At 56.2% G+C, this 115,880-nt stretch overlaps 2 protein-coding genes and 1 long non-coding RNA gene across 4 annotated transcripts; 1 reads left to right on the top strand and 2 right to left on the bottom strand.

Annotated features, from left to right (window-relative positions):
• Positions 1-1,463: 1,463 nt before the first annotated feature.
• On the bottom strand, positions 1,464-55,569 carry CACNG4 (calcium voltage-gated channel auxiliary subunit gamma 4; the record flags this gene model as incomplete). Its single annotated transcript, XM_082680022.1, has 4 exons — positions 1,464-2,002; positions 6,030-6,170; positions 10,861-10,944; positions 55,350-55,569. 4 exons carry the CDS (start codon positions 55,567-55,569, stop codon positions 1,464-1,466), a joined length of 984 nt encoding a protein of 327 aa, XP_082536148.1.
• On the top strand, positions 5,179-13,444 carry LOC309838760. 2 transcript variants are annotated; one of them, XR_014298386.1, is made up of 7 exons: positions 5,179-5,307; positions 5,847-6,302; positions 6,420-7,515; positions 7,880-9,434; positions 10,129-10,867; positions 11,008-11,248; positions 11,509-13,444. It is a non-coding gene; the product is annotated as an uncharacterized lncRNA (long non-coding RNA). The 2 variants fall into 2 exon arrangements; XR_014298385.1 differs by having other exon boundaries at positions 6,420-9,434.
• A 54,427-nt stretch (positions 55,570-109,996) lies between the features above and the next one.
• On the bottom strand, positions 109,997-115,786 carry CACNG5 (calcium voltage-gated channel auxiliary subunit gamma 5; the record flags this gene model as incomplete). Its single annotated transcript, XM_082679259.1, has 5 exons — positions 109,997-110,254; positions 110,457-110,602; positions 112,971-113,111; positions 114,022-114,108; positions 115,591-115,786. 5 exons carry the CDS (start codon positions 115,784-115,786, stop codon positions 109,997-109,999), a joined length of 828 nt encoding a protein of 275 aa, XP_082535385.1.
• Positions 115,787-115,880: the final 94 nt, after the last annotated feature.

The raw sequence follows: 115,880 nt of genomic DNA on the forward strand, positions 1-115,880 counted from the left end.
AGTCCGCCCAGGGGGTCCACGAGCAGGTGGCTGAGGTAAGAATTTTCTTGTCACTTCTAAGTACGACAGCTACCGGGATCGCAGACAACTGCTTCAGAGGGATTACCAGGTCTCAAAAAGTAAGAAAGGATCTGTCTTCAGAAAGCACGTGTTTATATAAAAGAGGCTCAGCTCCGTGTTCCAGAAAGCTGTCCCCCTGAGCCCGGACACGCTTCCACATTCTCTGCTTGCCTCCGGAGGCGAGAAACGGTTGGAAAAACGTCAAGCTTGGAACCTGCCGCCTCCCTTCCCGGGTGCTCGGCCCTTTCATCCAAACTTCCTCGCTGAGTGCTTTCGGGGGCAGGGCGAGAGCAGAAGAAGTGACAGTAACGGGGCTTGGGGCAGGGGCTGCTGCCACTTTTTAAGAGAGAATGAATGTAACTGCTCTCCTGGCGTTTCTGCAAGAAATCAGGATGAGTGACCACCCCGGAAGCGGGAGTTTGTTCTGATCTTTTGGTCTCTGCTCACCCTCGGGTCTCCCTTTCTTGCACAAGGTTCGGGCTCTTGTTGCCAAACACCTGGGGGGAAGGTCTGTCCCTATGACCCCCGAGGAGGGGCAGAGCTGCTCCTCAGACCAGTGGGCAGAGGTGGGGGGACAAAGTAAGAGGCCACCCTTCCTCTGACCCGTGGGATCTTCCTGACTCTCAAGTACAGTCAGTGAGTTCTGCCCTTTCCATGTGAGGCAGAACATTCCAGAAGCAGAGAGGAGGAGCCTTTACCTCACGCCCAGGCCAGCAAAGACGCCCCCAAACCCCACGAATTCCTCCGCAGGCCTCGATGTCCCCAGGCTGAGGGAAGCGGCCCCGGACAGCACAAAGGCCAGAGCACCAGGTGGTCACAGGCTCTCTCCTCAGCATTGGTGTTACCTCAACAAGCAGCCGCTGCCGGAGCCAGACAGACAGAGGGAAAGGGGGCAAACTTCGGCTTCCTCGCCTGCGGCTCACAGACCAGAACCTTGGGTTCAAAGCAGCTACCCAGCATCCGAAGGCCCCTGCGGGCCCGGTGAGCCGGGCGGGGATGGGAGGCCCCGGAGGCCCCTGCGGCCCGGTGGACCGGGCGGGGGTGGGAGGCCCCGAAAGCCTGTTCTTCCGGCGGAAGATGTGTTTCCAAGAGGAGATAATGGCTCGATTTTGTTTTCCCGGGTGGGGCAAGGCTGTGCAGCCTCAGGAGAGCTCTGGGGCCTCCTGGGAGACTTCGGAACCCCGGGGCATCAAAACACCCTCCTGGGGGATAAAATCAGCCTTCTTGCTTCTGATTCCCGTCTCCGGGGCTTCGCTCCAAGCCAGCCCGCGACCCATTCTGGAGACCCGGGAGGGTGGGGGTTGGCCTCAGTCTGTTGTTGGTCTGTCTTAAGGGTCAGATGCCCCCTGTGGGGTCCAAGCCGCCCATCTGGGGAGAGGCCGGTGCCGAGAGAACGGGGCAGCTCACACAGGGGTGGTCCGCCGGTTGAGCACGCTGATGTGCACGCCTCCCTTCAGGTCCTGCTGGAAGAAGTCGTGCACCTGCAGGAAGCCGGCCTCCTGGTCGGGGCTGTAGCTGGCAGCCGTGGTCACCTTGAGGGGCTCCCTGGACAGCGTGTACATGGACAGCTCGCCCATGGGAATGGCCCCGGCGATCTTCAGCCCCACTGGAGATGTGTCCCTGGACGGAGAGGCCTCGGTGGACCTCGAGCTGGACCGCGAGCGCCGCCGCCGGTACCGGTAGCTCGGCATCCTGGCGTAGGGTGATGAGGAGGGAGCCTTAAGGAACTCCCGTTTGGTCTTAAATCTCAACTCTTTGTTTTTCTCAATGTAAATGTTTACGGCCAGGACGCCCACGGTCTCAGCCACAATGAAAGACAGGGCTCCGAAGTAAAAAGACCAGCCGTAGTTGTAATGGTTTTTTTTGTCTTCGTCACGCTTGTCGCTGGGGTCTCCCGTGTTGCTGGAAATGTAGACGATGATGCCGATGATGTTACTGAGGCCTGAAAGGGAAGCGGGGGTGGGGGGGGTGGGGGGGCGGGGCGAACAAAGGCAGAGAGAGGTTAGACCCTCAGCTGGGCAAGGGCAGGTGGGCGGGGCAGGGGCAGGTGGGCGGGGCAGGAGCTGGTGGGCGGAGCAGGGGCTGGTGGGCGGAGCAGAGGACACGTGGGTGGATCAGGGGCAGGTGGGCGGGGCAGGGGCTGCTGGGTCGGGCAGAGGACACGTGGGTGGAGCAGGGGCTGCTGGGCGGGGGGTGGGCAGATGGGTGGAGTAGAAGGCAGTTGGTGGAGCAGGGGGCAGATGGGTGGGGCAGGGGATGGTGGCCACTCCCCTTTTTGGTGGGTATGTCTTTGTTCTGGTTGCTAATTTTAAGTAAAAGTAGTTGATTTTGAATGGGTAATGAAGTACAGAGTTTGGGTGAGTATATAATAAAACACAGGCTCTTACTACCCAGTTCCCCTCCTCAGGCAGCTACTGTTATCTTCTCTCGTATATCCTTCTCATATCCATATCCAGTCTCTCTCCCTCCCTCCATCTCTCTCTCTCTCTCTCTTCCATTTTTTTCTTTGCACAATACTCTTTGGCCCCTTGCCTTTTCACTCAGCTGTCTCCACCCGAGAGACAGTTCCCTATCAGGACAGGAGGAGCTGTCTCTGTCTCTCTAACTGCTCATGGGACCAACACCGCCGCAGGGGCATCTACCCAGGCCTCTGCTCTGGACACGCAGGTGGCTTCCAGCCCTCGGCTATGAGACAGCCTTATGTCTACATCATTCCACACACACGTGAGTAAAAATGTGATGAATTCCTTGAAGTGAAACTTCTGCCTCACTGGGTGTGTGCATTTAAAAACAAACTTTTATTTGGGGGTAATTTTAGATTTATTGAAAAGGTGTGAAGTCAGTACAGAGAGAGAGCCCCTTTCCAACTCCCCGTTCCGTTTTCCCCCATTAACGTCCTATGTCACCATGTACATGTGTTACAACCAGGAAGCCCACCTGGTGTGCTACTATCCATTTACCTTCCAGACTTTCCTCGGATCTCACTGGGGTCTCCACTAATGTCCTTTTTCTGTCCCACGATCTTGAGTTGTGCGTAGCTGTGTTTGAATTCGGAGTCCCAGCTCAAGCACCCTCCATGGCGGCACAAAATGCCTCATCAGCCTATAATGCATTTGCCAGTCTGGGAGGTGAAACCCACTCGTGTGTTTATGTGATTTTCTCTCGTTATAAGTGAGGCTGAGCAGAGCCGAGCTGCCTGGGTTTGAATCCTGGTTCTACCAACTCTCATCTCTGGAACTTTATGCAAATTACTTACCTCTCAGGGTCCTCACGTGCAAAGTGGGAATGCCAGTGGCACGCACTACACTGGGTGGGTGTGTGGATTCAACGAGCTAATGCATAGAAAGCACTGCGCCCAGCACACCGAGAGCATGCTTTGAGTTCTAGTACAGTCTATTGTGTTTTATCGTAATGTGTTGTATCATCTATGCCCCGCCCGGGGCCTCTGTCCATCTTCCTACTGCACCAATCCCAGCGTGGATGGGTTAGAGTATTTCCTCCTAAGGGCTCAGCGATCCAGCTGTAGGTCTGGACTCCTCACCCCTTCCACTGTGCTCCAGAAGAGCCCCCACTGACACGGGTTTTCACAATCACGGTTTGCTTCCTTCCGCCCCTCCTCCCCTGCCTGCTGGCTCTGTCTCTCCTTCCCCTATTCTGCACAAGCCATAAGAATGTAAATCACATCCCAGCTGATTCCACGTTCCCAAAGAAGTTACCGGCGTCCTCTTCTGACTCTCCCAGCTTTTAGACCGTACTTCTCCTGAGGCTCCAATCATTTTCCACCTAGAATCATTCACGGCCTGTCTCACCTCACTGCTGGGCCCTGCGCGTGACTCTGGGTCTGTGCTGCCTTGGCCCACGATCAGGGCTCCTTGATCCAGGGAATAAACGGGGACCAGCCAACAGCCCCTTGCTTGCCTGCATGGCCATTGTGTTTCCTCGCTGCCACGTCCTCTCCTCTGTGGCTAGACCTGTGCTTTCAGCTGAGTGTCTCTGCGCCCCGGGCTCCACAGCCCCTCTGGAGACCCAGGGCATCTGGAGATGCCTTTGAGAAGGTTCCTCCGGGGGGAGCAGGCAGTGCAGGGGGCAGCGCGCTTTAGAGGCTGACAGCCCTGGGCTCAGCCTGTCGTTGCCGCTGGGTGACTTCAGGGAAACCGCCTGGGCCACGTGACCACCTCCTCAGGAGCTGGGGTGATGGGGGTGCACTCGTGCAGCATTGGCACTGGTATTAGTGGAAGTCTTCTTTCCTTCCTCGGGAAAGGAAAGGGGACAGGATTCAAACGCCACAGCAGGATTCAAGTCCACACCCTGAGCAATCTGCCTGCTTGGAGGAGGAGAGAGAATGGCGTGTGTCCCTGTCTTCCTGCCTTGCCCCCGTTCTGGGCTAAGGTGAGGAGAAGGGACAGGACAGGGACCTGGCCAGGAAGGAGCGTCCTGCTTCTTCCTAAGGAGATCCTCCTTTCCAGCACACGCTCACACGCTCACACACACACGCTCACACACACACACACACTCACACTCGCACGCACACACACTCACACGCTCACACTCACACACACACTCCTCACTCACATACATCCCCCGCAGATGCACACACACATATATTTACTGCACTGGAAGGAGACAAAGACTGAAGTGGGGCGGGAGAACAGGCGCAAGAATGGCGGCCAGGAGCCCTGAGATTCTGAGCCCGTCCCTGGGTAGCTGTGGCCCGCAGTTCCGCGATGCAAACGGCAGTCACCTTCCTTCACCAAGAGGAGCCGTGAGAAGAGATGGGATGAGATGGCCTCTGGGGACTTACGTGGGCCGCGCACCTCGCAGGCCCCTTCCTGGGCCAGTGAAGGAAGCCCGGCCCGGTGACTGGGAGCCTCACTGTCACCCTCACGGTGCCACTGGGCTGATTCAGGGTTCAGAGCCCAGGCACAGGGACCCTCGCTCCGCTCAGCCTCACAGGTCCGGTGTGAGAAAAGGGCTCTTTGAAAGCGAGAATGCCGTTAGGACGGTGCAAGGAGCTCTGATGACAATTCAGGAAAGGGCTGCGGGCGGAGCTCTGTGACATTTCTTACGCGGATCTACTGGAACGAGGCCTGGGAAGTCAGCTGCTCCGGCCCTGCTGCACCGTCATCTCCATCCCGCCGGGCTGCCCGGAGTCTTGAGGACGCCACTGGCCGAGCTTTGCCCCTCAGACGCCCCGCCAAGCCCCCAGCCCCAGCGACTCAGGCCACTGGATTCTCCCCTGGACCAGGCGTGAGCACTGACCCCCCCCTCCGGCCTGCAGCGCGCCGTCTGCGGCTAGGCTCAGAGGAGCGACCGTGTTAGGCCATTTCGGACCCACTGGGCAGGGAGTGGGTTGCTCTCAGCCACAGCTCTGAGGGGCGCAGAGGTGCTGTTGCCCGTCTCGGAGCCGGGAGACTCGGACAGTCAGGGTGGGCGGGTGGGGCTCCGCCCCGCGCCCTCCTCCTCGCTCACACCGCCCCCGGCACGCTGGGCTCCTGCCCCCTTGCCGGCCTGTGTGCCTCCCCTTGTCTTCCCGGCTCAACCCCTTCAGGCCTTGGCTTCTGAGCGATCCCCTGAGGCCCGCCCCGACCCTCAACTCCGCCAGGCTCCCAGGAGGGGCTTGTAGGGCACCAGCGCTGCCCCTGTGGCCTTCTGCACACCTGGACTAGTTATTTTTATTTTTAATTGAGGTGAAATTCCCGTAACGTAAAATTAACCCTTTAAAGTGCACAATTTAGTGGCATTCAGTTCATTCAGTGTTGTGCAACCACCCCCTCTGCTCGTTCCAGAACATTCTCATCGCCCAGAAGGAGACCCCATGCCTGTTAAGCAGCTGCTCCCCACTCCCTGCCGGGCGCCCCACACTTTGGACCTGCGTCACCCACGGCGATGTTATGACCTGCCCCCCGTCCTCCCCACCGCACGCCGCAGACGAGCGCTCTGTGCAGCGGGGACCAGAGCGGACGGCTCACCTGCAGCCACAAAGAGGATGCCGGCGCTGAGGACGATGTTGTTCTTGCGGCTGTGGAGTCTCCCGGCGCCAAGGCAGAGCCCGCCGAGCAGCAGGAGGGCGGCGCTGAGGATGGGGAAGGCGCTGGAGGCGCGCACGAGGCCTGGCCGGCGGGAGACACAGAGAGGGCCGTGGGGCTGGCCGTCCTCCCGGCCCGGCCACGGGCGTCGGCCCCAAGGCTCTCAAGGCCCTTCCGCTGACTTTGAAGATTCCCATCCCACCCTGGAGACCCCAGGTGGGTAGGGAGCTGGGGGGGGGGGGCGGGGTGGAGGCCACCAAGTGATGGCGCCGGCCTGCTGGTCACTCCCCCTGGACGCCACGTGGCCTGGAATCACATCTGCCCCTGTCTCAGGCTCTCCCTGGATGTGGGCCCCACTTCTGCCAGCGGGGATCCCCTCAGCGCCACCAGGGAGGCCACAGCAACAGGCACGAGAACACTGTCAGACGGCCCGTCACAGCTCGTGGACATCGTCTCCGTGAAGCCTCCGGGATGCTGGAGACTGGATCCGGATGGGCGGCCGAGGGCACGGCTTTGCCTTCGGCGGGCCCGGGTACCCCGCTTTGTGGCACGCTGGCTGTGTGGCCTTGGCCAAGGTGGGGCCTCCCTGACACTGGGTTTCCCTAGTACTGGGATGCAGTTCGTAACAGGCTACATCCAGGTGGGTTCTGCACATCTAATAGGCTTATTTAGCAAAGGCCCTGCCCATAGCACACACTCCTCAAGTGACAGCCTTGATCTCCCACCTCCGTCAACGCCAGCGCCATCACCCCGGGACGCTCCGGACCTCGTGAGGTCACCGAGGAGGGGGTGGCTGGACAGGGGAGCATGTCCATGGCCTGCGGGGTCCCACGGAGCTAGATCTGCAGCTGTGCACTGCCCAGCGGGGCGACCAGGGCAGCTAGCTTCAGACCACTTCACTCCCCTCTTTTACAACCTGGGGAGAGTAGTAATACCTACCTGTAGGGGTTGAATTGTGGCCTCCCAAAATCTATGTCCACATTCTAACTGCTGGTACCTATGAGTGTGACCAGGTTTGGAGAAAAGTCTTTGCAGCTGTGAGTAAGTTAAGGCTCTTGAGATGACACCGTCCTAGATCACGCTGGGCCCCAAGTCTAGTGACAGGCGCCCTAACATGAACAGGAAGCGACACAGCAGAAGAGCCCATGGGGAGAAGCCATGTGAGGACGGAGGCGGAGGAAAGGATGACACAGCTCAAGACAAGGATGCCGGGGCTGCCAGAGCTGGAAAAGGCGGGAAGGATTCTCTGCTAGAGGCTTTGGAGGAGCACAGCCCTGGCAACGCCTGAGTGAAGACGTCTGGCCTCCACTCCGTGTGAGGGTGCCTTTCTGCTGTTCTAAGCCCCCCAGTTTGTGGTAATTTATTACAGTGGCCTTAGGAAAGGGACACACTACCTGCAAGTGCTGTGATGAGACTCTGACGGAATAAGGTACATCGGGCGCGTAGTAGGGCCCTGGGGGATGCGGGTCCCCCTCCCTGAGCATCTGGCTGGGAGAGGAGGCGGGAGGAAGGGAAGGGGGACGTGAGCAGAACCCCGAGCTCGGCCTCCCAGCCCAGGAGAAATCCCGGCTCCGTGGACCTGGGGGCCGCCAGGGGACAGTGAGCTGGGGGCACCGGCAGGCCCCCCTCCTGAGCCAGCTGAGCTCGTTTGCGGCCTTTCAGCCTCTGAAGGCAGCGTTTGTCTCCCTGCTTGTAAGCCCGCCAGTGTGTGCCCTGCACAGAGAGCGGCTTGTCTGGGGCAGTAAATGAAGCTCTTCTCTCCGCCTCCCCCTCCTTCCTCTGCCTTCTCACAGCCGCAGGTTTCCTGTGGGCCTTTGAAATGCGCCTCTGATCCGTGCGGGCCGGCAAAGGGGGACCGGGTCCCCCTCGATACCCTCGTTCTGCAGGTGGGTCAGAGGGGTTGCAGCGAGGGAAGCCTGGAGCCTCTAACGTCTCCGAGTTCGGGCCTGGCCCAGAGCCGTCCATCCCGCCCGCGTAAGTCACGTGAGCACCGTCCTTTGCCACGTGGGCTCACCCGGAGCTCTAGACGTGCGGGCACCAACCGCGGTGCAGGCTGGGTCTTGCACAGAGCGGGGTCGATGTCCAGCCCACGGCCCTGTGGCTACCTCGAGCCCTGGCAAGGATCTGTGTTTTTGCCCAGAGGGCGGGCATCTCCTCCTCACTCGCCCTCAGTCTTGCCATGGGCTCTCAGCAGCCCTGACACCAGCACTCTGGGGTTAGCACAGAAACCACGCGCCCAACCCGAAATGCGGAGCCTGGAGAAGGGGCACCAGGCCCAGGGCAAGAGGGACGGGAAGCCCTGAGGCCAGCGGGCTCAACAGAGAGAAACAGCAGGGAATCAGGGAAACTCAGGCCGGATGGCCGTGGCGACCGCGGCCTTGTTCTGTCCTGGAATGTTGCCCACTCCCTCTGGCTCCCAGCTCACAGGCACCTGCACTCTGGGGCTCGAGTTCAGGGCCAATTCTCGCTGTTTCTGCAGCCCCTGAGTGGAAAACCACTTCCCTGATGGGGAGTCAGCTCTGCCCTCCCCCTCAGCAGCCGAGATCACAGGCCCCAAAGCCATCACCCCTTCTCTTCCTTGGGCTCCTGAATGAACCCCCTGGCTCCCCACGGTGCACCAATAAGGAAACGTTTCCTTCCCAAATGAGCTTTGATGGCTGATGTACAGTTGCCATCATGTTATTTGGGAAAATCGCTGCTGGGTCTCCCAGCCCTCACGCCCTGCCCCGGGGCACCGCTGGTGGGGTTTGAGGACAGCAGGAGCCTGAAGCTGGATTGGTGAGTGTGCCCCTCCCGGCCCTCGGACCACCTCTCTCGGTCCTGCTCTGGGCCCTGGGAGGCTGACGCCAGGGACCGGGTCATCGGGGTCCCTCGACTCCGGCTTTGGGAGGAGAGTGCAGGGGAGACGGTTATTCCCCTGGCTTCCTTCCTGCAAATGAGGACGAGGATAAGGTGGCTGCGCTCTGTCATAAAGGCCACAGCCCCTGCCAGGAGGCCTGTCCTTGCAGCTCCCCTGGTGCAAGCGTCCATACCTGCCTCTCACACCTGTTCAGGCTGAGGGCTGTAAGGGGTCCTTCTGTTGCTAGCCGCGGTGTGTTCACTGCCCGTTGTAAGCTTCCCTTAGCCCCGCCCACAGCTCTGTAATTAGTCCTTCACTAAATGCCCTTCCTTCATCCCATCGGAGCGAGCGTCCCCTCTGCTTCCTGCTGGGACCCCAGGAAGCCGCATCGTCTGACCTCTTGGCTGATGTGCCACGAGGCCCATCCAGAAGGAGATCCCAGCACCCTGGGGACCATGAGGGGAAGGGCAGGGGAGTAAAGAGGCAGAGCCCGCACCGATTAACCTCAGGCAAGTTCATGTGGGAAGTGGGGAGGGAATGGCGTGTTTCTCCAGGAGCTGCTTCCGCACAGTCCCGAGGTGGCCAGGTTAGCAAATCTGCCCTCAGAGCCTCAGGGACCATCTGACTGCCCCGGGCCGGCAAACAAGGGGAGGTCCTGTTCAGGGCTGGCTTTCACCAGCAGCCGCCCCAGATGGCTGTGCAGGCCACGCACCATGCAACTCACAGAGTGTAATGTATACGCTAGTCTATGCAAATGATATCCCTTGAGTTGTGCAGTGTGCAACCTGCACAACCATCTGTGGCGGCCCTATGGACTATCATTTGCTGGGTTCAGTGGTGGCCCGCAGAAAGCAGAGAGTACAGGCGTGAGGAAGGGGAGAAGGTGAGGGAGGAGGGATGGGAGGCAGATCTGGCTACATTATTCCAGGTTCTGGGCCTGAGGCTGCCCCAGGCTGCAGGGGAACCGCACGCTGGTCTATTTCACTAGATGACTCAGAACCAAAATCCTTTCCCTTAGAAAAGAACGGTCCATAAGCAGGTGCAGAGTGAAGAGTGCTCCCTCTGAGCACACTCGTATCGATTCTCCATAAATGAAGCTGGCCTGAGCCCCTAGGGGAGCCGCTGGGAGCAGCTCTGCCTGCGTCTTGGCTAATGCAAAAGGGGAAAATGACTTCAAAACGGTGCTGTTTTTTCCATTTCCAGGTTCCTCCCCAGGCTGAGGCTCCATCCTTTCTCCCAGGGAGGTGCCCACGGACGAGATCTGGATTTAGGGTGTGGGACGGGGTTTGTCCTTTGAGTTCCGCGTTCCAGTCCGGGGGCCAGCCCCACTGCAGGACCCGGGCAGGGGCAGCTCATGGGCTCTACCAGTCTGTGCCAGAGACACTCAGGGCCACATACCCGAGGCTGGTCCCACCACCGTCCTCACGTTCTCCCACAGGCTGCCTGGCACCCAATGGCTGTTTCAGCGCGTGACTTAATCTGATTTTTCAAGACTAGAATGCTGGGTGGGGGAGGGGAGGGGTGGGCAGGTCCAGGGCTGGCCGGGCCGTGTGCTTGGGGTGGCACAGCCCCCAGGATGCCGGGCCCGGGCAAGCCTACGTCCTGACCTCTGGACCGGACACAGCAATCAGTTCCTCTGAAGACAGCGGCCCTGGGGAGCAGGGATTCCCCCACCCTGCTCCATCTTCCCGGGCCGCACCCGGGCATGGTCCTATCAGCCAGGCAACTCCGCCGGGACACCCAGCACGTCACAGCAACCTTGAACGACACTCCATCCTCCGAACTAACGATTCGGAATCAGAAAGGGAGTGAAGGCAGCACCCAGGGACCAGCCCCCTCCGCCCCCACGGGGCCCACCTTCCTCCCCCGCAGCCGGCTGCCCACCACCGGCCCCCGCTCCACCCACAGAGGAAGCGAAGGACCCTCGGCACTCACGCAGGAGGTACTCGGAGCTGTCGTGGTCGTAACCGTTGTCCTCTGGGAAGTGGTTGATGCGGAAGCAGTGCCCTTTATAGACCCCTGCAGGGAGCGAGGGGAAGAGCGGTGTAAATGTTCCGTGGGCTCCACGTCCTTTCTCCCCAGACTCGCTGGCCGGGTGTGCCTGGCTCTGGGCGTGGAGGGCGCAGAAGGGCCGCTCCGATGGGCGTGGGGCACAGAGAAGGACCGCCCAGCGGGGGACGCGCCCCAGGCTGGCCGCGTCATTACGGTCCACGTCTGGACACCCGCGAGAGGGAGGGGCACCAGGACACAGGGACAAGAGGCCTCAAGCAGAGCATCCTGGGCCAGCAGGGCCCAAGGGGACTGCGGAGCCAAGGCTTGAAAGGTGACAAAGACCTTCCCAGTGGGATGGGGGAGGGGCCAGCCAGGCAGAGGCGGGGCTGTGAAGAGGCAGGGCTGGGGCCTGTGTCTGGGGAGGGTGGGAAGTCCAGTGCGGCCAGAGGTGAGAAGGACCCGTGCAGGGAGAGGGGCTGTGGGCCGGGATGAGATCTGCCGCCCACCTCCCTGCGGCAGTGTCTGTCTGTCTGTCTGTCTTCCCCTCTCCCCTCGAGCACACAGTTACGGTGAATCCCTCCTACGTCACAGGCCGAATCTGCGCACGGTCGGCAACGTGACTGTAATCCCCTCACTCGGTGTGATAGAAGGAAGAGAGACTCCCGGAAAGGCCCAGACCCTCTCCTGCCTGGTCTCCCTCCCCACCCGGAGAAGTAGCCTTCGCAGGACACCCTGAGTAGTTTAGTGACGGCAGGAGGACCGCCCAGCCCTCCCTTCTGGAATCTTCCGCCAGCTCTCCCAGCGCCTGCTTCCCTGCAGTGTGGGCGTGCACAGTGCAGAAACGGACGCAGGTCGGGGGACACAGGGTGCCGGGCTCTGTCCTGCCAGCCCCCCGCACGCCCAGGCCGGGCCCCTGGCCCTACAAGGAGCTCGTCCTGGCCCCCACACGGGCCCGCCTGCTTTCAGCTGGAACGTTCTCGTTTTGCAGCTGCTGCTGAGCGGCTCGCTGACCCTCCCACGTCCCGGCCAGACCTCCTGGTCGGGCGCACGGTGCAGGCAGCAGGGCCCGTGCCAGGCTGGCCTCCGTCCCCGTCCTTTCCATGGAGAAGGGCCTCGACGAGCTTGGGGGCACCTTCAGCGCCTCCCATTTACCAGTCAGCTGCCCCCCAGCCTCCCCTCAGCTGGGCCCATGAGCTGCTGCCTTCAGAGAGCTCAGGGGCTGGTGTCCAGGCCACTGCTGGGCAGGCTGGGTTTGGTCAGGGACAGTGGGGGACAGTCTGAGGGTGTCAGAGGCGGCGCCTTGAGTGGGGTACGCTTCCACAGTGTCGTCTGAGCCGGGTCAAGCGTGAGCGTTTTAGCTACCTGCCTCAGTCTCCTGCTCTGGAGAATGGGGACAGCCACAGGCCTCGTCTAGGGACCTCAGGAGCGTCACGGGAGGCGACCCTGAAAGGCACTTCAACGATTCTCGGCCTGCGCTGACGGCTCAGGGGACATTTGCTGCTTTGGGACCCAGATGTCACCCACCCTTTGCTCCGTGGCTCTTACTCTGTGGTGGAGCGAGAGGAAGGAGCCCCAGGGCAGGCTGGTGTCAGGACGGCCAGCGCGGGCCGCACCCCAGCTTCAGGAGGTGCGTGGGAGGCCGAGCAAGCGCCTCCCGGGCGTGGGTGGGCGAGGTGGAGCCCTCCGCCCTCCTCCCCCCCCCCGCACACTTCGGGGGCTACTTCACGGGCCTAAACAAAGTCCCCAAGTCCCCCAGGCTTGTGGGAACAGTCAGACATCAAGAGGCTGAACAAGAAGTAAATAATCTCTCTGCAGAGTTGGTCTCCAGGGGTCAACGGTCGGCTGTGCGTCTTCCCACGTGCTCACGTGTTTTTTAAAAATTAATCTTTTTACTTGGAGGTAACTGTAGACTCACACGCAGTTGTGAGAAGCACTGCAGGGAGACCCCAGGTACCTTTCACCCGGTTTCCCCAGTGAGAACATCCCAACCAGGATCCTGACATTGCTACAGTCAGGAACATTCTGCCACCTGGAGGACCCCTCGTGTTGCCCTTTTATAGCCACACCCACCTCGTCCCGGTCCCCAGGCTCTGACCCCGACGCAGGGCAACCACTAAGATGATCTCCTTTTGCACAGTTTTGTCATTTCCAGAAGGTTCTATAAATGGAATCTTACGGCGTGTGACCTGTCGGGCCTGGCTCTCTCACTCAGCGTAATTCTCTCGAGATTCACCGAGTTGTGGTATCGATAGTTTGCTCCTTTTGGCTGCTGAGTGATGTTCCACGGCACGGATGTACTACAGCTCATGACAGCTGGATTTGCGCCCAGCGATTGCACCTGTGGTTTCCAGCTATTTCCAATAACGCTGCTATGAACAGGTTTGGGGATGAACCTAACTCTTCATTTCCCTGGGCCAAATGCCCAGGAGAGTAATTGCTGGGTGACGTGACAGCTGCGTGTTTGTTATAAGGGACAGCCAAGCTGGTTTCCAGGATGGTTATATCCCTTATTTTGCAAAAGGAATAATACAATACACTTTACTCTGCAAACTGCTTTTTTCATGTAATAATGTATACACACTTCTCTAGGCCAATACCTATAGATTTTAAAAACTTGTTTGTTTTTAATAACAAAAATAATAAGTTGATACTACTCCAAAAGTTGCTGACAGTCTTCGAAGGCAATAGCACAGGGACTAGGGCAGTAAAGCTTTTGCTGCACCACTGATGATGCTAAAACTATGCTTCGCCAGGAAACCACATATTTACATATTCGATTGGAAAAGAAAGCAGGTTTTGAAACTAGCTTGCATGTAGACACGTTAGTTCCAAATGCCCTTCCAATGTATTTTGCGAACCTCCACTCTGCATTTAGGGTGATAGTTTCTATTTGATAGAAACTGTAAATAGGGATCACACTGCCCAACATATTAACAGATTTTCTGACACATTCTTTTCAGTGGCTGCGTGACGATGCGCAGTTATGGTTCATCAGTCCAACTATACGATAGGAAGAGACATTTCCCTTTCTTGGGGCCGTGTGTACACACGACGGATCCCACCGCAGGGCGTTCTGCTCCGAGCGTGCTGACAGCGCGCTCTCCTGCGTCCCCCCCGCCCCTCCTCTCCTCTCCTAACTTCTCTCCACCCTTCTCCACACCAAGCTCCTGTGCACAGACTGAAGGAACAAGCATTGCCTTGGGTTAAACTGTGTCCCCCCTGCACACACCCCCTGCAACCCCCCGCCCCCAGAAAGCTCATGTTGGAGTCCTGACCCCTGGTCCCTGTGAACGGGACCTCATTTGGAGACAGGATCTTGAAGATGGACTCCAGTTAAGATGAGGCCACACTAACTTAGGGTGGCCCTAAATCCAACGACTGGTGTCCCTATAGGAAGAAGGAAACCTGGACCCAAGGGAAAAGGCGTGGGAAGACAGAGGCAGAGGTTGGAGTGTTGCGTCTACACGCCGGGGGGTGGCAGGGATCGCGGGCAACCAGCCAGAGCTAGGAAGAGGCAAGGAAGGAACAACGTACCCAGAGTCTCAGAGAGGGCAGGGCCCTGCCGACACCCTGATTTCGGACTTCGGGCCTCCAGAACTGTGCAACAACTGTGTTCCAAACCTCCTGGTTCGTGATGGTCTGTTCCAGCAGCCCCAGGACGCTGACACAGGAGCGCTGCTGTGTGAGAGGAAATGCAACATGCTCGTTCGCTCACTGGGCGCCAGCCTTGCAGGAAGGCAGACGTGTTGGCCCTTCCTGCTCCTCTGTCAGTGGCAGGGGCCCACACGCAATGTGTGGGAAGCTGCGTGCACTGCATCCGCAGAAGCATCCTCCTGTTGCAACGAGACTCGTGCAGTCGCTCAGGCTCACGCTTCCAAAGCCCCTGGAGCAGGTTCCCCACCAGGGACTCGCATCCTCTCCCTGTACCCTCCAGCTAGCGACAGGGACCTCGCCACCTCCCGAGGCATATTCTGTTTCCAAACAGCTTTAACTTCAAGTTCCTGAGAGGTTGTCCGCCTCCACAAAACCCTATCCACGGGTATTACTTATAATCCCTGGGAATAAAAGAACCCATCCTCTGTCGTGCGTCAAGGCACTGAAGAGAGGAACTGTATCCAACAGGATGAAGGACAAGCTAGTTTTCCAGCCATCCAGGGTTTGCACAAAAAGGGAGGCCCAAGGTCGAGGACGAGAGGAGGCTGGCAAGCTGCCAACGGTCGGGACCAGACGCGTCCCCCGGCCCCAGTCTGAACAAGTGGGGTCTGCGGAGGAGTGGGGCACCTCGAGTAGAGAACGTGGGTATGTCCCCTAAACGAGCATCCTCTCTAGGTCAACTATCCCCATTTACTTTATTTATTTATTTAGTTATTGCAGTACGCGGGCCTCTCACTGTTGTGGCCTCTCCCGTTGCGGAGCACAGGCTCCGGACGCGCAGGCTCAGCGGCCACGGCTCACGGGCCCAGCGGCACGTGGGATCTTCCCGGACCGGGGCACGAACCCGTGTCCCCTGCATCGGCAGGCGGACTCCCAACCACTGCACCACCAGGCAAGGCCTCCCCATTTACTTCAGCCGTTTCTTTATTGATGCTTCCAAGACCCTTGTCCAGCCCCGCCCCCTGCCCTGGGTCCGCCTAGGAGCACAGCCCTGCCTCTCCTCTTCTCGGGATCCTGTGCTTCTGTTCTCGGGACCTGCTCTTGCTGGACTCAGCCGCCCAGGATTTTTTCACGAGAGCGGCCTCACCTCCCCCAACCTGTTTTTGTCGAGTGGAGTGTTTAGTCCGAAGGACTTCACATCTATCCCTGTCAAATTTAATTTTGTGAGTGTTGGCCTCAAGGCATTTAATAGGGGAGAAAATTAATGGCTGATGTGAGCAGTGAGAGAGCGCCATTTCCAATCCATTGCACACGTGCGCTCTCGGTAATTGGGCCACTTGCTGCGTTATCTGCTAAGTGATGAGCTTCGCTGGCTAATTGCGAGATCCCAGATGGACCACACCGCGGGAATGCCGCAGCGCTCCCGGGGTCGTGGCCTGCGCTCCCGGGGACACGGCGGTCCTCTCCCTTTGCGGGTCAGGGAACCACCGTGTGAAGAGACTTCTCGAGACACATGGCCCCCGACGCGTTACTTCTTCATCTGTTAAAGCTCGGGAACTGGGTCCAAAGGAGCCCCTCCTGCTCGAAGATTCTAGGACCAATTTGTGCGCAGATGTTAACATATCCATTCATCGACGTACATCATACTAGAGGTATTTCTCTAAGCCTAGGAAACATCTGGAAAGAAACATCCTAAAAGGTGTCCACTGTTTCATTTCTCGGTGAATTCAGATTTTCCTCTTTACATTTTCTCTGTAATTTCTAAATTTTCTACAGTGTCTGAAAATGAACCCATGAGGTTTATCGAAAGAAAGAAAAGAAACCGGATCTTTGACTCCAGGGAAAACGTGGCGCTGTGTCTGAAGTGACCGCAGGGCCGCCCAGATGTGGAGGCTGGTGAGTGGCGGGTGACCCGTCGGGGGGACATGTGTGTGGGTGACCTTTGGCCCCCGTGGGTGAATCACCCCCCCGCGAGGGTGACCGACCCCCAGGACTCAGGCAGGGACGGGCATGTAGGACTTTCAGTGCTGAACCCAGGAGAGTCGCAGGCAAACCGGGACGAGTTGGTTACCCTGCGAGTCATGTCAGGGTGTGACATAAGCCTCCCTAACAGGCCATCTCAGAGGTCGGTCGCCACTAGGGGAGCGCTGGAGCAAAGGATGTTAGACGGTGACTTGCTAATAATGGTGTCTCTGTGTAATCCCTTACGGCGGCTGGCAGAGCGCTTCCACAGGCACGACCTCACCTGTTCCTCACAGACGCTGAAGCAGCGCTGGCACCGGCTGAGCGTGCACGGGCCCCCTGGGGCCCACCCCTCACGTCTCTGCCCGCCTTTACTCCAGCCCCTCAGAGCAGCAACCAGCTCCCTGGGGTGTCGCCTGCCGGAACCTCGATTCAGCCGCTCCAGTTGCTTCTTCCTTTTTGGCCCGCGGCACTGGGTAGGTCGCCCGGGGGCAACTGCACACACACTCACTCGCTCGTGGAGCTGGGGGTTTGGGGGGCGAGGGCCCCCCGGCCCCGGGGTGACCTTGGCGCAGGAGTATGGCGGCCGGTGGATAGGTGTTCCCGTTCTACCTGCTTCTGGGGGTGGGTCCCAGCAGGACCAAACCAGTGATGGTCAGCTCAGGGCTGCCCCTTGCACTGCCTTTCCCTCTACCTGGGTTCCCTCTCCCACCCTCCCACAGGCCCGCTCCCCAGGATGGCCACCCGGGACACCCTGCCTGCACACCGGCCCTGGCTTGGGCTTCGATGAAAGCTGGCCCATCGGCCCATCTCATCTTTGTAAAAACACAGCTTTGACGATGCAAGAAAGAGGTGTAGAGACGTCACAAGCCCTGCTTTCCCAAGCCCCGGGGCAGAGGCCCAGCTCTGAGCACTAGGCCCTACCTTAGGCCGTAAAGGAGACGTCTCTGCCTCGTCTTAGAGAAGAGGAGGCTCGGGGCGCCCACGGCAGAGCAGCCGCTGGAATCCGGCTCCTGACGTCTCACCACGTGTTCTTCCCAAGCGCCCGATGCCCACGCCCTTCCGGGAATCCTTGCGAGTGCCGGAAGGGGCTCTGATGCAGCGTGGGTCCTCCCCAGACACATCAGGGAGTGAAGCCAGGTAACAACCGCGAGTGCTGGGTTAGCTTTAAGGCAACCGCTTCCCCGACGGTGAAGCAGGAGGCAACTGGCGTTCCCAGACTTTGGAAGAGGCAGCTCTGGGCGGCAGGGCGGCAGAGGCCTGGTCTGCAAGGCCCCTTTGGGCTCCAGGACGGGTGAACGTGAGTCGAGTTGGCCCCCTGTGTGGGTTTCCAGCTGTGCCGTTTCAGGGGGAGATACGGTCGGACAGCAGGGGAGGGATGTGAGGCATTTTCCATCCTGGGCTCTTGTCCCGGAGTTGAGGCCGAGCTCAAAGCCGAGGTCGGGGCTCCGGTGTGAGGCCCGAGTCCGGGAACAGATGCTTCTGCAGCATGGGGTGTGGGGAGTGCTCAACTCGTGACCTCAGAACATCCCTGTCATCCCCGGTCAACAGAGCAATGGGAAAGCCCAGACGAGGCCCGGCTGCTGGTGAAGGCCACCCAGACCGGAGAAGGAGGTGAGGGTGAGAACCCCGTGTGGACCAAGCATTCCAGCAGCCTTGTTCGAATCATCTTATGTGTGGGAAAATAATCAAACTACATTGTGTTCTAAATAGCTATCAATTGGACTTTATAATAATTCGAGGTGGCCGTGCCCTAACTGGTCCAGATCAGGGAGGTCTCACTGGACCCGAGTCAGACTGTTCGTACCAGCCGCAGCCCTGGTCCAAGGCCAGACGGACCAAGTCCGTGTCTCAGGTGGGCCGTGGGAGGAGCTCAGAGCCCGCCTGGGCCTGCACTCCTCCCATGTTTCCCCAAAGCTGCCCGGCCCCTGACCCTAAGCCCCCACGGGGACAGCCCGGCAGGCCTGGAGGCCTGTGTGTCTCCAGGAGGGCACAGGCCTTCCAGGAAGGACCCAGGGCTCTGTGGAGGAGGTGAGGGGCTGAGGGGTACAGGGCTGGGCTGACGGGAGAGGAGGGGAAGGGACAGTGTTATCCTCAGGGTAAGAATAACATCAAGAGTTCACTTAGCACCTGTATGGCCAGGCACTGTTTAAGCACCTGACATCTGTTAACTCACTTCGTCTTCATACTAACCCTGCGACGCAGAGACGATTACTGACACCATTTGCTACCAAGTGCCCGAGCCAGGATTTGAACCGGGGCCACCCGCCCAGCTCCAGAGTCCGGGCCCTGACCCTCCCACACTCGGGAGGCAGAAGGGCATGGCGTGGCCTCAGGGCTACGGGTAGTTCTGATTGGCTGCAGCGTGACTGGGAAACATGGGTCCTCGACACTCTTCATTGGTGGGAAACCTGTTCTTCCAGAGTCTTGGCCTAAGCGCACTGGCTCAGGTTCGAGGCTGGGCTACCCTGCACTGGAAGTGGCGGTTCTCCAGAGCGGGCCCCCTCCGGTCGGGGCAGAGGTCAGGGAGAGGCGGAGGAGGGTGCGAGGGCTCAGCGTGGCTATGGTGGCAGCTCAGGGCTTTCCAGAGGAGCTGATGTGTACAGAGGGGCGCTACTGGGCTCCGTATATGCAAAAGGGCAGAAGTGGGCAGGCAGGCCGGCCTCGTGTTCTGGAACCCTGGGTGGCCTGGCCTGGGGGGACAGCGGCCAAGGGGATGCAGCAGCAGAAGAGGCCGGGGTGAGGTGGAGGTCCCGCAGGGAGGCCGTGGAGATGGGACCTAACTGCACAGCCGCCACGAGGGCGACGGGGTGGGAAGGCTTGAGGGGCAGCCTTGAAGGGAGCTGCCTGGGTGAGGGCGGCAGGCAGGCGCGAGAGGAAAGGGCAGCCCGGGACACCGGCGAGCCGTGCGCTGTCTGGGGGAGACCCTGGCTCCTGGTCTTAGATGTGTCCGCAGACGAGGGACCGGAGCCCGGGATGGAAGTGACCTCGACCGTTCCAGCACAGACAGGCAGGGTGCCTCGCGGTTCTGGAGGCCAGAAGTCCTAGGAGGAGGCGCAGGCAGAGGCGGTGCCTTCCCAGGGCTCTCTGGGGCCTCCTCTGCACCCCTCCCCGTCCTGAGCTCCTAGGGGCTCGCTGTCTACCGCTGGCACCCCTGGGCTTGTAGAAGCGTCACCTCGGTCTCTGCCTTCACCTGCACACAGTGTTCTCCCTGCACGCCTGTCTGTCTCCACATTCCCCCTTTTCACAAGGACACCACTCATATATGACCAGGACCCATGCTCATGACCTCATTTTAACTTGATTAGCCTCTGTAAAGACCCTACTTCCCAACACAGTCACACCCCGAGGTACTGGGGTTAGGACTGCCACATACGAATTTGGAGGGGTGCAACTCGGCCCGTGACACCGGCTCCGAGCAGACGCGACTGGCCAGGCGTCCGTGCCCCCGGCTGCCACCACAAAGCCAGGCCCCGTGCCTCCCCGGCCCCGCCCCACCTCCAGCTCCCTGTAATTCCCCCTCTGAACACCCCCTCATCATCTCTCCACTTCCATGCTTATCTCCAAAGAACCTCCTAATAACTGTGATTTCCCGGCTGGCACACGCTGGTGTTCTCCGGAGGGCTGGCCTCTCTCCAGCTGTAAGGTGGCAGGCTGTGGGAAGCCTCTCCCCCGGGCTCCTGCAGAGAACTGCCAGGCTTGGAGTGGCAGCCAGGGCTGGGCTGGACTTTCCTGGGGGAGCCTTAGCTCCCTGGCTTGCAAGTGACCCTGTGAGACCCTGTTAAGCATTATGACCTTGTGCATTTTGAAGTTCCTCCGTCCAGCTTACATTCCTCCGTCCAGCACCTCCTGCGCTAGATGCTGGGGACCCAGATGTGGCAGAGGACCTGCTCACCCCTCTTCTTCCTGGACTCAGGGCTACACTGGATCTCTCAGCCTCCTTTGCAGGTAGATGGGCCATGGGACCCAGCTGGCCAATGGGAAGTGGGCGGAAGTGATAGGCGTCCTTCCTGGACAGGTGGGTGCACCTCTCCCTCTCCACGGCCTCCCCCGCCAGCTCAGGGGGTGGTGGAGCCACAAGACGGGCACAGCCTGGGTCCCTGAATCCTTTGTGGAGGAGAGCCATCCCCAAAGCATGACCCACCTTGCATCAAGGGCAGTAATCCACTTCGATTTCGTCTCAGACATTCTGCATTTTGGCGTGTTTCTGTTTCATCGATAATCAAGGAGAAGAGACAAGACAGGCGTGGTCTCTGCCGTCCTGGAGCTTTCCAGGTACACAGTCATCCAGTGACGCCTGAGGACGGGGTCTGAAGGAGGAGGCCAGAGTTTCAGAGAGCACGCCATCCGAGGCCGCAGAGGAGAGGTCAGGAGAGCTTCTCCTCGTCGGGAGGATGGGAAATGTCTTTCCCACCTTTGAGAGCGGAGGCGGGGCCTAACCCTAACCCTAGCCCATGCTGGTCAGAGCACTTTGAGAAGATCAATTGTGGTGATGCGAAGGGTAAGTCTATACTTTTAAACTTCTCATTTCTCGGAGCTGCCTTCGGACCAGACTGTGGAGTTTGGGGAGGAGGCCCCGTGTCCCCTACACGGCCAAGGGCTTGGGGTTCACAGCCTGCGCAGCTGCTTTGAGCCCCAGTGCCTGGGACAGGTTTCCCTCGTGCTCTTTTCTCCTTTCTAAAGTGAGCTCATAGGTCACTGAAGGGCCTCGCTGCCCCTCTAGCATCTGTTTGGGGTCTTTGTTTGGCCATAGACCTCGTTTTTTTTTCAATAAATTTATTTATTTTTGGCTGCGTTGGGTCTTCATTGCTGCACAGGGACTTTCTCTAGTTGCGGTGAGCAGGGGCTATTCGTCGTTGCGGTGCGCAGGCTTCTCACTGCAGTGGCTTCTCTTGCTGTGGAGCACGAGCTCTAGGTGCGCAGGCTTCAGTAGTTGTGGCACGTGGGCTCAGTAGTTGTGGCTCGTGGGCTCTAGAGCGCAGGCTCAGTAGTTGTGACGCATGGGCTTAGTTGCTCCGCAGCATGTGGGATCTTCCTGGACCAGGGCTAGAACCCGGGTCCCCTGCATCGGCAGGCGGATTCTTAACCACTGCGCCACCAGGGAAGCCCCTGTAGACCTCGTTTATCCGTTCAACCCTTTGCCCACTCTTTCATTTAATTCAGTATCCATCTACTGATGCCAGGCCCTGTGGGGGCCCAGAGGCACGGGTCCGGCCAGCAAGAACGCATCGCCTGGTTGGGGAGGTGAAGTGTCCACATCACCTCAGAACAGGGAGCTAGTGACACATGCTACAGGGGAAGCCGCAGGCTCAGGGGCCTTCAGGAACGAGGGTTGGTGCTGGACGGGTGTCTGGGGCAGCTCGGGGGACAGAGCTGAGGACGGAACGTGGCAGCTGGGGATGGCAGAGAGGGGGGGCCCAGAGGCATGTTTGGGGAGTGAGCTTCCGGAAGAGAGCGTAGGCGCAGGGTGGGTGGGCTGAGGCTGCCGGAGCAGGCGGGCAGCCATCACGGCGTGGCCTGGATCACCCTGCGAGGGTCCTGGATTCAACGCCGTAGGCTCCGAGGTGCCGCCGTGCCTTTCCCGAAGCTGGAAAAGTGTCCCCATGACTAACGCAGGGACCCCTTGGCCCTCACAGCCTGGCATGTCTCTAATTCTATTCCCAGCCCGACTTGGTGGAAATGCGACCTGTTACATCGGAGGGCCCCAGCCTGGGGCCTCTTGGGTGTCTTATTTTAGTCCCAGAGGAGCCAGGCTGCCTGGGAGACGCAGGCTCAGCTCCCCCCGGGATTAACAAGCGCTCCCTTCATCGCCCCCCTCGCGTTGCCGTGCCTGGGAGGAGGGACACATGTAGACTTTGGCTCAGAGCCGGCAGCTTCCTGCAGCTGCCAGACCGACCGTGGCAGCCTCAGGACCCGCGCAGGCAGGAGCGTGGGCCGGGGAACCTCGGGTCAGCCCGCCTCACCCCTCACTCACCGTCAGTCACGAGGAGAGAACGTCTCAACTTGCACTGTGTCAGCCCCAGCAGGGGAGAACGGATTCCGCAGATGCCCGGGCCCACCCTCAGCTCCCGTCTGTAAGCAGGTGGCACACAGGGGCTCCCTCTCCAAGATCCTTCCTAGCTTCCCCAACAGTCTAGGAGAGCCACTAGGTCCAAAGGGCGTTTCCCCCAACGGGACAGTCGGAGTGGGGCTGGCGGAGGGTTTGGGAGAGACGCCAGCCTTGTCATCGGCAACACGACCGACATGGCGCCCGTTTCAGCGGGGCTGGACCCCGGCTTAGTGTCCACCAGGGGACTGGGCTCTGTGGTGCAAGCTCGCGCCCTCAGGCGGTGGGGTTCACACAGAGACGATTTCCGCCCCCAAATTCCGCCTCTTTAAACCTGGAACCTAGAGATCACAGTCTGGTAAACAGAGGCATCTCCCGAGGTCCTAGGCTCTACGGATCTTGTGCTGAGACAGGTGGGCTGGGGCAGGAGATGGGGAGAGAAGGGCGGGCCATGGCCTGGCGCTCAGCCCATCCTGGGGTATGCCCGTGGAGCCCCTTGCTCTGGGAATGGGTCTCTCACAGAGTGCCCCCCGCACCTACCAGAGGCTGCATCGCATGGCCCTGCCCCAGGGATCCTGGGCACACACCCAGCCCGAGCTGGACCAGTCAGATGTACTCTCGGGGGTTTGGATTTTGGGTCAGAAGCAGAGAGACCCAAGGGCAAAGAGACTTTGGGGTGCTCACGAATGGGGAGTTCTTGGTGGTGCACGAGGCCAGCTACGGAAGATTCTCCCCTTTTCAGTCTGGCTGTTAATCTCGTTTAATCCCTTGGGACCCTCCACACACTCCCAGTAAAGTCTTCCTTTGGGATTAAGTCAGAAGAAGTTGGTTTTTTGCCGGAAGGAGAGCTTGACCCACAACAAGCCACACCGTCATCAGAGATTCCAGCCCAGTGCTCGCGGGCCCAGGTCATACTTCATCCCTCAGGGCAGGTCTGTGATGTTTTTACGAGACGTGAAAATGACTGCAGGTCTCTGGGCGACCACGCAACCCCGGGGAGGGAGGGTAGAGGATGCCGGGGGACAGCAATGCCGCGTCAGCCTTCAGGTTCCCACGTGGAAGCACGTGGCCTGTGAACTTCAGCCTGTTGAGATCACCGTCGCCTGGGAAAACGCTCGCTGGGCTGGTCAGTTGGTCGTTTCCTTCCTCCTCGTCTGTGAAGTGGGATCCCCACAGACCTGGCGCCATTGCCTTGAGGAATAAGGGGAGAATGTGTGACCAGCACGGACAACGTTCCCATTCGTGGTGGCTTCTCCTCCATCTCTATAAAACAGAGCCTTCCTACCTGCTGGTGGTCCACGAACCAAGCCCTCGACCCAAGTCTCCTCCCACATACGTTCTGCTTTTTCAAGGAACGCCTGCTGTGAGGACCCCAGAGCCCCACCTCACAGCCCAGCTCCCTGGCGCTCGGCCGCAGGCGGGACCCCGGCCTCCCTCCCTCACCATCCGTGTCCCTTGTCTCACTCTCCAGCCTCATACCTCCTTCAACCCTTCGCTCCGGGGCTGCCAGGATTTTCCAGGCTTCCTGCCGAGATTCCTAATTGAATGGAGCCGGGGAGATTTCCCCGAGAGGTCGGTCTCTCTGCTAACACAGGGAAATGGGTGTGCGCTTATTGTCTCTGGGATTTTTCTACTTGAGTCTGCTTGGATGACATCTCAGTACCCAGGTTCAGGGTTTTTTCTCCTTGTTTCTTCCCTTTAGTGAGCAAACATGTAGCTCCGAGGGGCAAAGCAGCTCGCTGCAGGTTGCAGGCTTTTCTGCGGGTTTGGCTCTGTGGAGCTCTGGAAAGTTACGTTCCAATAACCTGAGAGTTTTAACTGAAGGGCTTGGGTGAGGGAAGGAGAATCACAGTGTGGAATTATAAACTTCTGGAAGGAACCCTTGGGACCATCTACTTCACCTTGTTCACTTTACACATAAAGAACCTGATGCTTGCAGAGACGAAGGGCCGCTTCTATGGCGACAGGCTGGTTGGTGCCAGTCAAGCCTAGAGCCCTGGTCTCTGGACTCCAAGTTCAATGCCCATAGCCCCCACTGCCTGCTCTGGTGCAAGGGCTCACAACCAGGGAAGACTTTGCCTTTCAGGAGACAATGTCTAGAGACAGTTTTGATTGTCAGAACTTAGCGGGGAGGGAGGACTGGTGCTACTGGCCACTAGTGGGTGGAGGCCAGGGGCGCTGCTCAACACCCCACAGTGCACACAGGACGGCCGCCCCAGCCAACAAGGGACGATGCCGCCCAAAACGTCGGTAGTGCTGTGGTTCATGATGTGCGGGTGGCCGGCACAGGGCTGATTCCTCCCTTCCCAAGCCCACGGCAGGCACTGCTGATCCATAACGGTAGTTTTCTCCTTAATCACGGTCTCAAGTCTTCTCAATGCAGGGTTCCATGCAGGGGCCACGAGTCGAGACGATACCTTTCGATCATCCCAAGGCTAGATACCATGGAGACGGTAGGTTCTGAAGTCATTCCGCTGGGCTGAGTCCTGGCTCTGACGTCACCTGCTAGCTGTGTAATCTTGGGTCCTAATTAATCTCTCCGTGCCTCGTTTTCCCCATCTGTGAAATGGGGATCATCGACGGGAAAAACTTCAGAGGGCTGTTTGGCAGATTAAACAAGTTAATGCAGTCTGTAAATGTCACCGTGCCTGGGACAACATGTAAGCTGTTATTATGATAATCAGCCCTGCTCTAGGGACAAAGAGGCAGCTGGTCCTATCACAGGGGAGCAGGCCAGTTCTCTTCCTTGTCCTCACATGCCCCTGACGTTGCAGCTCAGAATGTGCAAAGCCCCCCGACCCTTAGAAGGCCCAGCAAGATGACTGCTGCCCCCTAGGCCCGTGGCCAATGGACCGACAGACAAGGGCTGGCTTCCCCTGGGCACCGACTCCCTGCTAAGCACTGTGCTAAGCTCTTTCCATTTTCTCATTTACGCCTCAAAATAACCCATGAAATAGGAGCTGCTAGGAACCTATTTTACACACAAGGAAGCTGAGGCTCTGAGAGAGCAGGTAACTTCCCCGAGGTAGCACAGCCCCAAGCAGCTGAGCCGGATTCTCACCTGCCCTGGGCTGACTCCGGAACCGGGGCCCCAGCGCCATGTCCTGAAGGCACACACCTGCCGACCACCAGCATTTTCTGACAGGCTGGGCGGGGCTGGGGGCTGCAGGGGGTGCATATCCGCTTCCTGAGTCTCCCCAGGTTGCGAAGAGCTCCTCCTGGGCAGTCAGAGACTGGGTTCAAACCCAGTTTTCAAGACCGGCACATGCAGTCCAGAGTGCCAGGTTCAAATCTTCCCTCACCTGCTGGAATGGGGCTGCCGGGGCACTTGGTCAGGAGACACCGAGTCATGGGCTTAGACCGGACTCGCAGTACCTGGGCTGATGAGCCACACCCAGCGCCCGTCCCTTTGTCGCCAACCCCCAGAGCGCCCACCGTCCGGCCTGTGCCCGGTCCACTGTCGGCGGCTTCCCAGGGAAGGCGTCATGATTTTGGACCCTGTTCCTTCCGTTCTCTTTGGAGCCAGAGGGAGCATGTCCATCCCATTCCCGCCCCCCCACGAGGACCCCCGATGCGGGCAGAGCACCTGTGGATGCCCAGCCCCCCAGCCCCCCTCAATTCAACTCTGCACCCCCGCTCTGGGGCCTGCACGTGCCAGGCCCCCGGCGGAGCTGGGCTACGGCGGGGCGTCGGCCAGATTCCCTGACTTGGCACCAGTGTGCTGGGAAGCCTGTAACGGGGTCAGGAAAGCTGCCCAAGGAGCTGGCACTCGAGCTGAGCCCTGAAGGGCGAGCTGGAGTTGACACCGCGAAGGCAGCGTGGACGCTCCAGGCAGAGGGAACGGCACTGCCAAGGCCCAGAGGCGAGAGGTCAGGAGGTCGGGGTGCGTCTGAGGAGGTAAGAGGAGGCCAAGCGGTGCCTGGAGGCGGAGGCCGGGGAAGAGATGGGAGGCGGCGGGTCCTTGGGGTCAGAGGGAGACTTGGGGAGTGTTAGACCAGCCATCAGGTGGGATCCTCAGAAGGTCTGTCCCTCCCCAGGAAGGGGGACAGGGAGGCAGCTGGAATCCAGGCTCTGGGACAAAGTCTCACTCGAGGTTACCCGCTGGTCTGGGGCAGAGAGGGGGGATGCCCCGCCCATCTTCAGAGTCACACCCCCCCCCGCCCCCCGGGGAAAGCAGCCTTGGCTCAGGGACACTGGCGCCCTCTCGCAGTGGCCTTCCCAGGCTGCTGTGCCCCCTTCCCCCCGGGCTGTGCCCAGACTCAGGGCCTGGAGGACTTGGCCACCAGCCCTCACTTGTCCTGTGCCCCTCCCAGCGGGTCCCAGAGGCCACGCCCACACCCTGTCTCTGTTGCAGTCTCGGTTTCCAGAGCAGGTGCCCCGCCCCGGCCCCAGGCCCTTTCATTCCCAGGCACCGCTCACCTTCCCTCCCATTCCTCCTGGAGGCTTGGAGCTGAGGCCTGGGGCTTTTGCTTGCATGAAAGTAAACTAACTGTAAAAGCCAGCTTCCCTCCCTCCAGGGCCCAGCAGGGCTGGCGTGGGGCGCTGGTGGGCCAGGACACAGCAGGTACAGGCCGGCTGGGAGCGGCAGGATGACACAGAAAGCCCCAGAAACAGAGCGGAACAATTGTGTGAGTCAAGCAGTCCATTGATGCGGAGGATACAAGTTAACAGGAAGCCGTAGTGCAGCAAGAGAAATGCTGTCGAGAGACCCGAAGAAAAGGAGGAGAGGCTGGGAATGCAGCGGGATTCTGCTCAGAGGGAGCCCGGGGTCAGGCTGGGGAGCAGTCCCAGCCGTCGCCTCATTAGGAAGCAGTCAGTGTTTGGACATAACTCAATTCTATCTCATCTCCAGGGGCTTCTCAATCTATTACTCACCACTCCGTCCCAGGCCCACTGAAAGTCGGGGGGCGGGGGCGGCCCTCTCCCTACATCATCTACGGAAAGCCCTGCTCCCCAGAGGGCGCCCTGTCAGACAGCCTGAACCTGGAGCCTCCCCCAGCCTAACAGTTTGCAGGTGCTCTGGTTTTGACACGGGACAGAAGTCTGCAGAGGGGACCCTCGGGGGTCAAGCAGCTGCTCCCATGCTAACTACCCCCGTTACCAGGACAACTACCACCAGCCCCAGTAGCTTAGTCCTCGCTACAACCCTCTGCTGTGGGGGCTGCGATTATCATCGACTCCATTTTACAGATGAAAAAACTGAGGCCCCAAGAGGTTAAGTGACTTGCCCAGTGCTGCCCAGAGCTGGCATTAGGACGCAGGCAGCCATCCCTCAAGTCCTGAAACCACTCAGCCCTACCGCCATCCACACACACTTTATATCAGGGGTCCCCAACCCCCCAGTACCGGTCCGCGGCCTGTTAGGACCCGGGCCGCACAGCAGGAGGTGAGCGGCGGGCGAGTGAGCGAAGCTTCATCTCCATTCACAGCCGCTCCCCTTGCTCGCGTTACCGCCTGAGCTCCGCCTCCTGTGAGATCAGCGGCGGCATTAGATTCTCGCAGGAGCGCGAACCCTACTGTGAACCGCGCACGCGAGGGATCTAGGTTGCGCGCTCCTTGTGAGAATCTGATGCCTGGTGCTCCGAGGTGGAGCTGAGGCAGTGATGCTAGCGCTGGGGAGGGATTCTCATTAGCAGAGAGGTTTGACTGCACAGAGACCATATACCAATTGCTTGCAGACTCATATCAAACCCATCCCCCGCCCCAGTCCGTGGAAAAACTGTCTTCCATGAAACCGGTCCCTGGTGCCAAAAAAGGTTGGGGACCGCGGTGCTAGATAATACTTACACACAGGCACCAGCTGGACCGGCAGGGGCTGAGGGAGGCGCAGTCGGCCCCGGGCCATCGCAGGAGGGCTGCCTCTCACTGGCTTCCGTTTCAGGCAGGCACCAAGTGGACCGAGGTGATGGGTGTGTCTCTTGGGAATGTGTGCAGGAGGGTCCTGGGGGAAGCAAAGCCCCAGGGGGAAAAGGATGCAAACGAAAGGGATCTGGAGACTTGGAGCAGGACGCACAGAGGGGACCGGGTGGGTCCCCAGGCCGGGCCCCAGGTGAGCCCAGCCCATGCTGCTGCTGGAAAGGAGCTGCCTGCCTGGGGGGACCCTCAGGAGGCACAGACCGGAAGGACCAGAACCCATCGGGGCTCAGGAAAGCACGGAAACGTGCCTCTGAGACCTGACCCTGGGGACGCCCAACGCAGGGGCCTCGGGATGGACGAGCCCCCCGCCCCCCGGGACACTCTGTCCAGAGGAGCCCTCGAGTGTCCTGGGCCCTGACCAGTCAGGGGTGGGGCTCAACACCCCTGACCCTGGCGGCTCCTCCCGGATGCGGCTCCCTTCCTGGCCTCCGTGGCCCCCCTCTCCCGCGCTCTCTTGACTTCCTCCAGATGGTCCTTCTCGGACTCTTTCTCGGGCTCCTCCCTTGGGGGTGGCGGCTGGAGTTTCTCTGCTGCCCTCACTTCCCATGCTCACAGGCCCCAGGCGACCTTCCACCGCTCTGGGGGCTCTGGTCCCCCATCCATCCACAGCTTCTCGAACTTCAGACCCAGCCTGCAGCAGCAGGTGGACACTGCCACCCAGACGTCCAACAGGGACCAGACCCGGCCTGGCTCGTGCCAGACCATCGCCCTGCCCTGGGCGACCCTCGTCCTCCCCGTCTTCCTGCCCCCGCCCGCTGGGGGGCCCCTCCTTCTTCCTGCCTGCGTTTCATCCGTCAGCCAGTCTTACAGCAGTTTCACCTCCGAAGATGCCTCCCCGCCTGCACCCCCACGCCCCCCCTAACGGGCACCCTTGTACAGCTTCCCTCGAAACTTTCTGCCACGGGGACTCTGGCCCCAGCGCTGCCGGCGACTTTTGGCGCCCCTGGGATGGGGTTCGGGCACGGCCGCCACCTTGGGCAGCTGCCTCTGGGCCCTGCGTCCCCTGCTGGCCGCACCCTCCGGCAACTGCACAGGGGTCCTCGTTCCCGTCACGCTCCGTCGAGCCCTGCTCCGCTTCCGGCTCTCCCTGGTCTGGAGTCTCCCCCCATCCCCCCTTCCACCTTGTACACTCCCCAGGTCATCAGAGCCAGCGCCGCCCCTTCCCAGAAGCCCTCCTGGACCTGCTTCCCTTCCCTTTTGTGCAGCCATAATGCTCTGCGCACTCCCCTATCACTGCTGTTTTCTGCATTGTATTGAAATTGTGTCTCCCCCGAGCCAGAAGGCCAGAAGGTCTGAGACTTATCTGTCTTTGAACCTCCAGCTCCTGGTGCCTGAATCAGCTCCCAGGTGCCTGATTCATGTCTGCGAAATGGCACTGAACTGCTGCCGCCAAAAGGGTCTTCCATGGGGCTGGAGAACTCGGGGAGCACTGCTCTCTCCTGCCCCCCTGGTTCCAGGTCAACGTGGGAAGGTGGAGAGAGCACCCATGCTGCACTGCCTTCTGTCTTCCCCTCCAGCGAAGCCCCCAGAATGCCCCATAACAAGTCCTGAGAAGCAGTGGGGGGACGTGTGCAGTGTCTGCTCATGAGACGCCAGTGAAAGTGCTGCTGTCATCGACCCTCCTGGGCCGAGACTTCACCGCAGGAAGCGCGAGCCCAGGGTAACATGATGGATACGACTGTTCTAGAGGAGGATCCCTGGAGATCCGCATGACTGTTCTAGAGGAGGATCCCTGGAGATCCGTCCTCTGAGAACCACAGCTGGGATCCAGCATGACCGGCTGTCAGACAAGCTCCATTTTAATCCACTCCAAAACCAAAGGTTGAAGTGAGAGCTGCAGGAAAAAGGAAAAACTCCGAGGTCTATCTGGATCCCATTTTCAACACAACACACACTGTCCTAAATCCTAGAGTCTTGATGTTTCAGAAGAAACACTGGCCCCCACGGAGAGGCGTGGACTCAAATCCCGACCCTGGCAGGTCTGGAAGGGTCTGGTCCTCCCACCCTGCCGTCCCCATGCCTCCCCTTTCTCAGCCGGCACCGTGAGAAGCCGCCCCGGGATGGCAGGGCGCGGGTCACTCAGGGAGCCGTTTACCGCCCCCCCCCCCGCCCCCCCGCCCCGTTGAGACCCGGATCCAGAAGCAGGAACAGCACATCCCTCGGCGCCTGGCAAGACCGCTCCTGTCTGTGGACAGACGCCCGCAACACCCACTCCCAGGCTTCAAGTAACAGCCGGAAAATGAAGCTCATTCAGGCGCCTCGACCCAGGGCGGCACAGCCGTGGAGGCCTGAATGTTTTAGATCTAATGCCTCTGAGTTACGGGCTTTATACCTTTAGATACCAGAATAAACCTGATTTGAAATCGGCCTCAGGGGAAATTTGTTAAAGAGAAATAAAGATGTTAGATGGAGCCTAAGGTACTTTGCAAAGTCGCTCTTGCCACCGGCGCTCACGAGGCCATGAATCTCCGGATAATCTGGCGGGGGCGGTGGGGGGGGACTATTCCCGCCCCCCTCGTATCGATGCCCCGACTCCCCCATTCCTCACCACCCCCCATCCTGGAAATACCACTTCTTCACTCACCCTCCGCCCCCTGTCGGCCTCTGAGAAGGAAGGGAAGCCGAGAGCTGGGCGTGCGGCCCTGGACACGCTGCTGTTCTACTTACTGTCCCCATTTTACAGAGGAGGAGACTGAGGCGCCAGGAAGTGCTATGAAGAGCAAGTGGAGAGAGCCAGGACTTCAAGTCAAATCTGGTTCCAAGGTGCATGCTTTCTACTGACATGACGCCCAGCTCAGGGCTCACCAGGACCGGGCCACTGGGGGAGCCAATTTGGCAGTCAGCTGAGTCTATTACTGTTCGTACTCAGCAAGTGGCTTAACTCCTCTGTGCCTTGTTTTCCTGCCCCAAACGGCCTGGATAACCCCAGGCCCCGCCTCCGTGGGTGAGGATGAGGTGAGGCACGGGAGGACATCCGCACAGGGCCTGATCTGGCTTCTCCACGTGCGCCTGCCCCGAGAGGGAAAGCACTTTGTAACGTTAGCCCTAACCTTAAAAGGCTTTTGTCCTCGACGGACCGGACATGCCCAGCTGCCTGTGTGTGGACAGGTGTATGGGTGAGTGGGTGCCCGGAAACTCCAGCTGGACGACCATCGCGGGGGTGGTGGACGGACAGGCGTGCACCGCCCAGGGCCCAGACCAGCCCCAGCGGGAGAGAGAAGCTGCCTTCTTCTCCACGTGCATGCGCTTTGCTCTGCGCGGACAGGTACTTCGGGCGTGACCTGCAGGCAGGAGCAGACGGGGCAGATGACAAGGCCCCGGGAGCAGGCGGCCTGGCCTGCCCAGCCTGTCAGAGCCACGAATGCCACGAGCCCTAACTCACAGGCTGCTGCCAACGCTCATTAATAAATGATGGAAAACCACTCAGCAAAGGCCGAGCCCGGAAGCGGTGCAGTGCGGCCCCCATGAACCCAGCCAGGCAGCCTCTGGGCTGTGAGGCCGGCGCGAGATCTCTCCTGACCAGGCCACACCTGGGCCGGCGACCCCAGGCCAGCTGCTGACACGTGGGGCTGCTGGACGCGGGGGTGGGCATCCCCTCGGGGGTCTCCCTGCGGAAGTTAGAGGCAGCCAGGTTCCGAGGGCTCCGTTTGCTGATGGGGTCAGGACTGCGGCTCCGGCCGGAAAGGTCAGCCAGCATGCTTTCCAGATGTCTGGGGAGCCAGAGAACAGAGAAAGGAGAGGGAAGACCCACAGTCCTTGCTGGGAGACCCTACCTGGCCTGGGGTCTGGGGGCAGTGAGGTTACAGGGCCAGCAGGCTGGCTTCGGCCAGGAGCACCCCCGATTCCATCCAGAGAGCCCGGCCCTGTTTCAGTGCCACAAGCCCCCATCCCTGTCCCCGTGTAACTGGATTTAGGAAGACCTCCTGGGGGACAGCGGGCTCTGCCCAGCGGGGCGCATGTAACTTTCCGGACCCCTGAACCTTCTTTCATAAAAGGCCTCCTGGTGTCTCCACAGACAAGGACCCCGTCTTCCGGAGGGTCCTGCGTGGGTCACGTTTCCACTATGGCCCAACTGAGACAGAACCAGATTTCGTTGGGACCTGAAGTTTGTGTAATTAGACAGGCCCTCTTAAAGAAAAAGAACACACAATTCCAAATACACAGAATCCGGGACTGGGGGGGCCCTGCAAGGGAGGACCGGACACACAATTCCAAATACACAGAATCCGAGACTGGGGGGGCCCTGCAAGGGAGGACCGGACACACAATTACAAATACACAGAATCCGGGACTGGGGGGGGCGCCCTGCAAGGGAGGACCGAAGCTTTGGCTTCTGAAGCCTCAGGGTAAGCCCACTTCGCGCTGATCTTGTTGAGAGAAAGCAATGCAAACACCACTGCCCCCTCCCAGCTGTCACCTGTTCAGGAAGCCCCCACTAGACCGGTGGTCTCTACGTCAGGCAAATGCACAACGAGTGATCACGCAGGAGGAAAGACACCTGCCACCACCTCCCCGCTGCCACTGCCTGGCTCGGCGCCTGGAGGGGACAGCGCCCGTCCCCCTGTGGGGTCAGGCCTCTGGGAAGAGGGGAACCAGGCTGCACACTGCACAGGGAGGAAAGCCTTTCCAATGTGTCTGTTCTGTTCCGGGATCTCATTTCAGCCTCACTTTTCCAGACAAAGCTGCAGTGAGTCTTACTGTCTGGGAGCAGGGGAAGGGGCAGCAGAAACTCAGAGACACTCAGGCCTGAGATCAGGCTGGAGCCCAGCCAGGCCTTCTGGCTCTGGGGCCAGGTGCCTTCCACGTGCTCTGCCCGGCCCATGTTTTCCTTTGTGAAGGAGACACCCTTGCAAAGGGAGGGGGAGGGAGCTGCTGAGCTCCTAGCAACTTCCAGTGCTTGATGGTTTCACTGATCTCATCCTCATGACACCCCCTGGAGTCTAGTATTGTCATCCCGCTGTTGTAAACAAGGAGAGTCAGACTTAAAGGGTGTGGGGAAAATTCTCCAAGGTCACACCCCAAGTCAGGGACAGAGCCAGGGCTCAAGTTCGTCTTGGTCTCCAAGTCAAGTTCATCTGAGCTTGGTAGGCAGAATCCTAACATAGTTCCCAGAACCCCACCCCTTGGTGTGCTCCCCTCAAGTGTGGGCGGCCTCTGTGAACAGGGTGATTGGGTTGTGTTACGTAAGGCTCCACTCGGGCAGGCTGGAGGGGAGGGAAGTCAGGGGGACACTCCTGGTGGCCTGGAAGGAAGCAGACGCTCAGCTTGTGAGCTGCCAGGGGGCCGTGTGACAACGAGCTCTGGGCACCCCTAGGAGGCGAGAGGCCCCTAGCTGATGGCTAGCAAGAGAACGGGGCCTCCGTCATGCAGCCACAAGAAACGAATTCTGCCAGCAACCAGTGAGCTGGGGAGAGGAGCCCGGCCCAGGAAGGGACGCAGCCCGCAGACACCCTGACGACAACCTTGGGGCACCGGAGCAGAGGCTCCAGCCAAGCCGGTGCACACTCCCGGCCCGGGGCCACTGTGAGACAATCCACCTGTTGCTTTAAGTCACTAAGCTCGCGGTAACTTGTTAAGAGGCACAGGAAACAAACATCTCTCTCAAGCAAACAAGTCCACTTTGCCCAGTCCAGCCTTCAAGATAGCCACAGAGCCAGAAAGGAATAAAAATATTCCTGTTGCCTTGGGAGAAGTATTTCGTCTCTCTGAGACTCAGTTTCCTCAACTGTCAACGGGATAATACTGGTACCTACATCGCAGGGCTGGTGGGAAAGTTCAGCGAGACGACCCATATCCCTTCTCAGCCCGCAGCGCGAGTTCTCAACACGCCATTGCTCACGAGACTGCGTCCCTTTTGTTCAAGGTTCCCACTCCTGGAGAGTGACCTGGGCCACACTCTGGGAGGCTGCTTAATCGGGTAGCCATTTGCACGGTTGAACTAACTTCCCTGTATTCGCTCTCTAGGGCTGCGTAACAAAGCACCACAAACCGGAATTAAAACAACAGAAACGTCTTCTCTTCCCTTACCAGGCTACAAATCCAAGATCAAAGTGTTGGCGGGGGCCCTGCCCTCTCTGAAAAACCCAGGAAGAATCTGCGCCACGCCCTTCCCCAGCTTCCGGCGTTTGCTAGCCGTCTTCGGTGCCCCATGGCTTGAGGTGCATCACTCCCAGCTCTGCCTCCGTCTCCTCGGGCCTTCTCCCTCTGTGTGTCCCTCCTCTTCCTCTAAGGATCCAGTCTGTGGCACTCTAGCCCATCCTGGTTATGGCCTCATCTTAACCTGAGCACATCCGAAAGGACCCTGTTTCCAAATAAGGCCTCATTTACAGCTACCAGGGTTAGGACTTCAATCTCTCTTTCTGGGGACACAATTCAACTCATACCGCACCCCAGTGCTGAAGATGCTGGGAGTGTAAGCCCCTCGGCATCCTCCTGTTCTCTTTCCTCTCCTGCCTCTTCAGTACCTTTCACGTGATAGACCCAGAAGTGGGGAGCTTCCACCCAGGCCTTTGTAGGACACTCTGTCCTGGAGCCGTGAGGCGTCCCATGAGGTCCCATGTCGCTGGGGACCCTCTGAAGAGCAGTGGAGACCGTGAGCTGTCTGCCGCTGCCCGACAGCTGCAGGGGCCAAACGAATCACGGAGGCGACGGGAGACGAGGGCCCCGGTGCCGTGCTGGGTGGCAGGCCCCGCGGGAGGCCCGGCCCGAGCTGCAAAGTCGACAGGCAGAGGGGGCAAAGCCTCCAGGGGTGGAGCTGGATCTCTGAGGGCAACAGGGAAGCTGCTTCCTCTCTTCAGAGGAGAGCGAGCGCCGCCGATTCTGGCGGCCTGCCCCTCTCTCGCGCGCGCGGGGGTTACAGCGGGAAGACGCGCCCGTCCGTCCAGTGGCTCAGCTGAGCAGCCCGGCGAGGTCGCGGGGCCCGGGGGACAGAGGAAGCCCTGAGCCCGGGCGCTCGCGCCCCAGCCGGCTCCTCCCGACGGCGCGGGTGGGCTGCAGGCGGGCGCCGTCCTCACGCCGGCCCGCGGCACTCGTGCGGTCAGGCTGCGCGCCGGCGGGCTGCGGCTGGGGCGCCGGCGGCCGCGTCCCAGCTGCAGAGCCTACCCGCAGCAGGCCCGCGCCTCTGGGAACCGCGCGCCCAGGCCCCTCGCCCTGTGACTCTGCCCGGGGTGGGGGGCCGGGGGGGGGCCTGGGACGTGAGGGAAGGAAGTGAGGGGTCGGCGCGCCCCTCCCCGCTGCCTCGGACAGGGTCTGCGGCAGCCGCTGCACCACTTCTGGGGATCCAGACCCGGCCGGGAAGTCCCTCCCTCCCTGGGCCCTGCTTCCCAAGACCCAGACGCTTGCTGAATGGCCTGGCCTCTGGCGAAGACACCTCCTCCTGCCGTCTCTCCACTGTCGGGCCGGCAGAGCCGACTGTAGTGACTCACGTCCGGGCGCCCCACGGTGCCCGCGTCGCTTCTCAGCTCTTGCATCACCTGGGTCGTCTCTCCCTCCGTTACATTTCCTCTGTCTAAACACAGAGTGGCTTCTGTCGTCCTGGATGAAGCTCGACTGAAAGAGGAATGAAAACGGCGAAGCACTTAGGCGGCACCAGCGGCTCACGTGCACTGTCTCCTTGCGTTGGCACGTGGGTAGAGGCTGGGGTTGATATATGGATTCCATTTTGCAGACGAGGAAGATGAGGCTCGGAGGAGTCAAACAGCTTGCCCCAGAGAAATGTCCGCTTGAACCCAGTTGTAGTGGAAAGAACACGAGGCACGGGCAAATCTCATCTTACTCACTTAGCAGCTGTCTGTCTGCAGGCGAGCTGCCTAATCTCTCCAAGCCCCTGTTCCTAGTTCCAGACGTGTCCATCACCCCAAATAGAAACCCCGCACCCATTAAACAGTTACTGCCACTCCCTTCTCCTCCCAGCCCCTGGCAATCACTAATCTGCTTCCTGTTTCTACGAATACGTCGGACATTTTGTATAAAAGGAATAACACGGTATGTGAGTGTTGAGGGTTGGATTGTGTCCCTTTCCTTCCAAATTCCTGTTGTAGTCCTAACTCCCAGGACCTCAGAATGCGGCCTTATCTGGACATAGGGTCATTGCCAAGACAGTTAAGACGCCCATTTGGATGGGCCCTAATCCACATGACTGATGTCTTTATAAAAAGGGAGCGTTTATACACAGACACACGCACACAGGGCGAATGTCCTGTGAAGATGAAGGCGGAGGTCAAAAAGCCAGGGGACACCTACGATCGCCGGCGGCCCCTGCAGCTCAGGCAGAGACACGGAGAGACGCTCCCTCCGCGCCTCAGAAGGAACCAAGCCTGCCGACACCTTGATCTTGGGCTCGCGGCCTCCAGGACCGAGACGATACATTTCTGCTGTTCAAGCCACGAGTGCGTATCTTCGTTACCGCAGCCCCAGCTTCGCGCCTGGCTTCTTGCACTCGGGATGCTGTTTACGCGCCCATGCGTGCTGCAGCGTTTCTTGTCACTGGGTTCCAGGTCCTCTGGGGTTTCGTTCTCGAGCGTTGAGCGCCACAGTCCGTCCCAGCGAGCACTGCGGGACAGAGGCGTGACCAGTGTGGGGAGGCAGGCTGGAGACCTCCGTGAGAAGCCACGCCTACGGGGGCCTCGGGGCAGAGCTACCCCTGTCCTGCTGAGACACAGCTCCCAGCCCGCACGCACGGCTCCTCTCACTGCCCCAGAGAAGCTTCCAGCTCTCACCCTCCATCCCGGGGGCGGGGGCCTCCCCAGGCTTGCCTCACAGTGTGATTGGTGGTCAGGAGCTTGGGCTCAAAGCCCAGGGCCAGCCCTGCCGTTTACATGCTCTGCCACTTGGGAGAGTTACTGTCAGCCGCTGTGCCTCAGTTTCCCCATCTGTGAAATGGGGATAGTTAAAGAGTGGAGAAATTAGTTAAGACACGAGAGCCTTGTACGGTCTCGTATGGACCAGCTGCCGTAAGGGGCCCCGCTGTTCCCCTCGTGTGCCCTGTGCTTTCACCCTGGAGCTGGACTTTTCATAAGGTCCAGCTCATTAGGTCCTCTTTCCTCCCAGGTGTCCCGTCTTGCTTGGTGACACACCGTCCACAGTCACCCTGTGATGGGCTCTCCCCCCGCTCACCCGTCCATCTCCAAGACGGAACTCACATGCACCCTCTTCGCCATCCCGTTGTCCTCCTTCAGGGCTCATCACCCCTGGGCTGGACTCTCCCCGCATTTTCCTAACAGGTCTCCCTCCCTCCAGCCTGGGTCCCTCCTCTCTGTCTTCTGTCGTAGAGCCACAGGATCTGGGTGCCCAAGGGCCGAATGCAGGCCCCTGACATGCGCGAAGGACTCCAGCTTCGGGCCCCGCCTTCCTCCTAACGCTGGTTCCTGGGCCTCTTCCCATATTGGCCTTTGGTTTCAGCAGACCCAAAGTTCTTTGGCTTTCTAGAACACACTGTGTCCCGCGCCGCTGCAGTGCCCACTTGGGACCTGGGACGTGGGAGGCCTGTGCCCATGCTGGTGCTCTGCCTGGAAGTTCTCCTCCTTCCTGTTTCTCAGTGGATTCGTGCTCGTCTTTCAAAACTGGCTCAGGTGACCCGTAGTCCAGAAAGACTCCTGTGACCGCACCCCGTGCCACGGAGGCTGCCCCCCGCCCGCTCTGTGCGGCTGCAGCTCCCTGCCGCGTTTCCTCGTGGGTGTGTTACGGATCTGGCTGTCCCTCTGTCTTCCCACTCCTTACTGGACACTGACTTCTTCGAGGAACAGGGCTGGATTCTACTTTTTACCCAGGTGCTCAATAAAATGTCCTCTGAATGAATAAAGGACGAATAGATGAGTGAATGAACTTGTGAACGAACGAAGACGCATGACTCTGCATGTTCAGCTCCCCCTGCCTGCAGACTTGTGCATGTTCTGCAAGACACAGACCAAATGTCACCGCCTCTGGGAAGCCTTCCCTGACTTCTCTGTGGAATCAAGAGGCCCATGACAAGTTTCTCTTAATTAAGGATCCCAGAAGAGCCCCACCCACTTAAGAGCCACCCAAGGGCAGGCCCCACCCTATTCAACATGATAGCCAGAGGGATCCTTTTGGAATCCGGGGGGAAGCCCCTCAGGCCTCAGCTCTAGCCCTCCATGGCTCCTCCCTCAGAGTAAATGGCCAAGTGCTTGCCAGCGGCCACTGTCCCCTCTCTGACCCATGTCTCCTGCTCCCTGCTCAGCCGCTCAGGCCTGGGACAGGCTCTGGAAGGGCCGTGACACCTGCTGTCCCTCTGCCTGACACTATGGTCCCCGAGGGCTCTCCCTCCGAGGCCCCCCCAGCCACTCTGTCGTCACGACCTTCACCCTGACGCTCCTGGTTTTTCTCGATTACTGTGTGTCTCCCCTGCGACAATACAATCATTCCGTGTATTGTTGTCTGTTTTATTTATTTACTGCTGTGAAAGAAAATTTCCCCACCACCTGAAAGGCTGTCTGGTGAGTAGCAGGCACTCACTAAATGTTTGTTGAATGAACAAATGAATGAATCTTTGGGTGCCCATGACTCAGTCTGGGATCTGGTTTTTAAATTCCCAATGAATATTTGCTGGATTTGAATAGAAACTTAAAACATATACTGGCGGAGCTCTGGGGGCCGATGGGGCAGGACGAGGGCTGGTGGCCGAGTCCCCCAGGGCAGGGTACCAAACAGTCTCTCAAAATCACAGCGGCTGGGCCAAGAGAGAAGGTCTCCCTAGGGGTCTTGAAGGTTCCCAGAGAGGCTATAGATCATGACAGGTCCAAGTGGGAGGTTCTTGTCATTCCGAGCAGCTCTGAACCACGGAACTCGCTGAAACAGGAAGACTTTTTCCTTTAGCAGGTCAAGCAGCATTTCCAAGAGGCCAGGCACCAAAATAATAGCGGAATGAATGAATGAATGAATCCTTGAGTCCTCAGAACTTAGCACGGGTAAGCGCACACATTCCCAACGAGTATTTGCTGCGTTGACAAGAATTGAAGGAAACACAGGCCAGTAGGTGAGGAGCCCTGGGGGCAGGTGAGGGCTGGTGGAAGGCCACCTGAGGGGTCTTTGTCACCCCAGACCTGTATTTGTCTGTTTTCAATTTTTACTGAGGCTAAACACACAGGGAGAGATACTAAGGGTGCGGCTTGATGGCTGTATGTCCACATCCGTGTAACTACCACCCAGACCAAGGTGCAGACACCGTGCTCGCCCTCCTGGAGGTTCCCTCTCGCCCCACGCCCCGGCAGCCACCCCTCACACAGGGAGCCACGCGGCTGACCTCCGTCATCCTAGATTAGTTCTACCTGCATTTGAACTTGGTATGAATGGAGGCATACAGTAGGATCAGACTCTGCTTTTCTATCTGCCTTTTGTGAGCCGGGAGTCACCACGTGAATGCCAACAATCGCAGTCTGGGTGTGAAAGCCTGCTGACAGGTGGCATCCCCTGCAAGACGTGGGTTCCGGGGGCTTGAAGTGCACACTTACTGCCTCCGTAAAGGAGCTGTCTTGAGCAGAACAATTTTCACCTTCTTTGCTGAGAGCACCCGGTCTTAAGAGCCGCCCTCGGTCTGACAGCTGAATCTTTCCTTTCCAGGCTGCATGAGTCAGCCCCAGGGCCCAGCAGCGTGCTCTGTTCTGGTCACGATGCTGTGCCCACCTCTTCCCAGAAGCCTGCCGTGCCAGCCCGGCCCACAGCCAGCGTCTGGCAACCCCTGGGCTGCGCCTGTGGGGTGGGTATTGCTCTGTCTTCACACCCAGCCCTCCGCCCCTGTCACCGCCGCCCCCAGCGTCCGTGTGGCCCCTGGGCTCCGGACCCTGCGCTACCCCACAGCCTCTCCTCAGGGAGCCTGAGGCTGCCTCTCTCCCCAGCGTGCAGCGGGCACGGGAGGTGTCAGCAGCGGGCTGCAGAAAAAGCTGGGGGCGGGTTTTGGAGTCAGAGACTGGGGCTCAGCTGCTGGCTGTGTCCCAGGCGGGTAAGCCTGCCCCAGTCTCCCCACTGCCCACACAGGAAGTGTTACCCTCGCTACGGCGCACGGATGAAACAAACTGTGCAAAGCGCCTGCATGTAAGAGATATTCAGATGTAACAGCTGCAGCTGCTACAGCCCAGGCACGAGGAGGGTGAACCTGGAGCTAGACTGCGTGGGTCTGAATCCTGATCTCAACACGTGCGGGCTCTGGGGCCTCGGGCAGGTTGCTTAACCTCTCCGTGCCTCAGTTTCCCCGTGTATACAACGGAAGTAGTGATAGCACCTCACTCATGGGGGGCTGAGGATTAACTAAGTCAGTCCATCTAGCTGTCTAGCCGTCTATCTAGCTACCTGGTGCCTGGGACAGTTCCTGGCACATAGTAAAGGCCATGTAGGTAACAGCTCAAACTATAACAAACAGTTCAACAAATAATTAAATAGTATTAAATCATGGCTGTTATTAGCATGACATAACATGTGGAAAGTTCCTGAGATAATACATGTCATGCTTGGTACACGATGAGTGCTCACCAGATGACCCTTCGTGCTTTGGGTCCTACATGGAACAGTGGGCGGGAGGGTGTGGGATGGACGAACAGGTAACTGGGTCGGGGGAACAGGGCGCCGTGAGGGCTGAGCAGGGCTGGCCCGGCCACCTTCTGCTCGTGGGCAACTCGACGCCCCACCTCTGGTAAGGAGAGGGTCTCCTCCGGGTCTCTGGACCCCAGCCCCTCCCAGAGCCCTTTGCACCGGCAGGCACGCCCCAAAGGCTTGTTGACTGAAAGCCAGAAATGAGCTAGAGAAAGCACCCAGGTTTAAAAGCAAAAAGCAAGAAAACCAGGTAGATTTCCTTCCCGATCCTCCGGAGAAGGGGAGACCAAAGGTGGGCATAAACACCACTTCCGAGAAGATGAAGGGCTTTCAAGGCTGAAGATGAGTGCTTTGTTTTCAGAAGGAAAGATTGAACAAGTAGGAACAGACCTCACCATTAGAGGCACAGAGATTCTGATGAGATTCGAGAAACAACTTTCTGGTTCAAGTATTGGCCATCTCAGCCACAGACGCCAGATGTGGACCTCGCTGGCGCTTTTATCTTAACCACAACTGCCGCTAATGGCTAAAAGCAGCATTAATGAGCAACAAGGACCATTAACCTGGCAATGAGGACTCCGGGAAGCTGATACCCCAGCGCCCACTGGCATGTGACCTGTCACCTGACTCACTGGCACAAAGAGCAGGGTGTGGTTACAGCAGCAGTACAGGTACAGGTCACGGTGGAAACTGCCTTTCCTCCAATATCCACCAGGCACAGATCTTTTCTAAAGAATTTACACAAACGGAATTGGCAATGGAAAAATTCTGAGACGGAAAAATTCTGAGACGGGAGAATCCTTTATTTTAAAGCATTTGAGGATTTTTTGGTGCAACGGAGCGTGCTTAAACTTGCCACAGGGTGATTTTTCAGGGGGAAAAAAAAAGCAAGCATCTTCTGTTCAAACTTCATTGGATTCATATTTTAAGAAACCTTGGCCAGTCTGGCTCAGGCAGAAAAATTCCCCCAAAGGAAGATTTCACGGCCAAGCTTTTATATTAAGTACTTGGTTTTACATATGTGATAAAAGTTTGTGAGAGCATATATCTGGGTTTTATTTGCTTTTCACTTACTGTTGCAGTCACTTCGGGCACTTTTATTACGTGAGATGGATGTCTAAGAACGGAAACCCAATGTGTAAATTGTGCTTACGGGAAATAAAGATTGGATGGTGGATGGCTCGAAAAGGCTTTCATCCAGCAACCAATTTGGTTATAAGTCAGGGGCGACCCGAAATAAAACACTGACAAAAGGTGACTGGGCGTGATGCCTGGGGCATGTTCCTGGATGCAGTTAAGGAGACAGAGAGCAGACACCGCGGATGCTGAACGAACATACTGAGACATTCACCTGTCTGCGGGCTGGAGACTGGCCCTGGGGCTTTTTAAAATTAAATATCAGGTTCAGGTATTCCCCCCCCCCCCTGCCAAACAGGGTAGAAAATTAGAAAAAGAAAGAAGGAGATAAGATAAAGCACTCAGACTTCCCATGACCATCATTAAGAAAACCATTTTGGTGAATTTTTTCCCAATATTTTTTTCAGGCCTCGAGAACAGCCATAGTCACATCTATTTGTACCAGATAACCTTCAGAGGTTTCACATCTGTGGGTTTCTGACTCACTCAATTTGCTATTTAATAGAATTCTCCTCATGTTTAATAACCCTCCTAATAATCGCAGAGTTAAAAGAATACATTTTTATCTAGTAAATGTCACAAGAACTTTCAAAAATCTGCCTTGAACAGGAAGGAGGAGAAGGCTTCTGTGCTTTAAATACGGCAGACTAGAAAGGAAAAGGGAAGAAATCATCAGAAAGGCAAGTTCGAAAGAAAGAAACAGAAGGGGGGGCGGGGAGAACTGGGGGATGGGCGGGAACAAAGGACCTGGGTTTCGGAGGAGGGGGTGATGGTGGGGACAGTGGGGAAGGAGGCAACCCAAACAAGGACCCTGGGGACACATCACAAACAGCCACTGCGTGGGAAGAGGGGCTGACCAGCGTGAAGGGGGGTGGGGGGAACAGGCCAGGGGCCCGCAGGCAACGCCCCGAGAGCCGGATCGCCAGGGCCGCGGCCACGGGCCACAGGGGCGGCCGAGGGGGGAGAAGGAAGCCCCTCCCAATGGTTAGCCGGTGCAGCCTCTCCACCCCCCAGGCGTCTGGCCTTGACTCGCGCACGCAGGAATCCGTGGGCAGAAAGATAACAAAAGCTATTTTTCATGCAAGAGGAGTTGGACATCAGGGGAAATCAGAGCCCCTTTGTATGATATGCCAAACTGCTGAAGCGAGCAAATGTCTCGGGCGAGGGCTCAGATGCGAGCCGGGAACAGCACGCTGGCCCCCGGGAGCCGGCGTCAATGTGCGCTTGTTATCAGCGGCGGAAGCAAGCCCGGGGCACCCTCCCCACACTGCACGGCCAGACGAGCTGGTGACACGGCCTTGGCTGGACTGTCCGGCCCCTGGAAGGAAGCCTGGGTGTCCTGAGATGTCCTCGGGGAGTCCCGTTCCCCTCCCAGCTCGCGGTGTGGTCTGGGGGCTGCGGATAAGCCTAATACGCCCCTCGAGACCCACCCTCACGGCGGGCCCTCCCGTAGCCCCAGGCGCAGGGCAGCCTCTGGGGCATCGGGCACGTGTTCCAGCCCCAGGCCAAGCACCAACAGCTCACCTCGCGCCCCCCCCCGCCCCTGCCCGCAAATCTGCACAAGACGTGTTGCTAACGTACCCATTTTGCTGAGAAAGCAACTGAGGCTCAGAGACGGTGCAAAGGCCGGTTGGAGGCCATTGGGAGGTAGAGCCTGGACTCAAAGCCCGACGCACCCGGGCACCGGGCCCTCCGCCCCACGTCCACCAGACGTCCTCCGAGACGCCACTCATAAGCACTGCTGTGTATTTCGCACCCATGGCGAAGCAGGCGTCCGCAGAGCGCCGTGTTTTCCACTTGATCCTCCGGACGACCCTAAGAGACAGGCCTTAGCGGAACCCCTGGGAGCAGGCCCTGACATCCGGATGTGTTCTGAGGCTCTGTCCTCACTTTGCCGCCTCTTCTCCCTTGGCTTCCCCAGCACACGACAGTAAGCTCCCCAAGGCCTTTCTGTACCCACAGTGTCCAGCACGAAGCCAGGCACTCGGCAGGTGGCCCATAAACGCTAACAAGGTGCTCGCCCATCTCCGAGGCAGCCCCGGCCCTGCGTACTGTCTGAGGGGGCCCTTGGAGGAAACAAGAGAGAGGTGGTTCCAGTAACACCCCCCTGCCCCCCACCCCAGCCGCCAACTTCTGTGCAAACTCAGGACCCTCCAGCATCACCCGCCTCCAGTCCCAGCTTCCCCGGCCCACCCTTCCTCGAATCAAAGTCTTCTCTCGGGACAGAACAGGACACCCAGGCCTGGCTACAGAATTTTGGGGGGGTCCAGTGCAAAATGAAAATGGGGGTCCTCTCGTTCAAAAATCATTAAGAATTTCAAGATGGCGACAGCAGAGCGTGAAGTGACGCAGAGGTGCATGAATACAGCCCTGGTGACACCAGTCATTCTATATCCTTTGCACGTGACCCATTATTAGGGTCTGGGTTTTTTTGTTTGTTTTTTAACATCTTTATTGGAGTATTTGCTTTACAGTGGTGTGTTAGTTTCTGCTTTATAACAAAGTGAATCAGCTATTCGTATACGTATATCCCCATATCTCCTCCCTCTTGCGTCTCCCTCCCTCCCGCCCTCCCTATCCCACCCTTCTAGGTGGTCACAAAGCACCGAGCTGATCTCCCTGTGCTACGCACCTGCTTCCCACTAGCTATCTATCTTACACTTGGTAGTGTATGTATGTCCATGCCACTCTCTCGCTTCATCCCAGCTTACCCTTCCCCCTCCCTGTGTCCTCAAGTCCATTCTCTACGTCTGTGTCTTTATTCCTGTGCTAGGGTCTGGGTTTCTCTAGGACAGTCTTGATTTAAAATGTTCTGGATCGTTCTCCCTTCTACTCCACCATCTCCCCACCAAATCTAAGAATGCCAACATTTCAGGATCTCAGTAACACTTCCTACATCATATACAACAACATGAGAGAATCTGTCCTCTGCTCTTTTGTCTAGAACTTTGGTTCAGACAATACAAATGCCCCAGTGCCATTGGTCCCATCAGGGAACCGAGACACTGGGGTCAACAGGCACAGCCTGACATCTCATCACAAGGGGAGCTGTTTCCATCCATCAAGCAGGTGACCGCCACGTCCCTGTGTCCAGGCCAGCCCCGCCTCCACCCTGCAGAGGGGGGGCCTCAGCCTCCCCTGTTCCCCCACCTCAGGACACTCCTCTTTGGTTGTGTCTTGGGGAGTGGCTCCATCGGCTGGGGGTGTCTACCGCTGTATCTCCGTTTTACAGATGAGAAAACAGAGGCTCAGAGAAGCCAAGGACTCTGCCCAAGGTCACAGAGCTAACACAGGGCAGAGCAGTGTTCAAACGCGGGTCTCGTTGACTCCCCTGCCACACACCCAGCCCCTGTCCCGTTAACCAACACGCAGACTTGGTTCAGAGATCACCTGACCTGACTCTTCTGTACAGTGAAGCCCCTGGTGGGAGGTGTCAGAGGTGTGTGGGGCTAGACCTGTGGAGCTTCGCAGATCAGGGAAGGAGCCTGACTTTATCTCAAGTGGGATGTGGCCCCGTTGACGGCCATCGAGCTAGGGAATGATGTGATCTGATTTCCATTTTTCCAAGCTCTTTCTGGCCGTGTGTGAAGAAGGGCTAGCATGGGGTCGGGCGGGAGGGAGGGGCGGGAAGAAGGGTCAGGACACTCCTTGCGGCATCCAGGCAAGACATGACAGCGGCTGGGAGCCAGGTGGAGGGAAAGCTGTGGGTGGGTCTGGGCGGTCTGTAAGGAATCCCAAGGGGATGTCGCAGGAAAGGTGTTTTTTCTCATCTCTGCGGTGGCCAGCTCTGGGATGAGCGCAAAGCAGGTCATCAGTGTGTCCTGAGCACGAACCATCAAGTGGGTGGGAGAGGGGACCGGCTGAACCTCTGGAGATGAGAACAAGCCAGCAGCAGTGCATCCGACAGGTGAGGCTGCCACCAGCATGCGGGTCCTCGCTGAGGCGTCAGCGTGAAAAGAGGCAAAGCCAAGTGTTTCCAAGAAAATGAGCCCGAAATCCTGTACCCTCTGCAGCGCCTCTGCAGCACAGCCACCGTGCTTTCCACAGCGCTTTCCCAAGTACCCTCTCATTGGGTATTCGCACAGCCCTGGCAGGGCACAGGAGGATGGAGGGAGGAGGGGGAAGAACAGATGCAAGGAGACAGGAGGACGGAGGGAAGAGGGGGAAAGAGGGAGACAGAGGTAGAGAGGAGAGAGGTTGGAGGGAGGGATGAGAGACGGATGAAGGGAAAGACAGGTGTCATTTGCCCATTTGACAGCCAAGCAAGCAAAGGCTCTAGGAGGTTAAGGGATACCCAGAAGACTGTCCGGATGTTAGTCACAGAACCAGAACCAGGCACAGGTCTCCTGACTCCTGCCGCAGTGTTTCCACACCCGGCACCCTCTCCTCCTTTATCACAGCCCTGATCCCACAACACTGGAGGTCACAGCTGTAGCCCCGGTGCCTGCCAGGAAGTGGGAGGGGGGAAGCGCTCTGGGCGCTGCCTTGTTGCTAGACCCTGTTTCGACTCTTAATTGAGAGCCTCTGGTTCTGATTTTATGGCTCACAGAGGCCATTCAGCGTGGTTTTGCCTCTGAGAGGTGATGAAAGAACACCATGTTCTACAGTGGCCTGAACATCCCCGGGGACACTCAGCTTCCTCCATTCCCAGACCCTGGAGGCCAGTGAGCTGACCTGGGGCCCCACTCAGCTCAGCTGCAAAGGTTGGGTGACTTATTTTTTATGGGAAAACTTCCAAGTTTCAGGAAATATGGAAGTAAGGGGAAGGCCATCACACCTTGAAAATCTACAAGATGCCAGGCGCCATGAGGGTTATTTTACATGCATTTTCTCATAAAACCTTTACAACAATCCCAGGGGTTGATTCAGTGATGGCTCTATTTTACAGTGAAGGAACCGCAGTTCAGAGAGGTTAGCTAACTTATCTGAAGACACACAGCTGACTAATGGCAGAGCCTGGACTCAAACCCAGGTCCATGTGACTTCAGTGCTAGCCACCTGACACTGCCACTTCCATGTGGAGTAACAGAGGTTGGAAGAAGTGAGCTGAGACAAGCGCGCGGCCCCTGTCTGTCTCCCCAGGGCCAGGAGGTGACAGGCTGATGGCAGGTGAGCTAGGGAGGCGAACAATTTTGAATAATTTGTTTTCCTTCCAGGCTCTGGAGCTGGGCTTGAGTCCAGAAACTCCCCTGGGCCTCTGCACACTCTCTTTTGTAAATGGGGCAATGGTGGGGCAGGGGGTTGTAGCGGGGTGGGGGGAGGACACGTAAACGGCACCTGCTGGGCACCTCTGCCTCCGTGGGCTTGGTGAGGTACGAGGCACAGAGGGTTGGATGCTGTGACAGTGGGGACCTTGCTTTAGGTCTGCAATCGCGGAGGTGGGGGAGGGGAGTGACGAGCGGGGGAGGGGCGAGAGCAGCTCCAGTGAGAAGCCCTTTCAGGCCCGTGGGCAGTGAGGCCCTTTGCAGCTGGGGGACAGAATGCGCAAGGAGCCCGAAGAAGGAGCTGGGGTTAACTTTTCGGAGGACGCTGACTTGAAGGGCAGATAGAAGTTTGGGGTGGGTAGGCGTGGGGGTGATGGAGAGGTCCTGATGTTTTGGGAAGCAGAAGCAGTCAGAGGGTTCTTCTGACCCAAGCACATCTCCGGTTCCAGCATCCCAACAGGGCGGCTCCCCTGCCTCCGTCCTGGCTCCGGGGAAGGGGGAGGGGCGGAGGAGGCCCGATGCCAAGGCCAGGCATGGCTAAGTGTGAGGTCACACCCCACATCCTCGGGCCAGCTGGGAGCAGTGGGCCTCTGAGGGGAGGCACCATCTGCTTTGCAAAGACCCTGGAGAAAGGCCCAGGGGGAGGGAGTCCCTTCGTCCTTCTGTATTTCTTGCTGCTCACCTTGTGCTACAGTGGTTGCTAGATGCCTGGTCTTCACCCAGGTGCCGGCCCACAGGGAGGCTGGGCGGGCAGAGAGCCCTAACCAGGCAGCCCCAGACCTCCTTCTGCTCCCGGCTCTGCCACTAACCAGCTGTGTGACCTTGAGTAAGTCCCTCTGCCTCTCCAGCCTTGGTTTCCTCTGCTTGCAGAGTGGAAGGATCCAGCCACATCTGCAGTGCCCACCCGTGTGGACACCTGCTGGGGCGTCACAGGCAGGGCGAGCTGGGTCACCTGCAATTCACGACTCTTAAGAAGGAATGGAGCCGGGTACCAGTTACATCTGCGGTCACCTGAAGCAGATGCCAGGTCATCCCCTTAATAGAGATGCTCCCCGACACCCCCTTCCCCCCGAGGTTCCGTGTGTTTTCTCGAAGGAAAGAGAAATAAGTGAAGTTCCTTTCAGTTGCCGGGAATCAGGTCAGCCCTTGCCCTCGACCGAAATGGCAGTTCCCTGAGAGCAGCTGTTCTCGATGGGGGGCACTCCTGCCTGGCCCCTCCACCATCCAGGAGACCTTTGGCAAAGTCTGGAGACGTCTGCGGTTGTCACAGCTTGGTGAGGCGGGGCTGTAGCTGACTTCTAGTGGGTAGAGGCCAGAGACGCTGCTAACCTTCTACAACACACAGGGCAGCCCCACAGAAAAGAGGATCCCGTTCAAAATTTCCAAGGTACCGAGGGTGAGAAATCCCGCCCTGTCGTGAGGGCAGCAGTGGTGAACCCACAACACCTGGACGGGTACGAGCTACCGTGGTTCCCCTAAGCTGTGCTCTACGGAACTTTCCGGCACACTTTTGGCTGTGGGGGGCTGGGCAGTAGTGTGAAAACCTGGGACCCCTACGGGCTCACACTTGATTTCCTCTCCCAACCCCGCTCCTTCTTCCATCTTCCCCATGTGGACAGAGCACCGCTGTCTTGCCAGCTACCGAGCTCCCGGTCCAGGCAGCTATGCTCGATCTAGCCCCCCCCCCAGCCTCCCCCCCTACCACGTCCCCACATCTCTGCTGCTGCCACTTGGCCCCAGGCTTCCAGTCCGGGCACCTGCAGCAACTCCCACACTGGCCTCCTGGCGGCCTCCCTGCCTCCTAGAATCTCCGTTCTCCACAGGTAGCCAGCGGACTTCCTGAAAACGTAAATCAGACCCCAATGCCATCCCCTCCCCTCCCCAAGCACAGATCCCTTGTCATAAAAAGCAGATAAAGCAGGGTGCTGACCCTGACCTCGAAGCCTCTCCCAGCCCCTCCGCAGGGATGGAGCCCCCCCCCCCCCCGCGCTCCGCCACCTGCACCAGGTTCTTTCCTGCCTCGCGGCCTCGTCTGCCTCTTCCTCTTCCTGGAAGCGCTCCCTCCGGTCCTTCTCTGACACCTCCTTCATGGCCCTCTGACCAGTGGCCACCCTCCCCGGCCTCTCCCAGCGCCCCCCGACCTGGCTCTGTTTCCGTCAAAACACTCATCAGTACCTGGAAGCGTCAGCTACCCCATTAGAACTTCGGCTCCAAGAGAGCAGGGGCCACGTCCGTCCTGCCCACCCCTGTGACTCAGAGCCCCACACGTCCGACACAGAGCAGTGCTCCGTGAGCAGGAGTAAATGAAGGGACGGATGGACGGATGAGGCGTGCCCAGCAGGCAGGTGACATAGCCTTTACACGTGTGTCTTAGCAGAAATAAGGTTGAGGCCACTGAACTAATCTCAAAGGCTCTTCCAGCTGGAGAACCCGGCTTCCTGTGGGCCACATCAAGGCCACACTGAACCTGCTTCTACCTGGAGGCTGCGGGCAGGGCCCTCTGGGGCTTGTGTGGCTGAAAGACAAAGGTGGGAGGAATGTTCCAGATCAGCCAGGCCCCTTTCAGAGGAGGAGACAGAGGCCCACCAGGCTCCCTGACACCCTGGATCTGATGACCGGAGGCCCCTTCCTACTCTGCATCTGTTTCTACGTCCTAGGTATCCCCAGAGTCTTGGTCGTCTGAGCAGACTGACACCAGGAGATTTACTTTAAAGAGCTGCTGGTTTCCTACTGAGACTTTCTGAAGCCCCTGACATGGGGCTCCTCCAAAGCCGGCTCTGCTGCAAGACCATTAAGTCAGGCTGGGGTCCACCAAGATCCCCAGCTTCTCTTCACTAAGTCAGCTGGCTCCAGCTCGGTTTTTCTTGTCGAAAGAAAAGAGTGAAGAACAGAGGAGGGTGAAGAGACAGAGCAGGACATTAAGGGAAGGTAGACATGAGAAGGGACTGCCAGGGCCCCTTCCTGAACGATGAGAGACTGGGCACCAGCTACAGAGCAGGGACAGAAGGAAGAGCAGCCCTGTCACTGACTGAATGTTTGTGTCCCCCCCAGATCCATATGTTGAAGCTCTAACCCCCGACGTATTCAGAGATGGGGCTTTGGGAGGTGACTAGAGAGATGAGGTCATGAGGGTGGGGTCCTCATGATGGGATTAGTGCCCTTACAAGGAGAGAACAGAGAGCTCTCTCCGTCACATGAGGACACAGGGATAAGGTGGCTGTTTGCCAGGAAGCAGCTCTCACCAGGAACCGAATTGCCCAGCACCTTGATCTTGGACTTCCAGCCTCCAGAACTGTAAGAAATAATGTCTGTGGTTTAAGCCATTGAGTCTACCACATTTTGTTATGGCAGCCGAGCTGACTAAGGCAGCCCCCTTACCTGTCCCTACCCAAATCTGTGTGGTTCAAACAAAGGGCATCCCCTGGCTGGGGGACAGCTGGGCTCATCTGCTTAGCCTCAACCGCTATCCAGACAGTGGCAGGCATCCCTGACACCCAGAAGCCGTGGCTATCTTAAGCCTATTTTCTCCACCTATAAAAGGCAGATAATTAAGATTTACCTTGCAGAGTTGCTGGCAATTATACGAACTAATGTGAAGTCCTGCATGGAGGTTGATGTGATGGCTGTTATGAGCAACCCTGGAGGGCAAAGGAAGGCCTGCGGACGAGGGGACCAGCTGATGGGCCGGGTGCTGCGGGAAGGGAGCCTGCTCTCTGCTCGCACCCCCCTGGGCCTGACTGGACAGGCGGCCTGTGAGTTACTGCAAGAGAAAATGAAAGACAGGAAGAGCGCCCAGCCCAGTGCCTGGCCTGGGGCAGGAGGGGAAAGGACGGAATTCAGACCCAAACCTCCCTGAACGGGCCTGTGTCCGGAGTGTGGGGTAAGGCAGAGCTTCCCAGCTGGCCAGTCGTGAGAGGGTTCCAGATGTGCCAGAGAAGCGTGCCCCCCAGGAGCTGGGCAGGGCCTGGGGTGGCTGGTGCCCCGGGGTAGTCACCAATGGCTGTCCTCTCCTCCCCGGCCCCCGGGGTGCAGTGCAAATACCTTCTCTTCCTCTGGGGGCCGTAGTGTGAATGAAGTTTGGGTACACTCATTGGTGAGAGATGCTGCCCGCGGCGGGGCGGGGGTGGGAGTGAGCATGATGGAGCAAAGGAGCCTCTCACTCGCAGGGGCCAGGGTCTCCCTACCCGCTCCCCAGTAGGTGCCCAGGACAGAGCTGACACAAAGCAGCAGGCCCGGGGCCACCCCTGGCACCGGAACTGCCATCTCAGGGCTCTGACCGAGCTGCGAGTGTGCTGACGGCAGCTCCGTCTATGAGGGACCTGGGCGGTGGTACTGCTGAGGCTGAACTCTGCCAGGACCCTGTATCCTGGGCCCAGAGCACAGTGACTGGCTCGCTTGGGGACCCTGGTGTCTGGCAGCCCCTGTGAGCATCTCGAGCTCCCAGCGGGCACGGGGGCTTTGCCGCATAAGCTGCTGCCCTCGGGGCCCAGAGTCTCCCCTTCCCTTCCCGTGTCTACACGAGGTCTCCGGTCCCTGGCACACAGTGCATGCTCCGAATGCCTGTTTACCTTCCACACCTTGCCTGATTCCAGAATGCGTTAGAGACTGAACAAAGGTTGGTGGGCGGTAGCTTTGGTGGAGAAGTCCACAAAGATGTGTTACTCCTTTCCTGTGTCCCCAGCCTTGGGCTGAATGTCACCAAAGATGCAAAGAAAGAAGGAGGTGGGGGTCTAGGAGACGGAGGAAGCAGATGGCTCTTTGTGGTGGGAACAGGCTAGTCCAGAACGTGGTAGGAAAGGAGAGAGAGACAGACACACAGAGACAAAGACAGAAACAGAGAGAAGCGAGAAGAGAGTGTGTTATGCAATTTGTGTAGCAGTTGTACATTCTCACTTCCAAATGCCTTCACGCTGCCGCGAGCCAGCCTCAGAGCTGGGCTCCTCCACTGGCTAGGCAAGTACTTGGTTCTATTTTTAATGGTAACCCAGAAGATGTTTGGGAAAGGGCAGGACAACACGGTGGGGAGAGCTTTGCAGTGAGACAAAGGCTCGATGCTGGCCCTGCAGCCTCCTACCTGGGTGCCTCTGGGCAAGTGCCTTGCCCTCTCTGAGCCTCTATTCCCCACGCTGCAGGTGGAGGTGAACAGGGCACCCTCTCAGGGCTGTTGTGAGCGCGCCGTGCGGAACGTGCACAAGGCTCTGTGCGCTGGAGGACTGTGACACTTGTAGAGGGGCAGCGGGGAGACCCGGCTTTGGGGGTGGAAAAGGGTGATGTCGGCCGTGGTGAGTCTGGGAGCAGCAGGCTTCTGCACGCAGCCCTGCCAGCCTGCACAGACACCTTAAGTACACAGAGGGCTGGGCTCTCCCGACCTCACAACGTCATTCCTGTGAAACAGCCAGGGAACTGAATCTGCGGTTTGTGAGATGCCAGCAAGCCCTTCAGAGTCCCACTGTCACAACTGGTGTTTTATTAGCTGCCTGCTGCAGTATGTCTTCAGTTTCAGCTTAGAGGTTTGAGCTTTTCATTTTTTCCCATGAAATGCTTTGGGGTACTTTGCTAGAGAGCAGGTGGAAATAATGCATTCTACACACAGAAGCCAATACTGAGGTGACCATGTCCCCACAGAGCGTCCGGGTCTCGGCCTGGACGCTCGCTGGCAGGTGGAGACGTCATAGATGGCAGACAGCCGTCGGACCCTGCGATGTGCTTTTGTGAGATAAGCTCGCAGTTTCCGCCCCAGCTGAAGGACTGCCAGGATGATTCCAGAGCATCCCGAGGGATCCTGAGCCAGCTCTCTCAGCCCTGGCTTGGTCCAAGGATGTCCTGGCCCTTGGAAGTGGCCTGGTTTGGCCCCCAGAACCCCTGAGCTCCTGGGGGATGACAGAGGCAGCCCAGTTCTTGGGGTGAAGTCCCCAGATGGCGGCTCCCCACCCTCCCTCCGCCAGCAGAGCCTGCTGCCCAGATCAGCTTGGGGCTCTCCTGATGAACATCGAGTGCAAACGGCTCAAGGCAGCTGGCAAGATGCTAAGTGCGGCATCAATCCTAATTAGGATGAGAAATTAATAAAGGAGGCATTCGAGCCACTCTGCAGAGGCCAGGCTCGCCGGCATGGAGGAGTGGGTTCCAATTTCGACCAGGAACCTGGAAGGCCTGGGGCCCAGATGCGCGGGCTTGGGTGATGACAGGGGCTCGACTTACTGGACCACATACACAGCACCCAGTGGGGCCTGCGAGGTAGAACACGGGGGCCCAGCCGCCCTTGTTCTGTGTCTAACGCAGGTGCCGTGGCAGGCGGTGACGTGGGCACGTCCTCCAGATGAGAGGAGTAGGTGTTCGTGATCTGAACATCCGCACACCATTTTCCTTTTGAAAAATGATGTTTTTCAAAAGAAAAGAGGAGGCTGTGATGGTGGGCCCGCCGGTCCTTTGTGTGGCTGTTTCCCAAACTACTGATCGCACATTCCTGCTCCTGGAAGACTCCACTCAGTCCGGGCAATAAGCTCCAAGTTCAAAGGTCAAAGCAGCTTCGTTTGGGAGAGAAAGTGGGGGGCAGAGGTGGGCAGGATTCCAGATGAGAACAGGCATCATGGGGGTGAGGGAGAAATGGAGCGACCCTGCTTTACAGAGCCTCCTTTTCCCGACCCCAAATACAGCCAGAAGAAGGACCATCTCTTCTAGAGCTGCCTACCAACCTCCAGGAAGACGCCACCCTGCCCAGCTCTTCGCAGGGGCTGGAACTGCAGGAAGGCTGGGGGTGCGGGAGAACCCCGACCACGGAAGGCGGAGTTGACACGCGCGGAAAGGTTACAGAAAAAGGAGGAGGAAACTCTGTCCAAGGATTTTTGAGAGGAACCCTCCACCAACGTCCCCCACCCCTTTTCCAGTCTGAAAGCCAAGACCAGGCGGCGAACCCGTGCACAACCTGGAGGGGAACAGACCGCCCGGACAAAGCCACCTGTTAGTCCAAGTTCCGCAGCGGGGCGGGCGGGAGGCGCTCAAGTCTGGCGCACGTCGCCACTGGAGGAGTCCGGGTCCCTCCCCCGGAGGGAGGGGTCCCCGCAGTCCGGGGACACCCAGTCCCGGCCCCCAGAGGCATTCCAACCGTACAACACCTACTGCAGGGCCCGGCCGCGCACCTGGAGGGCTCAGCGCCGCGTCCCTCCTGCCGGGATCCGGCGGCCACGCCCCTCCCAGGCAGTTCGCGGTCCGCGGGTCGCCCCTGCGCGCCCCAGTTCTACTGAAGATTCCCGGCCTTGGGACGACGGCGGCGGGCTCGCTGCCCTAGTCGGGGGGGCGGGGAGACTTGGTGACGCTCCCCTCCCCACCCCACCGAGCGGGGAGGAGTGGGCCGGTGGCCCCTGGAGGAGTAAGTGGCGGAGCAAGGTCTCGGCAGGCTTCAGGCTCGGGCGACCCGGGTCCCCAGTCCCGCTTGGAGCCCAGCCCCCCTCCCACCCCTCAGCCAGGCCTCGAGCGAGCGCAGAGCGGCCCCGGCGCTCCCCGCCCCCGGCCGGCCCCGCCCCAGGATGGCCAGTTCCCATAGCAATCGCGCAGACACCGGTTGCCAAGCAACCTCTCCCCCAGCTCCCTCCCTCCTCGGCCGTCCGCTCCCCCCAACCCTAGCTTCCTCCCGCCCCCTCGCCAGCCTCCGCCTCCCCCGGGGGCGCTGGCGCGGCCCCTCGGGATCGCTCCGGTCTCGGGCTGCGCGCGCGCGCGTGAGTTTCGGTGTGTTTCATTGTGTCTGTGTGCGAGGGGGTGTGCGTGTGCCAGCGGAGAGTTTGTAGGGCCGGTGTGTTGGGGGCGGGGGGGCGTCCCCAGTCGGGAGGGACCGCCAGGTGCTGCACAGCTGGCCGCGAGGAGACCCGCCCGCTCGCTCCGGCTCCTTTGTGTCTCGCGCGGAGCCAGGGCCGCGCCCACCCCTTCCCGGCCGGCGCCCCAAGCAGGGTGTGTGCGTGTGCGTGTGTGTGTGTGTGTGTGTGCGTGCCCCTGGGCGCGCGCGCGCGTGGCGAGGGGGTTGCCGAGGCCGGCCGTACCTTCGATGCAGCACACCCGCCACAGCCCCGAGTGGGTGAGGTCGCCGCGGGTGCGGCGGGGCGGGGGACCGTCGTCCATGGTCAGGTTGGTGCCGTTGCAGATGTACGCGCTGGAGTAGAGCCAGTAGTCGGTGCCGATGGCGATGGCCATGAGCGAGAAGGCGGCGAAGGCTCCGGCCGTGGTCAGCAGCATCTGCAGCCCGCGGTCGCATCGCACCATGGTGGGCGCCTCATACTCCGCCGCCCGCCGGCCCGCCCGCCCGCCCTCCTCCCTCCGCGCGCCGCTCCGGGGGCGCCGGGGCCGGGGGGGGCCGAGGGCCGGGGGGCGGCGCCGCGCCGGGGCTCAAACTCCGAGGCGCGGCGGCGAGTGCGGGCTGCGCGGGCCGCCGGGCGGGCGGGCGGCGGCGACCGGGGCTCCTCCCTCTCGGCCCGCCCTCCCCGCTCGGCCCGCGCCTCCGCCCCGCGCCCTCCGCGTCGCCGCCGCCGCCGCCGCCGCCGCCGCGCCCCGCGCCTCTCGGCGCCGCCCCTCGAGCCTCGGCCCCTGCCGGGTGTGCGCTCTCCGCTCTTCCCTCTCGCCCGGCCCGGATTTTCTCTCCCTCCGCGCCTCTCCGCTGTCCGCGCTCGCGCGCGCTCCTCTCTCCTCTCCGGTTCGTTCACATTATCAGAGCGACGGAGCCGGGGCACGGGTTCCCCAGGAGGATCGCGGGGAGACGGCGTGGCCAGCCTCCCCGCTTTCCCAGCCCAGGACACCCCGCCTTCCTTACATGGCCCTGGGGGCTCTTTAATATGTGGTGTGCTTGTGTGTGTCCCTGCTCCCCCGTGCCCTATCCGCGCCTTTACCTGGTGACGAATGTGTAGGCGTGAGTGTGGGAGTGGGAGTGTTCAGGTCAGATTTCCAGAAGCCCCAGATGGGGGTCACAGCTGGGAGACAGGCCAGGCCCCGACCACTTCCCTCCCCCCACCTAGGTGGCTCCGGGCCACCAGCTCCTGCAGATCCGCCGGCAGGGGCTGCAGGACCCAGACTTTACAGTCGAGGCAGAAGGGAGGTGTCAGCCAGCGGCGCTTTGGGAAGAACACCTGATCCCTGTTTTATGGACGGACGGGGAAACTGTGCTGGAAGCTGCGACGCTCCTCCCCCAGTACATTTCTGATGGTACATGTCTGCCAGTCCAGGAACACCCCACTTGTACTGGATTCAAGCGTCTCCGCCCCCAGCTGGTTCCCTCTCTCTCCCAGCTCCCTCTTCAATGCCTTTACTTCTTCCCTCTCGCTCTACTCGAGCTTAACTGGCTTTCCCTCACCTCCTCCCTTTATTGCCAGGCTCTGCCTCAGGCCCTGCTGGCTTCACTTAGTTGCCTCTGCTGCTGGCACGATCCCAGCCTGGACACGCTCCCTTCTCCAGAGCCAACCCGGGCTCCTCCTAAACTCTCCCCTCTAGGAGGCTCTCAGAGACCGGCACCTGGATGTCCAGCGTGCCCTTACTTCATCCCCTCCCAAGGCTCACATCGTTGGCGTCACCGACGGGTGGCGCGGGGTGCAGCCCTGGACCCCAGGAAAGGAGGTCTATGCCCTTACTTCATCCCCTCCCAAGGCTCACATCGTTGGCGTCACCGACGGGTGGCGCGGGGTGCAGCCCTGGACCCCAGGAAAGGAGGTCTACGGAGAGCGGCTTTCTTCTTGCCAGATGCAAATTTCACCTCCTTTTGGCACTTTCCGTGGCCCCTGCTACCCAAGGAAAGTTACTTACCCCATGCTGGAATTACTGGTCTCTCTTCCATGAGATTGTGAGCGTTTCCCATACCTGACATATACGGGAAGTGTTTAAGAAACATTTGCTGAGCGAGCAGTGTTTCTTGGCCCCCTGGAAAATGGTAGTCTGATTGGAGAAAATAGAGCCTGTAAATAAGAGGGGGGAAATTCCAAGATAATATAGCAGCATTAATTAGCACTTGGCCCCTTCTCCTGCCTTTGGGGTGCTTGTTCTGCTTCTTCCAAGTCTCAAAGGACAAGAGCCATCATGTGTATTTCACTGTCACCCACCCACCACCTGATCCCGGGTTCTGCACGCAGCAGGTACCCAGCGTGTGTCTGAAGGTGTGCACCAGGTGTGAGACCACTTGCTCTGGCCCAGAACAGGGCTGCCTACCTCTGCCCCTAATCTCCATGAGGATAAATTCTGGGTTCTGTTCTCAGAAGCTCCCAGAAAGGTAGATCTCAAGCTTCTCTTTTCTTCTTCTTCTTTCTCTTCTTTTTTTTAAAAAAGCAGCAAATCTTTGCTTCACATTAAATCTTAAACAGAGGCCCACTGTAAACAAGCCAGGTCTCCCACCAGTTAGCCCTGTAGGCGATAGCTGGCATTGCTCTGGTTGAATGGGGGACCCAAGGTACCTGTTCCCACCCCCCACACCATCCCCTGCAGCCCCCAAAACACCCCTGTGGACCTAGGCTTCCATGAAACATGGTGTGAAAACTGACACCCTAAGTCAGCCCCTGAGTCACTCAAGGACAAGCCTTCCCTTCTGTTCTGCTTGCAGCCTTCCTCTGGGACTTCGAGAACAACTGATCTGATCTGTGGGAGTGGGTGAGTGCGGCGACTAGCTTCCCTCGATCTCCTCTGAGGTCGGTGAGGTGACATCTGGATGACGGGGTCCGCCTCCAAACAAGCGACCTTTGGGTTAGTCCCACGGAGGCAGAACTCTGTTCATCGGAGCACTGTTAGACCAGCTCCCACCCCGCCGTTCTCAGAGGAGGGTGCGGGAGAGTTGAAAAAGTGCCCGACTAGGAGCCAAGACCGTCGCCATGTCGTGCTGGTTCCACCACTACTAGCAAGGTGATCTTGGACAAGCCAGCACCACTGGGGAGAACGACAGGTCTCCAGCCCCCCTTCCAGAATTGTTTTAGGGTCAAATAAAGTAGCCTTGCCCACCGCATCCACTTAGCAACCCCAACCCTTCATGGAATGAGCAGTAGACGTTCCCTTTTCTACCTTTCTTTGGAGACCACCAAGCAAATTACTTCTCTGTGCCTTGGATTCCTGAGGTGTTGTAAGGGGGGTAATAGTGAGAATAAAAGGAAGTGTAAAATGCATCCCCTAGAGGGTAACTTCCTCAAGGTCTCACACCTTGCAAGATCCCAGCTCAGACCCCGATGACCTCAAGGCCAGAGTTTTCCAAGACACTGAACAGCCTCTTTGTGCTTGTTGAGTGTTGCTTGACCGTGTTATTTTTACCTGTTAATTCACTAGAGGGGAGGGGACTCCAACGGGAGCTTGGTGGTTTGCTTTTCTCTCTGTGGACCCCCAGCTGGCAAGCATGCCTCATCCTGAGATAGCAAGGGTGTGGAGTCACGGAAGGACTTGGCCGCCAGCGAGGGGACTTCGAACAAACTCAAGACCGTCTGCGACCATTCACCATGCCTGGGCGAGCACAATTTAAATCTGGGATTTCTGCTCAGCCGGGTTAGAGGGCTCTAAACGGCAGTATGTAAATCTCACCTGAGGTCCCTGCAGTTTCTCCCGGACGACATTTCCAGAGCTGAGGGGGGATGTGTCCTTCGCTCTCTCTGGAGGCGGCTCTGGACCGCTCCTGTTCTGGAAAGGCTGGACGCTCGGCATCTTCCCCCAGGGGGCCACTCGGGATACGTTTTCCTCTTGGGGGGAGGGGACAAAGCATCATACACATCATTACCTCTCTGGACAGCTGAGAAGGTGGAGGTATTGAGACCGGCCCTCCAAAGCTGTCTTTTTCAAAACAAAGTGGCTTCCTTCCCCCTCAGCAGATCACTTGGGTAGTTCCCACAATTCCTGGCTTTTTACTTTGGCGGTGGAGACAAAGCCTCAATGAGCTCAGAACCGTCCGACGATCCCAACTGCAGGGTGACTCGGCCGGCCAGCTGCTGTGGGAGAGGATACAGTGTCAGCCGCTGCCACCCCGTAAGATGCATATCAAAGCCGTGAGGCGGCTGCCTCTGCGGACACAGGCAGAGGAAGGCGAGCGCGAAGGGAGACGCCCTTGGCTGGTTCGGGGCACTCGAAAAGCCTTTATCAAAATCTTCGTTGTCCCCCTTTGTCCTCCAGAAATAATGACCTTGTGTGGCAACGTTTTGTCGTATCTCATTTCCATGCCCCAAGCGGGTGGTTTGGCTGATTTCACAAGGCTTCATAGGGGGACTTGGGGAGCCTGGGAGGTATGTCAGGTGAACAGACATAAAGAGTGATTTTGAGTTTTTATAGCAAAGGGCTGGGGATGCGTCTTAGAAGGTTCCGGGGCCTGGCTCAGTGTGGAGGCTTATCTGCAACCCATCCAATCTGCTCGGATCCGAGAAGAACGCCCCCAGACCCTGGCCCTGACAGCCTCTCCCCATCAGGTTAGGTGCACCACGAGGACGACCTTTTTCCTTTTCTTCCGTATTTCAGCAGGACCCTTTGAGGGACAGCGCAGATCGGGAAATGGTACCCGGCTTCATATTCGAGTTTATTCCATTTCGTTTAGCGTATCACTTCTGTCTCAGGCAAGGTGATTGGAGCTGGATGCGTTCTCTTCCAGCTCTGCCGCAGTGAGGCAGTGGCGGGCTCAGTCTCCACGCCGGGCCAGCCCCTAAAAGTGCAGAGGGAGGGGAAGCCGCCTTTCGTGAGTGCCCTCTGTGTGCCAGCGCCTGTGTGCACATTAAGTCATTTATCACGACAGCAGCTGTGGCAGGTGGTTGCTTTCCCCCGCCAGTTTGTAAAAGAAGAACCTGCAGCTAAACAGAGAGTAACCCACTGAGCCCGGGCCCCACCCGGCTCTGTCAGCCACACACTGCACCCCCACCCCGGGGGGGCAGGAACTCAGGGTCTTTGAAGTCCCTCTGCCCACATCTGCTTCCCCCCCCAGCTCCGTGTATTTATCCAGATGAAATCGAGTTCAAAGTCACATGGAGCTGGAGAGGTTAGGAAAGGCCTGCACCTTGCAACCCAGGTGGGACGAAGCAGACTCCCAATTTCCCTGGGAAGGTGGAGGTGAGCCGGGCTGATGGCAGGTGATGGAGCCCCCCACCCCCCCAGCTGCTACCCCATCGCCCGGCCTTGTTGGCCAGAGTGGAGGACAGGGGCCACCCCCCGTTCAGGAGCGGCGGCTTCTTCGTGACAACTCTGGCCTTGGACTGCTACCCTCCTGGACCCGTGGGCTTATTCAAACCCGTGTGTTTTCAAGGCAGATCCCGTTAGGCCTGCACGCACTCGGGTCACCATACTGGGTGGTCTCCCCCTCTAGAATTTGTTCGGGAACCAGCCCCGCTCGCTGATGAGTGTATTGGTATTAACGACCTGACTCGGCCGAAGCTTCCGCCCCGCACGCTGACAGTTAGCCGGTTATTCTGAGAACATTCCTTTCAAACAGTTGACATGACAAACAGGCTGAGAGGTCCCTTTGTCCACAGCCAGCCTCTGAAACGGAGCCGATGCTCACAGGGCTGGAAGGTGTCGGCAGTGCAGGAGGTGGAAACGCTTGAGAACGGGGCTGGGGAAGATGGTCAGTGACCGCTTGTTCTGCCGCGAACGGGGATCATTTATTTGTGCTCTTACCAAAGCGGAGCTTTTCATTCCTAAAATATAACCGCCCTGCGCAGGAGCTCGAAGAAAAGGCAGCCTCTCCGGCAGAACTTTGCTGCCAAGCACCCTGCGGCGGAATGAAAGCTTTGGCTCAGGGTAGGGCTGGCGACTTCCGACACCACCTTTCTTTTCATCTCCGGCTTCCTGTGGCTCCGGGCTGCCCACTGGGGCAGGGGCTGAGGCTGCTCTTGGCCCCCTTGGGGCTGCGCTTGCCACTGGGTGGGAGAGCTTGCTTTATTCTGCAGACACCTTTCTGGATCATGGAAATCGACCGAATATTGGCGCTCTGCTTCCTCTCTCCCACTCTCTTCGTTATGGAGGAGCTGCTGGGCCTTTGCTGCTTTCCTCTCCGAGGCCATTTCTCATGAAGAGGAAAGGGCAGGTCATTGGAGTCGGGGCACTGAAGCTTTCCACTCCTGCTCTGCCACCGGCAGCTGTGTGGCCTTGGGCTACCGGCCACACCTCTCTGGGCCCTGGTGAAAGGGGGAACGAAGCACCTGCCTCATCGTGGGGCTGCTGCACAGATTCAGGAAGCCCAGGCGAGGCACTGACATGAGGTTTCCAAGAGCTGAGGTTTCCTCAGCGCTTCGCGAGCATCAGATTCCGTCCTGAATGTCCACCGCATACTAACGCGCCTGATTTTCTCCAGAACCCTTTGAGATGGATACTGTGATTGGTCTCATTTAACCGAGGAGGTAATGAAGGCTCAGAGAAGGTGAGTCCTTCTCCCAGGGTTGTGCAGGAGGGAGCCCGATTCTGCGCTCGGCAGTCAGCTTCCAGAAGCCACACTTATAATTTTGACTTTACTATAATTTTGACTTTCCGCTTTCTGTCCCCATAGGAACCTATGACTGTGGAGCTTCTGGGTGACAACGACATTACTAAAATCGTTGCCGTCCTTCGCCAAAACCCTCTTCGAGATCTTGTTGTGGCCAGAGAGCTGGGCCGGTGGCAAACAGTGGGGGAGGGAACAGCTCTGGGGCATGTCACTCAGTGCTCCCCCATTCCCAGAGCTGCTGTCAGACTGGAAGGAGATGATCCTGAGAAGTGTGGTCCCAGCTGACCCCGACCACACCCCTCACCCATCGTCAAATCTGATGTCACTGCGAGATGCGCGTCACATGAACTGAGAAGTCACGTTTATTGTGCAGATGAACAAGGCAGCCGGGACTCGGGGGCCCTCTGGAAGCAGTCCGAAGAATCACTGGTGTCTTCCTGCGCGTGTCTGCCCACAGCACCTGTTTCCCGGCACAAGGGCTGTGCGCTTCTCAGGCCTCCTCCACCACCCTGGCGCAAGGCAGCACCAGGCAGATGCTTGCCTCTGGCTCCATACTCGCTGGATCTGGTAACAGACCGTTTCCACGTAAACAGAGGACGGATGATGAATTGACTCCCTAGAGGGGCTATTTCAAATGCTCTAGGTCTTTTAAAAATTCAAGGAGAAGGCTTCTCTGGGCTGGTGCGGTACCTGTAGAGAGTGCTGTCACCTGTGGGATGGCACTGCCAGGGGGCTGAATTGCCTGCTCTCAGCCTCCACCCGGAGACAGTTCTGCAGGGAATGGTCCTGTGCGTCTCAGCTCCCTGACCCGCGTCCTTGCTGGGCTCCTCTGCGTGTCCAGCTTCAACAATCTCTGTCCCACAAGATGGGTTCATGATGGGATGTGATTAACAGAAGCTCTAATTTACTGAGCAGTTAATATGCCAGGCCCTTTATAACAAGAAAGATGTTGTCACCCCCATTTTATAGATCATAAAACTGAGGCTCCAAGAAACTTATTCAAGGTCAAAGATAGTCGATAGAAGAGCTCGCGTTCCAGCCTAGAACTGGCTGTCTCCGTGGAACATATGCTTCCCGCAGTGCAATAGTTTTCAACCCTGAATACCCTTGACAATGGCCAACCCTAGAAATGTACGCCCCACTCCCAGAGAGTCTGACCACTCTGGACACACTCAGGGCATCAGTATTTTTTAAAGCTACCGAGGAATTCCTAATGCACAGCCTGGGAAGGGATCAGGGCACAGGGCCAGCCTGGCTTTGGACCCAAGTTCTCCTGGAAAGTGATTCTCAGCTGAATTCCACGCTGGCACCCGCAGCCTGGCTCCGTCTCTGTGGTAACTAACAGGGAATGGCGGGAGGGTGTGTGTGTGGTGGTCCTGGCATCAGCTGGGCTGGCTATGCCCTCGGATCACTGGGGAAGGCAGCTGTTAATCGGGTGTGATCTGGGAGATTCTGTGAGGCTCTCCCTCCGCCCTGGGGTGGGTCACGCTGTGTGGCCCTTTGTCTGCCTTTCCGCCCAGCAGGTGGGAAATGCTCCTTGGTGAGGACACAGGGGGGCTGTGGCTCTACCTCCAGGCCACCTCCTGGGATGGGAGCGCCTGGGGACCTGGGGTCCGAGCCAGCCCTTCCCTTCCAGCACCCTGCCCCACAGGTAACGAGGGAGCCGGTTCCCACCCGCGCGGTTTACCTGGGACAGTGGAGGAACTCTGGCATCAGATCAGAGGGCTTGAAGGATGAGAGGCAGGTGGGGGTGCTCTGAGGGTCCCGTGCCTGGGCTCCCACAGGGGCTCGGGGCTGTGCGACATCAAACGGTGGATGCACCCTGCTCTCTCGCGATGCCCGGACCCCACGTGCTTCCCAGAGCTGGGGGCCCGGGCTGGGGGCCGCGTGGCTGCCCACCCTGGGTCCCTCCTCCCTCTGCCTCGGCCGATCCCCAGCAAGCTGCCCGCTGCACTTGCCAATGGAGCCAGATGCTGCTTTGGGGAAAACACCTTCTGGAGTTTGTTGTCTGAGCCCTCCCAGCTGACACCCACGGTGGAGAAGATGTGTCAGGATAAATGGAAAATCTCTTCATAAATATTTGGAAAAAAGCAAAAAGGAAGAGAAAAAAAGAACTAACCTTTTGGGAAGCGTTTGGGAGCATCTTAGTGACGGCCCTAGCAGATGGGGGAAGCAGGTCGTTAACATTCGTCACTTTGCAGGAGGGTCACCGTGAGAGCAGCCAGGGGCTGTGTCTGGTTCAGGCTCTGCCAGCACCGAGGGGCCCGTGGCTCGCCCGCGGCTCCGGGGGGAGGACGGGCCTGCCTGGGTCACCAACAGAAGCCGTGCGGCACACTCAGATGCCGCTGCCCTTTATTCATAATGCGTAATTGTGTCTTTAAACCCAGCTGCCTTGGGACTTTATTACAAGTGGAGCACAGACTGAAGAGGCTTTTAGGTGAGCCCCTGGAGAAGAGTAGAGAGGCCCTGGGGGCTGAGGCGCTAACAGGGTAGAGCTGGCACCCGTGCCAGGAGGAGAGAAACGCACACCTGAGCTGGGAGGCCCCTGAGACGGGGCCTCCACCTCCCAGGGGACTCGGCTGAGGAGAGACGGGGCGTTTTAAGGCCGGTCAGTGTGGTCAGCCGTCCCAGGCCCTCCCAGGTCTGGAGACCTGAAAGGGGGTCCCTCCCAGGTCTGGAGACCACCTTCGCCTCACCCCGCCACTACCAGTTCCGGACACACCAGCCTGTGCGTCCCTGGAAAGAGAAGCCGCAGCTCCGAGCTCCACGAGGACTTTGGCTCCTAGCATGCTCTCCTGCCTGCCCTCCTGCAGGGTCACCTGCCCGACTCAGGGGCCCGACTCCCGTCTGTCCTGGGTCACAGGAGGCGGACTCGTCATACCGGAAGAGAGGATGGTCCGCCGGGCAGCCACCGGGATGGGCAGGGTCTCCAGAGGAGAACTTCCTTGGGAGGAGTGGGGTCCCTAATCTAAGCGTCGGTGCCTGTGGTTAACCCGCGAAGGCAGACGTGCTCGGGGCATCTTTGCCCGGGAGGTGGGTGCACAGACTGCCCTCCCAAGCTGTAGTGGCTGCCGTTCGTTAGTCTCCATGGTTGGCGCCGTCGCACCAGGAGAGGGCCTTCCGCGCATTTGCAGTCGGGGCTGGGGGCTGGGCGGCAGAGACTGTGGAGGAACGATGGCGGGCGTGACGAGATGTCTGTTCCCCAGCATGGGACGGTGGTCCCGGGGACCTTGACCGAGATATTTGGAGGAGCATTTCCTGTTACCTGTGTATCAGTCAGCGTCCTGCAGAGGAACAGATCAATAGAACACATACCTGTATGTGTATAAGAGGAGATTTACTGTGGGAATTGACTCACAAATATAGAGGCTGAGAAGTCCCCCGATATGCCATCTGGAAGCTGGAGAACCAGGAAAGCTGGTGGTGAAAACCAGTCTGAGTCCAAAGGCACAAGAGCCAGGAGCTCTGATGTCTGAGGGCAGGAGAAGACTGATGGCCCAGCTCAGCAAGAGAAAGAGAATTCGCCCTTCCTCCACCTTTTTGCTCTTTTCGGACCCTCACAGATTGGATGACGCCCCCCTGCGTTGATGAGGGTGGCTCTTCTTGGTCTCCTGACAAGTGTTCTTTTTTTTTTTTTTTAAAATTAATTTATTTTTGGCTGCGTTGGGTCTTCATTGCTGCACGCAGGCTCTCTCTAGTTGCGGCGAGCGGGGGCTACTCTTCATTGTGGTGCGCGGGCTTCTTATTGCAGTGGCTTCTCTTGTTGTGGAGCACGGGCTCTAGGCGCTTGGGCTTCAGTAGTTGTGGCACGTGGGCTCAGTAGTTGTGGCTCGAGGGCTCTAGAGCTCAGGCTCAGTAGTTGTAGCGCACGGGCTTAGTTGCTCCGCGGCATGTGGGATCTTCCCAGACTAGGGCTTGAACCCGTGTCCCCTGCATTGGCAGGCGGATTCTTAACCACTGCGCCACCGGGGAAGTCCCGACAAGTGCTTTTCTCTTCGGGAAACACCCTCACAGGCACACCCAGGAAGCATCGTTAACCAGCTGACTGGGCATCCCTCAGCCCAGCTAAGATGGTGCAGAGAATTAGCCATCACAGCCTGTCTCTTCCTCAAATGCAGATGTTGGAACTATTAACTGCTTCCGGAAGGGTTCGAGCTGGCACTCGTTTCTCTGTCAGTCTCGGCAGGAAGAGGGCTTCAACCACAGGCTGGGTCCGTGTCCACTGGTCGGACGTGAAGTCTGTCTTTCTGTGTCAAGTTCTGTCTGTATATTGACAGTGAGTCAGTTCTACCAGTCAGAAATGCTGGGTTCTGGACAAAATTCTAAAAGATCGACTTAGGGAAACTGATGATGAATTAAAAACACCCTGAAAATAGGGCTGGTTCAGAAGCAAAGGATTTTCTTTCTTTCTTTCTTTTTCTTTGTAGTAATACATCATTTATATATATATATATATTTTATTGAAATATAGTTGATTTACAATGTTGTGTGAATTTCTGCTGTACAGCAAAGTGATTCAGTTATATATATATAATATATAATTATGTAAGTAATAAGTAATATAAGTAATATATATATATACATTCTTTTTTTAAAAATATTCTTTCCATGACGGTTTATCACAGGATACTGAACACAGCTCTCTGTGCTACACAGTAGACCCAGTTGTTTATCAGGACTGGCTCTCGGAGGGAGCGCCTGACCTACACTTGGTTCTTCATTCATCCGACCTCGTCCCACAGGGTCCTCCTGGCATCTGGCCCTGGGCTGGTCGCATTCTCTTTGACAAGTGATTAAGCGGAGCGAACGTGATGCACTTATTTACTGACCCAGGTGACACATGTTGTGGGTTGCACGGTGGCACCCCCGAAAGACACGCCCGTGTCCTCACCCCCAGAACCTGTGAAGGTGACCTTGCAGGCGTCATCAAGGACCTTGCGACGAGACCATCCCAGATGCGGGGCAGGCCCTAGGCCCAGGGACAAGAGTTCCTACAAGAGATCGGGGGAGACAGAGGGACAGAGGACAGCAGGGGCCGCTGCGAGGCCAGGACGGCCAAGGTTTCCAGCAGCTACAAAAGCTGGAGGGGAGGCACGGGACGGGCTCCCCCTCCGAGCGTCCAGAAGGAGCCCGCCCCGCCGACACCCTGACTTTGGACTTCTAGCCTCCAGAGTGCAAGAAAATACACGTGTGACGTTTAAGCCACCCAGCTGGTGGCAGTTTGCGGCCCAGGAAACTAACGTGGCACATCTGTGAGGCCCACAGGCAGGGGGCACTGGGCTGCCCAGTCGGAACCGCAGGGCCTGGCCCTCGCGGACCTTCTGCTCTGGAGCAGACACAGGCCCGCAGGGGACACTGTGCCCAGGGCGCTGGCGCCACGGAGCCTGTCTTCTTCCAGAGCTGCTTCTCACCTGAGCGGCATCGCCCGCTCTGGCTGACTCACCTCCGCCAGGCGGCCTCGACCCGCGTCCTCTGCAGTCACTCACCTCGGCAGCCAGAGGGCTCCGGACAAATGCTAGTGACCTCGCTGCTGCTGACGCCAAGTCCCAGATCTCCCAGCCCGGAGAGGCAAACACTAAGGCCCGACCGGGCCCTCCCGCCCCTGCTGCCCTCTCCCTGCACGGCTGGTTGAAGCTCACCTTCCCTTCTAGCCTGGAAGCTCTTTCCCAGCTCAAGGCTGTCACACACCTGGCTTGCTGTCTATCTAGCAAGTTCTCTCTTCTCCTTGCGGGTCTGGACTCTTGGTGTCAACTTCAGTGTCACCTTCTCAGAGAGGCCTTTCCAGACCGTCCGGCCGGGGTTGAGCACCTCTTTCTTCTTCCTCATGTACTTTTCTTCTCGGCTGTGATCGCCACCGTCACTTAGTGATTGAGGGGGAGACGTTTCATGCCTGTCTTTCCCACACACGGCAAAGCCCAGGAGGGCAGCGGCCGTCTCTGTTTTATTCAGTTCTGATTCTCCACCACCGAGCGTAGGACCTGGCAGAGAGAAAAGCCCGATAAATATTTGCTGAGTGAAAAGGTAAATGAATAGCTTCCTTGAACCCTGTGGGGGAGGAGAGGAGAAAAGAGAGCCCGCACTCAGGTGGCAACCTTCTCCAGAGACCCTACAAGCTTATTGTCTCATGACAGCAGACTTGGAAATGTAATTACTTTGTTTTTCTCTCTCCTCCAAAAACCTTTTATTTAAAGTTTGTTTTTTCCCCTGGGGAGTAAATATGTGCATTAACTCTTAAGGCAGCAGCAGGAGAAGGGTTTGCGGGTTTAGAGCCAGCGTGCGGAAGACTGCGGAAGTCAGTCCCCCAGAAGGAGAAACTTCCTGTCCAACAGAACATTGGATGAAAGTTAAATGCACTTGCAGAAATAAATTGGTTGCTATAGCAACTGGTCCTGGTTCTTTCTCACAAGGAAAACATAGAAAGACGAAAGGAGAAAAAGAGCGAGCCAACTTTGGTCTGGGCTTGAGAGAAGGAGCTGTCCAAATAGAATCAGCGATAATATTGTGAAATGTTTCACGTCACCAGCATAAAATGACGTGTGCGTGCTTGCATCGGTCTGGCTGCTGGGCTACCTTCCCCAGCCTGATCTGTCGTTTCCATTGCTTCCCTGGCTCCTACGGGTGGCAGAATGTTTGGTGCCCGCCTGACAAGGCTTCCCGACCCTCTCAAAGTGGTACAGTTTAATACAGCTCCTGTATTAAAACACTCCTCTGTGCCAGGTCCTTTGGTAATGAGTAATCAACTTCTAGAAGACTCTCCTGGTAAATTCAGATTTTTATCGATATGTGGTTTCCCAGGGTGGCATCCACCCACCTGCGCTGGGAGAGTTCACCAAAAGTATCAGACGGGGGAGTGAAGTCTCAGAGGTGATTCTCAACGGTGCGTTTGGGATTCGTGGGGAGCGGTGACCTGCTTACGGGAGGAGGGCCGCGATGGAGGAGGATGGGGTCAGGCACCCTGACCTGGCCACGTTGTTGGTGGAACGCAGGGGTCCTCGTGAGGGGACAGCCCAGCCTCGGCTGGTTTTCTCCGAGCAGATGATCTGTAGAGCGTGTGGTTCTACAGAAGCACTTTTAAGTGACTAAGAGGCACAAAGAATGTTCGTGAGGCAGGCAGTTGGGGGCCGTGGTCCATGACGTTTTTAGGTTCATTTCACCCTTCGTCTTTGTGCAGTGTGCATTTATCGAACCCCCTCTGTGGGAAGCAGAATTACGGCTCCACAAAGAAGCCCACGTCCTAACCTCTGGAACCTGTGAACATATGTATATGTTACGAGATAAGGGGGTCAAGGCTGCAGCTGGAATTAAGGTTGCTAACCAGATGACCTGCACGCGGGGTGATCCTGGGTTAGCAGGGTGAGCCCAGTGTAATCACACAGGCCCTTGAAAGCAGAAGAGGGTCAGAGTGACGTGATGTTGAAAGAGCTGAACCCGTTGTTGACTCTTAAGATGAAGGAAGGGCTGAGCCACAGAAGGCAGGTGGCCCCTGGAAGCTGGAACGGATGGAAAAGGTGCTCCCCCAGAGCCTCAGGAAAGGAGCACGGCCCTGCCGGCACATTGACCTTGGCCCAGGGAGACCCACACAGCTGTAAGATAATAAGCCCGTGCTGTTTTAAGCCGTTAAATGTGTGGTGATCTGTCACATCAGCCCCAGGACACTCCAAGTGCCCGGGAGGCGTGCTACCCACATCCCCACCCCGGGGCTGCAGTCCAGAGAAGGGGCAGCCGGGCCTCTTGGGGGCGGACGGAAGGACTGGCCAGTGGGAGAGGGGCAGGGGGAGGACAGCCCGGACCAGGGAGCCAGCAGGGGGCGGGGGCTGGGAAGGCCGCAGAGGCACGGAGCGCTGAGCCCGCAGCAGGCCTGTTGAACTCACCTAAGCGGCTTGAATTTTCTCTGAGAGCTGCAGGGGGCCTCAAAAGGTTTTGAGCAGGAAACTGACATGTTTTGATGAGCCCGACCAGAGGAATCAGGCAGAAGCGAAGCAAGTCCGAAACAGAGAAACCAAAGCTCGTCGGGGCCCTGGGCAGAGCTGGGCCACCCTCCCCTCCGCTCATCCCGGCTGAGTCTGGACACCTAGAGTTGCCTGACCCGCTTCAAATAAGCCCTAGAGCTCCCGGGACCGGCCTGCACCCCAACACACGCTTTCCTCTCCTCAAGGGGCCCCGAGGAAAAAAGGCGGTGGACGAGGAGCCGTGGTCACAGTCCGAGTGCCGGGCCTGCTGTCCCTTCAAAAGTCCAACGAGAACTGTAAAAATTGAGTATTGAAGGCATAATTGCCATTATTTTCTAATATAAAAAAGCAGGAAATGGGTCACCAGCCAGAATGAAGACAGGCATTTAATGCATTTCTCGAGCCTGCGGACAAAGCAATCCCCGGGGAGGGGGCTGCAGCTGGCCCTCCCAGGCGGACGGACACCCCCAGGCCTGGGGGCTGCTCGGGCGAGCCTGTCCTTGGCGGGCTGAGGCCTGGGTGGCCCGAGCCGCGGAAGGAACAGCGGGTTGCTGCCCTGGTGATGCTCCGGCCCTGGGCTGGGCTCGGGCTCTGGCTTCGTGTAGCAACCAGAAGGGCTCTGGGCAGGTGGGAGGTCGGTGGAGACCCGCAGTCCGGGCTCTGGAAGGTTGAGGTCAAGTGCAGACGCTCAGCTGAGCCGAAGCCACGGGGCCCGCAGGTGGGCCTTGAGGGGGAGCCCGAATTCCCTCCTCCTGTGACTGAACTCAGGGACCCTCAGTCCTTTGGAGCAGGTCCCCACCGTCCTCTGCGGCTCTACTAGTTGGGTCCTGCCTTGTCACTCCTCCTCCAGTGGGCCCTTCTGAGAGCCGTCCGGGGGGCTCGCTCTACCGAGAGGGGAGGGCCTGAGAGCCGTCCCGGGGGGCTCGCTCTACTGAGAGGGGAGGGCCCTGGGCTTTGGGGCGGCCACTTTCGGAAGCGGCGTTTTGCGGCCGCCTTCAGAGCTGGGTTGTCTCCCAGCCAGACCTGCTTCCCGAGTCATTGCGTGCTTGCCAGACTGAACAGCAAAATGCAGGTGAGAGGCCTGGCCTTGCTCCTGGTTTGGGGGCCCTCTCTTGCCCTGTTTTCCTCTCCTGTTTCCATCTGGCTCACACCGTCTCTCACCGGCGCCCTCCAGCACCAGGACCAGAAGATACACATTTTCCTTCGCCAGAATCCCCATCCCTTCACAGACAGCGATTCAACTGAGCTACAGGTACCAGCCAAAGGCTGGAGTCTGCCTCCAGACAGCTCCCAGCCAGGAGGGGAGGCAGACAGGTGACAACAGATTCTACATCCAAGTGCTGTGACGGGCAAGGCAGGGGCTGAGGGAGTCCAGTCTGGGTGGAGGTGTGGGGACCCAGACAGTTACGCAACGCCCCAGCGGTGAGCAGAGCACAGGGCTGACTTCCAGGTCAGGAGCTCAGCACAGATCTGCTCGAGGGAGGCAGGAGCGTTTGGGGAATCGGGGGTGGTGGGGACAGGCTGCAGGAGGGGAGGGGACTGAGGTGGGCACGGACTCAAGAGTTGGGTCGCAAAGGGTTTTGCATCTTTGCTTGAAAGGGTGGGATGTCATCGAAGGAATTTAGAAGCAAGAAACTGAGCGACATGGGCAAACCTTTCGGAGAGCTGAAACTAGCATCAGCATGGAGCAGAGAGCAGAGGATTCTAGAAGGAGACCCTGAGCTGGGAGGCTGTGGGCATCTGGGCAGGAGAAGGTGCTGGCTTGGGCTGGGCAGGGGCAGTGGGATGGAGAGGGGGAGACATTTGGGCTCGGACGGGGTAGGGGGCGGCACTGGGTGTTTGTCTCGGACAGAGATTTCCATAAAACCGAACCGAGAAAGAACCAGCAGAGGGACAGCAGCCACTTACATCCCAGACCGTTTCCCAACCCCTTCTGGTCCCGGGACACACGCCGTGTTTATTATCGTGCCCAGCTCCAGCTCTCAGGACACGTCACTCAGAATTGAGTGAATAACACCACCCTGACACTGTGTGATTCATGGTCCCTGTGACGGGCGCTTGGGAAGCTGGTGTGGCCTCCATGGCCACTGGCGTCTAACTGATTGAATACATCAGCTAAGGAACTGCCGTTTCCTCAATGAAACCTAAAATCGCATTGACACTGCAGCTGCAGCTGAGAAGGGCTTCGACCGTCCAAATGCTTCAACAGAGGTGGGCTTGCTGGGACTGTAGCTGGAGTTTATCACCGTGCCCTTGAGCTGGTGTCACCTGCAATTCCCCAAGGGGAGGAACAGACACAGGGGAAGCAGTGAGCTGTGTGGGAGACTCTTTAGAGGGTGACGATGGCCACTTTTCAGAAAACAGGCCCCCCTGCTCCCAAAACACACACGCACACACACACGCATGCACACAGGCACGCGCACACACACACACACACACACACACGTGCGTGGCGGGGCTAAGACAACGAACGTTCTATGAGCAGCTCTCATCTGAAGGGAACTCGCTGATCCCACTTTTCGTTTTGCCAGTCCCATAATTCTTTATTAAGCCTTCTTTTACGACTTGGGAGGTTTTGGGGCCATGTGGCTGCATCACATGTGTAATCCACGTGATAATCATTTATTCACCAGCAGGACAAAGGGCGCTTTGTATGTTAAGAGGATCCCCAGCTCTCACCCCATCACTCCTCTCTCATGGGAGACAGGTGTGTCAATCTCAGAGCTCCCTGAGCCATCTTCCCCTCTGAGAAGAAGGAAAGGGAACAGGACGCCTCAAAGGAATCTCAGAGATGAATCCCAACTCGCCATCACCTCCCCTCAAGCATTCCAAGACAAATGGTAACGTTTCTGGGAAAATCACGCTTCAAGATGGTTCACTGATGACAGGTGGCTTGAGACAGAATTTATTTCAGGAGAACGGACTCAGCTCTGTCTGCAAGTGGGCAGGGTGTTCTCCTCCCCAAAGCTGCTGCTGGGCAAAGTTCCAGGGAAGCTGGGTTATTAAGCAGGTTTTCAAAGGCTGAGGTCATTGCCATTCTCTCCTCTCTACAAAAACACAAAACGTCAGCTCCTCCCAGCAGCTGACTTCCCAGGCTCCTGCATGCACGGCCCCATTCATTCACTCACTCATTCACTCCCTACTCCACATAATTTATCAAGTCCCTGAAGTGTGTCAGGCACTGGGGTACAGAGATGAATAACACACGCGGTCCTGTTGTCAAGGAGCTGGCTTTCTGGTAAAGGAGGAAGGAAAAAGCAGGCCAGTAAAAGAGCGATAGAGCGTGGCGTGAACAGCGAAAGAAGCGGGTCCAGATCCCACCTGGATCTGGGCCGGCCTCTGCACCAGGGCTGGGGGGACAGACTATGCCAAGGCTTGGGGTACGTGGCCAGATGGCGACTTCAGGGAACCGTTAGCAGAAGTTCAAGGAGAGGAATGGCTGAGGTTCACGAGCCAGGTCTTGAGGGCTGTGTCTGCTTTGCTAAGCATTTAAGTTTTATCCTGGAGGCAGTGGGGAGCCTATATAAATTTTGAAGCCAAAAAGGGACACTCCTCAATGTGCAATGTATGCATTTTAGAACGATCCCTCTGGCTGCAGTGGGGTGAGGCTTAGGAGAGGGAGAGGGGCAGCATGAGAACCTGACCTTTGACATGAGCTGTGAGCGTAGCCAGGAGAGAGGAGGTAAGACACCAAGGAGGTGAGATCTCCAGGGGACTTATGAGACATGGCGGGTGAGGAAGGAGGGGGTGGATTTTATTCCTGGGATCCCGGCTTGTGGAGCTGTATAGGTAAGATTGCCCCTATCTGTTTCAGGAATGCTCTTGGTAGCAAGACATAGAAACCTAACAGTGACTTAAGCAATAAAAGCATTTAATTATCCCGTACACCAAGAAGTCTGGTGGTGAGCCATCTAGGGCTGGTTTAACATCTTGATAGTGTCATTAAAGATCTAGGGTCTTTCTTTCTGCTCCCCCATCCTCAACGTATGGGCTCTTTAACCTCATGGTTGCAAGATGGCTGCTGTTGCTCCAGACGTTTTCATGGCACTCAAGACCAGAAGAAGGGGAAAGAGGTGGTCGCAGCCATGTCTGTTTCCTTTAATCAAGAAAAACAAAGTTTCCAGAAGATTCTGCCTATAGGTCAATGGCCATCCTTAGCTGCAAGAAGGCTGGGAAAGTGAGTTTTTAAATTTCCATCACCAATAGTGGAGGCAAGTAAGGAAGAAAGGGATTGGGAATGGGTATTGAGTCAGCAGTGTCATCAACCAAGATGGAAAGGTTCAGAGGAAAAAGCGGCAGAGGCCCATGCCCTGGGGTGAGTGGGCTGCAGAGAAGAAGCAGCCTCCACCCAAGAAGGTTATGGGGACGTGGGTGCTGGATGGGGGTGCGCTGATTTCCGACCTCAGTGCCTTCTACCCGCAGCTTGCCTTTCCCCCGTCTCTGAGGCTGTGTTTCCTAGCTCACTCCGCCAGTGGGACGCACCAGAGGGGCCTGGAGGGCAGGGGGGAGGGAGAAGTAGGGGTCTCCCTCCGCCTTCTTCTCTGTCTCCAGGGCCTGCATCTCCTTGCTCCGGCCCCAGGTTTCCCCGCTTGACCCCAGGCCCCGTTCTCCATCCCTTCTGCCCAGCGGAGAGGGCGGCTCCCTGCTCTGCTGGCCTCGGCTCCCTGACTATCACAGTTCACTTCCCAGTGACTCTACCTCCTATGGAACCAATTCCCTGGATTCAATTCTCTCTATTTTAGCTATTCAGAGTGTTTATGTTTTCCAGATTGGACCCTATCTGAGCCGCCTGTCTTTGAACAGGGAGGGGATCAGAGGTGGTGGGAGGAGGGTTGTGTGTAGGAGTTTCTTTTCTGAAATAATGGCCCCAGTAAATAGAGATAGAAAGACAGCAGCAGATAGGGCTGGGTCAGAGGAGAGGGGAAGAGGGAAGATGTCCTGGGGTGATGGGATGAGAGGTCTCGGGAGGGACCCACGGTTGGAGACATGGCTGGGCTGGGGGCAGGGGGTGCAGGTCCAGCCGCTTCCAGGCTGTGCTGGAATCTGCAGTCTCTTGACCCTCCTGGAGCCAGTGCCCGTGGAGCTGCAGCCACTGTTTACACACAGAGTGAATCTGAGACTTGGCGGCTGTCCAGCCTGCCTGGATGGATAGAGCAAGTGAGGAAAGCAGGATTTCTGTGTTGGCGTTCTCTGCCTGGGGACCGACCTTCTTAAGTTTCTGCTTCCTGTGGACCTGCTAAGACGCAGCTACAGAAAGGAGACTGTGGGAATCTCTGCAATGCCCCGGCGGGTGTGGGGGGGGGGCGTTTATCCATCAGTGCAGCTCGTCCAACACTGCCATCGTAGGCAACCCTCAAGTCCCAGATTAAATCAGTGGTTTAATGCCACAGAAAACCTATGTCTCTCTCACGCTACCAGCCCACTTGAAAGGCCGACAGGGAGGGCAGTTGAGAAGTCCCCACAGGGGCGCTGTCACCAGGGACCTGCCTGGTCACAGCATCCACGAGACCCAGCACTGTGCACTGGTTCATAAAGCTTCCACCCAGGACCCCATCACTTCTTCTTCCTTTTTTTTAAAATTTTAAAAAATATTTATTTATTTATGGCTATGTTGGGTTTAATATGTATTTTTTTATGTATGTATTAAGACCCTGTTACTTCTGCTTCTGTTGCTTTGGTCAAAGCAAGTCCTGTGTGCCCAGAAAAAGAGGTGGAATCTTTGTGATCAGTCGTGATGAATGCACACCAACAGAGGTGCCCTGGAGCTGCCAGCCAACCGTGCTGAAAGTCACTCACACTTTAGTAAGAAGCAGAGCACCTACCTGGTGGTCATGGCTCTGTTTGTATCCACTAAAATGTAAGCTGTGTGAGCGCAGGGGTCTCTGTGTATTTTGATCACTGATGTATCTCAGGCACCGGAACTGTGACCAACACATATGAGATGCTCAACAAATATTTGGAATGAACGATTAACTCGTCAAACCTCACAACAGCCCCGATGAAGTTTTCCAGGTGAAGAAGCGGAGGGTCAGAAAAGCGAGTCAGTCACCGGAGCTGAACACCCGGGCTCAGAAATCAGCACTGAAATCAACAGGGAAGTGAGCCCCCGTCGGTCTGGAGACCCCACCACCCGGCCCTCACGGACGCTGCGCTCCTCTGAGGCAGGATGCTGCTGCCCCCCTTTGTCAGTCTGGAAATTTCATCTGCGCGGGGATTACTTGACCGTCTCCATCGGTTGGCTTCTATCAAGGACCTGTGTGTGCTGGACACTGTGTCAGAGCTGACCGCCAGGAATTCCCAGCAAGCGGGATCCTCCAAGACAGAGCTTTCTGGCGCTGAGGGAAAACCCACCCCCGGAAAGTGGCCATGGGGAGACACAGCGTCTCAAAGCCTCAACGGCAACCCGCCTGGTTTTCCCAGGTTGTTCATCACCTTGGGTAGAGCCAGAAGTCAGAGCTTCCAGACCCTCAGTCTCACCACCCAGGGGTTCTGTCCCCAGGGCTCTCGTTCCCCTCTCTGTGGGCCACAGCACCCCACCGCCCCTGGAGGACCTGGTCTCCCCTGAGCGCAGCCTTGGGGTGTGGTTGATCTGGGTACCCTGCTCTCTGCTGGCCAAGGAGTTCCCTGGAGAGGGTGTCAGTGGGGTCCACCACCCTGATTTCAGACCCTCTCTGGTTCTTGCCCCCCAGTTCTGTGAGCACCCCCTTCCCCCATCCCCTTCTGCAGAGCTCAGCCAGAGTTGCAAGTCCACTGCGTGTAACCAGAATAACCTAACTGATGTACACACGGTTACTGGAGGGCGGCTCAGAGAGCATCTGACCCAACCTTTTATCCTCCAGCTGAACAAGCTGATGGACGTAAGGGCCAGCAGCCTGAGTGCTCTCTCTGAGTCAGCGCTTTTCCTAAGCATCCCGACAGCCCAATAACCCAGTACGGGGCGAGCCTTTGTATTCTAGGGACAGGAGCCGTAGCACAAAGGTGCCAGCAGCTCTCCCCACGCTGTGAAGTGGCAGAGCCAGCGTCTGCATCTGGGGTCTCTGCTGTCTTCCTGTCGTGGCTTCCCAGGGCTCCTGGGTCCTGCACAGGGTCTCATCACAGGTCTTCATGGAATCCGTGGTCAACAGGCTGGTGTCAGACGTGTCTGTTCCTTCCCTCCCTGCTCCTCTGGGTCCCATGCGGTCCCCACTTTTCTGTTTTGAAGGCCGTTTCTTGAAAGCCTGCTGAGCAGTCAGGGAACACAGCTGTCCACTGGCCCCCACGCGGGTCCCCCTGCCACCAGGGTTGAGAGATCATGCCCGTTCCCTGAGGGGCCAGGCCCCCCAGGCCCCAAAAGATGACCGGGGAGCAGCCGTGACCTTGCCTCGGGGGCCCCTGCATCACGCCCGGCTCTGTAGAGTGTGCCATTGGGTAGGACGCACAGGGCGGTTCCCAGGAGGAGGCTCACTGAGCACGTGGCCCCAACCGCATCCCGCGAGAGGAGGGCTCACCCCCCATGGAGCCTTTCCAGGCGCTTGCTGAGCCCCTCCTGTCTGCCCCAAGAAGCACGCGCCCCTCCCCAGCAGCTGAGGTCTTCCTCAGGGGCGGCTGGTGCCACCTTGCTCGGGGAGGGGCTGTCCCTCTGTTAGCAGGGCTTCGATGGTGCCCCTTGTGAAGGAAGCGTGGACCCCAGGACTTTGCAACAGGGGACAGTGCATTGTCTAGATGCCTATCTACGTAGCTCTTTCGGTCTTTCCAAGAGAGGGGAGCAGAGCCAAGGGGGTTATGTTCTGTTCTCTGGAGGGTGGGTGGCTTTCTGTTACCTCTGCACATCACCATTCACTTCTCGGGTCCTCAGGGAGAGATGACGGGGTGTGCGACAATCCATGAGGCAGGTCTCAGCGCTGTTAGCACCGAGCAGGGCAGACAGGCAGAAAACACACAGTGACAGGTAGGGGCCACGAGCATCGTGTGACACACCGCAGGCAGCTGGGCCGACCGAGCAGCTGGGAAGCCTCCCTGGGGAGGGCACATTTAAAGTGACATCTGGGGAGATCAGGGCGGTTTAGCAGGACCTGATAGGCGGGGTGGGGAGAGAACAGTCCAGGCAGAGAATGGGTCCCCTGATGAATCGAGCAAAAAAAAAAAAAAACGGAGTTCAAGAAGAAGGGTGAGGACATTTAATTCAACAATTAACTGGACACCTACTGTGTTCTAGGTGGCGGAAGAGAAGGACAGGGAAGGCTGCCAGATGGAGAGGGGCTTGTAGATCAGGCTGAGAGCAGGGCATTCATTTACATATTTAAGCAAAGGAGGAGGGAGGGTGCATTCCCACCTCAGGGGGGTCGTTCTGGGTAACACGTGGAGCCAGGAGCAACCCAAGTGTCCATCGGTGAGTGAGAGGATACACAAGATGTGGTTGACCCATAGGACGGAATGTGACCCAGCTCTGAAAAGCAAGGAGATTCTGACACCTGGATGAACCTTGAGGACATCCTGCCCAGTGAGATAAGGCGGTCACAACAGGACAAGCCGTGTATGACCCCATATACATATCAAATCCACAGAGACAGAACGTGTTACGGTGGTTGCCAGGGGCCGGGGGAGTTAGCGCCTCATGTGGAGCAGAGTCTGTGTTACAGGATGCAAAGCATTCTGTGGGTGATGGTCATGGTCGCACAGCAATGGGAATGTCCTTAATGCCACAGAACAGTGCACTTAACAATGGCTAAGATGGCAAACTTTACATTATGTGTATTTTACAGCAATTTTTTAAAATCTCTTTTTTTTTTTTTTAAAGGAGATGGTCAGAGGGGAAAAAAGTGCAATCTCCTGGTTTTGATAAAGTAGGACCGATATGTGAGATGTTATCCTTAGAGGAATCTGGATGAAGGGTACACGGGACCTCTCTGCACTATTGCTGCACCTTCTTGTGAGTCTATAATTATTCCAAAATAAAAAGCTAAGAAAAGGGGGAAACATCTCTAGAGGAAGGGTAAAAGATGAAATCTCCCTCTGCCACCCCGGCCTCCCCAGGAGACCACTTTAGTTTTTTATTCGTCCTTCCAGGATTTATTTTTGCATGTGCAAATGCAAATAGAGATGATGGGTTTTCCCTAATTTTTTATACAAAAATAGTATATTAACATACCCTTCTGCCCTTTGCTTTTTTTCACATAACACTAAATCCTAGAAATCCTTCTATTTCAACACACAGAGAGCTTCCTGGTTATTTTCAAACATGCATATCATTCCATGGTATGAGTGCACCGTAACTGACTTAACTAGTCCCCTTTAGATGGACATCTAGACTGTTTTGCTGTTTCAAACAGCACTGCAATGAATAGTCTTGTACAGACGCCATTTCTCACTTCTGACTTCCCAGAATGTTAATAGTTATGTCCTTTGCTCTCTTATCTCATGATGGAGGAGTAACCGAGGGGCAGTAATTGGGAAGGCTGCCTGCTGCCCTCTGCCGCCCGATGCCATAGGCAGGATCTGAGACCCAGGGCTGTTTCAGAGGACATCCTGCGTCTCTGTAAACCTGGAGGGTGGCTCAGTGCGAGATCAGGAGGATTGCACTAGGCAGACCTAGAGACCCACCCCAGCTCCCCGACAGTGTGACCTTGGGCAGGTCACTTCACCCCGAAAGCTTTGGGGTCTTTTACCATGAGACGGAGGTCACACTACCTGGCACCCTGGGGCTTCCCGTGCATCACCTCACTGAATCCTCACCACAACCCCATTTTGCAGAGGAGAACACTGAGGCTAAGGAAGTCCCCTGACTAGTGAATAGCAGGTGCCGAAATCCAACCAGGCCTGTCTGACTCCAGAATGTGGGTCCGTCCCATCACAGTCTTTTCCACCAGCTGAAGCTTTTATTCATCGTGAAGGCAGAGTCCGCTTGGCCAGTAGGTGGATGGCTGGCCAGAGGCTGCAGAGGAGTCTGGTGCCGGTGGGCTGGAGTGCCTGCCGTTTCTGACGGCGCCGCCTCCAAACAGCCCAAGCCCCTCGGCAACCTCGGGCAGCTGGTGGTGAGCTGGGGAGAGATACAGTTGGCAAAACACGTTAGCATCTTCCTCTCTGCTAATTAGTTTTGTGAAAAATTATTTGTCTATTAATTTTCACCAGAGAGCAACTGGGGCTGCGGAAATGTGGTGACACGTTTTACATGAAAAGGAAAGGAAGATGCCATTCACCCAGAGCTCGAAATCAACTCCCACGTGGGTGACAAGCAGGGGTCTGGGAGGCCCACGTGCAGGGGAGTGTGGAGGAAACGGAACCATCCCCAGGCGTGAATAAGAGGGGCGCCCACACCGCAGGGGCTGGAAAAACAGGCCCACAGCCCTGGACAATGTCCGCCCAAGGGTCACACGACAGGTGTGGAATTGAAGGCCGTCCCCCACCCGCTGCCCTGTGAGTGCTGTCCCCTCTGCCTGGACCACTTTTCCTCACCTGTCTGCCTAGAAAACGCCTCTCCATCTCTCAGTGCCAACTCAAGCAGCCTCTCCTCCGGGGAAAGATTTCAGACCCTCAGGAGTAGAATACATTCTTCCCTCCATGTCCTTTTCCAAGTCCCTCTGGGCCGTCCTGGCACCTGTAAACACGTTAAGCATCTCAGTGGTTTCCGGGGTTGTCTCATGACGCAGCATGCGTGGTGCTCGGTAAATGCTGGTTGGAGAAGGGGCAACTGGGATGAGGCCGTGCCTGCAGGCTGAGCGGGTGAAGGAGGGCTTCCCAGAGTAGGAGGCTGGGAGCTGTGTGTTCCGGGATCGAGGGACGAGGCCAGGTGGCTTGCACACGGCACCGGCTGGCTCACGAACCCAGGGGCCCTCCCCACGGCACGTCGGCTTCCTGAGGGCAGCAGCGAGGTTTGACCCTGGGCCCCGCCTCAGCACTGGCCTTGCTAGCGGAGCCGTGTGTTTGAGAGGCCCCACTACCGTGGGCGTTCACTCAGCACTTGCTGAAAGAATGAACGGAGACACTGATGGAGCCAGAAGACACTGCCCAGGAGTCAGCGCGGGGGAAGATGCTGGTCGTGACCTCACCCTCCGTGTGATGCTGGACCAGTCCTTTCCCCACTCTGGCTCTCAGGTTCCTCGCCTGCTGATTGAAGGTATCAGGCTCCGTGCAGTCTCTAGGGTTCTGTCTGTCTTGGTGAGGACCGCCCTTCCCATGTTTGCAGAGCTTCTCGCACTATGAGTTCTCCTCCCCCGCCCCAGGTAGAAACCGGAACTCACTTTCCCAGCCTGCCTTGCAGCTCCAGTGCTGTCACGTGACCTGGACCCCGCGATCAGACGCCCCTGCGCGGCTCTTCCACTGGCGAGCAGCGTCAGGCAACAGAGAGGCGCTGCTTGCAGCTGCCGTTCGCCGGAGAGAGGTGGAGCTCTCGGAGCAGAGCAGTGGCGCAGGTCCTGGAGCTCTCGGAGCAGAGCAGTGGCGCAGGGGGCACCCACGCAGGGAGGGCGCGCTTGTGGTGTGAGCCAAGGTGCCTGTGTTGGCGGCAAGAGCATCTCTACCCGGAGCCTCTGAAGGAACGTGGCGCGTCCTCCGAGTCTGATTCCCTGGCTCCTGCAGAATTTGTGATTTGCATAATAGTCCTTAATAAATTCCTCTTCAGCTGAAAGCAGCTAGACTGGGTCCTGGTGCAAGCACCTGAGAACTGTGGTGGATGCACCGTCCGACTTGCCTCCCAACAGGACCTGGCGGTCTAAGACGAGGGCTTGCAAGAGAGACCCAGAGTAGCTGCTCCACGGCATTGATTTACAGCAGGCCTGCAATCCAGCTCTCATTACCCGCTAGCACAGACTTCCTGGCCATCTTCAAACGTTTGGGTAGCTGTGTTTCTGAGAGACCACACCACCACTTCAAGAAGTCAGCAGTTTTGAGAAAATGTCTGAGGGCATGATTTTGACCTTTACATCTCACAGAGGGCCAAGGCCAGTGCCATGTAGTTTTCTGACAAATGCATTCAGTTTCACACAAGACCAGAGAAGGACATGCATACCCTCTCTTGGAAACCTTTCTTTACACATACAGGCGTCAAAGCTGTGGGTGCTGAGCAGTGGGCCTGAAACAAAAGCCTTTGGAATTTGACAGCCCTGAGTCCAAATCCCAGCTCGACCACACAAGCTGTGTGACCCTGGCCACGCAACTTAAACTCTCTGAGCCTCAATTTCCCTATTTACAGATCAGAACAGTAATCCCTACATCAGTGGTTGTTATGAGGAGGCTGAGTGCTGCATGCATCCTTCAGAGCTAGTCTCTAAAAACAAGCAAATATATTGTTCTCTTCCTTCTTCTAAAGAAAAATAACAACACACTATAAATGACATTCTGTATCTTACTTTTAAAAACCTTATCAATGTATCTTGTAAATGATCTGATTTCTGTATATGAGACCTTTCTTATTCCTTTTTAATGGCTGCATATTATTCCATTGTGTAGACGTATCATCACTTATTTAAGTCCCTGTTGATTCAATGCTCCTAATCTTTAGCCAACGCAAATAATGCCATAAAATCCTGTACATATGTCGTTTCACACATGTGCGATTCTGTAGTGCTGACGGTGGGCAAGTGCATTTATAATCTTGATCAATGTTGCCACGTTGATTTAGACAAGGTTGTACCGTTTTACATCAATGTACAAGAGCGTCTCCAAAAGTGTAATAAAACTTTTACTTCTTTGCCCATGCTCTAGGTAAAACATGGTGTATCAGGATAAATTTTCTCGTATTATGAGAGCAGGTTCATAAGAACTTTCAGTGCCTTTTCCAGTGAACGCTCTGATCAAAGCCTTTGCCTAGTTTTCTACTGGACTGTAGGCTATTTTCTTGTTGATATGAAAGAGTTATGCCTTCAGTGGGGAGTTTGCAGCCCTGCCTGTTGATCGTCTCTGATTTCCTGGTATGGAGTCTGGAATCACAGTGTTTTGAGTCTTCATTGCCAGTGTTGTCCTCACTGATCTTTATTTTCTTGGAATCTCTCTGTGTTGTGATGTGTGATCGGTGTTTATGTATGTAGACCACCACTAGACGGACGCCTTAAGGCGGGAGCAGGTGGGGGGCGTGGGGGAATGTGAGCCGACACTTAGTCTCTGTTTCCCTCGGTCTAACACGGAGCCTTGTGTGAAGTGAATACTCCACAAACGTTTCTGAAATAAATAAATGAGAGAACGGATAGACGGTGTTCTTGAGACGTTTCACATTTGTACATCTCACCCACTTTTGTGAGCAGAGATGATGTCATCTATTCTTCTGTGTCCCCGACAGCACCCCTGCAATGGACAGTAATAATTTCTTAAAATCTACAGGGACCGGAACTGAACCAACAAAACCTCCTTCACAGGGGGGTTACTGAGCGATCTGAATGAGCTGGAGAATAATAAATGCTTGTAGCAGGAACTCAATAAATAGTTGACTGTTACAAATAGTGACAATAACAATAACAGTGCCACTTACTGATTTAGTTGTCTTGACTGTACAGAAGCTATTTATTTCATGTATTATTCAGTGCTTTTATTTCACTGTCAATATTAATACATAATTTATACCAGTTAGCTTTGGCTGTGTAACAGACAGCCCTGGAATTTAGTGGTTTAAAACAATAATGATTTATAGACTTCAAATGGGTACTTTATATTATGTAATGTATATCTCAATAAAGGTTAAAAAACAGCAATAAAGAGATCCTACTTTTTGCTTAACAAATTAGGTTTTTCCTTTCTTTAAAGATAATGTTCCATGGACTGCCCCCACCCCCCACCCCAGGGCTCCCTGAGGCCCTTTCCAAGAATCTAGGAGCTTAAAACTATCTTCACAGTAATATTAAGATGTTGTGTGATATCTTCACCCTCATTTTCTCACTAGTGTACTATGGAGTTTTCCAGAGGCTTCTTGATCTGTGATATTGCAACATAAAATGCAGATATGAGAATTCAGCATCTTTTATTAAGTCACATGTTAATGAGATTTGCAAAAATGTAAAACAATGCCTCTCTTTTCAGTAATTTTGTTTTGTTTTGTAAAATGTTTATTTTTCATTAGATATAGTTTTATGTTAACATTTAATGAGTTTATTGTCATTATTTTAAGCGAATAGCTATTTTAAAAATCTCTATACTTTGATTTCTAAGATAGTATTGATAGAAATAACACACATACACAAAACCTCTTTGGGAACCTCAATAATTCTTAAGAGTATTAAAAGGCCTCAAAATCAGAAGTTTTGAGAAATGCTTCCATAGAGCAAGGAGACAATATGGTCCAAAGCCTAGAAAACGGAGTTTTCCTTTAATTCAGCATTTCCATTAAAAAAAAAATTGTCCTAAGGAAATAGAAATATATCTCAAATTATTTCTGCAAGTATACTGATCACAGTGCTAGTTCAGACAGCAAAATGTGAAAACAATACAAATGTCCATGCATAGGGAACTGTTGCAGGAAATTACAGCAATGTAATAGAGTATATGCAGTTAATTACAAAGAAAATTACAAAATAGTATTTTCTTACGTCAAAAAATGTTCGTAATTCATTAAGTTAAAAAATATGATACAACTCAGTGTATAGACTGTGATCCCCTCTTGAAAAGGTGATATATCCACATATGCATGAAGCTAAGAATACAACATGTTAACAGTAGTGTTATGTATTTTCAAAGTATTCTATAAAAACATGTATTGCTTTTTTAGTTGAGAAGCCGGGGAAAATCTTTATTAAAGATTAAAAAACAATCATGATTTCTTTAGGCCACAGTTCTGTGAGTTGGCCCTTTGGACGAGGCTCTCTCAGCAGCTGCAGATCAGCCGGGTCGGACTCAGCTGATCTTGGCTGGCTCTGGGCAGAAGGGCAGGTCGTGGCTGGGCCGACCTGGGTGTTCGTACTGAGCCAAGTAGTGCTGCCTCCGGAAGCCAGCTGGCATTTGGACGGGGCGACGCGGTAACCTGGGTCTCTCGTCAGCCAGGGGGCTAGTCAGGGCCCCATCACATGATGGCTCAGGGCGCCAAGAGCAGCAAGAGTGGAAGGGTTGGCAGGCGCCTGTGGCCTGTCGAAGTTTAAGCCGGGAAGTCACATGTCACTTTCACTGTATTCCATTGGTCACAGCAAGACAAGCCCAGCCCAGCTTCGAGGGGGCAGTGAAGCTGATGACTTCCCCTCTTGATGAATGAGCTGCAGAGCATTGTGGTACTTTATGCAGTCGCCATGGAGTGATGCTGAACCCACTCATTTGACAAATGTTTACTCTCTGTCATGCGCTGTGCTAGGTACATGGCCTTTCCTTTCCGTGGGGGAGAGACACACATCTCACCTGAATACAGGTGAGACTCTCCCACCCGGAGTGCCAAGCACACAGTAGCTGCTCAGGAAACCTTTCTGGAAGGAGGGATGGAGCTGCACAGCCTCCGCTCCTCCTAGCCGCCACTCTACTAAGCTTCGTTATTATGCCCCTGGCGTGATATGCCACATGGCGTAGGCGAATCATTCAGACACAAGTTCACAGGAAAGCAAAGAAGGGTTTCTTCTGAGATGAACAAACGTGACGCTGAGCTGTCATGGGGTGCAGTCCAACCCAGTGCAAGGAAGGTGCTGCCTGCTCCACTTTACGAGAGACAAAGGCGAAGATTATTCATTTAGGAGAAAATCGTTCTTCTGGTTTGAGACACAGGCAGACAAGCATATGAAAAGAATACATGTCTTTGGTGGTGTCACTGGTACCAAGGCTAGACACCCCAGAAGACAGCCTTGCTAGGCGGGGCGTCACAAACAAGCTTCAGAGAGAGGGGGAGGCCGGGGAACATGTGTGTGAGAGAGAAAGAGAGAGGAGGGAAGTGGGAAGCTTCAAACTGTTTCACTTCTGAGAACAGCACACAGAATGTCTCTGAAGATGTTGGTTTACTTTGGGTTTTCTATTTTTAAAAATTGATGACTTCCTCTTCTCCAGGGAGAAGGTGCTCGGCGCAGCTGCTCCCGAGTCTGCCGTCTGCGTCTACCTCTCTGCCTGCGCCTTCCGAGTCTGTACCCCAGAAAGCAGACTCTCCCTCCGTCGGAACAGCCCACGGTGTCTCCTGGAATACAGAGATGCTCAGCTATGAGCCGTCCTGTCCTGGTCCTCTTGTAGCCCATGAACGCAGAACACGCCACGCTTCTTGCAAGGCAGAGAAGTGGAGGCTGGCTGGGAGGAGTGGAGGGGTCTCAGGCTGACGACATACCCAGGCAGGACCGCAGGTCGTGGTCAAGAGTATGGACTTGGGACCCTGGCAGCTCTGCCCCTTACTGACTGGGAAAACTTCGGGCAAGTTACTACACGTGGCCAGCCTCCGTTTCCTCACCCATCAAAGGAAGCAGTACTTGTACCTATTGAGCATATAGTAATTGTCTATCTAGCATATAATAATTATTAGACTGTTAGCACGTACTAAGTGCTCAATAAACAGCCGTGCTATGCTCTGCATCTTTGTGTCCCCTCAAAATTCGTATGTTGAAGCCTTAACCCCCAGTGGATGGTATGTGGAGGTAAGGCCTCTGGGAGGTGATTCGATTTGGGTGACGGGTGCGGTGAGCCGCTGTGGCGGGACTGATGCCCTTAAAAGGGCACGCAGAGAACCGAGCCCTCTCTCTCCACCGCACACGGAATCCAGGAAGAGAGCGACCCCAGGACCGACCAGGCTGGCGTCATGCACTCAGACTCCCCAGAGAGTGAAAAGTGAATGGTTGATGTCTGTCCCCCAGTCTAAGGTATTCCTGTTATAGCAGCTCAAACTGAGACAAGTAGTCACAATGCCATTGGACACAGCATGCGGTAGGGTGCAGAGAGGGACCCCAACATTCAGGTCTTTAAGAACCACCTTGGCTTTGGGTTCTCCACCCTAGACGTGCATCCTCCCCACTTTTCCCCCATCCCCAGGGGCCAGCAGGTTCCAACTCCAAGGGCAGAATGAGATTAGGAAACTTGGTACATATGTTTATGTTACCTTTCAGCCATGCGGGGCTCTCCAGAGCAGAAAGGTATTCCCCTGTGTGGTAGTGAGTCTCCTGTCCCTGGGGATATTCAAGCAGAAGTTGAATGACCAGTCAGCAAGAATGTGTAAGGGCGATTCGAGATGGTGGGTGGAGAGCCACTGCCTTTCCCTCTCTAGATCCCTAACTAGGTGAGCAATGCCCAGTGTTTCACCGATTCATGAGTTTACCTTGTGTTCCCTCTGCTCCATCTGAGTCCCCACTTCTCTCTCCATAAGTTCCCCAAGCCTGTCCCTCCCATGTGAGCTGGCGCTGAGGTCCTGGAGATGTCTGCGTTCTTGATGGTCTTGGAGAAGCAACACCCCTTGTTTCTTTGTTTGTTTGGTTTTTAAATCACAACTAGCACTGTGTTTTCCTTTGTGGGAAATAATATGTTAAATTGAAGTTAGGATCTCGAGTCCTATTAGTTCCACGTCCAGACACACTGGAAGTTCACGCTGGTCTTGGGGGCTGGACACAACCCACAATTTCGGGGAACCTAAGAATCTTGCACAGGGCCATTTCTACTGGAAAGTGTCTTCTAAGCTCTGAACCTGCCTCGGAGGCAAGAACTGTCTGTGGACAGAGGTAGGTACGGACTTCAGGTCAAGGTCATGGGTTCAGCACTTGAATGGCCCAGTTAACTTTTGTCTTCCCTCGCACCACAGGAAGCTCCTCCAACGTAGACCAGCGTCTTCCCCTCCTTGGACACTTGGTCCCAAAAGGACCCGGAGCATGAGTCCTGGTGGCTTATCCCATCTCGTGTGCACCATCCTGTCCCACGCCAGCCCAGCACATCCAACCTCGCCTCATCCTTCTCCTGGAGAACTAATTTTGAGCACCTGCCCTCTTGAGAGACACCCAGTCCCACTGACGACCAGGTATCACCTGGGCTCACGCTGCCCCTTAAAATTAAGATGAGACCTGCTTAAATCCCTGTCTCACTTCCCTGAGCCTTTTGCAGGTCGCATCCGGCTCCTGGTCTGCGCCTGTTGTCTGGAAGGATGGCCTCTAGCTCCACCCTGAGCTTGACTCCACAGTAGAGAATCACCTTTTTACCTGGAGTCCTTCTCAAACTTCCACTGATACAGACTTTTGCGGGGTATTGAGGGTGTGGCAAAAGGAAGGCGCATCTCAGCACCACCAGAAAGATCACTGCGAGTTGAATTTGCTATTTGTTTTGTTTTGTTTTTTTGCGGTATGCGGGCCTCTCACACAGGCTCCGGACGCGCAGGCTCAGCGGCCATGGCTCACGGGCCCAGCCGCTCCGCGGCACGTGGGATCTTCCCGGACCGGGGCACGAACCCGCGTCCCCTGCATCGGCAGGCGGACTCTCAACCTGCGCCACCAGGGAAGGCCTGACTTTGCTATTTTAAATGGTCCCTTGGTTGTTTCCGCTAACCGGGGCTACGTTGTCCTGCCTCTGTCCTGCGTGCGGTCCTCCGCAGCCCGTTCTCCACGCATACCCACCACTACACTTCTGTTCCTCTTTGGCTTTTGTTCTCTCTCTCTAATCATCCTCCGGTCTTCCCCTTCCCCCCCCCAAAGTGGTCGATCCTGGGGTTTTCCTAATCAAAGGCTGCCCCTCCTTCCCTCAGAGCAGCTCTGGTGCAAACTAGTGGAAAAGGTTTCTTCCGTCTCTACACTACCATCTTTACCTGTAAATAACAGTACTTATTAATCAGATATTTATTGGCTCCACCGTGGCTTCTGGAACAGTAAGTAAAATTGGATCTCTGCCCCAGACAGACTGGTCAAGTAGCCTTTGGAAACACGGTTCACATTCTGTGCCGGCGACCACCAAGAAACCAAAGGATGACCCGTGGCCCACGCGGCACGTTCATCAGGCGGCCAAGAACCAACAGCCTGAATGAGGGATGAGAGCAGAAGATCCATTCCCTTGGGGTCATGCCTGCAGTTTCGTAAGTATTCATTCCAGACACACAAAGAGCCCATTACGAGGCCAGAGTAAAGGCTGTGGGGACTGAACAGGTCACGTGATTTCCTTTCTTAGCACTCTAACAAGCTATTAGCTTCACCCCAGTTAAGGAGCCCAAGTATGCAGGTCCCAGCCGACTCCCCAGTGATGGGCTGGGTTCTCTCTCCACTATATCACCTATCAGGACCAAGGTTCCGTGGGTCACCCATGTGGCTTCCCTTTCTCCCCAATCACACCGGCACTCATCTTACATCTTCATTCCCCCTGACCAGCCCCCAGGCTCGGTGCCCAGCACTGCCATCTTCACCAATATCTCTTTTAAATGTCATAGCAGGGCATCAGGCAAGGAGGAGGAATTAAACTGGTTTTCTCCAAGCCAAGACCACGAGTGGTCAAGCAGTTTATTTCGTATCCTATGGGCAAAGGAGAGCCATTGGAAGTCATCAGATTTGTGTTGTGAAGGGGTCACACTGATGGAGACAGGAAGGAGGGACTGAATGGAAACACAACTAGAGACAGAAAGGCCCAGAGGCACCCATGGATATACCATAGGGTCAGATTTGGCTGCAAGGAGCAAAGAAAAAAAACCAAAATAATAGTTTAACAAGGTAGAATTATACTTCTCTTTCATAGGCAAGAAATCTGGAGGTATGGCTAGCGTGTTTTTCTTGGTGTCAGGGCCCCAGACTCCTTCTATCTTGTTGTTCCTCCATAAATGGTTTCCACGCACATAGTCATCTTGTGATCCAAGATGGCTGCTTGAGCGCCAGGCTTCACATCTACATTCCAGTTAGGAGGAAGAAGGGAAGGCGAAAAGGAAACAGATGCCATTGCTGCAAAGAGAGGCTAAGAAATGTCATCTTTATTCATGGCAGCCACGTGTCCAGCCGAACATCAGGGGCTCTGTGCCTAGGGAAGAAGGAAAGAGCAACAGACTGGCTTTAGCTGGGAGCGGCGTCCATGACCTTGGCCACGTGCACGTACTCTCCTCCCTCCCTCTCCACACAAATCAGGCTGTGGAACCCATCTGACTCCTCGCATTGGTCATTTCAAGGGATGGAGAAAGACAGAAGGCATCTTGGTGTCTCATCTTGTTCACAGCTGTATGTCCTACGGACAGGGAGTAGTCGGTGGGCAAGAGATGTTTTGTTTTTAAAGACTTTATTTTTTTTAGAGAGAGTTTTAAGTTCACAGTTGAAAGGAAGATACTTCGAGGGGCGAAGACAACAAAAATCACTCTGGCCCGCTTAACTGAAGAAAACCTGTTGGAAGGATACAAGGAACACAGGATATTTGGGCGAGGGCTGGGAACTGGGTTCCAGCACAAGCCGCCCCCCGCCCCCCACCACCTGGGTCTCTGTCCTTCCTCTGCCCCCTGGATGTCTTAGCCTCTTTGCCTGCCTGGCCAAGGGGCTGCCCATTGTCTTCGGTCCAGCCCAAGCATCCTCTCCTCTGTGACCCGCCCAGGTACCTCTGACAGCCCACTTTTGGGCGCCCATGGTGCCCAGTAACTGTGTTAGAGCCTCTACCCCCCGGGGCTGCTCCCCCCCCCGCCCCGTCCCCACTGGACGCTGAGCCCTTGAGGGCAGGGCCTGCAGCTCCCTACTTCTGGCCGCCCTGGGTGCAGCACAGCGCCTGGCACACCGCAAGTGCCGCTGCCTGCTGGTGGGACACCGATTCTCAAGCACCAGCAGAAATGATTCCGATTAATCCTAGAAGGCCACCTGCTCGGGGACCATGTCCTGAAGGCTGGTCTTTGTTCTCCGTGTTGGGCCCGAGGGCCTTAGGACTGGGCGCGGGCGGAGTGCAGGGCTTCTGGGAGTGAGGAAGTTTGCTTGTGACCTGTGTCTCCAAGAGGTCAGAGCAAGTCGGGGGCGACAACTCCTAGAGAGGACGGGGAGAGGTGTGCGCGGTGCAGGTGCATGTTTCTAGACAGGGAGGAGTCTCAGGGTCTGTGGGGTGAAGGGGTTGGAAGAGACCCTTCCTGTTCTGTGCGGACACACACATGTGCACACATGTGTGTGCTGGTGGGGAAGGATCAAGGGTGTGAGACGCCAGGGTTTGTGCTTGTGCATTTACTTCTGTGCGGAGGGAGGAGGGGTGTGTGCCCTTTGTGTGTGCGAGGGAGAGGGGTGGGGACAGATGACTGTGGAGGGAGATGGGAGGGGGAGAAGCAGCAGCACAGGAAGAGGAGGAGGGGGAGGGGGAGGGGAAGGATGAGGGGGAGGATGAGGGGGAGGGGGAGGATGAATGTGGGTACTATTTTCATGAATGGTTGAAAGCAGAGGTTCCCAAATGATGGGCCACAGACCCCGAAGGGACAGTGACTGATTGTCAGGGTCTCAAAGTCTTGGAGAAGCAGCTCTGCCCACAGACAGAGTAAATGCCCTGTCTTGCATGCACAGGCAGAGCTCAGAGAGTTGGCGGGTTCAGTTCCAGACCAGCAAGATAAAGCGAATATCACAATAAAGCAAGTCACACAAAGTTTCTGGTTTCCCCAATACATATAAAAGTTATGTTTACATTATACTGTAGTCTGTTGAGTGTGCAATAGCTTTATGTCTAAAAAAAGATGTGCATACCTTAATTTGAAAATACTTTATTGGGTTTCCCTGGTGGCGCAGTGGTTGCGAGTCGGCCTGCCAATGCAGGGGACACGGGTTCGTGCCCCGGTCTGGGAAGATCCCACATGCCGCGGAGCGGCTGGACCCGTGAGCCATGGCCACTGAGCCTGCGCGTCCGGAGCCTGTGCTCCGCAACGGGAGAGGCCACAACAGTGAGAGTCCCGCATACTGCAAAAAAAAAAAAAAAAAAAAAAAGAGAATACTTTATTGCTAAAAAATGCTAAGCATCATCTGAGCCTTCAGTGAGTTGTAATCTTTTTGCAGTGGTAACATCAAAGATCACCGATCACTGACCACCATGACAAGTACAGTAGTAATAATGAAAAATTTGAAATATGACGAGAACTACCAAAATGTGACACAGAGATGTGAAGTGAGCAAATGCTGGTGGGAAAATGGTTGCCACAAACCTTCAGTTTGTAAAAAAAATGCAGTATCTGTGAAGCACAATAAAGTGAAGTGCAATAAAACAAGGTCTGTGTGGGTACAGATTACTGGTTTTTGAAATTGTGTAGGTGCCGTTGTGATGAATCGACCACGTGTATGTTCCAAAGCACTACGGAATTCGTAGTCACTTTCGGCGGACTCTGTGCGTTCTCAGTCAGTGTGTACTAAGTGGCAATCACCAGGATGCGCGCTCTGAAAAAAACAAGGCCCTTTCTGAACCCGGGAGGCTTCCCGTCCAAAAGCTGTAGAAATGTGAGGTCTTCACAGGCCTCTGCTGCCCTTTTCCTCCACCGGGAAATCAAGGCCGTTGGCCTTTTAAATTCTGTGTTTTCAGAGCAGAGTTGGGCAGACAGAGCCGGGTGATGTGGAAATCTCATTTTCCGGCTGCCAGATCGCGGCATTCTACTCTCTCCCTTGGAGAACACCCAGAGATGGTGGGAAAGAGCCAGTCTTGGTCTGCACAGCACCCCTGCTCAGAAAAGTAACCCTGTGGCAGACGTGAAACCTGATCTCCTTCAACCTTCAAAATCTCATCTTTAGCTTCCTAACCTTGTAGGCTGGGTCAGCTTTTTCTGTTCTTATTCTCAATCAGATTTTTTTTTAAATAAATTTATTTATTTATTTATTTATGTTGGCTGTGTTGCGTCTTCGTTTCTGTGCGAGGGTTTTCTCTAGTTGTGGCAAGCGGGGGCTACTTTTCATTGTGGTGCGCGGGCCTCTCACTGTTGCAGCCTCTTTTGTCGCGGAGCATGAGCTCCAGACGCGCAGGCTCAGTAGCTGTGGCTCACGGGCCCAGTTGCTCCACGGCATGTGGGATCTTCCCAGACCAGGGCTCGAACCCGTGTCCCCTGCATTAGCAGGCAGATTCTCAACCACTGCGCCACCAGGGAAGCCCCCAATCAGATTTTTATAAGCAGATCCTTTGCTTCTGGAAATGGAGCAACTGGGCCAGGAATGGGAACTGGCTAGTGACTGGTTAGCATGACACCTGACCCTGGCAGCGTGTCGGTAGAGAAGAGCTGCCTTCCATGAAATCCATCCTGCTCCAGGCCGCTGCCCGGGCAGCCTCCCCCAGCTACACTGTCCTAAGTCCCCATGTGCATCAGAAAGATACCTATCTCTACAGACTGATCAGGAATGAGGTCGTGAAATGAAAGAACAACTGCTCTTGACAACTTTTCTGAAAATTTGACTTTAAAATTTATTTGTCAACCTAAAACTGCTCTAAAAATATAGCCTATGAATTAAAAAATGAAAAATTTAAAAATGCAAAAAAATTATAATGGGATCACAATTTCTCCTTTATTTTCCCCTTGACCCCAAAATCATAATGCACAAATTTAATAAAAAGTACCCAAAGAATCATACACACCATTTGGATACGTTTTAAAACTGCTTTCAATGAATGAATAAGTTGTATTAAAGGAGGATTTTGTCCCCCTTAATGGATGACACTCACATCTCCAGGTGCAGAAAAAGAGACCTCATTTCTGGTTCAGGTTCATGGCATTCAACCTCCCGGGGCCAGGGTGGGGTGAGGGTGTGGTGTGGTGTATGGTCACCAGGACCATTTCCGGTGATTGTCATGAAGATTCCATGCCCAGAGAAGCATACACACACAGTCATGTGTTTTTGGACCCTCCGGGGCAGTGCACCCCTGAAGGTTAGGTGGAGCAGGGCCTGACCTTAAATAGTATCCCATCTCCCTGTGAGAAAGTTTTTCTCCTCTTCGTGTCTTTCATCCCTTCCGATTAAGGGTTCTGCTTGGTTCTGCTCCTCTGGCTCTGACATCCCAGACGTACTTGCCAGCCTATCCCTTTAACAGGGCAAGGCCTGGCGTCCAGAGCGCTCAGGAGGCAGCAGCACCTGGCCAGAAGTCAACCATGAGATTCCACGTTCTGTGGATTCGCCTTGATCATAACTTTCTACTTCTGTGCACAATATTGGATTTCCATGTACTGCATGAGGTTGACAAAGATTTTTCTTTTAAATGAAATGCATTTCAGTAAACAAGTCAGTCAGTTCGTTTACAGAAAAAATGTTAATAATATTAACAAGTGGCACCTAGATGTGGCCAAAAAAATATGTGCACACACATAGAGTTACACACGAGGCTTGGAGATTTATTTATTTTATTTATTCATTTATTCGTTTATTTATTCATTCATTCACTCATTCATTCATTGGCTTGTTTGTTTGTTTACTTACTTGTTTCGGGGTCGAGAATACCCACCGTGCAGTCTCTGAATTGCAGGGGGCTTATAAAGGGTTGGGTCTCTCTTCCGCGTGTGGAGGTTAAATGCACCGAGCCTGCAGGCGCCATCCATGCAGTTTCGGATCCAGCCGCTAGATGGCGCTCTCCCCTTGTGTCCGAGCAGGTAGCTAAGACAACGAACGGCTCCGCACCGAGAGTTATGCCACCATTTTCTGAACTTAATCCAAACCTTTATTTCTAACAGATTCCACAAATGTCCCCTACCGTACAGGGCTCAACCCAAATGTCACCCCATCAGAGAGGCCGCCCCCACTCTCTTAGCCCTGATCCTATTTTATGGGCCTCATCGCACCTGCACCTACCTCAGGTGTGTGTTACCGGGTTCCATCCCCAGCCCCTCCCACCGGAAGGTCCGTTCCTGGGGGCCTTTCGCCGGAACGGCCTCTGACGCGCAGTGGGCGCTCAACAGGTAACTTTCAATTAGGTTAAAGCTTAGCTGAGGGTGGCAGGTGATCCTGGGATCGTGACGATCCTGGGATCGTCAGGCCCCTCCACCTGCAGGCTGGGTGGTTTGGGGCAAGTTATTTGTTTTCTCCCAAACTCCAACTTCTCGTGCATGCAGTGGAAAAAAGAATCTATTCCATCGGGTCATTGTGAAGAGAAGGTTGGAGACCACACACCTGAAGTGCCCCTCCAGCACCTGGCAGGTGGCTGACACCTAACACGTGTGAGTGATTCTCCACATTTTTCTGGGGCAATAATTCAGAATAAACACAAAATTCACACTAAAAATGTGACAACATTGTTCTCTGCTGAGTTCTCCTGCAGAGTGTTCAGAAATAGACAATTAACTCAGAACACCCGGTAGAGAAGGACTGGAACAGGCCCTTGTGAACTAGTGTGTCTGGTCTGGGCAGTTTTGACTTGACCATTTTTGTGGAAAATGGTTCTGTAAAGTGCTTTTTTTCCTCTCCAACAAATACCAAGTAGTGTGCCCAATAGTGATAATCTGTACCCTTCCCCTGTCCCTAACGCCGTCTCTTAGCCCCTCCACCCTCCCTGCTCGCTGACCTGGGCTTCCTTCAAGTTCTCAAACACACCTCAGAGCCTTTGCGCGGGCCGCTGCCAGCCTGGAAGCATCTGCCTGAGGCCTTTCCCCAGGAACTCCTACTTGTTGGGGCTGGGTTTCAAATGCCACTTCCTTGGGAAAGCCTTCCCTCATCACTGGCCCCACTAGCTCAGCTGCCCCTTTAGGATCAGCCCTTTAAATTTCTATTTACATCCTCCATGTCTAGCTCTCCCATTCCCTGTTGACCCTCACTTGCTAGTGGACAGTATCTGAAAGTTGAAGCGGTTGGTTCTCAGCCACAGTCAGAGTGTCCACAGCACCAAGATGGCTGCATCAGAAGAGCAGGGCGGTTACGTTCCATCCCAGAATACGCCAGAACCTACATCTGTGCCTGGGCGTTTCCATGGCAACCAGCTGGGCCCTGCTGCTGAGAATTTGTTTCTCTAAACGGACCCCCGAGTTAATTACAGATGTGCCTCTTTAAGGCAGGGAACTTCCTGGGAAGTCATGGTTTGTGAATTCATAGAGCTGGGTCTCTGCTGTTGAGAAGTTCATTCTCAAAGACAGAAAGACTGCAGGAGGGGACGGGTGCATGCCTGCATACGAGGTTGTGAGCCCCAAATGGGAGAGCCTGCAGCCCTGCCCCCCGCCCCCAGCCTCCTCTCCTGCTGCCCCAGACACCGGCTCAGACCTGGTGCCCGGGGCCTGTCCTCTCCCCGCCTTTCCCTCCGCCCATCACCGGGTAAGCTTTCAGAGGTAATTGCTAGATTCTCCACATTTTTCCTCTTTCTAGCTAGAGATGATGGGATTGCAGAGCAATCTGCAATGTTCTCTGGCCAAAGAACTGTCTCCATATATATCTGCCGCTTAATTATCGGCCTCCTGATTGCACAGTCCTCCCAGCGGGACACACCTGCTCTGCCTTTGGAAGCTTGGCGTGTGTGTGTGTGTGTGTGTGTGTGTGTGTGTGTGGCAGCTATCTTTTTTCTTCCTGCTATAAATGTTGTCTGTTCACGTAAATGCGTTTGAACTATGTGAACTATGGTGGGATTTTGGTGCTTCTTTTAAAGAAATGAATTTAACCCTCTTTGGACTGCTGTCCCAAAGGAAAGCCCTTCCTCCTATAAGGAGCGTGTGCCAATGACTGCAACCAGGAAAGGCTGAAGGCATGGCTTCCTTTCTGTCTAGCGTCCCCCCTGTGTCGGAGCACACCAGCAGACTCCCTGGGAGTTGAGATCGCGCTGGGGCTGTTTTCTCCTCTCCCCAGGTTCCCGGGGTGGGTCCACCCTGAGCCTGAACCCCAGGCTTGAGTCCTGAGGACCCCGGGGATCAATGGGAAGGTCTTCTGTGCTCGGAGTGAATGGGAGACACATGACTGTCTCACGCTATCCCTCCCTCTCCCCTTCACGCCTGCCAGCCTCTCCCGACTCTGCCCACACCATCGTCCGGTCTGCTGCACCCTGGTCCGCCCGTGGCCTCTCCTTAGTCTCTGTCCCTCAGCCCACCCCCTCGAGTCAAAGCATCTGTTGACCACTCTGCTGGCTTCCGGATGCCAGCCTCCCTTCTGGAATCTTTCCGCCCCTTAGCTCCCCATCCTGCCCCTTCCCCGTCTCCATCCAAGCTCCTGGAGCCCAGCCCAACATCCTATTTCTTAAGAATTTACTGATTAAACAAATTGTTGGTCCTTATATTGCCTCTGATGAAAGTGACCCCTTCATCAGGACACAGATCTTTCAAGAGGTGCGACATTAGCTAACATTTATTTTACTATTACTCTGTGCCAGGTGCTGGCTAAGAACCCTACACCAGTGTCTTCATTTAATCCCCATGACAACCCAGAGAGTGATCCTTACTATCTTTTGGTGGGTGAGGAAAAGGGAGAGCACGATGGTGCCTGGAAACAAACACAAGCCGTCTGACTTCAGACCTTCCGGAATTAACCGTGATGTTATGCATCCTGAGAGCTGACCTCTTCGATGCTGCTTCGTTTAGGTTCTCAAATCCGCATCTGGACAGGTCTGCTCTGAGATCATTAAGTACATGTGTGTGGAGCATCTCCTGCCGTGAGGTGAGCTGTGCAGTTCGTGAGATGAAGCAGAGGACTGGCCTCCATCCTCATGGGCCTGGGTGGGATAAGAAGCCACCAGCACAGGGCTCTCTGAGGGGTGACCACCCCTCCATCCCCATTGGGCCTCCAGTCGGCTCCACCTGGGCAGGTGAACAGCCTCCCCCTTGTCTCATAGCCCAGCCTCTCTCCCTGCTCCTCCCCTGATCTGGGCTGTGGCCTGGGGGACCATTGTCAAAAATGTCATACAACTTACAGCAAAAAAAAGAAAAAATCAAAAAAATAGGCAAAGGATCTGAATATACATTTTTCCAAAGAAGACATGCAGATGGCCACGTACAGGAAAAGATGCTCCTCATCGCTAATCATCAGGAAAAGGCAAGTCAAAACCACAGTGAGATCGTCTCACGCCGTCAGAATGGCTATTATCAAAAAACCAAAAAATAACAAGTGTTGGCAATGACGTGGAGAAAAGGGAACCCTAGTACACATTTGTGGGAATGTAAATTGGTGCAGCCGCTATGGAAAACAGTATGGAGGTTCCTCAAAAAATTAAAAATAGAACTACCATAAGATTCAGCAATTCAATTTTAGTTCTGGGTATTTATCAGAAGAAAATGAAAACACTAATTTGAAAAGATATATAGATATCCCCACGTTTACTGCAGCATTATTTACAATAGCCAAGACATTGAAACAACCTAGATGTCCATTGATGGATGAATGAATAAAGAAGATGTGGTATATACATATATATATATTATATCCATACAATGGAATATTACTCAGCCATAGCAAACAATGAAATCTTGCCATTTGTGACAGTATGGATGGACCCTGAGGGCATTATGCCAAGTGAAATAAGTCAGACAGAAAAAGAGAAATGCTGTATGATTTCACTTACATATGGAATCTAAAACAACAATAACAAAACAAAAACCAAAAAAAGACAACAAACAAACAAAAAACTGAGTTCATGGATATAGAGAACAGATTGGGGGGTGACTGAGGTGGATAAAATGAATAAAGAGGGTCAAAAGGTACACGTTTCCAGGTATAAAATGAATACGTCCTGGGGCGTAACGTGCAGCATGGCAGCTCTAGTTAGCAACACTGTACTGCGTATCTGAACGTAGCTAGGAGAGGGGATCTTGACTGTTCTCATTATAAGAAAAAGAAATGTATAACTGTGTGTGGTGACGGGTGTTACCTTGGAATTATTGTGGCGATCATTTTGCAGTGCATACAAATATCGAGTCATTACATTGCACACCTGAGACTATTATAATGTTATGTCAATTATACCTCAATGAAAAAAAAAATGAGTCCGGCCTGAAACCTCTTTGGCTCCCCACTGCCTCCAAAAGGACATCCAAAATCCTTAGTCTGGAGTTCAAAGTTCTTTGGTTTCTGGCCCCAACCTGTGTCTCTAGTCTCTGTGCCCCAGTGAACCCACGATTCCCAAATGCACAAAGCTTCCCACTCTGCATGGTGTGGCTAGAAAGCCCCTCCTACCAGGGCACTCCCATTCCCCCTTCACCTGAACGAAGAGCCCCACTAGCCCTCCCGGTCGCTCCTCCTTTAGTCCACTGTGGCCCCTTAGACTGCCCTCCACGGTGGCGCTTGAACGGTAGTGACGTGTCACTGTTAGCTCCCCACGCTGATGATTCCACTGGGCTGTGTAGGGCAATGTCCACCTCTGCAGGAATGCACAGTAGGAGTGCAAGGGTGACGGGGCATCGAATCACCAGTTTACTGCCCTGGGACCACAGGTCCCAAGCTGTGTACTGTGGTGCCCCAGAGCACTGCAGTGAACTCCCAGGGGTGCCACAGGATGTTTTAAAATCTAAGGGAAACACGGCAGCATCTATCAGACTACTGCTATTACGCCCCCCTGGAAGTGGGCTGCCAGCTTTGCTCTGGGCCTCTCCAAAGCTGGCAAAGGAGGGACCATTCTTGAGCCATTTAGCCAGGGAAGGCTTCTTAGAGGAAGCTTGCGATATGTTTAATGTCCTTGGAGCAGAGGGAAATCACAGGGACCAGAAAGCGTAACAACATCGATGTTCACTGCTCAGACACAGGTCTTGAAAATGAAGATAAGATCAAAGATAAGAAAACGAAAATAGGGGAGGCTTGGCAAAGTGTTACTAGGAGATGTTTTCCTTGGAATCAGCCCAAATGTTCACAGGTTCCTCTGCACTTCTGCAAGCCGATGTCCGTTATTCGGAAGCAAATGCACATGAGGCAATGTCAAAGTCACAAAGGGAATAAGCTTGTTCCTTTCTATCCCAAAGCAATGTATTAAAGAGAAGGAAATCAATACATTGGCCATAAGAGGGCAGAGTTGTTAGCTTTTTTTTCCTTATAAAATTGGAGAAGCATTCGAAATTTGAAAAACAAAAAATGCTCCTTTGTGGGTGCAAGTTCTAGGTTGAATGGACAAGTGAATAATTTGATAAAGGCAGGGGGTAAATGCCAAGTACAGGCTTTCCACTCCCAAAACCAATACTCCAGGCACAGGCTGCTATAGATCGGCTTAAGGCCGGGAAATCGCCTTAGGTTACAGGTTTATGTCATCTTCTTGACAAACCGAACAGACAAATGCACAAGGCCCACGCGGAGGGCAATGATGGTCTCCAGCAATCGGCGCTGGAGTTTTGAATCAATTCTTTAAGAACCCCTTTCCCTTGGTGTACCACAGGCGTAACGCTTTTAAAAGGGACTGTCAAAAGCTTTTCCACACTTTCACCTTCATCCATCAAAAATACAGCTTAGCCACTTGCACCTTTAAAGCCATATGGAATCCTCTCCTAAGAACACGTGGTTTAGTGGTCCCCTTGTAGGGCCCTCAAGGAAGGTCTTAGAGAAGGATGGTCTACGGCTACCTGGACAAACTTTGACTTGTAGATTTGCCTTAACCGGTATTCCCTATATTTATTTGACTGCGGGCCCCCTTCCCTTTTCCCTGTCATGTAATGCCTGTTAATACAGCACATTCTTCAAGGAAAAAAAGACATTGCAATCTTACAGGGTCTGGAAATAACCCAAATGTCCAGCCACGGGGGACTGGGCACATGTATACAACAGGGCATATGCAGCTACAGAGTAATGACCGAGGGACAGAAACCAGAGCGGAGGAGGAAAGGTTTCTCTGGACCGCGTCTTCCACCTCATCAATGAAGAAAGGGTGATATTAGAACATCAGCGTTTTGCAACCATCACAGTAAAATAACGGACTTGGGCCGTGGCAATCACTGGTCACCAGCTTCACAAAGAAAGACGGCAGGGCTTTCAAGCCTCCGGAAGGAGCGTTATTGCCGGTGGATCAGGCCTGCATCCAATCAATGGGCCAGGAAGAGCCACTGGTGGCTTCCAAGAGTCCAGAGCCCCTTGCGGCCTGGGGGGCGGGGAGCCGTGTCTCAGGACCGTGGACGCTGCCTCTCCCTCGCCTCCCCTGTGGGGCTGTGACTTCCAGCTACCAGGCAGCCTCTGCGTCCCCTCCCGGCTGGATTTCTGAGCTGCCCTCGGGGACTTTGAATTTCTCACCAGCCAGTTGAGTCGGGGCTCAAAGTCAGATTTAATTTGATTTAGAGAAACAAGGTGGCACTTGTCGCGTTTAAGTGTGGTGAAGGGAAATTCATTTACACGCCACATTTTTCTTTGCACTTCATGCAGCCACCAGGACAAGAGCTCACACATACGGTGCTTCCAGAAATGTTGTGCTGAGCAAACGAAAACGTCCTCCCTCCTTTCCAGCCAGCCGGCGGGGTCTCACTGCCCACGGCCATTGCCCCAGGTGTCCTGGGAGAATGAGATCTGGGGGCCAGAGCTGGCCGTGAGCTCATCCCCAGGAGCTGAGCCCGACGCTGGGATCAGCTGGTGAGGATGCGGCAGACGAGCCCCGGTCACGTGCTCACTGGTCAGTCCACACGTGGGCCGAGTCCTCCACGTGCTAACAGGCAGAAAGAGCGCGGTGAGGGTCCCCCACTGACCGCGCCTCAGTCAGGAAGGTCGGGTCTTGTTCTGCGGCCACTTCCAACACTGGCTGTGTGACATAATGGGAAACACATACACTGGTGTCCGCCCCCCGTTCCTGGCACAGAGCTCCTAACACCCTGGTAATTTCCTGGGTGACCGGAGGGTCTTTTGTTCTAATGAGGCCACTCTGGGTGGGCTCCTGGGCAGCTCCAGGATGGGGGCTGGTCTCCTGAAAGGCCAAGCCATCCATGACCAGAAGCCGGGAACTTTGAGCCGCACCACCCTCCACCCTCTGAGAAGGGGAGGGGGCTGGAGACTGAGTTAACGATCCGTCATGCCTCAGTGACGCAGCCGCCGTGAAAACCCTAAAGTACGGGCTGTGGAGGGCTTCCAGGTTGGCGAACATGCCTGTGTGCGGGGAGGGTGATACGTGCCAGCTACGCAGGGACAGCACTCCCTGTGCTCAGGCCCCTCCCAGATCTCACCCCTTGTATCTCTTCATCCGGCTACTCATCTAAATCCTTTTTCACATCCGATGTTATGTAATAAACTGGTAAGTGCAAGTTAGTGTTTCCTTGAGTTCTAGCAAGGGATCAGACCCAAGGAAGAGAGTCACAGGAGCTTCTAATCTGTAGCCAAGTCAGACAGAAGTTGTGGGTCACCTGGGGACCTATGTCTTGTGATTGGCGTCTGAAGTGGTGAGGGCAGTCTTGTGGGACTGAGTCCTCAGTCTGTGGGGTCTGTGCTGACTCTACAGAGTGTCAGGAATGAGTTGAATTGTAGGACACTCAGCCGGTGTCACTGAGAGTTGTTTGGTGTCAGGAAAACCCCACACAGCTGGTGTCAGAAGTATTGTGTATGGGTAAAGGAAGAAACAGTGAGCTTTTCCTACGCAGGCTGGCATCATGAGTAGAGAGGGGAGACAAAGACTCAGGGTTAACAAGCAGCTTTCAGGGGAACAAACCTCGCTTTTCTTTCCCACTTAATGAGAGATTTCCTTCTCTATCTTTGATTTTTTTTTTTTTTTTTTTTTTTTTTTTTTTTTTTTTGCGGTACGCGGGCCTCTCATTGTTGTGGCCTCTCCCGTTGCAGAGCACAGGTTCCGGATACGCAGGCTCAGTGACCATGGCTCATGGGCCCAGCCGCTCCGCGGCATGTGGGATCTTCCCGGACCGGGGCACGAACCCGTGTCCCCTGCATCGGCAGGCGGACTCTTAACCACTGCGCCACGAGGGAAGCCCTCTGTCTGTCTGTGGATGGAACCTGGACTCTCTCTCTGATTATGGAAGTGGGTGCTTTGGCCATGGTGGGCGTTTAGCACTGCAGACACCAGCCATTTGAAACAGGACTTGCAGAGAACTGCAACTGTTATACTATCTGTGTGATCGTGAGCAAGTTCCTACCCTCTCTAGGTCTCAGTGTCCTTCTATGTGCAGAATTGAGAGTGTTAAATGAGATAATGCTTGCAAAGCACCTACTATGTGCCTAGCACTCTAAAAAGGGCTTTACATGCCTGTTGATAAGGCCGACACCTGGGGACGCCCATCTGCTGGAGGTGGAGCTGAAGTCACAGTGTTTAAACTGACAACAGACGAAACTTGGCACAAAAGCGTGTCTGGATTCGCGATGGCGAGTCCATTTTCCCCAAACCTATCCCTGACCTTGTAGGACAGCCCTCTTCCAATCCTCATTCATTTAGGGCACCGAGAATTGCTTTGGATTTAATATGTGGTAGTCACCTGGAGCCTCTTGTGGGGGGGGTTAGACTTTAATTTAGTCTTTGTACCATTTTGTTATAAAAATAACTTAATCCAAGGAGGACCTTACCATTTACATAAAAAAAAAATAGACTTCATAGCATTTTCACGCAGATTCTCTTGCATCTGAAATGGAGTAGGGGGTTGATGTTTGACCGCGAGTGGATTTAAGATGAACATTGACCCAAGTGCAACCTGCTGAGAGGACTGTGACACGTGGCCTCCTTGTCGCCTGATCAGAAACCTCCAAAGCCCTCAGTCCTTGTTCTTACAAGTGCTGAGTATGGAATGACTTATTCAAAGATCAGTGGTGAGGATCGGGTTAAACTCTGCACTCTGAGCCCTGAGACTGCAAGGTCGTTTCTGAGCAGCCATCAGGTGTACTCGGGGCCAGAGGCCCACCCTGGGTCCCGACAGTGGTGTGGAGAGCACATCGCTTCAGGATGCTGGGCGCTGCCGTCCTCTCTCTCAAGGGCAGGCTCTTGCTGCAGCCCGGTGAACACCAGCTCATCAGGGAAGGGGTCCAGGAACAGAAAGGCTGGGCCTGAGCCCATGGACTTAACATCTTGCCCGAAGCACAGCCTCGTCTAAGGAGGCGGAGCCTGGGGGAGGAGCAACGAGAAAGGAGGAGGAGCAACGAGAAAGGAGGAGGAGCAACGAGAAAGCCTTGTACCGTTTCCCCTTCCCTTCCTGCATTTCGTTTGGGAAGCCACTACTCCCTGACTAGACTCAGGAGAAGGGGCTTTATTCCCAAGTCCAAGGCAGATCTAAGCCAGTGGCTCTCAACACTGTTTCGTGTTATCACTACCTTGGGAGCTTTAAAAAATTCAGCTCCCTGGAGCACTGCACAGCCTGACCTTACCTGGAAGCTTGTCAGAGAAACAGACTCTCGGGTTGCACCTCAACACCAAGTCAGAATCTCGGGGCCAGGAGAACAAAGCCAATCATGGTGTAGCAGATCCTGTTTTCCAAGGATGGTTACCATTACAGATCCCATCTCTCCTTCTTCCCTCCCAGTGGGAATGCTCTCACACAGTGAACCAGCAGGATCTATGTTCCCTCCCCTTAAGTCTGGGTGGTCTGGTGATTGTGATGGAAATGACACCAGGTAGCTTCCCAGGTAACTTTAAAGAAAGGCAATACAGCTTCTGTCTGTCTCTTGGGAAGCTCCTTCTTAAGAGCCAGCTGCCATGTTCTGAAGGAGCCCAGGCCTTCTGAAGAGACTGTGCATGGGTCTCTAGCCACTGACCGTAACTGAGGTCCCAGTGGGACCTTGTTCAGTGTCCAACTGCTGGACAAATGAACAAGGAAGCCTTGGAGATGACGGTCACTGCCACTGCCTGAGATACCCTGAGTGAAAACCACCTTGCTGAGCCCAGCCAACCCCTAAAATTGTCAGAAATAATCCTGATACAGTTATGATTGTCTTGAGCGCCTGAATTTTGGGATAATGTGTTATGTATCAGTAGGTAGCTGGGGCACACTCACCCCTCCCCTTGCCAGGCAGTGGTTTGAAAATGGGCATGTGACCCAGTTTTGGTCAATAAGACATGAGGTAGAGCCTTATGGTTGGGTTGCTTCTGAGAAAGTTGCCTTTGCTTCTAAGAAGGACACAGAAGAAGACACAGCCTCCTTCCTCCTGAGGCTGTTGCGTCTTGATGTGACCCTTGGAATTGCTGCTGCCATCTTGCTGCCACCCTGAGGATACAGCCAACTCCAAGGATGGCACAACCAAGGGAAGGAAAGAACTTGGGTTTTTGATGGTATCCTTGAGCCACTGAATCAGCCAGTCCTTAAATCCACACTGACTCCTGCCTTCCTGATGTGAAGGAAATCAGTGCTTTATTGTCTAACACAGTTTGAGTCACAACTGTTACTTGCTGTTGAGATGTCCTATCTGTTGCAGTGCCTAGGCCGGAAGCCAGTTGCCACCAGCTTTGAAAGGGGAAGAGCTCAAGGTCAGGTTCAATGGGCAATGGGGTTTCAGATATCCTGTCCCAAACCGCTCCTCCTGCAGGTGAGGAGGGAGGAGAGGGGTGGGAAGAAAGCCAGGATGGGGGCAGGGCTCAGACAGCATGATGAGTCAGCGAAGCTTGGGTTACAGAGCTGCTGGCTCCAGGCCAGCACTCAGCCCGCACCAGCACATCCCCTCCACCGGCAACACCAGAACCCCCATCTATGTTCTCACCGGGACTCACTCCTTCTCAGGGAAGGGGGCCTGCGGAGGCTGCCCATCTCGTGGATGGAGAAACTGAGACTCCAAGTATGCCGCCTACCAACTGGCCCAGAGGGAGGGGCTGGGGCAGTGGAGGCTCGAAGCCCAGCTCTGAGGGCCTGCCCCTAGCCTGCAGGAAGGCTGCACGGGGCTCAGCAAAGGAAGCTGAGATCGTACCCCCGAGCCCTCAACCCACCGGGGTAACCGGCTGGCGCCTTGCCTGATGATCCAAGGCGGAGGCCGAGCTCTTCATACCCTTTCTAGGCTGAACTTTCATAGGGAACCACCGATTCCCTCCCTTCACCCAACTCCCACCTGGCAGTTTTCAGCTCCTGACAGACACAGCCACGACTTGGGTACCTTCTAGCTGGGCAGCGTCTTTCTGCCCTTCCTGTAGCATGAAAGTGGTGCTGCTTGACCTCGAACCTGCCCCTGAGCCTCTGAAGTTGGCTGAACGAGGGCCGTTCGCCCCATCACGCCGTCCGGGGGAGCGGAAGCTGGGTGGAGAAGCCCCTCCCGCTTCCCCGTGGCTGAGAGGAAGGGACTGGGTAGCTGCTGGCCCCTACGTCCTCCGTCCCTCCGCTGCTCCGGGACTGCCATGTGCACTCCATACCGACCTTGCTCTTCCTTGGGGTCCTCAAGGATCCGATCTTTTATGCAAATTCCGCAGTCTTCGGGGTGCTGTCTGCTTGTTCCTGGCAGGAGGTGGGGTGGGGGCGCCTCATTTGGGCTTGGCGGGGTTTTGCCTCTGACACCTGCAGTCTCTAGAGCTGGAGACGAAGCATGGGGGCAGAGCACGGGGACGATTTTATCCAATGCTCTCATCCTATGAATGAAAAAACTGACATCCCCTGGCTGCTGGCAACACACAGAGGGTGGAGTGGCGCCCTGAGGGCAACTCAGGCCTCTGACCACTGGGTCTATTGCTGCCCTGGAAGGAGCAGGGCAGAGGGCTCATCGGGTGCAAATACCCCAGGGCAGGGCCACCCAGGCAGAAAATCTTCACTCCAGAACAGATGGGGAGCTCAGGCTTTACACAGACAAGAGAAAGCCTCGGAGGACCCTGGGAGGGTGTGACCTGTCCAAGGTCACAGAGCAGAGGGCTAGGATCCCAGTGCAGGGGTGTGTGGGAATCCAGGGACCTTAGTTCTGCCAGGAGGGGAGGGGCTCTGGCCGGGTACAGCTCACCACCCTCTACCCAGCAGGGAGTGCTGGGACTGCAGGTGGTGGCCGCTGAGCCTCCCACCATGGCTGAGCTCACGGTCCCTGGGTCCTGGCCTGTCTGCATCTGAGCACAAGTGCCTTCAGCAGAATCCACTCATTCATCCCCTTCTGCACCCGCTCTCGACCTGGAGAGTTTGTGTTCCAAAGGCTACTTAACTTCCCAAGCGTCATATTAGCATGTGAGAGTGCATTCGGTGCGTGTGGGATAAAAGCCAAGGCCGGGGGAACTGCAGACGGGCTCCACGCACTCATCAGGCAGATGGCCTCAGCCAGAGGGGCAGCCTGTGATGGAGCAGTGCCCCTGGCGTGGCCGTGCTGACTCCCCCATCCACACACCTGCCACCCACTCTGCAACTCTTAAGGTGGAATGCTATTTCCCCTGCCCTTCATCCACTTGTGTGGGTTAATTGCATGTGTCACTTTGGCTGGGCCACGCTGCCCACATATTATTCTGACTGTTTCTGTGAAGGCGTTTTTCGATGTGATGAACATTTAAATCAGTGGACTCTGAGTAAGACAGATTGCCCTCCGTAATGTGGTGGGTCTCATCCAATCAGTTGAAGGCCTAAATAGAACAAAGACTGACCTCCCATGAGCACGAGGGAAATCTGCCAGTAGACAGCCTTCCCACTCAAACTGCAACTCCTCCCTGCGTCTCCAGCCTGCTGGCCTCTCCCATCAGATTTTGGACTTGCCAAGTCTCCACCATCACGGGAGCCAATTCTTTAAAATAAATCTATACATGTGTCTTCTTGGTTCTATTTCTCTGGAGAACCCCAGTACACCACTTTTATTTAGGGAGGAAGGACAGTTACCCAAACATTAAGGAGGGGGCTCCCTGACACGGGCTCCTCGGGTCCATCACTGATAAGCTGGTGTGGACTTGCCCCCATCTGCTCCCCTCAACTCCGTGCAGCCCTGATAACCACCATTTCTTTGAAGATCACCTCCGGGGGTGAGGCGACAGCAGTGACCAACCCCTGGAGGAAGAAGGAGGCTGGCGAGTTCCAGGTGAGAGGGAACAAACGTCAGAATTGTCCCCAGCCCCTGGCTGGTAACCCCGAGTAGTTTTACTCCATAATGCATCAGACTCTGGTGTATTAGTCTCTCCATCCCATATTTTGAGGATGAAAAAAATAAAAACTTGTCTTTTTTTTTTTTTTAAGTGCCTGAGGAAACCAAAGGTCAGAAAGTGTATTGGGGAAGGGGCCCCTAATTTATGGTTTATGAGTTGAGTTTATACACTTTAATGTCTGAGAAAAATCTTTTGATTGTGGAGAGGCTGCAAAGGTCCCAGTTCTGAGATTTATAGAAGAAAAGAAACTGTCACGGTCGCACAGTAATTCATACATTCACCCGTCACCCAGGAGGGGAGACACGGACCCAGAACCTGTCCCGAAGATAGGTGTAAATTGCACATTCCCAGGGTAAGAGCTGCCTGACCTAGCAGCCCAGCATCTAGGCCGACGAAGGCCCGTCCTAATGATGTCACTCACAGTCAGCCATCAGCTTGTGTTCAGGAGTGGATTCTATTTTCCCCACGTGCACGCAAACAAGCCTGGCACATGGACAGAGAGAGAGAGCACTTCAGGGAGAGAAAAGTGCGTCCGAGGAGCTCATTACATTGACAACGACTGGAGTAAAGCACATCTAAACAACGTCCAGTTTGGAAATGCTACCTAACGGTCTCCAAGTACACTACACGAGTCCTTTGCTGCGGGCGCACTGGTTTCCTTGTTAAGCTGTAAGCGGTTACCAAGGATACGAGTCACAGCAGGTGCCTGTGGAGTGGAAGGCGGGCTTTCCGGCTGCCATCAGTGTACAGGGGAGGGGTGAACAGTCACACAGGAGGGCTGTCCGGAGCTTTCTACACGAGGCTGGATCATTAGAGCTGGGGGTAGGTGTGGGAGGAGGGCTTGGAAATAGTTTAGGGGCAGAAGGGGGTTTCCCAGGACCCACGCGGGGACAGTGGCAGGACTGGGACCACAGTCGGCTCCCCTCGTTTCTCCTCTATTATTCTGTGAACAAGGGAACAATCCAGCTACGAGGCAATCTGCCTCTTCTGGGCGGAACTGTCCCCCACCCCCTCCCCAAAGCCCCACATCCGTATATTCAAGCCCTCCCCTCCACGACTTAAAATATGGCTGTATTTGGAGACAGGGCCTTTACCGAGGTGATTTAAGTTAAAATGAGGCTGTTAGGATGGGCTCTTATCCAGTCTGACACCAGGGGGGCATGCAGGCGTGCAGGAAAAAGACCCTGTGAGGACACATGGAGACGATGGTCATCTGCAAGCCAAGGAAAACAGCCTCGAGAGAATCCAGATCTGCTGACACCTCGATCTTGCACTTTTGGCCTCCAGAACTGTGAGAACATAATTGTCTGTTGTTTGAGCCACACAGCCCGTGGCAGCCCCAGCAGACGAATGCGTTCCCCTTCTAAAGGCCACCCCGGCCACAAGTGCGGTTTTCTGTATTTCTTTCCGGATCCCACGTGTCGCCCACGGTGGCTTTTTGCACCCAGAACTGAATGCTATCTTAAAAAAAGAGCAAGAGAAAGGGTGAACAGCTGGTGTGGCAAAAATACACAGCAGACAGCCTGGCGTTGTTTTGCTACTCAAAACCTCAAATCCCAAAGTGGGCGTGCGAGAAGACGCGTGGAGACCTGAGGGGGTCCCGTCCAGCACTGGGCCTTTCCCGTTTCCCTCTGTGAACTTCACGGAAGGGGCTTCAGGCTTCCTGCTCGGAAAACGGGCATCACGCCACCTCATCTTCTGGAGGCGTCCCTGCCTACACACGCCCCATACCCAGGAAGCAGATGCTGCCCTGTATTAGGATTAAACTGGCAACCCCGATGTCGGCAGGCATCCTCAGGAGAGCAGCAGGGCCATTCTGAGTCCAGCTTGCTTAGACTCAGGCATCAGCAAAACCAGCTCCAAATCCCAGGCAGCCTCTTTGAAAGCTGCCTTCTTTCTCCTTCGGTGGTATAGACGTCCGTCTACATGAGTAGACTTTAGGGACCTGGACCAGAAATATTGCCCATGTGAGTGGGGACGGCATCCCCCGGGCCTGAAACAGTGCTTGGTAGTATTAACCCGGACCAGCCACCTTCTGCAGTTCTCACTGTCAGAGTCACTGCTTTGGGTTAAGGCATTAAAGGCCCTTGTTAGATATGTTACTGCGGGCCACGCACATTAAGACACCATCAGCCACTAACACCTCTTTGTCACTTCATCAGGTGGCCTCAGACCCCTCTCAGCCCGCTGGGGACCAAAGCTGGGGCAGCTGAGTTCTGCTGGGAGAAGAGGAAGAAGACCCACAGGCCGTGGTGGGGGGGGTGGACAGGGCACACGGGGGGTGACCACACGGTAGAGGACTTCACAAGGACAGCGCTGGACGACTCTGAAGCAGCCAGAGCTCCGGATCAGAGCCACCTCCCGGCCCCATAGCCCAGATCACGACGCGAGGGCCAGGCCAGTTGGCAAGCTCCCAAGTCCCAGCTGGGTCTCTGGAAGGAACCTGGCATCGCAGAGCTGGCCTTGGCCTGGGTTCATGACGTAGGGTGCGGCGGGGAAGACAGAGCTGGAAGGCCCACCCCTCCCAGGGAAGGAGAGCGCCCAATGACTGGCACTCAAGAGGCGGGGGGACCCCCAGCTCTCAACCCGTCATCCGCTCGCTGGCTCCCCTGGGCTGCAGGAGCTCCTCTGGGCGAGCAGGGAGGGGACACGGGTCAGGTGAAAACAGCTAAGCACGGGGACAGCCGGGCCGTAGACCAAGGGCAGCGGGGGCAGGGAAGGCTGTCTGGGCACGGCAGTCCGGGGCGGGGACTCAGCAGGGGGAGGAAGACACCTGGCGGTAGTCGGGGCACTTGAGCAGGGCTGGGTAGCTGCTGTTCATCTGCAGGGAGACGTCGCTGGAGATGTCGGACGGGCTGCGGCCTCGCGCCCAGGCGTCGGGGTGCAGGAACTGGCCCGAGTGATCGGAGCAGTTGCTCAGACGCGGGCGGTAGAAGCCGGGGTGAGGCCTGTACACGTCCTCGGCGGTGCACCTCTTCATGAACAGGTACACGGCCATCACCCCCGCACTCTGCAGGCAGGGGGAGCTCGTGCTCGGGGCCTGGCCGTGGACGCAGCCGCGGGAGCACAGCACGAGGGGGCCGAAGGCGGGCGCGGGGCGGGGCCCGGGGGTTAAGGGCGGGGGAGCGGTGGGTCCAGGGTGGGCATGGCCTCCTCCTCCGCCCCCTCCCGGGGCAGCACCCCGCCCCGCCCCGCCTGCGGGGAGGGTTTACCTCCGTTAAGAGGAAGGAGATGGCGGCGAAGGCAAACGACCATCCGTACTTGTAGGTGAAGTAGGTCTCCGCATCCTTGGTCCTGTTGAGCACCTCATCGTTGATGCTGGAGATGTACAGCACCAGGCCCACCACCAGCGAGAGGCCTGCAGGGGGGCAGGGGCGCTCGGCAAGGAAGCCGTGGAGCCGCCGATGGGGCACCGCCCTCCCTCGGGGTTCAGGGAGAAGGCCTCGGCCTTGGGTGACCGTGACCCCACTCTGGAGTTCAGGGAGGGCAGGAGCCCTCCTCCTGAAGGCCCTGTTTAGACCATTACCTTCTAGAAAGCGGACGGCTGCAGGTGAGAAAGCTTCTGTCCAGCCACCTCCCGAGCCACGGTGAGCCCGAGGGTTCTCACCGCCCCCCCCCCCACCGGAACCACCTGTTAGATGTGCGTCCCATGAGCCCCATCCCCGGACCTTCTGAGTCACGTGGCCTGGGCTGGCGCCTGGCACCGTGTCGTCCTAAGTGCTCCCCAGGCAAGGCTCATGTGAACTCAGGGTGTGAACCGCTGACTTTAGCAAGTGGCTTCCGCTGAACTGAGGGATAACACAGGCTCCCCTGGCAGAGATAGCCAGGGCCTCCAGAGCCTGGATAGATGGTCTTGTAACTGTGGCTCTGTGCAGCCCACCTGCCCCTGGGTGCGGCCAGTTACTGAGATCGTTAGGCAGGAGAGGCAAAGAGAGATGGTCCAGGCTCTGGCAAGCATTACATCAGGGGGCCAGCGCTGCCTAAGCTCCTCCCGCCATTGTGCAAACGACCGACGGAGCATCGGTCTCGTCAATCAGTGACTGTAACTGCAACAGGACACAATTAATTCCTGTGTTTTGAGCTGCTCAGCTTTAATTCCATTCACATGATTAAGCTGGGGCATCCTGAAGGATGAATGTTACAGGAAAACAAGCATGATTCAGGCCTTCCTTGGCACTTAACTCACACTGGAATGAAGCTGGCCCAAGGGAACCCTGTCTGTTGCTGTCATTAAAACACTTCATGTGGCCAAGCTCAGTCTGAGATCTCTGGTCCTGCTGCCCACCGCTGAAAAACCTCAGGTGCTTTGAAGCTGCTGTGTGGCCTTGACTGTTGTGAAGTTGATAAAGAAAGAGCTTAACCTGGGTCTGTATCTCTTGGACTAGGTGGAAACATCATGGTGCAGAGGGTGGGCTGAGGACACTGCAGGTGCTCAATGAACATTTGTTAGATGGATGGATGGATGGAAGGATGGATGGATGGATGGATGGATGGATGGATGGAAGGAAGGAGAAAGAAAGAAAAGCTCTTGGGCATCTAGTGTTCTGACCGCCACCTGGCTCCCAAGCTATATTGACAAGACAATGTTGGGAAAAGGAACCTAAAGTGGCTTGGAAGTTGGGCGGCAACAGGAATGCCTGGTGCTGGCAGCTGTTCATCTTTTCTTTCCATCTGTCCATCCATCCATCCATCCGTCCATTACTCAAGCCATCCGTCCATCCATCCATCCATCCGTCCATCCATCCATCTGTCCATCCATCCATCGGCTTAAAATCCTCCCGAGGCTTCTCACAAAGTACCCAACCAGGCGACCTCGGCTGCCGCCCCCCACCTCTCACCACATCCTCCTGACGCTCCTGCCACCACAAGTCACGACTGAGCTTAGTGTCCCCTGGCCTCCATCCTCTCTCTTCCCTCCAGGCTCCCTTCCGCCCACCCCAACCTCACACTCTACCTAATTCCTACTCACTCTCCATCTCGCCTGCTCCTGGCGGCCGTCCCTGACCAGCTCCTGGTCTGAGTTTCCGCCGCTGCCCTTGGCCCCCATAACAGTACTTGCTGACACTGTCAGAGCCCTTGTCAGGCAGGGTCCACGTTTCCTGCCCACTTGTTTATGTCCCCTAATACACTGCCCTTTCTGTAGGTAGAGATCCCAGCTCCCAGTGATAAGGCCTGGGAGACACATGAGTGGATGAGTCAGCACGTGAATAAACGAAAGAAAGAGTGAATGATCGAGTACAGTCTGGGGTTGGTCCAGGAGGACAGATCCATGCTGAAGGGGCCTGGGTAGCCCAGGGTAGGGCGTAGGGGGTCTCTAGAGGATGGCTGAGGGATGGCAGATGAAGAGGCCGTCATTCCAAAGGCAGATCGTATTTCTTTCATGTAAACACACAAAGACATAGCCCTCAAAAGGAAAAAGGAATACTCATTACCAGTGGGAACTAGGGGAAAGCGTCAGTGATGGCATGGCATGAGGAGGACCCTGGGTTCTCATCCCAGCTCTGCCCAGGGGGAGCTGTCAGGTCACTGCTCCTCCAGAGGTGATGGACGGGCCTGGGTCCTCAGAACCCTCCTCCAGCTCGGACTCAGCTGTGCTCGAGCCACTGACGCGGCGGGTCCTGAGCAGGGGCTGACCCGCAGCTGGGACCAGAGCTTCCCAGAGCAGAGTGGTTTAGGGATCAGATGTCAGAAGTGCAGAGTGCACGAGCGAAAACGGCATCACTTACCGGAGAGGATAAAGAAGATGCCGGAGACAAAGGCCAGGACTGTCCTGTGGGGACGGACATGTCCAATGTTGCTCAGGATGAAGCCAATGAACATGAAGAAGAGGCTGACCAGGGGGAACGGCGTGGCCGAGCGAATCATTTCTGACCGAGGGGATGGAAGGATGCCGTCAGCCTCCGGTAGCCTCACTCAGTGCTCACCTTCCCGAGTCAAGTGTTCCTGGCGGTGTACACCAGCTGGTCCCCAAGCCCCCGCCCTGCCTGAGCAGCCCGGGCTCCATCCCCTCCTCGGTGGGGCTTTCGTTCCTTGGCCCTTAGCCTTCAGGGCCTATGCTGACTCAGAACTGTGCTGCAGGTTCACATGGGTCTGAACCAGCTCTGGTGAGGCCAAGGCCATGATGTCAGTCTCGCTGGGGGCCAGAGAGCCTGGTTCAGTTCCCTGGGTACTATGGTGTGAACGTCTGTGTCCCCCGCCCCCCCACCAAAATTCACTTGCTAAACCTAACACCCAAGGTGATGGTATAGGAGGTGGGGCCTTTGGGAGGTGCTTATTAGGTCACGAGGGTGGGGCCCTCATGAAAGGGATTAGTGCCCTTATGAAAGAGACCCCCCCCCCCCACACACACCCAGAGCACCCTCGCCTCTGCCACCATGTGAGGACACAGTGAGAAGGCAGGAAGAGGGCCCTCACCAGAACGTGACCGTGCTGGCGCCTTGATCTTGGACTTCTAATCTCCAGAGCTGAGAGAAATAAATTTCTGTGGCTTCTAAGTTGCCTTGCCTGCGCTATTTTGTTAGAGCATCCCAAACAGAGGAAGTCACTGGGTATGGATGCCCTCTCGCTTGCCAGGGTCACAGCAATGGGAGACTCCAGCAACCTGTCACCACCCTGGATAAGTAACTGGCAGAGCGAGCTCTGTGAGCTCAGCCAGCACAAGCATCTGAGTCTCAGGGCATCGGCTCTTGAGAAACAAGCAGTCACCCTGCCTCTTCCCTCTGCCCTGCTCTGCCCTGTCCAGCTCGTGGCCCAGGCTGGAAAGTCGGAGGCACCTACTGAGCACGTTGACCGTGGACTCGGAGGCGAGCTGGGTGCTCACGGGCATCACATACTCTATGGTGAAGCAGCGTCCCCGCTCCTCACCTACGGAGACAAGAGCCACTACGTACACTCTGGGTCCTTCTGAACACGGATTTGAAGTTAACAAATTCAAACGGTATTCCCAGGTGCTTCTAGGATGTTTGACCCTCTGTGTATTTACACCTGGGCTGGATTCAAACCCTAGGGGGCCCCGTCCCCAGCTGGTGGCCCACAGCAGACGTGGACACCCGTCCTGACATCACATCTTTCCCAGAGAAGCACCGAGAGCTGCATGAAAAGCGATCACTGCAGACTCAAGGGAGAGTCAGGTGTCCGGTGGCCGTCTTGTGGCTTTGGGACAGACTCCACCAAGGATGGCGTGTGGTTGGCTTAGGTGCCCCAGTGTGGGTGTCACGGAGCAGAACCCCCAAAGCCTTGTCGACCACTTTGGCAACCAGACCCTGGTGACTTCAAACTCTGCTTCAGATTTAAGCAGAGATGGATGCCACACAGTCTGGGCACTGGGAGGTGAGGTCAGTGTTGGTGCCATTCCAAAAGTAGACTCAACACGTCACGGGGAGGCCAGGCCTCCACGGTCCTCCCTGCTAAATACGGGTGGGCGCCAACCACCAAAGCCCTACCATGAGGCTGGGAGGAACAAGTGTTCCCTGTGTCCCGTGCACACATGGGTTACAGAGCCCTCCAAGAAAGGCTCCATGACCCCACTGTGGTGTTTCTGACCAGACTCACGGGGCACAGAGAGGCTCTTCTTGTGCAGCCTGGTTCCGGGTCATGATGAAGGGATAAAGGACAGAGCCCTTGGAGTAGCAACTCCAAGGGTTCCAGAGAAGCCCTAGCAAGTGGGCAGGAGGCCCTGATGGGCAGGATCAAGGCCTGCACCATCTGGCAGAGTTGCAAAGACCTGCACCTGCGTTTTCTCCCTGCCATTTCATAGACATAGGAACAGAGAAAGTGCTAAGAATTTCCCATCCTCATGCTCAGGTCACAAGGGTGAAGCCCTCATGAATGGGATTAGTGCCCTTCTAAAAGAGACCCCATGGAGCTCCCTCTCCCCCTGCTGCCCTATGAGGACACGGGGAGAAGGAGGGAAGAGGGCCCTCACAGAACGTGACTGTGCCTGCGCTTCACCTCCCTGCATCTTCCTGCCCTCATCTGTGAGGCGGACGTGATAACAGGGCCTGCCTTGCAGAGTCAAGGGGGAGGCACTGCGACGGAGGACTCAGGGAGCTGAGGCCGCCTCTCTCAGCTGGGGGTGGGCGGTGTGGTGACAGCGGGGCCACGGGCATCTTCCAGGTGGGAAGACCCAGGTCCCGGGGGTGAGAGGACTTGCCCAAGTGGACAGGGAGACTCAGGCCTTGAGTTTGGAGTGGATCCTGGCCACTGGAGGGAGCAGGCCCAGAGCTCATGAGCATTGTCCGCGGTGACCAGCCTCCTTCCAGCAGGGACGTCGCTTCCCCGGGGTGTGTGAGATGGCAGCTGCTCCTCTCTGGGGGCAGGGCTGTCCCCAGCCCTGGGCGCCCTTACCTGCGAGGAAGCAGACCCTCCACAGGCCTGAGTGCAGGGACATCTTGGTCTCGGTGCTCTGGTTCTGGGGCAGGACCACGCCCTCCTCCAGGTACAGCCAGTGGTCTGTGCTGACCGCGATGCCCAGCAGGCCCAGGCCGCACACGGCAAAGACGCTGCTCAGCAGGGTCAGGGCCTTCCTCCTGCAGGCACCCATCTTCCTGGACAATCCCGCGGGGTCCTGCGGCCGCGATGCCACCAGCAGGGAGTGGGCTCTGGCGGCAGGACAGCGGGTGAGCCGGCAGTCGTGG

The sequence above is a fragment of the Grampus griseus genome (assembly GCF_964374135.1).
Source record: "Grampus griseus genome assembly, chromosome: 20".
NCBI lineage: Eukaryota > Metazoa > Chordata > Mammalia > Artiodactyla > Delphinidae > Grampus > Grampus griseus.